Here is a 103,623-nt window from a genome sequence, read left to right on the forward strand (position 1 = left end):
CGCGGTGAGCCAACTGGTCTCACGGAAACTCTGTCTTTCACACGAGGGTTTCCAATCTCAAAGAGCTTGCCTTGAATCTTCTCCTGAACAACGGTTTATCTCGGACAACTTCAACAAGGATCCACCTCCAGGGTTTTGATCTCTCCTTCCAATGTTCCTGTCCTCTGGATCGCCACGTGCATTCAAGCTTCGCTTTCCGTGCACTCTCTCAGATACTCAGCCATGCCAACAGAACACCACTGCTTCATGGACCCATAGTAAGGAGTCAGCAACCTTTGGTTGTCTCCTCGAGTCTTCTGGCTTCTTGCAAGCCCACTTTGCCTTAACTCTGCTCCCCGCAGCTTTATCTCCTTAATTCGTAGCCTTTTCCTCAGCTTTTGAATGGGACCGGTTTCTGATTCCTGTTCTTGTTCCTTGACTTAACTGTCTTTCTGGGATTTTCTTTGGTCCCACTCCCTGGTTTCTGAACTTTCTTCTTTTCTTCTGGGAAATCTGTTCTGTGCACTCCCACTCTCGTGTCCAGCTTCTTCTGTGCCTCTCTGTGTAATGGCTTTTTTCTTTTGAGTCCTCTGATCTTTTTGCCCCGTTTCACTTTTGTTTTCTTTTCTTCTTCTGTGCAGGTGGTCTCCCTTCGAATAAAAAAAAAACAGAAAAAGAACCAACTGCACATGTGCACAGGGCTGCTTACCGACCTAACACCGGGAAACCCGACCAACTGTGTATGTGTGGCCATTCTCCGGCCCGCACATGTGCAGACCCAAAGTCCCAACTCAGAGGGCCCGACCTTCGTTTTTTTTTTAAAAAGTCAGTTTTTTTCTTCCTTCTTCTGGAGTCCGTAACAGTACAGAATCATCAAATTGAATTTCTGCAATCTTTTATACAGTCTGTTAAAGTCCATGACATATTCCTTTATGGAATGGCCATCTGCCTTTTGAAATCTATCAAAATCTGACCATGCCTCGTAGGCATCTAATAGATCATCTTTCTTGTAAATTTAATTCATGAAGCTTAATAGAAGATCCAACTCCTCATTAGTATCCAACTGATGGTCATCCAGCTCGCAAAATACTTTGCTTCTGATTTAACTTTTATTCGGAAGTGATAATGCCAAGGCGACACCTTGCTTTCTCTTCAGTAAGGATGTAAAGTGTCCACACATATCACTTCATTTTTCCACTGGTCATAAGTTTGGATTCAAAGAACATCGGTGGGTAATCATACTCTGAAATTTACACAACCATTATTCACAAAAATAACTCAGAATACAATCCTTTGTCTGAAATTATTTTCTTAGTTTCCAACCTTTTCCTTTAGGCAATTATTCTCTGCTACCATGTAAATTCATTCTGAAGCCAGATGGTGAAATATGAAACCAGACACCAATATTTTACTTAATAGTAGATTTATCTGCAAAATGCAATATTACATTTATCTGCCTCCTCCCTAACCAACACTATGTCCCAGAAGTCTCTCTTTATACGTGCTCAAGGTACTTAATCAACTCATGCCCTTCATCTGTGGTATCCTTAACCTTAATAATACAATTAACATAAGCTAGCTGTGAATAGATCCAATAGGGAATTCAGGAGAAATTACTTTATCCAAAGAGAGTAGGGATATTGAACACACTACCACAAGGAATAGTTGAGAGGAATAACTTAGATGCATTTAAGGAGAAGCTAGGTAAGCAGGAAGGAATAAATAGAAGGATATGCTGATAGGGTTAGACAAAAAGGGGCAAGAGGCCTGTGTTGGGAACATAAACACTGACATAGGCCAGTCGGCATGAATAACTTATTTCTGTGCTATCGATTCTATGTAGCACTTATTTTCAATTTTCAAAGATCTTGTACAGAAGTAAAACAGAAGAGAAGAACTGTGAAATCATGAGGGCACCTAACTAGTCACCAATTAATAAAGAGGGATTTTTCAATGGCTGAATTTATGATTTCAGACAGATATTCGCTGGAATTCACCATAAACAGCAAGGCATTCTGTTTATCTTAAAGGCACTCCATTCTTCGTTGATTCTTAATATTAAAGCTACTTTTATAAGTTGTTAGAAATTTCACTTTTAAATTGACTTTTGCTTCTTTGAACTAAACAGTTAAACAGAAATTAATACTTGTGCCTTCAAAGAGCAATCTTCAATTTCAGCATTTTGCTAATAGCTAATTTGCTGAATGTTACAGAACACTGAAATTACTAAATGCTGTTTTTTCATGTACTCTACTTCCACAGATGAAAGCTTTAAATGTTTTTCTACATGCTTAAAAAGGGCAGTGGCTGCCTGAGTACAAAATTATAAAAAGGGACAGAAAGCAGAATGTAGTGGTCAACAGTTGTTTTTCCAGGCCAGGGGGAAGTGTGCAATGGCGCTGGGACCACTGCTCTTTCTGGCATATATTAGTGACCTGCACTTGGGTATGCAGGGCGTAAATTCAAAATTTACAGATGACATGAAGCTCAGAAATGCAGGAGACAACAAAGATGATAGCAGGACTTCAGTAGGATACAGACAGACTGGCGAAATGGGCAGACAAATGAAAGATGAAATTTAATGCAGCAAAGTATGTAGTGGTAGGAAGAATGTGGAGGGGCAATATGAACTAAATGGCACAATTTTGAAGTGGGTGCAGGAACAAAAAGGCCGTGGGGTTATATGACCTGCTACCTTCTAAAACAAGTGTACAAGTTGAGAAGACTATTTAGAAAGGTAGACAGGATCCTTGGCTTTATATATCGAGGCACTGAGTACAACAGCAAAAAACAAAAACAAAAAATGCTGAAAATATTTAGGTGGTCAGACGGCATCTGTGAAAAGAGAAACCAAGTTAAGAACTGGAAAAAGCTAGAGATGTGGACAGGTTTTAAGCAAGTACAGAAGCAGAGGGCAGGAGAAACAAAAAAAGGGAAGGTCTTTGGGTGGAAGCCAGGAGAGATTACACGACAATAGGGATGATGGTGTAAAGGTAAAAAGAAATGTTGAGTTCAACAGTTTCAGATCATAACCTCTGCCCCCTTTTTTTGGGCAGCAGCTGTTGGTAATGATTCTGCTACCTTTTTACACTTCCTCCAGGCCCATCTTATGTTTCTCTATATGTCCCATTACCATCTCCATTTTTCCTTGCACCACTATTTTTTGTCATTTAATCATTCCTGCCTTCTCCCATCACAGACTTGGCCTTTTGTTTTCTGCTCCAACCCTTCCCTGCATCAGTACTTGCTTAAAACCTTTCTAATGTTTCCTACTTTTGGGGAAAAGTCATCAAAAGGACATTAAATCTTTTCGTTCTCCACAGATACTGCCTCATCTGAGTACTTCTAGCACTTTGTATATTTTCTCTATATTTACAATATTCACGGAATTTCACTTTCAAAATGTTAAACCTTTATAAAACACTAGGTAGGCTCTTCTGGAATATTATGTCCAATTCTGAGTGCCAAATGTTGGGAAGGGCATCAAAGTCTAAGAGAGGGTGCAGAGAAAATCTACAAGAAAGATATTAGGGATGAAAGACTTTGGTTACATGGAGAGACTAGAGGTACTAAGGTTGCTCTCTCTGCTCTTCCAATTCTGATTTCTTGCAAATCCCCTATTTTAACTGCTCCATTATTGGCAACCATGCTTTCAGCTGCCTAAACTTTAAATTTTGGAATTTCCTCTTGTAATCTCGCCATCTCTGTCCTCCCTTTAGACATTTGTTTTAATATTCCCTTATGTGGCCAAATGCTAACTTTGTTTTGTAATGCTCCTGTGAAGTGCCGCGGGCCATTTTACTATGTTAAAGATGCTATATAAATACAAGTAATCGTTGTAGAACAGATAAGGATAAGGGGAAATTTGACAATCATGTTCAAAATCATGAAGGGTTTTCATAGAGGAAACAAGGAAAGCTGTTTCCAGTAGCAGATGGATTGGTAACCAGGGCACAAATTTAAGGTTATTGGCAAAAGAACCAGTAGCAACATGACGATCATCTTTTTATGCAGCAAGCTCTGATGCACTGTCTGAAAAGGTGCTGGAAGCAGATTCAATAGTAACTTTAAATGAGATTAGGACAAATATGTGAAGGGGAAAAACTCTGCAGGGCTAAGGAGAAACAGTAGGGGAGAGGGTCCAATTGCATAGTTCTTTCAGTACCCAGTACTTGTAAAATGGGCCAAATAGAACGATACAGCATAGCAGGCTAAGTAAAAAAAGAATTCAGAGTTCATGAGCTAGCATCACACTTCATTTCATGACCAAATTTAATATTCCCACCTCCCCTAAAGGCACTAGGTAGAGATCCACAGGTGCTGTTAACTCTTTGGCACCTTATCCAAACACCTGTACTTCATGTATGAGTCTGGGACCTTGGTACTACCACCATGGTGACATCAAAACCAAGCATGACCATGATCCTCACTCAACACTCAAAACTTCTTACAATTAACTGTGTGTGTGTTCCTAGCCCACAATACCAAACATATTAATGCATTGGCTGATATCAGCCACCTCTGCAACACCAAAGACCTTCCGAGTCTATAGGCTCAGTACCACAACAGACGCATTTACTCAATAAGCCATCAGGAGTGCACTGAGAAACTTTTTAAAGCATGTATACACTGCCCACTCCAAACTTACGTGGGCTTAAATCAGATGACCGGCAAAATGAAAGGTCAAATGTAAGAATTGACTTCTATTTTATTTAATAAAATATAAATGAAGCTTTAATACATCATGGTTCTAAATAGAAAAATGTGTAGATAAGACCAGAACCCTAAAACAATTATGTACACCAATCAAGTTTCAGATTTTGCACAAAATTGCATACAGAATCTAGTTTGAACACGTGACCACTTTGTTTTCCATTGCCCCATCCAATACAACCACAACACAATTAATGTTTCTGTCACGTCATTACAAAACATAATTTATTATTCTTCAAAATGAAGATTTTTTTTTTTCCTTTAGGCAACATTTGAAATTATCTAATATACGGACTTGGCTTTTTCCTCCCAATGAACACAAGGAAGGTGAATTCATGCATGTATCTGAGACAACTGAGCACCTTTTTTTCTAGTAACATATTAAGTGTTTAATATTATTCATACCTGTTTACTGGTGAAACAGAATAGAGGCTAAATGCAAAAACACTTGCCTTTACATTAGTTAAGTATTTTCTTTGGTTCTGAACATACAGTCTGCACTTTCCTCGCAAAGCTTACTGGGGGGAAAAAAATCAAAAGGGTAGTATTGAGGCATTAGAGTTTCAAAAATAAAGTTAAACAAACATTGTCACAAGTATCTAAAAACTTAATTCCGAAGGTGCCGCCTCTTAAATACATTACACTGTGATTTTAATAGTAATTTACAAAACGTACAGACTGTATAACTGAGGCTTTCATAGGCCACCTACAACAATGTTTATTGCTGTTTACAGGACTTGCAGCTTATGTGTACCTGAGCATAACTTTCTTCTAGATCAGAGTAATGCACTGAAAAAAGATATTGAATGACTGAAGGGATAAACCTTCTGATTTTTCTTTTGAAGGATGGGTTCTTATAAGCAAAGTTATTTTAAAAAGTGAACTCAGCTGAGAGGAATTGCAGATTTTGGGGTTGAAAATAAAACTAAATCTTTGTACTCCAAACTTTGGATGCAATTAAAATTTTGGAGCAAATAAAATACCTCGAGTGAATAATAAATGCTCATGCGTAAACTGGTTTCACAAAGAATAATGCTAAAAGGAGTTTGCATACATTAGCAACAGCCTTAGCACCATCTTAGCCCATTCCTTCCCCAGGGTTAACATACTGAGGTTGTGCACTGTACTGATGCTACCTATTATAGCAGGAAAAGAGACCAAATATTACATGAGCCAAAAATGTGCTGTAATGCATCACACCAGAAATATGGCATGCAGACATTGGTATTCACAGGTACAGGTTTCCCTAATTTTGGAACCAATTGTTTGGTGTTAATTATTGGGTTTACCCTTAAAATCAGAAGGCCTATTGAAGGGCAAACATTTTAGACCCAGCAGTTCTGTTTAGGTTGCCCAACTATCCAGATCACAGCTTTCCATTTTGTTTAAAGTGCAAAAGTCACAGAGAGGAAGAGAGGAAAAAAAGCATACTCATGCTTTTCCACCAGCAGGGTTATCTCCAACCATGAGACTCTCACATTTCACAGGAAATGCCACTGCTACACAAGTTGACGCTATGACTCCCCACTGCTGTTACTGATTCCGTTTACAGCTTGCGTTGCTTGTTCAGGCATCAGTGATGGATCAGACAAAATGGACGTGGTAGTACTAAGTTTACGAAGTGTGCTCAGTACCACTGAAACAAACGAAAAAAAATTGAAATTAGGTTTTTGACATATCAAACATGTAACATTCAGTTGGATATGAAAATATTGATTCAATTTATATGCAGCACAAGAATAGATTACAGATTGCTCAAAAATAGAGTTAAAAAGTAGAGAAAGAGAAAAGCACTCATTTTCTGACAACATTCCCCATTAGATGAAATGCTGTGTCACTTTGGAGGTGTACAACCTACTGGGGCACATAGCAATAGTCATTTTCGTACTAACATTATGGGCGTTTTAACGGAAAAGAAAAGCACGTTAAATTTAATAAAAATGTTTCCATAGCAAATTGTGTGCCATCCTGTCAAAATGTGAATTCTATATTTGTCATTATGGCTTTCTGATTGATGTAGCCTGTGTGTCAGTGTTCCCATACTGGTCATATTCCACCAATACCATAGGAGTGCATCAGATAAAACGGCATCTCTCAGGTTATTTCTTCTGATCGAGTCCTACCTATATTTCAGAAGAAACAAACCAAAGAAGTTCTAAATATCCCAAATATTTCCAAGAATGATTTCTGCTTTTAAAAAGATTTTTCTGTGATAGACCAACCCCACAGCCTATGTAATATTTAGGATATACCATATCAATCTAGTAGGCTGGACAGCTTCAGTAACCCCAAAAAAACTATGTTCAATGTAAAAGTTTACATCACTGATCAAAATTCGTTTTGGTATAACATACAAACACAGATTATTTGATTTCTAACCCAAAATTTAGTTATTACTTCTTGAAACCCTGAATTTTTCTTCATCGATAGTCATAGAACCACGGCTCTGATTAATAACTCCTACATTCTCCCATTCACAACTTTTGACATGGCATTTGGCAGTTGAAGAAGCTTCTTCCCAACTATTTCCAAACTATAGTATTTTGGGCGGGGGTCACACTCGAGGAGGGAGGGAGGGGTGCAGGGCGAGAGGGAGGGGGGGCATCTGGGGAAAGGGATGGGGATGGCGGCTGAGAGGGAGGGGGCTAGAGTGAGACATAGAGATTGAGAGAGATAGATAGATAACAAATTTCTGTTTGAGTAAGAACATTCTTCTAAACCACAATAATATAAACAATGACACTTATATTTCTTTACAGTACATCTATTACAAGCACTGGTGTCAAGCTGCTGAAAGGAAGAGGAGGAGTGGGAGAAGGGCATTAGGAAGAAGGCCATATCTACCTAGAGCGTTCAAGGAGCAATTCGAGCAGTGTGTCAAATTACAAAGGATGGTGTCACCCAAATCAGCCATTCACTACAGCCTCAGAGTAGGGCAGGAAATGGCACTGTCAGTAGTTGTAAAATAGGAGGGAAAGCAGAAGGGGAGGGAAAGGCTATCCATGATCAACTCATCTGATTATAGTACCAGTAAAGACAACTCCAATTCTCCATTCACCAGCAGCTCCACACCTTACCTTCCCTCTATAACTGACCATCACAATGCTTGGCCACAATGGAAAAATAAAAGCCACCAGCAAATGAACATTCCAAACCAAATTTAGAAATCAAATCATGCCATCTTGCATACAAATTTAAACTAATGATCCTTCTGCATTCCCTTAGTGCCCATCTTGCACGTGGCTTTGCCTGTCCTAATGCTCCTACTCAGTGTTATCCAAGTGGCTGAAGCATGGTTGGTGGAAGGCTGCAGATGTTTATTGTGGGGGGAGTGCAGTTGGCCTAGTACGACAACCTCAAACAGTTCTGGACCTTGAAGGCCTGGTTTCACACTGTCTTCTCAGCATGGGCAGCAGCAGGGCCATGGTTGAAAGACAACAGCAAAGGCACTGGAAGAGTGGCAGTGGTGGGAGGACAAATGCTGCCATCCTGAGAAATGACTGCAGATTCGTGCTCCACAGAGCCACTGCCACACCTTGGGGTGGCATCCCAGCAATACAATACATTCCTGTGACACTCTGCAAGCCCCTTAGGATGGCAGCATTAGAATTTAAGAAATAGGCACAGGACTAGGCCATTCAGCCCATCAAGCCTGCTCCTCCATTCAGTCCGATCATGGCTGATCTTCAACCACAGATCCAACTTCCCACCTGATCCCCATATCTCTTGATTTCCCCTAAAACCCAGAAATCTACCTCAGCCTTGAATATACTCAATGACCCAGCATCCATAGCCCTCTGGGGTACAGATTTCCAAAGATTACAATCCAGTGAGTCAAGAAATTTCTCCACATCTCAGTCCTAATTGGCTGAACCCTTATCCTGAGACTAGTTCTAGAAGCTCCAGCCAGGGGAAACAGCCTCTTCACATCAACCCTGTCAAGCTCTCTCAAAATCTTATCTCAATGTGATTACTTCTCATTCCAGAAAGCGTAGACTTATTTTGCTCAGTCTCTCCTCATAGGACAGCACTCTCATGCCAGGACTCAATCTAGTAAACCTTTGCTACACCCCACTAAGGCAAGTATATTGTTCCTTAGGTAGGGAAACTAAGAGTTTACACATTATGCAGGTGTGGTCTCACCAAAGCCCCATACAACTGCAGTAAGATTTTCTTAATCTGTACTCCAATCCCCTTGAAACAAAAGCCAGGATACCATTTGCCTTACTAATTACTTGCTGTACCTGCATGTTAACTTTGTATTTCATGTACAAGGACACCTAAATCCTTCTGATCACCAACATTTAATAGTTCACACCATTTAAAACTTAAGTCTTTCAATTCTTCCTACCAAAGTGAATAACCTCACATTTCCCCACTTGAAACTCCATCTCCCACCTTTTTGCTCACTCAATCTAGCTACACCTTTGCAAACTGTGTTCTTCTCACAGCTTACTTTTCCACCTTGCTTTGTACTGTCTGCAAACTTGGATAAATTACACTCAATCCATTCATTTAAGTCATTGATATAGATTGTGTAAAGCGTGGCCCCAGCACGATGCTTGTGGCACCCCACTATTAATAGTCTGCCAGCCTGAAAATGATTTGTTTACTCCTAGTCTGTTTTTTACCCTTTAACCAACCCTCAATCCATAGTAATATGTTGCCCCCAAGCTCAATAGTCTTTATCTTGTGCAACAGCCTTGTGTGTATGGCACCTTAATCGAATGCCTTTTGAAAATCCAAATATACTACATCCACTGGTTACATTTTATCCTGCTAGTTATATCCTCAAAAACCTCTTAACTGTTACGAAAGTATAATAATTTTCATAGTATTTTTCTGGTTTATTGTAAAGTAGGTTTATGGGGGTGAGTGTAGATGGGTCTGTGTGATTTAATTACATTTGGAGTCCGGTAGACTGCAAGCTTGGAATTATCACAAGAAGGTAAGTGTAGAAATGTGTTTGAAATGCTAATGAGTAATCATGGATGCTGGCTTAGCATGTAAGGTGTTGAGGGAATTTGCATTTTCAGGGAAGTGAAGGGATTGTTTGGATTTCAAAGGGATGTTAGTCTGTTTACAACTAGCCAGATAAGCAAGAATGTATTTATTTTTCCCCAAAGGTTACTGACAATATTGGCAACATGAAAGTTTTTATATTATGGGAAAGGTACCATTCCAAAAACATATGGAAAATGGAATTTGCATACTAAAGAGAGCAAAACATATATAAAGGAGAAAAAAAGGTTATGTGAGGTGAGGGCCATGTAAGATCTAACAGGAGTGTGTGAAATAGCCTTCAAGAAGCATCCAGCAATTTGTGCATAAGTCTGTTATGTCCAGTAACTGAAGTTGGAGAAAGCCCTTTGGAATCCAGTGTCAAGTGGGTACTGTGTTAACTTGCTGTTTTTTTTAAATCTACAATCTAATTTGGACTGTTGCCTTAAAGGGGGGTGTAACCAGGAGTCAGGCTAATTAGAAATTTTAGAATTTGTTATAGTATTAAGTAATTGTAGTCTTATGTATGTGCTTGAAATCTTTTGTTCCATTAATAAATATTTTAATTTAATTTCTAAACTCTTTAAAGATCTTAGTGGACTCATTACTTCTGAATTCAGTGCACATATCTTCTCATAATAAATGCGAATTGCAAAACCATTGTGATAGTATGGCCAATTTTCCCTTGTGGATTTGGTCACCTGACACACGTCATCTGCCATGTCATAACATAATACATTTGTCAAACACAATTTCCCTTCCATGAAGCCATATTGACTCTGCCTAATCATACTATGATTTTCTAAGTGCCATTACCACTTCCTTAATAATGGATTTCAGCACTTTCCTGACAACTGATATCAGGATAACTGGCCTGTGGTTCCCCATTTTCTCTCTCCCTCCTTTCCTGAATAGCAGTTACATTTACTAGCATCCAATCCACTGGGACTGTTCCAGATTCTAGGGTTCATTGGATAATTATAACCAATACGTTACTAATGTGGCAGTTACCTTTTTCTAGGATGTAGGCTGTCAGTCTAGGGGAATTTTTCACTTGCTAGCCTCGGTTCTTTTCCTTTAATAATTAGTTTTTAGTTCCTCAATTTCATTAGACTTTTGGTTCCCATTATTTATTGTATATACTTCCACTGTGAAGACAAATATAAAAGCTTATTTAACATCACTGCCATTATTCTTCAATATTATTTCTCCTCTCTCAGCCTCCAAGGGACTCACATTTGCTTTTGTTACTCTCTTTTACATATTTCTAGAAACTCTTTCAATCTGATTTTACATTTCTAGCTAGTTTACTCTCACATTCTATTTTCTTCCTCTATTAACCTTTTGGTCACCCTTGGTTTTCTAAACTCTTCCAATCTTCAGGCTACTTTTCTTGCAGCATTATAAGCCTCTTCTTTTAAGCTTTCTGGTTACCCACAATGGATCACTTTCCTATGGAGTTTTTATATCTTAATGGAGTGCATAGTCTTTGAGAATTATGAAATATTTCTCTAAATGTTCACCATTGCTTTTCTACTGTCATATCTTTTAATCTGATTTCCCAGTCTAATTTATCCAACTCTCCCCTTGCCCTAGGTAATTTGCTCTATGTTCAAGGTTCTAGTTTTGGGTTTAAGTTTGTCATTCTCGAACTGAATGGGAAATTCTATCATATTATGATCACTCTTCCCGGAAGATCCCTTAATATGAGATTACAAATTAAACATTTCTCATTACGCAAGACAAGATCTAAATAGTCTGTTCCTGGCTGGTTCAATGATTTGTTCTAGGAACTAGTCTCTAACATATTCCATGAGCTTGCCCTACAAACTACTATTCCAATTTGATTTGTCCAGTCTATATGAAGATTAAAGTCCACCATGATTATTGTGTGCATTATCTTTGTTACAAGCTCCTCTTATTTCTTGAATAATACTGTTAGGAAACCTATAAACCACTCTCAAGAGTTATCTGCCCTAGTTATTTCTCATCTCCACCCATACAGATTCCATTTCCTCATCTTCCTAGCTAAGATCCTTATGTCATCCTTTATCACCAGGGCTACCTTACTTCTTTTCAATTTTTTCTATCTTTTCAAAACATCAAGAACCCTGGAACATTTAGTCCCCAATCTCTTTCAGCCTACAACCTTGTCTTCGTGATGGCTATTAGGGCAACCCTATTTGTGCCATATAAATGATAAAGCATCTTTAATTTTACATTTTTACTTTTTTTCCCCCATGACTATACCTTATTTGTTGATGCACTACTACTGTTAAACTCTCATTTCCTGTCACTGCTCTATGTCCTTGATTTCTCTCTTTAGGTTTATAAATTTCCCCTGATTTGATCCCACCCCACACCCTTTTTAGATTTAAGACCTAGGTACAGCCCTAGTTATTTGATTCACCAGGATACTGGCCCCAGCCCAATTTAACTGGGCACCACCCCAAAAGAACAGCTGTCTTTCTCTCTTTTAGGCATTTCTATGTTCTGTCCTTCCTGCTTTTAGGCACCTCCATGTTCCTCAACATCAGCCTGGTAGAAAGCTAATGTACCAAGCATTTCATTGTATACACTCATCAACCTTCATCTGTAGGCTGCCCATTGAAGTCCTCATATGAATGCTCTGCAGCAGAACTTGCGTGCAGCTTCCACCTCTGGCAAGCTAGCACCTATGTACCCTTGCCCTCTGCCCTGGTTGCAGGTCACTCATGCCCAGTGTTTTTTCATGTGTCGATCCCATCAGTAGCTGAGCTGGTGGCTGCAGATGTGAGTGAGAGTGACATTGTTGTTTCTTCTTCACTGTCTTCCTGCTCTTCCACCTTTTGCTGTTCCATCACTGCCTGACCAGGTGACAATTCATGGGTATGTGAAAGGAAATAGGCACAAGGGTAGCATTGCAGTGAGGGTAGAGGTGGAGAAAGCAAGATGTGCATGCTTACATCATCTGCAGTTTGTCAGTCAGAAGAGATACTTGGAAAACGGGAAGGGGAGATGTGAAGTGTATTAGGTAGACAATAACATTATCTTCAATGATTTCAACCCTGCCTGTGGCCTCATGGCTGTCCCAATAATGGCACCCATTGCCTTCCCAATGAGGTAAGGATATGCAGCTGTGCCTGTCCCTCACTGGTTATGCACCAGCCTGTCCTGCATGAGGGAGGGAGGTGTATTCGTGAGGGGTGTGCAATGTGTTTGGGTAATGTGGCTGTCATGTTTAGAGCTGGTAGTGCATGCTAAATTAGAGATGAGGGTGAGAGATTTGCAGCAGTGCTAAGTGTGTTGGTGAAACTAGGAGTCGTGACTGACTGGTAAGTGAGTGAATGAAGGTGCGGTGCATTGAGCAGGGTGAGAGGTTAACAGAGCACTTGAAGATGCATTCACTAATCTTGACCACAAGTGCGAGGTCACTGAACTTCTTACAGCCTGCATTCAGATCCTGGGGGTTAGCCTCCTGGCATTCGCTGCCATCGCTATCCAGTCTCATTGTCTTTGCAAAGTTTGCATGTAAGGCCTCCTGGCTCCCTGACATCTCTCCACCTCTTCACCTCCTGCACTAAGGTCACCAGTGCAGCGTCAAAAAATCTTACAACCTGCTCTCTGCCATGTTGTGCCATTATTGTGGGTTCCCTGCATCAAAATCACTTTCAGAGCAACTTTTGGCACCTGTTCCCACCAAAGTGGTCCTCTCCTTCAAGAAATGCAGGTTAGCTTTAACTTGCACTAGCTTTGCACAATTTTGTGCTTCCTGCTTAGGTATGCAGCCATCTACAGTGCACTTAATGCTATATTAATGAGCGATCCAAGTCTTTTCGCACGCCTGCTCATATTTTCAGAAAAGCTTATTAAAGTGTCAGTTCAAAGGAAAGTAGGAACAGAAGTAGTCTACCAGGCTCTCAAAGCTGTTCTGGCATTCAATGAGATTACAGCTTATCTGTAACACCATTCCTTTTGCTTGCCTTTAATCTATGTCCCTTGATATCCTTACCTAACAAAGTCTGTTAATCTCATGGAATTTTCAAAATGCATCCAAAACTCAACGTTTTACGGCCATCGATCGATCCCTCTGTCTGAATGCGTCTCTGCCCATACCATCACCATATTAGTGACCTCCTTGAAAAATTCAACTAGATTATCAGACATGACCTACCAATCACAATTCATGTTGACCCTCTCATACCCATTTAACAGCTCAGTTGCTCTGCACCTGATAAGATTCTAATTACTTCCCACAACGATGTTAAACTGTCTGTACTTACCTGGTTTCTCCCTCCTCCCTGTCTTAAATAATTTGAGTGGTATTTGCAATTCTGTAATTCAAACTGCAATAATTCTCAAGTCTAAAAGAGTTTATGATGAATATATCTGCAATTTCCCACCAGTTCATTGTTAACATGCTTGAGTGGAAACCATGAGGTCTTTGATATCTCTCTATTTATCATTATTTTCTCAATGTTATTTTCCTATTGTGAAAAAGGACAAAGTTTAATAAGTCTGCCATTTCTTTATTATTTATTAGAGTTGGACCTGCATCTGGCCTTATTGAGCCCAAACTCCCCTTCACCACCCTCTCTTTCTCAATAAATTTATAAAAACTTTTGTTGTTAGTTTTTATATCACTAGTAAGTTTTTGTTCATACTCCCTTTTAGCAAAACGTATTACTGTCTTTGTATCTTTTTTTTTTAGTTCTCCCACTCTGCTGGGTTCTCATCTTTCTGTGCACTTGTGCAAGTCTTTTTCTTTCAGCTTAACACTATCTTATACCTTATCTGTGGACCATAGCCGCTTAAATGTACAAGTGGAGATAGTGCCTTGTGGGGGTATGTAAGTTTGTTGTAATGCATCAAAAAACTCCTTGAACTGAACAAATTCAAATCATAATATGGTCACTGTGGTTTCCTCAGTCAGACTGTTAAATATTCTAGTTTGTTAGTGATCACCAAGCCTAGTATGGCCTTATCCGGTCGGCTCTAAAACATTGTTGCAGGAAACTTTCCTTAATACATGCTAGATATTTATTGCATTTTCTATTTCAGCTACTCTGTTTCTCCCAGTTTGTGTGAAAATTAAAATCTCCCATTACTGTATAGATGCCAGACCCCTGAACCAGCGTCCCAAAATACAAAAGGACTTGAAACTCGATAACATTCGAAGCTGGTGCCTTGGGTAGCGATTTAAATAAAACCCTTCTATGCTTTATTTTTCATACTTTATTTTATGTATTATAAGTACATGCTAGGCCTAGGACCCAAAATCCCCAACATCAGCACATGCCCGGTCCCGGTCTTCCCGGATCTGGGGTCTGACGCCTGTATAACCATGTTATTTCTGCTATCTTCTTTCTTGATTCTCACAATAGTACAACCTTCCACCGCATCACTACTGTCAGGAGATCAGTCAACAACTTTCACAAGAGTCTTGCATCCTTTACTGTCTCTTAGTTCTCCCATTACTGTTTCCACTGACTGGTGTCCTTTTTTTCCACTGCTGTGAATATGTCTTATCAATATTACTACTACTCCTCCTTACACACCTTCCATATTTTTTATGAAGATCCTATATCCTGTATCTATGCTTCTAACTCATTAATTTTATTACATGTGTTCGTGTACATGGTTCTTATTTAATTAACCCCACCATGTCTATATGCCTTGATGGTGTATTTCCTTTAGTTTTAGACTTACCAAAATTTTGGTTGTTGATGCTCTTTAAATTTTTGTACAGACAAGTTCATATGTTTTTATTTTCCATCATTCCTGCTTTATTTTTAACAAGAATTTTGTTGTTACTTCCTATAACCTTTTCTGTTCTTCAAGTATTTATATTACCTTTATCTGCTTTTATGTTCTGATGAGGAAAAATTAAAACTCTGATATTAAGAGATGGTTTACTTCAACTCTACTTATCTCACAGTTGACTTACTTGGTCGAAGAACTGGTAGGGAACAGTGTTGATCCAACCAGGACAGCGTTGTCTTGCATAAGTCATCTAGACTTGTGGTTGCAACCGTAGCATTGAAAGATTCAAACAATGGTTTTATGATTATGCTAAACTGATTACAAAGTCAAGGATCACAATTCTTTTAATTTCATAGTCACTGAACATGTTACAACGTTTATTCATAAAACAGTGAAAACCATTACTGAACATGCTGCAAGAAATTCAATATTACTGAAGTATTACTCTGAAGATGCTTGTGGTCAATCATACATGATAGCAAATTAGTAATATATAACATTTAAAACCAACAAGATACAATTATTTTGGAACTTTGATCACATTGAGTTTTATAACAAGTTATAAAACATGTGTTTCTCATGTGGCGGTGCAGATTCGATGGGCCGAAAGGCCTTTTCTGCACTGTGATTCTGATATGAATATCAATAGCACTTCTTTAAAAAAGGTCATTATATTTTTGTTCCAACACAGAGCTGATAACATCAGGGTCGTAATAAGATCATAGGCAGTAGGAGCAGTAGGCTATTCAACCCATCGAGCCTGCTCCATCATTATAATTGATCATGGCTGATCTGATTGTGGCTTTAATTCCACTTTGCTGCCTGCCCCCATAACATTCAACTCCCTTGTTGATCAAAAATCTGTCTCACTCAGCCTTGAATATATTCAATTACCCAGTCTCTGCTACTGTCTGTGGAAGAGAATTCCAAAGGCCAATGACTCTGAGAAGAAATTCCTCATCTCCATCTTAAATGGGTGACCCCATATTTTTAAACTGGTTCTAGATTCCCCTAAGAGGGGTAACATCCTCTGAAATCAGAATTGGATAACTTACTGTGTGCCCAAGAGAAGATTGGCAGCTCACTGCCAATTTCTCAAGAGCAATTAGGGTTGGGAGCAAATGCTGGCCTCACCAGCAATGCTCATGAGCAAACTAAAAAAAGATCGTTTTTAACCCAGAATGATTTCAATCTTGTTCTTTCAACTTTCTGCAGACTCAAGTGAGGAAAGGCTAAATTCACTCATCCAGGCTCGCCCGTGTATCATTTTAATAAAAATGTGGGCTGTGACCTCTTGCGCACTAAAACAATGGAATCATAAACATATTTTGTATCTGCTCTACAAGGTCAAAATATGAATTGAATAATCAAGAACTGCTCACAGTTGCCTATTTTCTGTGAAACTCATCTAGCTATTCAGTAAATGATCATTGAAGATAAAAACTGCCATGCTGAATGACAAATACCATTACCAGATGGTTAGGAAAGTGTTCAGTAGATGAACATAATGGTTAAATATCCACTGAAGTAAATGTTAATTCTAAGTTAATTGTTGGATTTTTAAAAAAATCAGTTCCTCAACGGCTAATGACTAAATACACTAGAAAGTCAGTGTTCCCATTCCTGATCTCTACTCACATTCAACTATCCAGTTAGCATTTCCTATCTATGCTCACATAAAGAATGTTCAATGGGGTGTGCTGGAAACCATACCCCAGTGTTACCAGCTTCAGAAGAGAAAGAGAAAAATTGAGAAATTAGGAAGGAAAAAAAGTTGTCTTTATTTCAGTTGGTTGAGCTTTCACTGTGGGGGCAATCGCAATCTGAGCACAAATTGCACCAGTTTTCCAAAATAAAGTTATGGTTTAAGCTTCTGTGCAAACTCATTTGCATTATCACAATCGTACAATCTTTTCTGAGCCAGGGCCATTATAACTGTTTATTATTTTCCCTTACATTAAAAAATGCTCCTTGATGCATTTAAGATTGGTAACCTGGTATATTGTTAATACGATCAGGACTGGGTCATCACCAAATATAACCATTTTTTACTCAGTATCCAGTAAGCAACTAGATTTTTTAAAAATGGAAAATGACCTTGAAAATCTATTCAGAACCACTTTACTAGTTTCACTGGTGTACAGTAGTCAGTTTCCTGGAAAACTATTTTAATATTTACAAGTTTTAAAGGTGCCTGCTAGTCCCCTTGTGCCTAAAGGAAGCAGCTTAATTTGAAGAGCTTTCTCGAAGGGCTGTAAATGGGCATAATTGGCAGATAATCATCATCTCATTAATTTGATCTGAGGGCGTGGCTTGTTTTGTGGGGCAAGGGGTGGGGGTGGGGGGGGAACAGTCTTCCAGAAGTAAGTTTTTTTAAACCAGCTTTAAAAAAAATGTGGAGACTTATTTTGTGCTGGATATAGCCTGCACTTGAAATTCCTTGATCTTTTAGGCAGTTTTGGCTGAATTGCACCTCAAAGGAAACACCACCCCAAAGAACCTAACATTTTTCAACTTTCCTGTATTAAAAAGGATACAATCCAGAACTTCCAGTTTTGAAGTGTTCTCGATTTGACGTATTCATCAAACATTTCCTGCATATGATCAAATCGTTGTTGTGTCATTGGGACACCGGTGGCAGGAAGCTGCTTATGGCAGGTACTGAAATTAGGAATTCATAGTTACAAATTACTACCAATTATAGGTCAAATAACTCGATGAACATTACCGACTTCTAACACAAAACAAAGTACAATACAATTCAACTACTCAATGACTCAGTAAGTTTATCGAATGTGTAGCTGAGCCATACAAAACCAGGAGCAGTCCCAGACACAATCTCCTCTTGATGCAGAGTTGCTAATCTCAGTCAGGACAAAGATAGAGGTGATATACCAGGTCTTCACCTCTGGGTAATGAAGCGACAAAATTAGCTTGCATTCTGCTTCATAATTGTTATCCATGCCTTCTTTCAGAAGTGGCATTTGTACACATCAGATGAGGAGCGGGCTTCACTGTCGACAGTCATTTAGATGTGGCACCAGAGGAGTCAACACATTCAGAAGAGGGCTGACAAAAACTGGACAGCCAGTACAAAGAACATACAACAGTGAAGTTAGGCTAGCTGAATACAATTGGAACTGCTGCTGCATCTTCCAATGTAGTGTACAAGAATACTTGTGCAACAGTACTTATAGCAGGGCTTCCTAAACTGGGTCACGAGATGAGATTTGGGTGTCATGAGCTCCGAGGCAGCAATGGTTTCCTGGAAGCTCGGACTGAATGCTAACAGCTACGTTGCCCCTTTAAATCTGTTTTTTTTTTGTTACTGGGCAGGGCCTAATTGCAGATAATTTGCAGATTGCTGCTGCAAAAAAGTCTGTGAATAGGTAAGGTGTTAATTTTTTGGGGAAACCCTGCCCATTCATCAACTGCCTCCACGAGGGAGAAGGGGAGAGGTGAAGGTTAGGGAGATGGGGGGTGGTGAAGGAAGGGGGAAAGGTGAAGGAGGGGGAAATGAGGAAGGTGAAGAGGGGGAAGATGTGGGGGGTGAAGGAGGGGGAAGATTGGGGGGAGGGTTGAAGATGGGGGGTTGAAGTGGGGGGGAGCGATGGGTTGAAGGAGGGGGTAGATGGGTTGGTGAAGGGCCCTTAACCATGTCCGACCCATCTCCTGCGCTTCTGCCCTCACCTAGGGGGTGAAGGGGGAGATGGGGGCTGGAGGAGCGGGAGATGGAAGATGGAGGAGGGGAGATGAGGGAGAAGGAGGGGGCTGAAGGAGGGTGATGGATGGGTGAAAGAGGGGGGTGATGTGTTGAAGGAGAGGGGGGATGGGCGGATGAAAGGCCCTTAACTGTGTCCAACCCATCTCCTGCGCTTCTGCCCTCAAACCTTCCCCCCCTCCCAGCGAATGCAGTAGACTAAATTGAAGGAGGTGCAAATGAAGTGCTACTTCACCTGAAAGGAGTGTTTGGGCCCTTGTACGGGGAGGAGGTAGAGGGGCAGTTGTTGCACCTTCTGCGATTGCATGGGAAGGTGCCGTGGGAAGGGGATGAGGTGTTCGGGGTGATGGAGGAGTGGGCCAGGGTGTCCCGGAGGGAACGGTCCCTACGAAATGCTGACAGAGGTGCGAGGGGAAGATGCGTTTGGTGGTGGCATCATGCTGGAGTTAGCGGAAATGGCGGAGGATGATGGGGCCCACCTTGTCCTCACTTTTCACCCCACCAGCCTCCGCATTCAAAGGATCATCCTCTGCCATTTCCACCAAATCCAGCATGATGCCACCACCAAACACATTTTCCCCTCACACCCCATCAGCAGTCCATCAGGACCGTTCCCTCCGGGACACCCTGGTCCACTCCTCCATCACCCCGAATACCTCACCCCCTTCCCATGCTATCTCAGAAGGTGCAACATCTGCACCTTTACTTCCTTCCCTCTTCACCATACAAGGGCCCAAACACTCCTTTCAGGTGAAGTAACATTTCATTTGCACCTCCTTCAATTTGATCTACTGCATTCGCTGCTCCCAAAGTTGTCTCCTCTACATCGGGTAGACCAAATGCAGACTGGGTGACCACTTTGCAGAACACCTTCAGTCTGTCCGCAAGCATGACCCAGACCTTCCTGTCGCTTGCCATTTCAACACACCACCCTGCTCTCATGCCCGCATGTCCGTCCTTTGCCTGCTGCAATGTTCCAGTGAAGCCCAACGCAAATTGGAGGAACAGCACCTCATCTTCCGATTAGGCACTTTACAGCCTTCCGGGCTTAACATTCAGTTCAACAACTTCAGACCAGGAACTCTCTCCTCTATCTTCACCCCTTTTTAAATCCCTTTTTTCAAAATTTATTTTTTATCTACTTATATTTACTTATTATTCATTGTTTTATCCCTTTTTTATTCCACTTTCTATCCTTTTTCCCCCACCACCACCCCTCCACCCCATCCCACCCCCAAAAGGGCCATCTGTTACTTGTTCCATGTTATTCTTTCACAGATTGCTGACCCTCGTTCTGCTATTATCACATTCTGCTTTCTTACCTTTCTGCCACTATCAGCACCTTTGTTTGCCCTTACCACTACCATTAACAACCACTTTATTCATGACAGCTTTGACAATCTTTCCTTTGCCCCCATCCAGCTTCACCTGCTCCACCCCCCTTAAATAGCATAAATTTCATCACATTTCTCCTTCTCTTTAGCTCTGAAATAGGGACATTCGGACTCGAAACATTATCCCTGTTTCTCTCTCCACAGATGCTGTCAGACCTACTGAGTTTTTCCAGCATTTTCTGTTTTTGTTTCAGATTTCCAGCATCCACAGTATTTTGCTTTTATTTGAAATAAAGTAGTTGGGGGAAAGCTGTGTTATATTATAACCATATTTGGAGTTAGTAATTAAAAAAAATACTGTATTTGATGTCATGACATAGATTTGTAGAATAACAATGATGGAATTTGTTTTTAAAAAAATGCAGCAAAACTGTTTACCCACTTTATTGATGCATTAAGCTCCTCAATTTCTTCCCTGAGACGTTTTGCTTCATCCTGCATCTGTGTCCTCTCCTGCTGTAGTTTTGCTATGTATTCCACAGTTTTCTGCAGTGTGGCGGCATGGCTCATCTACAGGAAAGATACAAAAGCATCTGGTTAAAATACAAGCAAGGTTGATACCAATTCTGTGAACTAAGATTTTTTTTTATCCAATCAGAATATCTTTTCTTCTTCCGTCTTCTCCTCCTTCCCACTTCCCTTTTCTCAGTTTAACATATTTTCGAGTTTTCCTCCACTCGCTTCCATTTATTTTGTTTCAACATCATTATCTTTATCCTGATTAACTGTTTTACTCACTTGGCAATAGAGTCCGCCCCACAATCACTGCAGTTACTTTTCACTGTTTTCATACAGAGCAGATCCAACTCATGGGTTGGAAAAGACCATTACCAATTTGTGCAGTTAAGACCAATGAGGGAACAGCATTTTTACACTAATCAGGAAACAGCTTCATCAAATGAAAGGTCACAATCAGCAAAATTAACTCTGTTTCTCTCCCCACAGATGCTGCCAGACTTGAGTATTTCCAGCATTTCTGCTTTTATTAAGGAGTAAATGCTTATTGACCGGTCCAGACCAGGAAGGGCAAAGTGATAAATGGAACAGAGTCTTGGGATGAGTGGGCAGGCTTTTACTGAGCTTGGATTTTCTTCTTTCATGCAACAGTTGGACTCCTAGAAATGAGGGGGAAGGAACGGGGATTAGTGTGAAAGGGAGAAAAACGGGTGGGGTGGGGTGGGGTGGGGGTTCGCCACCTGGAATTCCAAGTGGGGACTCAATGATTGTGCCGTTTGGATCCAACTTCCTGCTCCAAAGAAGGGTGCACACCTCTGTCATAATCCATAAATCTCTCTCATAATCCAAAAACTTCAAGCTGGCAAAAACTTGCAGATTTTGTGAGATTGTAATAGTTACAATCCGGATTCAATTTATAGTGAGTTTCTGAATCATGCACTATACAAAATATCAGCTCACTTTCAAACCATCATATCTTATCTGCAAACATATGAAACTAAACAGCCAACCTACCGGTTTTACATTCGACTGGGGTTTTAAAGTGGTCACTAGATTGTGAAGAGTGTCAAAACCCACTCTGATGTTAAATCGCCTCTTTTGTTCTGCTGAAATATGGTTCATTCTCAGGCTCTGTAAAAAAGAAAATGACTGAAACTACATTGTAATGTCTAATGGTTAATCAAAAAGACTTCCTACTGCAGATCACTGGAGCTACATATTGCACAGATATGGGTGCTGTAGGACAGGATTGGACTCACCTGATGCAATTAGAAGAGGACCTGCAGCTGGATGCCAAGCAGATCAGGGGATTTCAAGAGGTGTGCTATTCTCACCCATCAACACCTGCGCCTGCAGGCAAAATAACAAGCTGCAATTTGGAGATAATTACTGAAAGTGGAGGTTCCTCTTCCAAAAGAATGCTGGAGGTGTCAGCTGTGGCTCAGTTCATAGCACCCTCGCCTTTGAATCAGAGGGTTGTGGGTTCATGTCCCACTCCTGGAAAACCAAGAACTGTGATTGTACTCGAAAGAAGTTGCAATCTGTGACTGTTGGTAACTCGAAAAGAGTTTCCAAAAGAATGCTGGGACAACATGCCCAATGATACCCTTATGACATGTCAAGGCCTTACTAACCATAACAACGGATGCTACTTCAGAAGCATCCCAAATAAAATACATAATTTTTTCAGTGGTGCTGCATAGAAGACATCGTCAGGGTAACCAAGAGCTACTGTGACCTGGCTAGTTTATCCACCAAGATGTCAACATTTCCCCAGAAACATCAGGCACATCTATCTGATAATGACAAAGAAGAAATGTCTTCTCAGCATCCAGCTCCATAGAGGGGCAAATACAGAACTACGCAATTTACTGCAGGGGCATTTTAAACCATTACACAGCATATGGCTGAACATGTCCGGTGACAGTAACTCTGGCTAAAACATGGCTCCATCTCCTTCTAGGTAAAATACTAGTTTATAGCGTTGGTGGCATGGAACATCAGTAAATCTCAGGCAGTACTACCTTCCTTTAACAGCCATGTAGGGTGCCAGGTGCTGTGATAGGCCTGCAAATGCAGATTTTTAAAAAAAAATCCACTCACAGGATGCAGGCATCACTGGCTAGGCCAGCATTTGTTGCCCATCCATGACTGCCCTCGAGGTGGTGGTGGTGGTTAGCCTTCCTTTGCCTATTTCTCTTTTAATTTATGGTTCCCTTAATCTTGGTAAATGTTGACAATAGGTTAAAATGTATTTTAGAGCTTTCAGAATTGATATTCCCACATTTAAATTTCAGTTGTACACAATATTCTACCGCAGCCACCCATCAGAATCTACACCAAACTATGCTAATGAGCTGCTCTAGGAAAATTAGGGGGAAGCAGCATACATTCATCTCAGCGTGTTAAACACTAATACTCACTCTCTTACTTTGGGGGTTGGAGGGGGGGGCTTGTATGTGTGTGTATGTGTGCACGCACATGTGGGCGTGCATGAGCACGTGCGAGAGAGAGAGAAGGGAAAGAGAAAAAAAATCAGAGGAGTTCAGAAGTTTGTTGTATTTTTGAAGTGTTTACTTCTAATAATCATCAATTTGACAGAAAGAAGTTCCTGTAAATTCTTCTGTGGGTGCAAACAGCTTCATTTCAATTAAGTGACAATTAAATTCCAATGCAAGTCTGCAGGTGATTTCCTGAATGTGAGTTTTCTGAAACAGGACTGCAGTTGTAAAGAGACAGTAAACAGAGGCACACTCATTCATATACATTATTCTCATGCATCTAGTAATCCAATCACAGAGGAAATTCATAAAGGCTTGGAGCCTGCCCTGTAGCCTATTGCCCAAATACGTGAGGTATATGCAAGTTTAGGAGGGAAGACTTTTGCCCAAGAGGTTAAAGAAAAAAAGCTACTTCAAAAGTTAGGCAACAGGATTCAGAAAATCTGATACCTTAAATGGTTGGTCGGGTTTAGGTTTTGTAGAATTGTTTATGGGAGACTGTGGGCTTGGGATTCTCTCTGAAGATGCTGGAGATCCTTGACCCGATTTCTGTCGGTCCCTGCCTGAAGAAAAATAAATTAAAGCTAACTATGTATAAATGGTCTTAAATTATTTGGCAAATTATTCATGTTAACATATTAAGCACTATTAAGCACTATGCCATTTAAAATATTGCACAATATTCACCAGTTAATGAGAACATTCAATAGGTGTAATAATTCTCAGTGAATACCTTCTAAGCACTAGGATAAAAAATAAATAATGCAAGAAACAGCACAGTTTATTAAGGTCTATCAGTAACTTATGGCCAAAATTAGCCAGTAAGTGTAAAGTTTTAAAAGGTATCTGTACAGGAAGCCTTTATAATGGAAGAGCATGTTGGATTTATTTGCAGCAACTTCTTGCAAGCTGCAGAACTCCTCAAAAGGAAGGAAGGAAAGAACTTGAAGTTGTATAGTACATTTCATTACCTTAGGGCATCCCAAAACCATTACAGCCAAAATATTTTTGAAGTATTGGCCTGTGGTAAGTAGGGAAACTCTGCATCCATTTTGCATACAGCAAGCTTCCACAAAACAGCAGTGAGACAAATAGCCTAATAATCTCTTTTACTGATGTTATTTGAGGGATAAATATTGAACTAATACTGGGAGAGCTCATCTTTAAATGGCGCTAACAGATTGTTAACATCCGCCTCACGGGGCTTCGGTCTAGCGTCTCTTCCATGATGATGGCACCTCCAACTGTGCAGCACTCCTTCAGTACTGGGCTGAAGTGCCACCTTAGATTAGTTGCTCAAGCCTTGAGAGTAGAAATTGAATCCATGATCAATTGACTCAGGTGAGAATGAGCTACCACTGAGCCAAGGTAAATAGTAGAAAAAAAACATGTTTTATGCACACTAAGAGTTGTTACAATGGTGGGTTGGTTGGGGTGGGGGGGAGGTACTCAGCTTTTTGTCTCAGCAGCTATATTAAAAATATTACTAGGAAACTATCTGCTTTCCCCAACACCCCCAGTCCCATCAAACTGGATGGCAATTCATGCTACAAGCTGGCACTCCTCACATTGTATGTAAAGGCCTCTCTTGCACAAGATACAAAATGCACAGATCTAAACGGTGTCAGGAGTATACCTCAGTATAGGGATGGCAAAACAGGGGTGGATTGCCTGAACTGGTTTTCATTCAGAATTGCACTTCACCTGCAGCCTGGAACAGGAACCCTGGCAATATTCCAAAAAAGGGACTTTGCCACCCCACAACCCTGTCAGAACATTGAGAATAATTGGAGCAGCCCCACTGAGATCTGCTAACTCAACCTGTCCAAGGTTCAAACTTTGAACTTCTTGGTGTGTTATGCATATCATTACACTGGCAATTGATTTTTATCAGGATGTTCACAATCAGCTTGGTTTAATATAGATCATAGAACACAAGAAATAGGAGCAGGAGTAGGTCATGTGGCCTGTTGAGCCTGCTCCACCATTCAATACGAACACGGCTGATCTTGGACTTCAACTCCATTTTCCTGTCCACTCCCCATATCCCTTAACTTCGTGAGAGACCAAAAATCTGTCTATCCCAGCCTTAAATGTATTCAACTATGGAGCATCCACAACCCTCTTGGGGAGACAATTCCAAAGATTCACAACCTTTTGTGTGAAGTAACTTCTCCTCATCTCAGTCCTAAAAGAATGTAGGAATTCGCGTCTGGAAGAAAAACAACACTGCAGTCTATCTGCCAATTCCAGATGGACATCAAAAGTTCTTCTCTAATCCTGAAAGCCTCATAGGGCAAAGTACATACACTATTAGAAAATTATACATGAAGACTGCAAAATTCTATTGGGAGTAAACATTCATCTGTGATGCTCAATGCATAAAAAATACTCCCTAAAATGTGACCAACCAACAGTTTCTGTAAATGACTAATCTTTCTTCAAAATAAATTCACAGAAATAACTGAAAAATTCAAAATCCAATTTAACTCCAGGTGGCTGCTTACTTGTTGGCGTGGGTGAAGGTGCCTGTTTGTTTGAGGTTGCAGATGTGATCTGTTCAGCTTTGGGCTGTAACCGGACTGCACTCTGGGCTGTATTTGATGTGAACAACTGTGAAATGTTTGACTTAGCAGGTTTTGAGGTTTGCCGTGATGTGCTCATCACTCCTGGTTGTTGTGCTGCACCAACTAAAATACTTCCATGGAAATCACCTGTGGGCTACAAGACGATAAGAAGTTAAAAGGACGATACATTTTAACATATGTATTGAAGTTCAATAATATTCCCTGAAAATCTGAAAACTTGAAACATGTCAAGTTAAGGCCCAATGTCCTGTAAAGCAGCTGTCTGATCATAAAGGCCCAATGCGCAGGCGCTAACACAAGCCTCTAGCCAACTGTTAAAAATATCTTATTGCAATTTTTAAATTGCCCATAAATATTTACAAGATATATACACAATGCAAACACCACTACAAAGGGGAGACGGTGGCGTAATGATATTGTCACTGGACTAGTACTGCTGAGGCCCAGGGTAATGCTCTGGGGACCTAGGTTCGAATCCCGCCATGGCAGATGGTGCAATTATGAATTCAATAAAAATCTGAAATTAAAAGTCTAACGATTACCATGAAACCATTGTCGATTGTTGTAAAAATCCATCTGGTTGCCTAATGTAATTTAGGAAAGGAAATCTGCCATCATGCGACTTCAGACCCACAGCAACGTGGTTGATTCTTCTTAAATGCCCTCTGAAATGACCTAGCAGGCCAGTCAAACCACTACAAAGTCACAAAAAAGGAATGAAATCTAGTGCCAAATTTGGAACAGCTGTCTCACAGACTAGTCAAGCAAAGCCTGACAGTCATCCTCACGGAATCGTATCTTACAGATAATGTCCCAGTCACCACCATCACCATCCAGAGGTGGCGGCACAGTAGTATACAGTCGGGAGGGTGTTGCCCTGGGAGTCCTCAACATCGACTTTGGACCTTATGAAGTCTCATGGTATCAGGTCAAACGTGGGCAAGGAAAGCTCCTGTTGATTACCATGTACCGCCCTCCCTCAGCTGATGAATCAGTGCTCTTCCATGTTGAACATCACTTGGAAGCACTAAGAGTGGCAAGGGCACAGAATGTACTCTGGGTGGGGGACTTCAATGTCTATCACCAAGACTGGCTCGGCAGCACCACTACTAACCGAGCTGGCTGAGTCCTAAAGGACATAGCTGCTAGACTGGGTCTCTGGCAGGTGGTGAGGGAACTAACAAGAGGGAAAAACATACTTGACCTCATCCTTACCAACCTGCCTGCCGCAGATGCATCTGTGCATGACAGTATCAGTAGGAGTGACCACTGCACAGTCGTTATGGAGACAAAGTCCCACCTTCATGTTGAGGATATCCTCCATCGCGTTGTGTGGCATTACCACTGTGCTAAATGGGACAGATTTCAAACAGACCCAGCAACTCAAGACTGGGCATCCATGAGGCACAGTGGGCCATCAGCAGCAGAATTGTACTCGAATGCAATCTGTAACCTCATGGCCTGGCATATCCCCACTCTACCATTACCATCAAGCCAGGGGATCAACCCTGGTTCAATGAAAAGTGCAGATGAGCATGCCAGGAGCAGTACCAGGCATACCTAAAAATGGGGTAACAATCTGGTGAAGCTACAACACAGGCCTACTTCTGTGTCAAACAGCATAAGCAGCAAGTGATAGGCAGAGCTAAGCGATCCCACAACCAACGGGTCAGATCTAAGCTCTGCAGCCCTGCCACAACCAGTCGTGAATGGTGGTGGACAATTAAACAACTCACTGGCGGGGCTGGCTCCACAAATATCCCCATCCTCAATGATGGAGCAGCCCAGCACATCAGTGCAAAAGATAAGGCTGAAGCACTTGCTACAACCTTCAGCCAGAAGTGCCCAGTGGATGATCCATCTCGGCCTCCTCCAGAGGTCCCCAGCATCACAGATGGTAGTCTTCAGCCAATTTGATTCACTCTACGTGATATCAAGAAACTGCTGCAGGCACTAGATATTGCAAAGGCTATGGGTTCTGACAATATTCCGGAAATTCAGTACTATTCTGGCAATAGTAATGAAGACATGCTCAAGAACTTGCCGTGCCCCTAGCCCAAGTACAGCCATAACACTGGCATCTACCAGGCCCAGGTATGTCCTGTACACAAAAAGCAGGATAAATCCAAACCGGCCAATTACCACCCCATCAGTCTACTCTCGATCAGTAAAATAATGGAAGAGGTCATCAACAGTGCTATCAAACAGCACTTGCTTAGCAATAACCTGCTCACTGAAGCCCAGTTTGGGTTCTGCCAGGGTCACTCAGCTCCTGACCTCATTACAGCCTTGGTTCAAGCATGGACAAAAGAGCTGAACTCCTGAGGTGAGGTGAGAGTGACTGCCCTTGACATCAAGGCAGCATTTGACTGAGTGTGGCATCAAGGAACCCTAGCAAAACTGGAGTCAATGGGAATCAGGGGAAAAACTCTCCACTGGTTGGGAGTCATACGTAACACAAAAGGAAGATGGTTGGATTTTGGAGGTCAGTCATCTCAGCTCCAGGGCATCACTGCAAGAGTTCCCCAGGGTACAGTCCTTGGCACAATCATCTTCAGCTGCTTCATCTACAACCTTCCTTCCATCATAAGGTCAGAGGTGGGGTTGTTCGCTGATGATTGCACAATGTTCAGCACCATTTGCGACTCCTCAGATACTGAAGGACTCTATATCCAAATGCAGCAAGACTTGGACAATATTCAAGCTTGGGCTGACAAGTAGCAAGTAACATTCGCGCCACATAAGTGCCAGGCAATGACAAGAGAGAATCTAACATCACCCCTTGATGTTCAATGGCATTACCATCACTGAATCCCCCACTATCAACATCCTGGGTATTACCATTGGCCAGAAACTGAACTGGACTAGCCATATTAATACTGTGGCTTCAAGAGCAGGTCAGCAGCTAGGAATCGTGTGACAAATAACTCACCTCCTGACTCCCCAAAGCCTGTCCACTATCTACAAGGCACAAGTCACGATTGTGATGGAATACTCCCCACTTGCCTGGATGAGTGCAGCTCCCACAACACTCAAGAAGATTGACACCATCCAGGACAAAGCAGCCAGCTTGATTGGCACCACATCCACAAACATTCACTCCCTCCACCACCGACGCACAGTAGCATCAGTGTGTACCATCTGCAAGGTTCACTGCAGGAATCCACCAAGGCTCCTTCGACAGCACCTTCCAAATCCACAACCACTACCATCTAAAAGGACAAGGGTAGCAGATAGATGGGAACGCCATGGCCTGGAAGTTCCCCTCCAAGTCACTCACCATCCTGACTTGGAAATATATTGTCGCTCCTTCACTGTCGCTGGGTCAAAATCCTGAAGCTCCCTATACAGCACTGTGGGTGTACCTACACCACATGGACTGCAGCGGTTCAAGGCAGCAGCTCACCACCACCTTCTCAAGGGCAACTAGGGATGGCCAATAAATGCTGGCCCAGTCAGCGAAGCCCACATCCCGTGAATGAATTTTTAAAAATGCTCTGGAGGCACGGGTTCAATTCCACCATGGCAGCTGATAGAATTTTAACTCAATTAAATCTGGCATATAAAGCTAGTCTCAGTAATAGTAACCATGACAACCATCATCAATTGTCATATCCCATCTGGTTGATTGAAGTCCTTTCGGTAAGGAAATCTGCCATCCTTACTTGGTCTGGCCTACATGCGACTCTAGACCCACAGCAGTGTGATTGATTCTTAACTGCACTCTACGACAGCCTAGCATGCCACTCAGTTCAAGGGCAATTGCGGATGAGCAACAAATGCTTTGCCAGCGACACCCACATCCCATGAAAATCAATAGTTCTTCTGGATTATACAATTAGCATCCATCAGTGAATCGTGCACTACCTTTGGTGTATAAGATGAAAGACTGACATGATTCCATATCAATTAGCGCTTCTTTGATATGATGCAGCTTCTTTTCAAATGAGAAAGGAAGCCTTCTCAAGAAAGATGCCTGTACCATTTTTAGGTGTGGGACAGAAACAGGAAGCAAGCAGGTTAAGAAAAGGGTCTACACATCAGTCGACATTTGTAGAGCGAACAGGTAAGTTTGTGCATTTGATGATTCTGATGAGAGTTCAACCCATTTCACAAATGCCAAATGACCCAAATGTGTCCAACATTTGTTTTAGATTTTCACCATCTACCTTTTTTTTCTTAAAGGGCTTTGAATTTTTTTAAGCTGAAAAATAAAGCATGGATACAGAAAAAAGGCTTAACATAGAAATGGGAGAAGAAAAGTGGTAAATGAGGTGAAGAGGAAAACAAGAAGAGAATTAGTGTTCAAACATATTTATTCAAAAATTGTATAAATGTTTACTTTGAAATTTAGGATTAATGTTCTACTAATAAAAGCTGGTTCTGAAATTTCAATAGTTTTATTACAATAACATTAGTGGCTGTTCTACCATCATGGCACGTGAGCTGACAACTTACAGAACGGGGACCAGAATGAGACAAGTTTTCTGGGAACAGAGGGTCAAAGGTGGATGTGGAGGTGAAGAAATGGTTAAGCTAAATCATGACTGCATATGTATTGTGATGAATGGAGGACTAAAGGACATGCAATTGGGAGCAAAGAATTGCAGTCACACGTTACTGGAAACAATATTTTCTTCCAGGGGGGAATGCATAAGGAAGTGGGGTTGAAAGGGAATACAGGTATGTGAATGGAAAAGGTTATAAGGAAGTGGTTGCAAGTAGCTAAATCTGTGATAGGGATCATGGAAGGCTACAGGAGTTAACAAAGTTGAGGGGGTGGCTGTAGCTATTGGCAGGAAATTTTCCTTAGAGTGTAGAGACTTAGGGAGGAGAAGAGAGAGAATATTTTAGGGAGAAACTGAAGCTGGTAGAACAAGGATTTTAAAGGATTTTAATTATAATAAAGTAGAATATTTCTCTTTAGCTCGTAATAGTTTTCTGTTCAGCAGTTTTTCTTCAACTAATATTCAAGAACAAGTGCACACTTTCAAAAGCTTTGTTATGTCTAGATTGCGTATGATTAGACAGAGTGTAGTTTTGGTAGTCCTTTATAAACTAGAAAATATATTAAGCTGTGGGTTGGGAGCACCATGGAGAATAAAAGACAAAGATGAGAAACAAGCAACAAAGGAAAGAAAAAGAAGAGGACAGCAGACACAGATAAAAGAGAAGCCATATTTTTCAACACCTTAGGTACTTGACTAATATTAAATCACATCTTCATGCACTTCTATTTTAACACCAGTTATTCTTTCTTGCTTCAGAAAAGATGCTATAACATTTCAGCCTATTACAACAAACATAGCTAAAAGTGATGTTTTTTTCAACTAATCATGAACAAGCCCACAGGATATTTACGAGCAACATGTTAAAATCCTTAACTTTGCAATGTTGCAACGACCCAAATTATTTGAAATTAATAGGCCATTGTTACAAATTCAAGTTGTTGCAGATACCTTTACAGGTTCAGTAACATCAATCACTCTCTTAAATAGTCTGAGCATCTTACTTTTATGGAAATTGACTCACATTGTCATATATTTACTTACACAATAGTTGGGTATATGACAACATCATTCTTGTGATCTAGACAGTGCAGCTTGTATCTTTTGCATAAGTGTTCTTTCAATTGACCCAATGGAGGCCTGAATTACCAGATGGTAAATTGAGGCTTGACATAAATCAGCAATCCTTTTTATTTCACAGTAAGGTGAAGATATAGAAGTTGCAATTAGTTTCACTTAATTTCATCATTACAACTTAATGTAATATATTTACAAATGCAGTGCTACTCCACTTTAGTTAACTTCCTAATTCCTCCCTTGCCTCCTTGGAACATATGAATTAGGAGGAGTAGGAGTAGGCCATTTGGTTCCTCGTGCCTGCTCTGCCATTTGATAAATACTTGGCTGAACTAATTGTGACCTCAACTCTGCTTTCCTGTCCACCCCCTATACACTTTGACTCTGTCAAACACGAATCTATTTACCTCTGCCTTGAAAATATTCAATGACCCTGCCTCCGCTGCTCTCCTTGGAAGAGAATTCCAAAGACTAACAACCCCTGACAGAGAAAAAAAAACTTCTAATCTCCATTTTAAGTGGGAGAGCTCTTATCTTTAAACTGTGTCCCTCTAGTTCTAGTTTCTTCCATAAGGGTAACATCCTCACAGCAACTACCCTGTCAAGACCCCTCAGGATCTTAAATGTCTCAATGAGATTACTTCTCATTCTTCTAAACTCCAATGGATATATGCCCAAACTGTCCGACATTTCCTTATAAGACAACCCCTTCATCCTAGGAGTCAGTCAAGTGAACCTTCTCTGTACTCCTTCTAATGCAATTATGCCCTTTCTTAAGCAAGGAGACCAAAATTGTACACAGTACTCTAGTTGTGGTCTCTCCAACCCCCTGTACAGTCATAGAAATACTTCCCTACTTTTATATTCCATTCCCCTTGAAATGAACAACATTCTATTTGCCTTCCTAATCATTTGATGTACCTGCATACTAACTTCTTGAGATTCATGTAGTAAGACATCCAAACCCCTATGTATTTCAGATTTCTGCAAGCTCTCTCCATTTGGATAACATGCTACTTTTCTATTCTTGCTGCCAAAGTGGACAAGTTCATTTTCCCACTTCCTGTTAGCCAACCAATCCTCTATCCATGCTAATATATTACCCCCTACACCGCAAGCTCTTACTTTGGGTTGTAACCTTTGATGTGGTACCTTATCAAACCCCTTTTGAAAATCCAAGTACACTATATCTACAGGTTCCCTTTTATCCATGTTGCTTGTTACTTCCTCAAAGAACTCTAATAAATTAGTCAAACATGATCTCCCTTGCACAAAACCATATTGACTCTGACTGATTGCAGTAAGATTTTCCAAGTGCCCTGCTATAACCTCCTTAATAATAGATTCTAACATTTTCCCTTTGACAGCTATTAGGCTAACTGTCCTGCAGTTTCCTGCTTTCTGTCTTCTCTTTTCTTGAATAGAGGAGTTAGATTTGCTATTTTCCAATCTGATGGGACCATTCCAGAATCTAGGGAATTTTGGAAAATTATAGCCAATGCATCTATTATCTCTAGCCACTTCTTTTAAGACCTTAGGATGAAGTCCATCAGATCCTGGGGACTTGTCGACCTTTAATTCTAATAGTTTTCTCAGTACCCTTTTGCAAGTAATTATAACGGTTTTAAGTTCCTCCCTTCCTTCCACTTATTGATTTACAAAGTATTTTGGGGATTGCATATGTGTCCTCTACTGTGAATACAGCCAAAAAATATCTGTTCAACGCTTCTGCCATTTCCTCATTTCCCATTATTAATATCCCATTCTCACTCTCAATAGGCCCAACACACACTTTAGTTACTCGTTTCCTTTTTAAATACTTATAGAAACTCTTATTATCCTTTTTTATATTTCGAGCTAGCTTTTTATCATACTCCAATTTCTCCCTCCTTAATAATCTTTTAGTCATACTTTCTTGGTTTTTATATTCTGCCCAATCTTCTGACCTGCCACTAACCTTCACGGGATTGGATGCTTTTTTCTTTCAATCTTTAAATTCCTTAGGTGCCGCAGATGATGCATCTCTCTCCTAGAGTCTATCTTTCTCACTGGAATGCATCTTTCCTGAGCATTGAAATATCTCCATAAATGTCTGCCATCGCATCTCTATTGATCTACCCCTTACCCGAGTTCGCAGTTCATTTTAGCCAGCTCTGTGTTCATACCCTTATAATTGTCTTCATTTAAGTTTAAAACACTAGTCTTGGGCCCACTCCTCTCTCCCTGAATGTGAAATTTAACGTTATGATCACTGCTACCTAGAGGCTCCTTCACTAGGAGGTCATTAATTAATCCTGTCTCATTGCACATTATCAGGTCCAGAACTGCCTACTGTCTGGTTAACTCTAGAATGTGCAGCTATAAGAAACTGTCCCGAAAACACTTATGAACTCATCTTCCTGGCTACCTTTGCCAATCTGATTTGCCCAATCTACATACAAAGTAAAATCATCCATGATTATTGGTGTACCTTTCTTAAAAGCTCCCATTATTTCTTCCTGTATACCCTATCGTACAGTGTAGTTACTGTTGGGGGGCCTATAAACTACTTCCACAAATGACTTCTTACTTCTGCTATTTCTCCGCCCAAACTGATTCTACATCTTGATACTTAGAATTAAGGTCATCTCTCTCTGTTGTACTAATGTAATCCTTAATTAACAAAGTTACCCCACCACCTTTTCCTAGCTCCATGCCCTTCTGAAATGTCAAGTGCCCTTGAATATCCTTGGTCATCTTGCAGCCATGTCTCTGTAATGGCTACCAGGTCATGCACATTCATTTCTATTTGAGCTGACAGTTCATCAGTTTTGTTATGAACACTTTGTGTATTCAGATACAGTTTAGTTCTGTCTTCTTACTTTACTTGCAAACTTTGGCACGCTCTTAGTTTGCCTGTTCTGTCCCTTCCTGTCATGTTGATTGTCATTACCCTTATTGCTTCCTTGCTCTCTTGTCTTGTCCTTTCCCTTTAATTTACAGCATCTTCTCTCATGTGATCCTAGGCTCCCATTATTTAAAGTCCTCTCTACCACTCTAGTTCTACGACTAACCAGAACACTGGTCCCAGCACAGTTCAGGTGAAGACCATCTCAACGTTACAGCTCCCACTTTACCTAGAGTTGGTGCCAGTACCCATGAATCAAAACCCATTTCTCCCACGCATTCAACTCTAATCTATGCCAATATGCTCATGGCTCAGGTAATAATTCAGAGATTATTGCTTTAAGGTCCTGCTTTTTAATTTAGCCCATAGCAGAACTTCTTTCTTAGTCAAATTTAAGTCTTGGTATCTACTGGATCCTCCCTCTTCCACTGCAAATTCCTCTTTAGCCCCTAGCTAATGTCCCAAACTCTGGCACCAGGCAGACAACAAGTGCAGGAGCATTTTGCGGTGCGACTAACCCCTGCTTTCACTTTCCCCAACACCCCTAATCAGAACAGAATCTACCAACCTAATTTGACAATTCTGTGGTCTGTGTTCAAATGAATATTGTTATTACAAGAATAGTGCATGTAAATGTCAAATTATGTTTCATTGCCTCCAGGACAGTGGCCCAGATGCTGCATCTGAAATCTAATGTGCACCAGCCAACCCTGCTGTCTCCTGAACTTTTCCCATATTATGAAACATGACAGTAACTCCTAAGAATAATAACACCATGGGGTGATTTTGGCCAAATACTTTAGGTGCTCAAGTAAAGAGGTGGTCAAAATGGGGTCTTTTACTGCAGTGCAGGTTTAGTCCTTGTTTAGCACATTTTGCCATCACGGTAAAGGTGTTGAAGACAGCATTAGTAATGGGTGCCCAGAGGATGGTTAAGGGGCTGACTGACAATTAAATTGCCCACTAGCGCTCATTCAAGAGACTGCATGCCATTTTAGTGAACAATGTTTTAATTAATGACCTCTCCCAACAGTAATCAGCTGAACAGAAGTAACCAAGTCATTGCTGGGAATTTTGTGCATCACTTATAGCTATATCACCTTTTACTGTTCACTTGATGCAGGAGGTTTGAAGAGGACTATTGAAGCAAATAGCACGATTTTCTAGAACATTTAGTCAAGGCTATATATACCAACACGCTTATCACCATTCATTGTGTAAATTCTTTTGAGGGTTTTACCTAAACAGGGTGAGTGCTGTGTTGCTCTACCTTTTGGAAACCTTACAAAAATCATCAGGAGAAAGAGTGCTTGGTCGTCAACATCTTTCTAAGGGTCCTCCTTGATGTGGATGAGGAATGGGAGGGAGGATGAGATCAGGCAGAGCAGCACCAGCTACAGTAGGAGAGAGGGACAGGAGGGTGAGACGGACTGCTTCCCTTCTCCAATTATAGAATACTTTTCCTCCTCTGGACCTCCCTCTACCAGAGCCATGTTCAAGAGCCTGTGCGGCCTATCATTCAGACTCCAAGAGGTCCTGAAACCTGTTCTGTGCCAGCCAGCCCACTCAACATCTTCAGTGGGAGTAGATGCAAGGAACCATAATAGACTGTTTTCAAGAAAATTCAGTCTAATTAGCACTTATGTGCTAAACCTGTAGATGATTGATTTAGCATCCCCAGGCAAGTTCAAATGATGACAATCAGCAATTAGGACTAAAATTGTGTGAAGTCGGACTCTCGTCTCATTAGCATAGCACCGATTTAGCACCCATTTTCACCCTTCCTTCAAAATAGCACCCCAATCTACACCCCCTCCTCCCACCCCTCAATTTGTCCTAGTTGCTGCAGAGGTAATGCTGTAAACTATCAACCTCCTATGATAGCTCTCTGGGAAACTGATGTTCTCAGACACTACAAATATATTTAAAAGATAAGCCATTTCCTCTCAGCAAGACGAAGGGACATTCATTAGTATATTTTTTTTAAAATCATGTGGTATGTTTGGTTTTATTAGAAACTGAAAGTCTGCAAATTCCCCCACCTACTTGTACACTGAAACAGTGATTATCAAAGGGTCAGTTTTTACGGTATTTTAGCCTTGAATTTCAGGGAAAACAATGTTCAGTTTCCTCAAGGTGCTTTGGGAAATCTCCCCATAACTTATTTTAAATCTTGCCATTTCAAACGTAATGAAACCAGGTTTTAAATTACCCTAAAATTGCCAACTGTTACACAATAGCTTTTGTTTGATATGCTTCTGCAGCTATGATAAATCCACCCATGTGGTGAAAAAAATCAGCTAATGTGGTCAAACCGTTAACAAGGTTCATTTCAAGGTAACCATATTTCAGGAAACTGAAAATTGTTAGTTTTGTTAGTAGCAGACTCGAGTATAATGGAAACATTTGTTAGCTCTCATAGTGCATTGCCACAAGATACTTCCAGAAAAAAATATTACTAATCTTCTATCAACTAACAAGTACACTTTGGTAACGCCTGGATTTTTCAAAAAAATTAAACATTTTCCTGACAAGTATTTCCATTGTATTCAAAACAGGGATCTTTGGCTTTATAAATGGAGGCACAGATTTGAAAAGCAAGAAAGTTATGATAAAATACTGGTTCAGTCCCAAAATACTGGTCCGGTCCCAACGCTATTGTGTCCAATTTTGGACACCACAATTTAGAAAGAATTTAAAGACCTTAGACAGGATGCAGAGGAACTTTACGAGAATGGTACTCAGGGATGAGGAACTTCAGAGGGCATTAGACTAAATAATGGAATGGGGATGGCAGAGGGGAGGGATTACAAGAAGGGAGATTTGGTAAATTAAAGAGAAAGGCTAAGTCAATAGAGCAGGTTAGGGATACAGGTAATGATAACCAAAGTTTGACAGGAAGGGACAGAGCACACAACCTTAGCAGTGCACCACCAAATTAGGGCAGAGTGTGGAAAAACGGTAAAAAGACAGAATTAGAAGCCCTGGTTCTGAATGCACACAGCATTCTTAACAAAACAGATGAATTGATAGCACAAATATAAATAAGCATGATCTGAGAGTCATTACAGAGACATGATTGCAAGGACCAAGGCTAGAACCTGAATATTCAAGGGTATTTAACATTTTGAAAGAACAGGAACAAAGGAAAAGGTGGTGGGGTGGCTCTGTTATTAAAGATTGAGATTCGTGCAGTAGTGAGAAATGATCTTGATTCAGTAGTCTAAGATGCAGAATCAGTTTGGGTAGAGATAAGAAATAGCAGAGGAAAGAAGTCATTTGTAGAAGCAGTTTATAGGCCCCCTAACATTAACTACATTGTAGGACAGAGTATACAGGAAGAAATAACGGGGCTTGTAAGAAAAGTACTGCAATAATCGTGGGCAAGTTTAATCTTCATATAGATTGGATAAATCGAATTGGCGAAGGTAGCCTGGAAAATGAGTTCATTCGGGGCAATTTCTTAGAGAAGTACATCCTAGTGCCAACTACAGAGCAGGTTATTTTAGGCCTGTTATTGTGTAATGAGATGGGATTAATTTATGACCTCATAGTAAAAGAGCCTCTAGCGATCATAACATGATAGAATTTCACATTCAGTTTTAGGGTGAGACATGGGTCTAAGACTTCTGTCTTAAGCTTAAATAAAGGAAATTACAAGGGTATGAAAACAGAGTTGGCTAAAGTAGATTGAGAAATAGGTTAGGCGGTACAGAAACAGGTAGAGAAACAGTGACATACATTTAAGGAGATATTTCATAACTCTCAACGAAGATTTATTCCACTGAGAAAAAAAGACTCAGAAGGATGTACTATCGGCAGCTACTTAAAGAAGTTAAAGATGGTATCAAATTGAAAGAAAGCATGTATTATACTGTGAAGATTAGTAGGTCAGAAGATTGGACAAATTTCAGAAACCAGCAAAACAAGGAATAATTTCTTCCTCATCATTTTTTAAAGAGTATGAGAGAAAACTAGCTGGAAATATAAAATTAGACAGTAAGAATTTCTACAAGTGTATGAAAAGGAAAAGAGTCGCTAAAACGAGCATTGGTCCCTTAGAGGACGAGGTTGGGAAATTAATAGTAGGGTAACAAGGAAATAGCAGAATGTTAAACAAGTATTTTGTATCAGTCTTCACTGTAGAAGGCACTAAAAGCATCCCAAGAATAGTTAAAAATCAAGAGGGAAAAACTTAAAACAATCACAATCACTAGGGAAATGATACTGGGAAAACTATTGGGACTAAGGGCTGACGAGTCTCCTGGAACTGGTGGCCTGCATCCTAGGGTCTTAAAAAGCCAGGTGGATAACAGGGAACTAGCAGGTGTGGTGTATTTGGATTTCCAAATAGGCGCCACATAAAAGAATACTCTCAAGCTAAGAGCACATGGTGTTGAGAATAACATATTAGCATAGATAAAGGGTTGGTTAGCTAACAGGAAGCAGAGAGTCGTGATAAATGTTTTTTTTCCAGGTTGGCTAGCTGTAGCTAGCAGAGTGCCACAGGGATCGGTGCTGGGGCCTTAACTGTTTACAAACTATATTAGTAACTTGGATGAACAAAGAAGGTAGGAAAGCATGTTGTGAGGAGGATACAAAGAGGCTGCAAGGGATTTAGATGGGTTAATGGAGTATGTAAAGATTTGGCAGATGAAGTACAATGTGGGAAAATGTGTTTGTCCACTCTGGCAGGAAGAATAGAAAAGCAGATTATTATTTAAATGGCGACAGATGGCAGATTGCTGCAGTACAAAGGGATCTGGGTGTCTGGACTAGAAAATTCTAAAGTCTAATGACCTCTCAGAGAGAAAAATCCTCCTCATTTCCATCTTAAATGGGAGACAGCTTATTGCTAGCATGCAGGTACAGCGAGTGATTGGGAAGGCAAATGGAATGTTGGCTTTATTGCAAAGGGAATGGAGTATAAAAACAGGGATGTCTTGCTACAACTGTACAGGCCTTAGTGAGACTGCATCTGGAGTACTGTGTACAGTTTTGGTCTCCTTACTTAAGGATGTAATTGTATTGGAAGCAGTTCAGAGAAGTTTCAGTCAACTGATTCCTGAGCTGGAGGGATTGTCTTATGAGGAAAGGTTGAGCAGGTTAGGCCTATAGTCATTCAGGTTGAGAAAAATGACAGGTGATCTTATTGAAACATAAGATTCCAAGGGGATTTGACATGGCGGATGCTGAGATGATGATTTCCCTTGTGGAGGTGTCTTTCAGTAGTTTAAAAATAAGGAGGTTGGGTCACGGAATATATTCAAGGTTGATTTGAATATATTCAAGACAGACTTTTCATCGACAAAGGAGTCAAGGGTTATGGGGTGAGGCAGGAAAGTGGAGTTAAAGCCACAATTGGATCAGACATCATTCACCAGCATTGCTTATGTAAGATCCTAGGCATCACATGAAGAGATAACATCACCAACAAAGAATTGCTACTGAGGACTGATCAGAGGTGCATGCAGGACATCATTACGGAGAGATGACTGAGACTGACAGGACACATATTTCACCTCCTGCAAGTACACCCCGCCAGAATGGCAGTTGAGTGGACACCCGCAGCCGGAAGAAGAACATGGGACCAACCAAAGGTGAAGTGCATTTAAGGAGGGCCTTCAACAATGGGCACCACCTGGGGTGGAGCAAAAAAAGACTGCGATGGACCAGAGCCAGTGCCCAAGTCCTGCTGCCCATTGCTCTGCACAGGACTGGAGGAACTGAATCTAAGTAACTCTAAGTCAGGTCAGCCATGATCAGGTTGAATGGTGGAGCAGGCTTGAGGGGCCGAATGGCCTACTCCTGCTCCTATTTCTTATAGTCCAATGTGAAGCTGAAACTTGGGAAGCTGTGTTCTCCTTATAAGGAGAGAAGGTTAAGTGGAGATTTAATAGACATATTCAAAATCATGATGCATTTCGATATAATGTAAATAGAGGCAAGCAACAAGCACATTGCAGGGCATTTGTTTTTATTTTGTTTAATGTCTCAGGTCGAGGTGAAACCAAGCAAAATTTGGTACATGACAGGTTGAATGATCTCCTCCCGTGCTTTTGACATAGCTGACAGCACCATCCTCCTTCAATGCCTCTCTACCTTTGCCCAGCTGGGTGGGACTACAGTGCCTGGCTCCAATCTCATCAATCTAATCGTAACCAGAGAATCATCTTCAGTGGCTTCCCTCCCTGCTCCCAAATTTATCACTGGTGCCAATAAGGATCTATGCTTGGCCCCCTCCTCTTTCTCATCTACATGCTGCCCCACAGCAATGTCATCTGAAAATGCATCAGTTTCCTGTGATGCACTGAAGGCAACCTGTTTTACTTCATCACCCACTCTCGACCCCTCCTTGGTCTCCAAATTCTTAGACTGCTTGTCTAGCATCCAGTACTGGATTAGCAAAAATTTTCTCCAATTAAATACTGGGAAGCTTGAAGCCACTGAATTTGGTTTCCACCATTAACTCTGCTCCCTAGCCACGGACTCTGTCCCTCTCCCTGGCAACAGTGCAAGGATAAATCAGATTGTTTGCACCTAGGTGTTATATTGGCCCCGAGGTGAGCTTCCAACCACATATCTGCACCATCACTAAATGTCTATTTCTACCATCATAACATCGCCAAACTCCACTCTTACCTCAGCTCATCTGAAACCCTCATCTATCACTTTGTTATCTCTAGACTTGACAATTCTAACACACTCCTAGCTAGCTTCCCATGTTTCACCCTTTGTAAACTTGAGATCATCCAAAGCCCTGTTACCTGAATCCTAACTTGCACCTATTCCTGTCTACCTATCACATGTGCTCACTGACCTACATTAGCTCCAGGTTAATTAACGCCTCGATTTTAAAATTCTCATCCTCATTTTCAACTTCCTTCATGGCCCCAACCCTCTCTATCTGTGTCATCTATTCCAGCCCCACAACCCTTCAAAACATCTCTGCTCCTCTAATTCTGGTATCTTGAGCATCCTCAATTTGAAATCGCTGCACCATTGGCAGCCGTACCTTCAGCTGCCAAGGCCTTAAGCTCTGGAATTCCCTCCCTAAAACCTATCTGCTTCTTTAACTCACTTTCCCCCTTTAAAAAGCTCCTTAAAGTCTATTTCTTTGGTCACTTGCCCTAATATTTCTTTATGTGGCTCTTGATATCATTCTGTTTTATAATGCCCCTGAAATTCCTTTGGACATTTTATTATGTTAAGGGTGCTATATAAATACAGATTGCTCTTGTATGATCCCTTAAAATAAGGTGAAATTGTTCCATTGGCAGAAGGCTAAGTAACAGAGGACATAGATTTAAGGTAATTAGCAAAAAAAAAGAGCCCAGATGAGAAGGGAATTTTCAAAACAATGCTTCATCCAATGTGCCACTGATAATCTCACACAAAGGACTCAACATTGTTAGTATAGGAACTGCTGTATTTGGGCTGCGCTTCTGAGATTTAATTCCCTGGAGGTGATTGAACTGGGCATCTCACCATATCTGGTATGGGTTGATACAGAGTGAAGCTGCTCCCTCTGCTGACCTGCAATTGTTTGACTGGCAACATGGAATCCATTCCATTATTAAACTTTATAGGCACTTTTTTAGAAAATAGGTGAATTTGTTTGATGCTACACCGATTAAAGTAAACTATGCTTATGGTAAAATCAGTTTATAGAATTAGGCCATATTTCTTCTATATATATTGAACAGCTCTAACTTAACTTTATCAAAGCAGTTAATCTCAGAGGATGCAACAAATCTTGTCCTGAGCAAAAGACAGCTTACCGTGGCAATGGCAGCTGGTGTGATAACAACACTAGGCTGGGTAACTGCACAAGTCAGTACTCCTTCACGTTTTAGTGGGGTAGAGGTCACAAGAACGGCATTGGAACCTGTAAAAGGAAACAAGATATAGCATTGTGCCTATTTTATGCAACATCTAGAAGGGCTTCAGCTCAACACTGAACATTGTTGTCTATTTTTGCAGTATTATTGTAAAAATTTAAAAAAAGGACAGCTTGTAAATCTAAGCAACAAGCTCTTTGTAGGATGTTTTTGTTTGCTCTGTTTTACTCTCTTACTCTATAAGGAGATCAGGGGTGAGAGCAACCAAAACTTTCCTAAGCATTTTCATAGTGTTGCTCCCCTCAGTCAAATGCTAAAATATTGCACAGTACTGTTAAGACTTTAATCAAAAGGAAAATAAATACCTGAAAATACAAAATACTGAAAATGTGATGGAAGTGAATTGAAGACTGCAAAAACGTGAAGACTTTTTTTGCGATACCCCATATAAAATTTTCCAGATCATAAATAGTGGGAAGAATGAAGTGAAAAGTAAAGCAAAGCAGGAAATAGATTAGGGAGTTTAGGGACCGCAAAAACATCTGTCATAGGGAAAACGTTAGAAGCTGATATTAAAAATATTATAGCAGGGCATTTAGAAAAATTCAAAGTAATCGGCAGGGTCAACATGGTTTTGTAAAAGGGAAATTATGTTTAAACAATTTATTGGAGTTCCTTGAAGGAGTCACATGTGCTGTGGATAAAGGGAAACCGGTGGATGTACTGTACTTAGATTTCCAGAAGGCATTTGATAAAGTGCCACATCTAAGGTTATTGCAGAAAATAAAAGCTCATGGTGTAGGGGTAACATAATGGCAAGGATAGAAGATTGGTTAGCTAACAGGAAGCAGAGAGTTGGCATAATTGGGTCCTTTTCTGATTGGCAGGATGTGACGAGTGGTGTGCCATAGGGATCTGTGCTGGGGCTTCAACTTTTTACAATTTATATAAATGACTTGGATGAAGGGATCAAAGGAATGGTGGCTAAATTTGCTGACGACACAAAGATAAGTAGGAAAGTAAATTGTGAAGGGGATGCAGGGAGGCTACAAAGTGACATAGATATGTTAAGTGAGATGGCAAAGATCTGACAAATGTGAAATTGTTCATTCTGGCAATAAGAATAAAAAAGCTTATTATCTAAATAGTGAGAGATTGCAGAGCTCTGAGATTCAAAGGGAATGGGTGTCCTAATGCATGAATCACAAAAGGTTAGTGTGTAGGTACAGCAGGTAATTGGAAAGCTAATAGAATGTTATGATTTATTGTGAGGAGAATTGATTATGAAAGTAGGGAGATTATGCTTCAGTTGTACAAGGCATTGGTGAAACCACATCTGGAGTATTGTGTACAGTACTGGTCTCCTTATTTAAAGAAAGATGTAAACACATTAGAAGCAGTTCAGAGAAGGTTTACTAGACTAATACCAGGAATGAGCAGGTTGTCTTATGAGGAAAGGCTGGACAGGTTAGGATTTGTATCCACTAGAATTTAGAAAAGTAAGAGGCGACTTAATTGAAACCTTTAAGGTCCTGAGGGGTCTTGACAGGGTGGATGTGAGAGGGTGTTTCCTCTTGTGGGAGAATCTAGAACTAGGAGTCACTGTTTAAAAATAAGGGGTCGCTCATTTAAGACAGAGATGAGGAAAGTTTTTTTCTCTCAGAGGGTTGTAAGCCTTTGGAACTCTCTTCCTTAAAAGGTGGTGGAAGCAGAATATTTTAAATATTCTTTGAATATTTTAAGGCGGAGCTAGATAGATTCTTGACTAATAAGGGGGTGATAGGTTATTGGCTGGAATGTAGGGTTGAGGTTACATTCAGATCAGCTAAGATCTTATTGAATGTCAGAGCAGGCTCAAGGCGCCGAGTGGCCTACTCTTGCTCCTAATGCATGTTTGTATGCCCATGCACTATGGAAAACTGCACACAGAAGTGTATTTAGGTGCATAACCAATGGAGGGACTAAAGCCTACAATCAAAATAAATCTTTATAATTACTGTTTGGAATTTGTACAAAGAAAAATAATACAACAAACGCAAAATGGACATAGAGTCTGCAAAGGGATTAAGATTGGTTAAGTGAGTGGGCACAAATTTGGCAGATGGAGTACCAATGTGACAAAATGTGAGCTTGTCCACTTTGGCAGGAAGAATAGAAAAGCAGAATATTATTTAAATGGAGAGAGACTGAAGAATAGAGGGATCTGGGTGTCCACGTGCATGAACTACAGAAAGCTAGCACGCAGGTACAGCAAGTGATTGGGGAGGCAAATGGAATGGAGTATAAAAGTAGTCAAGTCTTGCTACAGCTGTACAGGGCCTGAGTGAGGCCACATCTGCAGTACTGTGTTCCATTTTGGTCTCCTTACTTAAAGGAGGATATAATTGTAATGGAAGCAGTTTAGAGAAGTTTCAGTCGGCTGATTCTTGGGATGAAGGGGTTGTCTTATGATGAAAGGTTGAGTAAGTTGTGCCTATACTCTTTTGGAGTTTAGAAAAATGAAAGGTGGGCTCGATGAAACATATAAGATTATGAGGAAGCTCGACAGGTAGGTGCCTGGGAGGATGTTTCCACTTGTGGGTGGGTGGGGGAGTGGGGGGGGGGGGGGGGGGGGGGCGGTTTAGAACTAGGGGGCACAGCATAAAAATAAGAGCTCTCTCATTTAAAACAGAGATGAAGAGGATTTTTTTTCTCTGAGGATCATTAGACTTTGGAATTCTCTTCCCAAGGGAGCAATGGAGGCTAAATCATTGAATATATTCAAGGCCAAGTTGGACAGATTTTTAATCAACAAGGGGGGTCAAGGGTTTTGGGGAGCAATGAGGAAAGTGGAGTTAAGGCCACAATCAGGTCAAACATCTTGGTGAATGGCGCTGCAGGCGTGATGGGTTGAATAGCCCACTCCTGCTCCTATTTCTTATGATCTTATAATCTTATAAATCATGCAACAGCTTTCTTTGACATATTTTCAACATGTCCTTTCTGCTAACATGCATGACATTGCATAAGCCAGATGGAGTTTCATTATGAGAACTTCTGAAAAGGATAAATGCTTGTCTACTTTGACCTCCTCTTTTCTGGTCTCTCCGAGCCACATGCAAACTGTGGCAATTCAATGAATAATTGGGATCTGCTTTCAAGGCTCTGTCATGACCACACTCGCACAGCTCGCTTGGGGATGGGAAAAAACAACCTGGCGACAACTATAGATTGTATGACATCAAGGCAAAATTGCGCAAAAGTGGAGTATGCAGCAGTAGTTGATTTATAAGTTAATAAAGGATGCTTAAGATACAAGATTTACTTTTGCAAGGAGAAGCATAGGACACATACCTTGTTCACCAGCCCCCATCTTTTAAGAATTGGATATGGTCTATTTTGAAGTTTGTAATTCAGATTGCAAATTTGTAATTTTTTGACTTAAATAAAACTTATCACTTAACCTACTTCCTATTTTATTTTCAAGCCCTAGTGAGTCCATATGTGCAAGGAATAAAGTCAGCTAATATACTTACACCAGGGAAGTCGTACAATAAAGGCTACTGCCTATCTTGAAAATAAAACTTCACAAAACATCTAAGCATCACCTAGAAAAAGGAAAAATTTACACCACAGAAGGCGGCCATTTGACCCAGCTGAGAAAAAAAGATTTCTAGTGTAATTCCACCTTCCAGTTCTTGGTCCATAGCCCCACAGGTTACTGCACTTAAAGTGCACATCCATATTTTTTTAAAACATGATGAGAGTTTTCGCCTGTGCCATGCTTTCAGGCAGTGAGTGCTAGACCCCACCATCCTCTGGTGAAAAAGATTCTCAAATTCCCTATAATCTTTCTGCTAATTACCTTAAATATATGCCCCCTGGCTATTGACTTCTCTGCTAACAGAAATAGGTCCTTCCCATCTACTCTATCTAGGCCCCTCATAATTTTCTACACCTCAATGACATCTTCCCTCAGCCGCCATTGTCCCAAAGAAAACACCACCAAGCTTATGCAATCTTTCCTTATAGCTAAAATTCTCTATTCCTGGGAATATCCTTGTAAGTCTTCCCTGTACCCTTTCTAGTGCGATCACATCCTTCCTGTAATGCAGTCACCAGAGCTGCATATAATACTCTAGCTGTGATCTCACTAGAGATTTTTTTTCCTTAGCTGTAGCATAAACTCCCTGCTTCTATACTCAATCAATAAAATGAAGTATCCCTTGTGCCTTCTTAACCACTTTATCTACCTGTCCTGCTATCTTCAGCTATCTGTAGACATGCACTCCAAGGTCCCTCCATCTTCTACACTTCAGAATTGTACCAGTTATTCTGTAATCCCTTGCCTTGTTGTCCTCCCCAAACGCATTACCTCACACTTCTCTGGACTGGAAATAATTTTCCACTTTTCTGCCCACTTCATCAGTTCAATGATATCTTCCTGCAGTCAACAGCTTTCTTCCACACTAGCATCTACGTTGCCAATTTTTGTTTCATCTGCAATCTTCTTAATCATGTTCCCCATTTAAATCTAAATCACATATACCATGAAAATTGAGGGAACCTTTGCAGAAAATAAAAAAAACTTTATAAGTTGTGTTCAAGAAATTTTTTGTTAACCATGTTTTTGGGGACAAACACCAAATAAATGTATAAATGAATGATTGAAAAATCAACAGAACAGCTCACTTAAAAAATGTTTTACCTTGAATGCGTTCATAACACAAAGAATTGTTGCCTGATTGGTTAGATGTCATATTGAATGTTTGAGGTCCAATTTAATTGCTCAAGATAGCCTTCAATCCTTCCCTCCAACTGACCAGATTGGTTGATGCTGCCAATTTCCAATCCCAGAGAAAAACATTTTTCTTGTGAACCACAAACACGGATTCAAATTCTAATAGTTAACGTGCAAGTGTTGAAGTGATCTAAAATGAACAGTCATGCTTTCTATGACATGTTCATTGATCATGTAGTTGTACAAATTTCTATGATGGCAAAACTAGCCATATTTAATTTGTGAATATAAATTATAAACTGAAGTGGTGCCTTGATTGCTTGCAAAAAAACACCCACAGGTGCCAGTCCATTTGTTCTGCTATATGTGCCCTTTGTTCTCAGACTGTTTAGAGGAGGAATGTTGGAATTAGGAAAGTGGAAGGAATAGCGACTATCAGTGATCAGTGTTGAAATCATGTCGTTTTTAACTTACATAATGATACACGGAGAAACCCAATACAAGTTGGTCAAATTTGTAGATGATACCGGAAAAACCAGCTCAGAAATTATAGAATGGAGAAAATATGAAAGTGGGCAGAACAATGGTAGATGAAACTTAAATCAGAGAAATGCAAAGTACGGTATATTGAAAGGATTAACAAGCAATACACAACCATGAATGATATAGTAATAGCGGAGGATAAAGCAGAAAAAGACAATAGAATCTTAGGCACAATGTACAACGCATCCAAACCAATCAATAAAGCAAACAGAATGCAGTCAGAATACAGGTCTGAGGAAGTCATGATCAAGTTATATGCTGCTCAAGCCAGATCACACCTAGGCTATTGTGTTTAATTTTAATCACAAAGATAAATTGTTGGAGGCAGTGGAGAGAAAAGCAATAATACTGAGTCGTCAGAACTGAGAGATAAGAATGGAAAATCTTGGGCATTACAGCTGGTAAAGGAAACAACTGAGATATGCTCACAAAGCTGCAAATGGTGTGGGAAAATTAAATTCAAAAAATTATTTTAAATGAATTGCAAGACTAAAAAGGCAAAAGGGCTATAGACTCAAGCTTGATAATGACAAATTTAGGACTCATATCAGGAAGTAATTCTTCACACTTGGAATAGTCTCCCAGATACAATATTGGAAGCAAAATCTGGAATGATTTAAAAACAAAGTGGTTGTTGTACGAATTGAAGGAGACTTTAAGGTCATATTGGATGGATGAGCTAAGGCCACAAAGTAACCTCAACAGTAATTATCTTATGATCACCGTAAAACTTAACACACTCACAATTCAAATAGAAGAACTGCATAATTAACTGCACCACAGGTAGCAATTTATTAGAGTTAACTTTCAAGAAAAAGTTATTAAACTTCTCATTGTTGCAACACCTGTAAATCATGTGTCCTTCATACTTGGGAATCAAAACTAATTGTCAACCATGACTGATTCAACAGATTTACATTCTAGAGTTAAAATATTATTCAAGCAAATAAGTTACGCTAAATCTTTATAAATTGCTGGTTAGGATTCTGCTGGAGTATTGTCCAATTCTGGGTACCCAGCTAAAGAATGACCATGGAGAGCATGCAGAGGAGATTTATTGTAATGGTACAAAGAATGAGGGATTTGAGTTACATAGAAAAATTAGAGAAGCTGGGCTTGTTTTCTTAATAGCAGAGAAGATTAAGGGGAGATTACAGAGAGGTATTCAACATTAAGAGGTGTTTTCATAGTTTCTCCCAATGTACACTATTTCCACCAGCAAACTGGTCAGTAAACAGAGCACAGACTTAAGGCAATTAGCAAAATAACCAGAGGGGAGATCAGATCATCTTTATTTTTTGCATAATGAGTTATGTTCTGGAATGCACTGCCTGAAAGGGTGGTGGTAAAAGATACAACAGCAACTTTCAAAAGAGAATTGGATATACAATTCACAGAATCACACAGTGCAGAAGAGGCCCTTCGGCCCATCGAGTCTGCACCGACATGTGAGAAACACCTGACCTACCTACCTAATCCCATTTACCAGCACTTGGCCCATAGCCTTGAATGGTATGACATGCCAAGTGCTCCCCCAGGTACTTTTTAAAGGAAGTGAGGCAACCCGCCTCCACCACCCCCCCAGGCAGCGCATTCCAGACCGTCACCACCCTCTGGGTAAAAAAGTTTTTCCTCACGTCCCCCCTAAATCTCCTGCCCCTCACCTTGAACTTATGTCCCCTTGTGACTGACCCTTCAACTAAGGGGAGCAGCTGCTCCCTATCCACCCTGTCCAAACCCCTCGATCTTGCACACCTTGATCAGGTCGCCCCTCAGTCTTCTCTTCTCCAACGAAAACAACCCAAGTCTATCCAACCTCTCTTCATAACTTAAATGTTTCATCCCAGGCAACATCCTGGTGAATCTCCTCTGCACCCTCTCCAGTGCAATCACAGCCTTCCTATAATGTGGCGATCAGAATTGCACACAGTACTCCAGCTGTGGCCTCACCAAGGAAAAAAAGGGGGAAAAATTGCACAATTATGGTGAAAGAGCAGGAGAGTAAGGGAAATTGGAAAGCTCTTTCAAAGAACTGGCATAGACAGAATGGCCTTCTGTGCTATCTCATTTCCACTTCATTTAGCAATATAATTTTGTAAGTACCCCAAAAAAAAGCACCAAGTTACATATTGTATATTGAAACCCAGGCCATATAATTTGACAATTGTTACTAACAAATTCAATAGGAAGTATTTCAACCAACCAAAAAATAGTTTTAGGGAAATTAGCATACAATTGGCAAAACTCGTTTCTTTCACTAGGGCACAGAATCTATTCCACAGGTAAAAAGACCAGATATTCACTGCCACAATGAACAACCTGAGGAGCTCATTATCTCACAAAGTACAAATAATACATTTTCAAAATAGACATCAAATTTAAGGTCAAGTTTTCTTACCTGTTGCCAAAAATTGTGCTAAGAAGGCATTTGGTGAAGGTGCAGGTGCTATGGGAACTGGGTCTGACTTTAATGCAGGTGCAAATTTCTGCAGCTGTTTAGGAGGCCTAATTCCAAGCCCTGGAGAAGGGCCAGCTTTTGGTATAGCAAAAGATGTTGGAATTTTTGGTGGCTGCATAGCAATATTACAAGGCACTCCTTGTTGTTTTGTGGCATGTTGATGATTCTGGTTTTGGGTGAATGTGGTAGCAGCAGGAATTTGTGTAAACATAGATGAGGCAGTATGAGTAATCGCTGGTGGTGGTGGTGGTGAAGCAGAAAAAGTAAACTTCTGATTCTCTGGTCTTACAAACGACTGGGTATTGAGAGACATGTTGGAAGGCACTTCTGACTTGACTCTTTCTGGCTGCTGGGGAGTCTGAGATGGCGGCACATCAGATGAAAACAGTGGCAAAAACGTCTGCTGGTTGTTTAGTGCTGTCTGTGGACGAAATTCTTGACTCTGAACAAAAGCTGTGAATTTTGAATTACTATTGTCATTGCTGGTATTAACACGATCCATCGCTGAAGGAGGACCAGGAGATGGAATCAATTCCTCCTCAATGTTAACTGATGACATCGTGCCAGTTAGATTCCCAGCTGGCAGGATAGTTTCCTTAAAAAAAATATATAATTATATTATAAATGGCAAAAATTTTGATTGAGCGCAAGTGTTCAGCTGAATCTGAATTGAATTATTACAGCTATACAATCTAATGCAGACACAATATTCTTCCATTTCAAAACTGGAAGTAAAATTGAATAGGGAACATAGGAATTTCTACACTTGTTAGAACTATTAGCAATGTTATATGAATATTTAACATGTCCACATTCATCTCCGCTATTTTAATTCAGAGGAAACAGCTTGGTTCATAAATAAAACAATATCTAGAATAATTTTTCTTCTCTCCCTCTATTACAACACTCCATCTGCAAGTTAGCTAGTAACGGGTTACAAAGAGGTAACATTACAGAGAAGTCAGGGAGGTCTGCCAGGGAAACTTAAAAATAGCCAGGAGAGGTCAAAAGAAAATCCACCAGTGCAAAGTCCATTACTCCCAGATCAGGATCCTGTAGACAACACTGTTTTCCTATTTTTGCTTTAAATCTTCACTAAATATTCCTGGGTATCTTCTAGCATATATAAACAACATATTAGTCAAGTGGCTACACTCTTTTGTTCAATAAATATAAAATTACAGTCCATTAAGTATGTCCCAAACCCATCTATCAGGAATATTATGGAACGTCCTATACAACTCCGGCACCATTTTAGATTTTAAAAAGTACAAAGCAATTATTTTGTTCATTAGAACCAAACAGTTGAATTCAAAACCTTGCTGATTCAACGATCGATGATCCCCTTCCTGCTCCTCAGATGCACCCCCCAACACTCCCCCCACTCCCTACCCACCCTCTAAAATATAGGAATCCCCAGTAATCTGAGAAGAGGTGGGCCTACTCAGATGCAATTAGAAACTTTAAATTGCCACAATATATTTTGCCACTGGGTGGTGCTGTAATTAACTACTAAACGTTACACTGCTGTACGAGCTGATTCCAGCCGCTTTACACTGTCAGCAAATGTATAACTATATTACTTCTTTCTGTAAAGTGTCACAAAGTGACTGAAACAGGTGCGAAAATAACGTAAGCAATGTGTTTAATTAAATTTAAATTTGCGGCTGCAAAGAAAATTAAAGGGGCAGCACACTTAAATAAATTACCCACACATCCAAAAAAAAATTGAGGGAACGCTGCCAACTAAAAATGACAATGAAACTATAAGGGTTATAGGGTCTTGCGCCTTAGATATTCTCTCAGGTACAAAGTGCTGATTAGTACTGCAAGTGTTCAACGTTCTTGTACATTGGTGGTGCCCTACTGACATCTGTATCTGACAATACAATAGCATAACCTAGTATCAAACAATAGTAGCACTGATCTGAACTGAATATCTGCATCTTTCACATATGTGCACCTTCAATGTTTTGAAGGTGGAAACTTTGCAAGTTGAGACCACGTGCAAACTGTTAAGTCTTTTTATTTCACAGCAAGTGAACAGTCTTTGCAAGTTATGATCAGGTTCAAATAGTTCAACTTGACTACTAATATAGAATAATGAACGTCCATCCATCTCTTCCCCACCTAATTGATGAACAAGCTAACTCCTAATTTACCTCCTTTATTTTAATTCTGAGCCTGGTCAAAACTTCATATTGTAGTTTTAAAAATCCTGACCAACTTTATAGCCCTTGCTTGACCTGACTGCTTGCATCTCCATCTCTACTTTTCACTTTCCTCTTCACAGCCAGAAAATAATAGACTTTCCAACACAAAGGGTGAGAGATGTTGATCAGATTACTGAGGCAAGCAAACAAACTGATTAGTTAGAGACTATGGGAAAACATTATCATATTTTCTCAAGGAGTTTAAAAAAATTTGTTTGAACAGCCAAACTAAAGGCTATGCCCTCCACTAGGATGCCCACCCACCCCACCCCACCCACCCCACTTAGGAAGCTTAACCAGGTTCACATCTTTGTGATAAAAGGGAATTTTTTTTTTAAAGTACCAAAAAGGAAGGATGAAAAGTGGAAACCATAATTTCAAAGAAACTCAGAGTAAAACAAAAATGTAAAATGTAAAGCACATTTTAAAAATGTTAAGACCTCTTGCTCCTAATAGATACACATCCATTGCATTGCTTTTCTTTTACAATAACAATTTTATAGTCACTCTCGAAATGCATTCTCCTCTTTAAAAATTGCCAGCTGTGATCAGAATTTACCTTTTCTTTTTTGCAGATCACACTATACAATCTAAATTTCCCTCTGATTTTATTTACCAACACAATAAAGCACAAAAGCAAAACTTTGGTGACGTGCTATAGCCTATTTCACTTTGAATTATTTGTAATCTGGAATTCTCTTCTCCACGCCACCACAAGCAACAATTAACTTAGCAAATTTGCAATACTAAACAAAAACTGGGTTCATTGTTTAAAGCCAGAAAGTGTCCAAGTTCCTCCAGCTTCTTCCAGAAGGCTGCACATTAAAAATGACATGCTTCCTTGCAACAACTTTATGCAATTTCCTTAATTATAAATGGATCGCTGCAACACAGTCTAGTCATCATTGGTTTAATTGAACTCATGCAAGTTATTAATGGAGAGTCCTCCTGAAATGAATTATTTTGGTTAATTCATAACCATGTCTGGCAGGGCTACTTTATGTCAATTTAATTGGAATTTAGAATATAGTTTCTCACCTGTTTATCAGATGTCAAAAAAAATTAAAGCCAAAATGTGCCAGCACCACCATGAAATAGAGAGAATTCAGACCTTCTACCAGGACTCTGTTTGTAAAATCAATTTTTAAAGCGTGTATTCCTTTGACATGGAAGCAATATATAAATGCCAGGTCGTAAGGCTATTACAACTTCATACACAAGCTATATGTAGTCCATAAGCAGCAAGTAGCTACATGTTTCCTGAAAAGTTGAGAAACTCTTCTAAACAGTTAACCTAATTTGTACAAGCTGCAAGTTGTTGTTGTTCTTGCTATAGAACATCTTGCCTCAGCTTTCAACCGGTGTATCATTTTGTTGGTAAATAAACCCAGAAAGGTAGTTTTATCAGAATGGTCCTATGTTGTAATATTTTTGTTAACTGAATTGTTGAAACATAGGGTTGGATTTTATGAGGCACTGTAGTCCCTGCCCCGCAGCCACTTATTGGCTGACTGGCCATTAATAGGCTGGAGAAAGGGCTTCAACCCCTTCGGAACAGAAGGCCCCACTGCAGAGAGCTGCTGGCCAATCAGAGGTTCTGTCACAGGTTTAATCTCAGGGGCAACAGTGGATTGGGGCTCGAGTGGGCACTAAATGCCCTTTTAAGGCTCTCAATTAGCCCGCTAGTGGGAGGGCCACCTGATAACAGCCCTGCCCCTGATAAAATTGTAGTAGGGGCAGCAGGTAGGCTGCCTACTGGATTTTACATGCCCCACCCCCCCACCTGACCTGCCCACTCCTGCTCTTTCAAGCCGCTGGCGGAGAAAGTGTAAAATTCAGCCCATAATGGGCATCCTCTGCATTCTCTAGTAAAAACTCCTTGGAACTCTCTGGCAACAAATGTTAAATAATAAATCGATGACTAATAATTGTTATGCTAGCACTCCAGCAACGAGAGTAAAAGTTGAATATTTTAGTTTCTAAATAATGCAGCCTGCTGCGAAAATGACCAACCTGCTTGCATGGGAAGCGGCGCTAAACTAAGCCTAAGCTATAGCATGCGACTTTGAACAGCCTGTGCAGCATAGAAAGCATTAAGTTTACTATCTATTATGCAGACCCATTTTTCCATCCCTAGATTCCCTTTCCAATAGCGTAAAAAAAAAATTACACTGAAAATACAGCTTAGTAGCACGAGTGACTATAAAATGTGGTTCACTACTTTCATTTTGAAAAGCTGCCCTAGCAGTTTGCAAATGTACACAGGAGAGGTGGCAAGAAAGGTGAGCTTCAGTATTATACCTATATTAGAACCAAACATAAATCTTACCTGTGGTGGTGAGCTACTGGCACCTAGGGAAGTGACAGAAGGTACAGAAGGAGCGGGCGAAGAGAACAGGCTGCCAGCCAAAGGTGGGAAGCGAGTTGTTGGAAACAAATCTGAAATTAAATAGCTCATTTTTAGTATCATTTATTTCCTGCAATGTCCCGTGCTCGAAAGATTAAACTGCACACATTTTCCACAGAAATCATTTAGGGGCAATGTGGCTGTAGATTACAGTTATACAAATCTTGCACCGTGCTAGGAAAAATCAGTAGACATAAAAATCCTCATACTCTTCATTGAGGGGGGAGGAGAAAGGAATGTTGAAAAAAGACAAATTATTCAACAACAGCTTGCAATTTAGGGAGCCAGCTCTTTCATCTAAAGAAAATCCTTGAAAGCAAATAACACAAAACGAAAGAAATAAGATAGGTAAAAATGTTACTCCAATAGAAGCAACAAACGAAAAAAGCCAGGGAACATCAGCCAGGAAAGACTGCATAACATTTTCAAAGTAGCTGAACATTTTGTAACTCCCTACTGAAGCTAAAACAGTATGGCAAAGTCAAATCTGGTACTCAAAGTGGGAAAGTGTACAACCATTCATTCGTCCAACCATTTCCACACCACTTCTCCAGGCGAGGGTCGCGATGGCAGTAAGCTGAGCAGGGCCGACCAGAATTCTCTTTCCTCAGCCACAGATTCCAGCTCCTCCTGAGAGGTTCCCAGGCCAGCCGAGAGGTGTAATCCCTCCAGCGAGCCCTGGGTCGGCCTCGAGGTCTCCGCCCAATGGGCCATGCTCTGTACAGCTCCAGCAGGAGCCTACTGGCAGGGGGGATCCTTATCAGAAGCCCGAACCACTTCCAACTGGCCCCTCACGATCCAGAGGAGCAGTGACTCTACTCCGAGGCTCTCCCAAATTGCTGAACTCCTCACCCTGCCCCGAAGAGTACACCCAGCAACCCTGTGGAGAAACCTAATTTCCACCGCTTGTACCCGCAATCTTATCCTTTTGGTCATTACCCACAGTTCATGACAACAGGTGAGGTTCCAGATAAAGAATGATCCACCAAATAACCCCCACGATGATTCTAGAAATAACACTGAGAACCTCGCCCGGAGCAGGGATACCGGGACCTACCCCTGGGGGTGCTGTTCGTCGATGGGCGCCTGGTGGCCGGCCCACATAACCCGGTCAGGCTCAGCCCAAAATAACTTCATAGAGCTGCCTTGTGGGCCCGTCACCCACAAGGTGAAGGGTGGGAAATCCGGTGCGATGCCAGTATGGCAGTAAGCGAGAGCAGGACAGATCAAGTGCACAATCAACAAAACTGAAATATCAACAGACATCATTATCACCAGAAACCAAACTCTGGTATATTTAAAAGTGTGAAAATGATCAACAAGGCATCACGAGTCTTGTGATATTTCTCCATAACATCAATTTCTCTATCATCATGAATATATTCAACAAAAGCTCAGCAAAATATCATCAAATAAGTGAATCTCCACTTACTTAACTGAGTACATGAACATACCATTTTTAAAATTCGAAGTACTGTCATACAAATCTTACCTTGGAAAGGTTCAAAAGTGTCCATGAAGTCCAAATTGGGCTGTAGAGGGATTAATCCAGGCTGAATCATATCTGCATTTCCTGCATGTGCTGTTGGAAGTATTAAGAGAGTTTTAAGTATACAATACTTATATTACACATTTTGTTGGCTAACAATATTTTCACATTGAATATTTTGGTTTAGCTATCCACTGGTTTAGCTATCCACTGCCAGATCTGATGGGACCACTTAAAATACTATTGCATCCTGCTCGTCTGCTAAACTGCTCGCTAATCCAGGATCATCCTGGAATGCAAAGATAACACCCAGCTTCTTCGCTCTACTGCAAACTGTTTTCTTAAACCACACTCCCCTCCACCCTTACCTCCAACAATAAGTGCAAGGAGCTCTTGGACTTCTTTGTCACTAAGATCAAAACCATCCATCAACATGGCATCTACATCATCCCACCCTTCAACTAGCTACTTGGCCAAAGTTCTTTTAATTCTCCCTTCTGCCCCCTTAGCCCTGGATTTGCATCTTTCTCTAGTTTCTCTATCTTCCGCTCATGCCACGAGACCCACCTCCTGTTCCCTCAATCCTAATCCCTCTAAACTGGTGATCACCCAACTTCCTCTCCTGGTCCCCATGTTAGCCTATAGTGTGAACTGTTCTCTCTCTTCAGGTAGTGTCCTTCTCTCATTCAATTCTGCACTCATCACCCTTCTCCTCAAAAAAACCCTTGAACTATCCTTGTAAACCTCTGTCTCATCTCCAAACTCCCTTTCCTCTCCAAAGTCTTTGAACGAGTTGTCACCTCTCAAACCAATGCCCATCTTTCCCAGAATTCTGTGTTTGAATCTCTCCAACCAGGTTTCCACACCTGCCACAATAACAAAACAGCCCTTACCAAAGGCACAAATGACATCCAATGTGACTGTGACAAAGGTCAACCTTCCTTCCTCTTCCTTCTCAAACTGTCTGTAGTCTTTGACATGGTTAATCATATCATCCTCCTCTAACACCTCTCCACTGTCATCCAACTGGGTGGGATTGTACTCACCTAGCTCCATTCTTATCTTATAATGGCTTCTCTTCCTACTCCTACACCCACAGTTATCTCTGGTGTCCCCCAAGGATCTATCCTTGGCGCCCTTTCATTTCTCATCTACGTGCTGCCCCTTGGTGGCATCAACTAATAGTACAGCTTAAGTTTTCACATGTGTGCCAACAACAGCCAGCTCTACTTCACCACCACCTCTGTCAACTCCTCCACTGTTGAGCCATTGTTTACAGATCCCACTCCAAACTCCGTTACCAGGCTACGAACTCAATCCCTCTACCTGGCAACAGACTGAGATTAAACAGCCTCTTCACAACCTTGGTGCTACATTTGATCCGGGATGAGCTTCCGTCCCCATGTTCATAACATCACCAAGGCCGCCCAAGTCCACTTACATAACACTGCCTAACTGTCTCAGTTCGTCTGCTGCTGAAACCCTCATTCATGCCTTTGTAACCTCTAGACTTGACTACTCCAATGTACTCCTGGCTATTTCCCACATTCTACTCCCCATAAACCTGAGGTCATCCAAAACTTTGTTGCCTGTGTCTTAACTCACAGAAATCCCCGTTCCCCATCACCCCTGTGCTCGCTGGCCTACATTGGTTCCCAGCCACGCAACATCTTGATTTTAAAATTTTCATTCTCGATTTCAAAACCCTCCATGGTCTAACCCCTCTCTAATTCTATAACCTCCTCCAGCCCCATAAGCCTTCAAGATATCTGCACCCCTCTAATTCTGGACTCTTGTGCATCCCCAATTTTAATCACTCCACCACTAGTGGCTGAGTCTTCAGGTGCTGAAGCCTCAGGCTCTAGAATACCCCATACCCCTCTACCTTACTTTTCTCCTTTAAGGTGCTCCTTAAAATCCATCTTTTTGACCAAACATTTGGTCATTTGATCTAATAACTGCTTATGTGGCTAGGTGTCATATTTTGTTTTAAAATACTCCTCTGAAGCACTTTAGAACATTTGACAATGTTAAAGGCACTATATAAATAGAAGTAGCTGCTCTTCCGCCATCCCAGCTGCTACTTGGTCCTGACTTAGGTGACAAGTACTGATAAGGAATCTGATTTTTCAATTAAATTTTCTTTCAGCTTGTGCTTGCTCTGTCCAGGTGTGCAAAAAACCAAGGCACATGTCCCAAAGTACATTCCCAGTACATGTGGAACTTGTCATAATGCACATGAAAGCATCGGAAAACACACACAATAACTGGAAGCAGCTGGGGGAAGCACTGTCTCCATTATTTGACAGAACTGCCATTTTACTTTAATGAAAGTTGACATAGAAACTACAGGAATATTAATGTGCAAAGACAACTTTGATTGAAACTTCCCACAGATTGCAAACAGGTATATGTATTACAGGGCTTCTTAAAAAGAGATATGACATTTGAAGAGGTATCCAAAACTTTTATAAAAGCATAACACTTTGGAAAAAAGTTTACAATGTAACAAAACGTGCATCGCAATTGTCACTAACCAATCTCTCTTGGGTTGGGCCAGGCAACTGGATGGTGTGAGGACAAAGTTGAAAAAAGCGTGTCAGTGAATTCAGACATTAACATGTCCATATCCAGGAGCTGATCCTCCTCCATAGGAACTGGTGTATCACTTCCTTTTCTTTTTGCACGCCATGCTGCCAAGTCATCATCTTGAAATGGAATATAACAGGCTTCGGGGCAGCCGTCATCAAACCCAGAAAGCTATATATTATTACCCAATGTTATAGAAAGAATGATTAGTGTAACTAAAATATAAGCAACTTCTATCAACTATCTTATAATTGATGGGACCATTCTTTCAGCCAGGACACTGTTAATCAAATACTTTTCATTCGACAAATGTTAAGAAAATTACAGCATTCTCAGCTGTAACCTACAAATTCACAACTTGATATTTAAAAAAAGTTCTCACCCCACCTCCCAAAAAAAGCACCCTTCAGCTGACAAGAGGAAGAAAAGCTCAGCTGAGTTTCTCAGACATCACTAAGACTATCTTTGATTATTCTCAGTAGGCTAACCAAAGAAAGAAAGGTTCCCTCTGACCACTGGTCCAAAAAAAACCAAAAAAATTGCCTTCTATGGGAAGCTAAAAAATGTTCAAAAATCAGAATGCCATATTCAAATAAACTAAACAGTCCTGCATGGTATATTTTTTAAAATACTGAAGGTACAATAATTAGAAATATGCTCAGGCAATTATTAAATTATTTAATGCATTTTAAAAATGTAAAAGTACTTGAGCATGAACAATGTCTCCCAATTAATCACAAAATTAAATCCCAAGATTTAATCATGCAAGCTCCTTTCTGTTTGTGGGAATTAAATATTATTAATTCTTGACTGGCCTCAAAGCTGGAGCATCATACTAATACACTGTACTTCAATAACCAAGCAACAGTGTAAGATGCCCATGGCCCAGAGCATCCTGCACAGCTATTACCGCTATTTTCTATCCCCCATATCATCTTTCAGAAACAAGTTAAATTTGCAGTTCAGTTTAGGAATGGCCTTAAAAATACTTTAAAATTGATTTAAATATATACAAAATGGAGCACAGAACAATTAGCCCAATTTTAGAAACGGGGGAGTCGGGGTGAGGATGCTGAGATCGGCTATGACTTTGCCAGAAGCAGCAGTTTTATTTTAATGAAGCATATCGAAGGCAAGCAGGTGGATGAAGGGAGCTGATCAGAGGCATTGGAGAGCTGAGAGAAAATTAAAACCGTAGGATTTAATTTGTTGTGGGGTCAAAACTAAGATTCAAATGTTTCCTCACGTTACTGTACCCCCAAGATAGCACAATTCATCTATCACATTGTACGGGAGACCACATCAAAACTTCTGAATTTAAAAAGTTTTTAAAAATCAGAAGTTTACAAAGGACAAATACTCCATGACATTTTTAAGGGACTCTGAATGAAATTTAGAAAGTGATTCAAGTTCATATCCAGCAGGTGGCAGTGTTTACCTTTTGCTGTCTAATATTGCAGTTTTCAAGAAAAAGCCCGAACAATTTTATTACTTCCTTTAAAGAAGTAAAACTTCATAACAAGGGTTTTGGAGAGTTGGGGGTAGTTGAGGATAAAGAGAAATGGAATTGAGAAACTAAGCAGGAAGTGGAAGAGCTGTAAGTGAACAATGTTGAGAGCAAAGAAGCAATCTCAACGAAGCTTTTGAAGGCAAGGAGGATTCAAGCGAGGCACTGGGATTTAGAACAAATTAATTCTAAACAACTGGGTCATAATGGGGCTAGAGGCTTGTGAACAAAGGTGGAATGAGGAGTTGTGGGGGAGACAAACACACAATGGTCTAGTTTCAGAATAACAATGGAATGTAGAAAGTTGGTAGGGTACAAGGTGGCCATGAATAGAGGGGCTTTCAGGCAAGGGGTATAAAATCAATGTGTTGCAGGATGAGGAACCAAAAATGGTTTGTAAGGAGGTGACCAAATTTGCCCATTTGGCAAGAAAGAATGCTTGTCCTTACGGCCAGCCCAAGTTCAAGAGTAGAGTCATAGGCCATGAAACAAGCCGCCATTCTGTAGTATCTGAGTACAGCAAACTACCGCACAAGATTGTGCTGATGTGCAAATCACATTGCACAGTCAAGCATATCTGATAGGTGCCTTTTACAGGATCGTTAAAAGTATATTTGAGATTGAGAGTTTTAACAATAATTAAATAATGCAAATGTAAAAACAATCAAAATCCCCCATCCCTTAACAGATGTCCAAAGGCTATTACAGTCACTATCGAGTATATAATTATAGAGTTACCTTTAACTCTAGGACAAAACTATACTAAAATCTTAAGTTATAATATGCATGACCAACCTAAAAAGAGTGTCAGAAATGTTATACATTTTCAACAGAACATGGCGATTCATTGCAATCACCCCTTTTGAACAAAGTCTATGCTTGGTATCAGGTCACACTATTAACATTTCAAGCGCAAACAGGTGAAATATTTGAAAAGTACTTATCTTTAGTGAATGAGTGTGTTTTTCATTTTAAACTTACTTTAATCAAACTTGAAAGGTCTTCATCTTTGTGCTTCTGCAACTGGAAAAGAAAAAGAAAGCTAGAATCATATCAAGGATATGTGAAATGTTGATTTCAGAAAACTCTTGAGAAATAATTCTTTCACTCTAATAATTAATTGACTTTTCAATTCCCTTAAATGTGTCAGAAGAAGTCAAATATATTTTCAGGGCACAAGATGCTAATTAACTCAAATATCAGAATCACCTAATAATAAACACCAGAATTTAAATAACATACCCTTTTTTTGAAGTATGTGCGCCATTTATGATACTCTCTTATTACAATCTCAATTCTTCTTTTCCAGAATTTTCCTTCCGTTACAGCTGCCTAGGGAAAAAGAAACAGGATACAAAAATCTCGCAACCTTGTACAGTATATGATAACTTGTACAATGAACCCAAAATTATCATGTCAAAATTATTGTAAAAACACAAGTGCATCCTGCTCACTAGAAAATAAAAACGTGGAAATTTAGGACTTTTTCCTTCTCTCAGTCATAGGGAGAAGTGGAAATCCTGCTGACGCAAATAAAAGAAAAATAACTGAAAAGTTATGCAATAAAGTGCAGAAAAGAAACAAACTGTATGCAAAAACTGGAACACTGAGAATTTCAAGAGATAAGAATCTTCCTATACAAGTTATTAGTGTCTCCATCACCCATATTATATGAGAGTTTCACATCTACTTACTTCTGGTCGTCGAGGTTCATCAAACTCAATAGTTCCATCTAGTGGAGTGACAAAGTGACAAACTGGGTTGTCACGTTTTTCTACATCTAAGAGAAAACAAAATCTTGTTACATAAGCTAGTATGGACATTTTACAACATTAGCAATTCAAAATAAAAATCAATCTTTCCCAGAACCACCAAAGTTAAATGGGCGGACAGGCGAGGGAATGGTGGTGAGCACGTAAAAAAGACAGCAAGAGTTTCTGCTCTAAACAATACCCACCAACTTCTGAACTAAGTCTTCAGCAAGGACAGTATCAGGCTTAAATATCAGGGTCAAATTGTCGAATTGAGTGGGCCTTTATCCTCTGGAGTTTAAGACAATGAGAGATGATCTCATTCAAACATACAAAATTCTTACAGGGATCAACAGGGTAGATATAGGAAGAATGTTTCCCTTGGCTGGAGGGGGGTGGTCTAGAACCAGAAGACAGTCTCAGAATAAGGGGCAGGCCATTTAGGACTGAGGAGGAGGGGTTTCTTCACAGAGGGTGGTGAATCTTTGGAATTCTCTGCCCCAGAGCGCTGCGGAGGCTCAGTCCTTAAGTATATTCAAGACTGAGATTGATAGGTTTCTACATATTAAAAGCATCAAGGAATATGGGGGATAGTGCAGGAAAATTGTGAAGTAGAAGATAAGCCATGATCTCCTTGAATGGCAGAGGGGGCTCGAAGAGTTGAATGGCCCACTCCTGCTCCAATTTCTAATGTTCTTATATAGACAGGTGCACAATTAAGAAATGTCTGCTCTAAGCCATATCACTGACAGAGATATCATTGGGCACTGCTCAACAAGTGATTAATAGTCAACTTGGCCATTTTTGTACAGCAATAGCAGAGGCATAGGAGCAAGTCATCTGCCTGCTTTCTTGAAACTTTGAAAATAATTCAATAGCCTGCACTGTTCTTTTGTGCTTGTTTTAAAGGAGACACAAGGAATGATAACAGAACGTCATGATGCGGCATAGTGACAGTAGGAAAATGTAGGTAACCATTTCTCTCTGAAGGATTCTCTGACTGCAGTAGAGATTATTTTACGTACCTGCCGGTGAAAACATTTTAAAAATCAGTTTCTAGTCCTGCTTTCAAAAAATATTATGTTAAATGGCTACTATCTGCCAGTTCTTTTTTTCTAATGCTGCTTTTTAAGAGTCAGCAAAAAAAGCAGATGCGCTTGAGGAGCACCATCCATTAAGGGAAAAAATTGAGATGTGGGGAGGGGGGTTATTTTAAAAAAGTCAAGTCTGTATGGATCACAATATTCCCATTCTCAAAAGTTCAAATTAATCTGTTCTTGTTTGTGTCCAACAGTGACAACTTCTTCAGACATGAGAGCATTTAATGGCCATCATCCTGTGGTTAATTTGACTTCCAATTCCCAGTCAACAAAAAAACTACCTATTGGTACACCTGCCTTGACCATGTATTCAAGAAGATTGGAGAAGTGAGAATGGTTACACTGGGTGAGGTAGCACAACAATGAGGCAGTGAAATGAACTAATACAGGAAGCATTTGAATCACTGTACTTCGTCAAAGACTGTAAATACAATTTACCAGCTGAGAAAAAGAGACAAAGAGATTTTCCTCACATTGCATGTACCATGCCCTCCAGATAGCATTGTTCAGTCGAATCTTGTCTCTCCATAGAAGTTTTAATCCTTTGAAATTTTTCCATTTAGGAGAAACCAATTTTCCACTAAAAACAAATACATTGAGTTCAATATATGACTGTTTCAACAGATTAAATAGGTCTATGGTTAGTAATATTTGAAATATATTAATTAAAATGATTCATTTGTAAAACAGCAATTATCTGACAACTAACAGACATGTTTGAAACATATGCACTAATTTGGGCTCCTGTTAACCTTGCTGATCTCTGACATTGATACAAAGTTACTGATTCCATCATGCAACACCTAAATCAAAGGATCTATTTTAAAGCAACAACCAGGCTAAGCTATGAAATGTAGGTGGACATAAACGATGGCACATCACAATGCAAAGTCTACTCACAGAAAAGAAGTGTGGAGAGCATATCTGACTGGGTTTGCTGGAGCAGGAGCAATTAAGTATGAAGGACATAGTCAGAAAGGGGACAAGTGCAGAGTAAAGTATAGCATTGAAGACATAGGTGAAGGTCATATTAATGACAATGTTGGAGGAGAGTGCAATATTGACAGTACACGAGATGAACGTAGGGAAGTGGAGTGTTTCTTTAAAGGACACAGAGATGAATCTCATCTTCCAAAAAACAGGTGCATTGTGGTCTGGTCAGAGGTGAAAATGCAAAAACGAAACAGGAAGCGAACCTGTCCACTTCCAATTTTAACAGAGGTGGGATGGGAGGCGGGTTACTAACCCATTTGCAGGAACTGGGTTCATCATTTAAATGTTATAGTGAGGCTGCATGTCTTTACTTTAACAGTCATTCTATTTTTACCCACAGGTCATCAGGTTTCCTGGGCGTCGGGAAATTCGGCAGCCTAAAGGTGGTGAACAGGGCTGAATCCATGGGATAAGTTCCCTTATTGCACTGCTACTGGGCCAGGACCAGCAGGAGTGCTTCCTCTGGGTCCAACAAGGTATCCAGTAAATACCCTCAAACCACCAGCAGATCCCTCCCCACCATGATCAGGAACCCCATTTCCCAACCCTCCCCCAAATGATCTCTCTCACTCCCCCAGTACATCTACCTGCTCTTGTAAGCTTCGGCCCTGTGAGCTTGATTGACAGGCTAGAAGCCTGGTTATCTGCAGCCAAGAACCCCACAGAAAACAATTTAGAGCAGCCCTAGAGTTAAATTCTACAGGACACTATAGTGGTCAGGAGTACAGTACATCGAGGGTAAATATGGCTGGGGGTCAGGTCAGGGAGGAATCTGAAATGGGATGTGTAAATATTCACAAGGTTGAATGAAGCATTGACATGAATGTAACACGATGTTCACGCTTTGCATTCTACCACAGTGCACCAGGGGATGCAAGATTCGGTATGTTGTCACTAGGCTTTTTAATTTAAATAAACTGTATATGATAGGGGGGAAAATAATCACACTCAAACCAATAAATATTTCCAACGATGCTCTTAATTGATCTCTCAAATTTCTCCCACCATAGTTCAGAAAACTGGTAGTTGACTGATTTCATGGTCCTTCCAGGCACAAAACGAATTAGAAAGTATGAAATTTGTATTTTAACCTGTACTACCAGCTGTTTCACGTTTTGTGACTCCACCCCAAGGACTCTGCATGTCTGCTACAATTCTAAAAATTCTCGTGACAAAACTGCTCAACGTAACTTGTGCGTCCAGGGATTGCAGCTTATTGTTTCGACAGCTCAATACAGTGTTGGGTGGTGTGTGCAACCCCATTCATACTTTTCATGCACTGTTTTGAAGGCAGTTTTAAATTGAAGGTGTTACCCATTGTAATCTGCAGTATTGGCAGAAGTCAAGTAAGGTATCCAATCTCCTGAGACCTAGAAATGCCAAGGGCCCAATTTTCATTTGTGATATGATTCACAAGCAAGCAGACACTCAGCACAGCTACAGAGGGGTTGACATTGATGTAAAAAGCAGACGAGGCTTTGAGTATCCTGACTGATTTCAGCTGTTTGTCACAGTAAGGGGTTGCTCCAGTAGCAGATTGAGAGCATTTGTTGTAGAGGAAGCTCTGTGTAATCCGATGCAAGGCAGATCAACAAGTCCTATGAACACTATCTTTACCTTAAGTGGAAGCTGAAGGATGATTAAGTGATCATAATACCAGAGATGGATTCAATCTAGTCAGAAGTGGAATTAATAGAGAAGTAACTAATGGGATTATAAATTAGTTTAAGCAGTGAGAAGCAGTTGGCAATAATAAATAGAAAAGAGTGCATATGTGGGGCAGTGATAGATCCAATTCTGCAGGAGCTACTGCTATTCACAACTCAAATAATTTGCAGGACAATATTTATTGGAATACTAAAAGCTTTTCCGTGCATTCTATGGCAACATGGCCAGACACACCCTTAGCAATACTGGGAACAGGCAGAATCTCAGCACATAGTGACACTTGGTGTTTGCATATCAAGGATCAAGAGGGGAGGTCCTACTGGATTGTTCCCTAAAAGACTGTCAAAGTCATTTGGCAGAATGCCTCATCACCAGAACTTTCAAACAAGCACCAATTTGTAGCCTGGCTGGTGGTGAGAAAAGCCCACCCGTCAGATCCTTCCTACACGCCTGCAGTCTTTCCCCTCTGCACATTGCCCTTGAGGTGGCTGTGGTGGGGAAAAGACCGTTGGTCATCTCCTTCTGGAATGTGCCTTTGCAAAGGAGGACTGGAGAGAGATGGAGTGGTTTTTATGGAGGTTCGTCCCAAGCAGCTCTGAGACGCTGGGCTCTGTGCTCTACGAGCTATTCCCTGGGATGCACATCAAGATAAACATCAACTGCAGTTGGAGGATCATCAACTCAGGTGAAAAACACTCTTTGGTCCTCCCAAAACTTGTTAGTCTTTCTTCCAGTGCAAAGAGTTGTCCTCGACCGAGTGTTGCAAACTGGCACATTCCAAGGTCCATGACTATATGCTGATGGATACACTAAAGCTCAGGGCAGCTGCCACAGAGGTGCAATGGGGAAAGGTCGCTGTCTAAGATCTTTAACCACTGGCCATCTAAGTTTCTCTACACCCATTACCCATTTTAAAATCTAACCCCTGAACTTGCAGCCATTTTTAATCTCAATTTTAAATCCATTGACAAAGGAATTATTGTTATTTTATAGCGGTAGGACCTCTGCCTGGTTTAGGGTGCGCTACCACCGTCTGGCAGGTCCTCTTATCTTCTTTGTGAACTATGACTACACTACTGGACACCAAACCGTTTTCTTTTGTTTTAATTTATTCTTGCTAGGCAGCAGTTATTGCCCAGCTCAAGTTGCCCCATTTTGCAGTCTTGCATACATGAGCAATTTACAGTTTAGATTTTAACGGTAGCAGAAATATATTTCAGTTTTCAAAGCTCTCATTTTGAGGACATTCTTGAAAATGTTTTGTATTTGAAAGACTCAGTTTGAATTCAGTTAAATGGATTGCCCCGAGTAAAAAAACAATTTAATTGGTCTGACTTAATCTTCTAGTAAGACAATCATGGCTAGGTTTTGAGACTATTACAGCTCAACACTTTAGCCCCTTACAAATGGCGGAAATGAGTGTGCTTATCTGGGCGCATTCTCTCTCACTGGACAAGGTTTACAGTTATTAGCATTGTGTAAAATAACCAATCATAAATTAACTGGATCATCTTGTATAATCAAAAACAGAGCCAAAATAGAGGGGAAAAAGGTTTTTTAAATCAATAAAGACAAATAGAAAGTTGATTAGGTTAGGCCACAGATGGAAATTCTAAATTATTGGCCAGAAAAAGAATGGGAATGGAAGAGAAGAAAATGGTAAACAGGATTGAAGGCTTTAATATCTGCTTGAATTTTAAAACAAGTTGGTTCCATTAAGTTACGCCCTATATTTAAATGGTTCTATTACTGTAACTCATTTGTTTTAATTTCACAATCTGCAAGTCTAAAATTTTATACAACTGGTTATCTTAGCACCAAAAAAATGGTGTCTCCCTATCAGCAGCCCCATGGCCAAAACACTCAAAATAACGAACTGATTGCTGCACACATACATTTGGAAAGTGGGTGGAGAAACATTTTCAATAAAGGACTTACAAAAGAAAATTCTTCTTCACTACATACTTTAGCACCACTATTTATTTTTTTTAACTAGAAAATGAGACATGTTGCCAAACAAACTTTGTTACTGTACAGAATGTTATTCAATTACTCAACCAAGTACAGTAAATTTCCCCACAATAACATTCCTCCCTAACATTAATACTTTATTGCATTATTTAAGAGGCATGCAGGAATACCATTTACAAGAAAAGGAGTCTATTTTATTGAACATGCAGACAGAAAATATATAGCTAGAGGCAACATAATTCCTTCAGATAACAAGACTAACACCCAAATAATTTGACATATCACTTCAAACTATGTTACAGCTATTGTTCGTAATGGTAATTAGTTGTAGTCCATGAAGGACCAACAGCATCTCTCTCCATTAGAGACAGACAGTTGGTTATATAGCTGGAAGGCACCACTCCACATCAAGCATGGGGCAAGGAATGGAGCCATGCCTCCATGAACTGTTGCAGCACATACAGGATTTGAACTTGTGCTGTTGGTGTCATTCTGCACCACACTCTAGCCATCTAACCAACTGAGCTAACTGGCCCCCACACATCTATTGACCATTCCACATATAATGGTTTTACAGAAAAAACGGCTAACATCGTTTCCCCTACTCAATTCAAAAAGAAAGCTGATATTCAATATGAACTGTATGCTGTTACCAGTGTCAGTTGTTTTGCACTCCCTATGGGAAGCAACAAGAAATTCTAAACTACATAGCTGGGCTCAATTTAGATTACGCCAGCACCACCACATAAACAGATCACTTGCAGATCAAAACAGAAGATAAGTTGAATTGAAACAGAAAAAAAGGCCAGAAAGATTAGTTCACACTGTACATTAAATGGTTTATTATGAATGTTCACATGCCTCTATAGATATCTCTAGACAAGAAAAAAATGCAACTTGAAACATGTTGGACTAGTGTCAGGCCACAGCAAGGGCCTTCCCTTTGGGTCCTATTTAAACTCACTCACTTCTCTCTTATATTCCACTATTTAAACTGTCTCAGCTTTACTTTTGTTGAAAAAAAGTCATTTTACAGTGCAAATCTTTCATTTTAGCTTCTACAAATAAGCTGTATAAACTATTAGGCAAAACCTGGTATTCTTCCTGAAGGACATTTTCATTTAACACTTCATCTTTTTCCTACTTTTGTTGTTTCTTTTTCATTGGTGTTTACTTTTCTACCTTTCATTTCCCCCTTAATTCCTCTTTCTCAATCTTTTGTCATTTGTTTCTCAAACTTTCTTTCTTTAGATACTTCCAAACATGATGTATTTTGCAAGAATGTGAATAGCCATACACAGTAGCAGCAATAAAGAGATGTGCCACAATTACCTAAGTTGAAAGACTCCGCCTTGACAGAGATCCTTCAGAGAATCAGGAATAGCAGTGTTGAATGGAGGGGAAAAAGTCATGGTTAAAACTGGATACTGTCTTAGGCAGATAGCATCATGTTAAAGATTACAAGCTCACAACAGAAAGTAAGGCATAGGCTATATTCACAATTAAATTCACACCAAAAACTTATTTTGTCTTCTCCTTTAGGCTTATGTCATTTGAAACTAAATAAACTTCCTTACAGTCTTGAGATCTGTTTAACCTTAAACAAACATGCTTTTCATGTCTTTTTAGTTCAGGGGAAAGGTGGAGTGAAGAGATTCTTTTTGTTGCATCAAATGAGAATTGTATTCACCGTCAGAACATGTTCTGCTCCCAAACTTGCATGCTCAGCCGTGAGTGGGAAAATATGCAAATCTACATTGCAACCACTACTGCACAAATATGGCAGCTGCTTCTACGCTCAAAACAGTGATGTTTAAGAAAATGTAAACTTTCTCATCAGCTAGCTAAGAACTAATGCTTACCATCATCTACAAACATACAAGATGTATGTTCAGCAATCCTCAACACTCTGGTTTCTATCTGCCTGGAGAGGTGTGTGAATTATAAAGTTTTCTAGCAGCAATCATGCAAGGTTTCACAAAATCCAAGTGTGCCTACTTAAAAATCTCACATTTCCTTACATTTACTTCAAAGGGATGGAAGCAAATTGCTTGTGTAATAGTGTATATTAATGAGTTCAATTCAGGAACTGCTTTTAAGCTTTAGCATCCTCAGTCTAAATTTATACTTCAAAGCAGTGTTTTCAAGTTTTTGTGTGGAAGATCCCCCAAGAATACAGATACTCTTGGGTATATTCCATCCAATTTTCAGAAGATAACTTCGCTTACTCAAAAGGAAAACAGTGCTATCTTTACAGAAAACATTGATTGAAACCTTCATGCATATCTTTTTCACCACTAAATTCCAACATTTTCCTTGTACACTTCCCATTTTTCACCTTCCATATACTTTAGCTTATTCAAAACCATGCTACCAATATCCTATCCGGCCCCAAGAGCTGCTCATCCATTATCCTTGCTGATTTTTATTGGCCTTAGTTACCCAGTGCTTTATTCAAATTTACAATTCTTATCCTCAAGTTTAAACTGCTCCAGCTATACACAGCTTCATCCCACCACTGAAAGCCATGGTACAGTTGCATCAGCCTAACACTGGAATTCCTTTCTAAAATCTCTCTGCCTGCTCATCTACTTAAGAGACTGTCTTTGAACTTACTTATTTGACCAGGCCTCCGGTGACCGCTCCCAATCTTTCCTTTGACTCGGCATTTGCTTTCTCATTTCTGAAGCATTTTGGAAAGTCTTGCTATATTTAAGGTGCTATACAAATTCAAATTGTTCTGGTTGTAGTGTTCAACAACAGAAACTAATGAACCAATAAACAGAGAAGTCTAACAACCTCGCAGACTCCCTGGAATCCTATTGTTGGCTCCCTAGGGTCTGGGGATCCCAGTTTGAAAACTTGAGATTAACAACTGTGCAGGGACAAAATATAAAAATGATGAAAAACAGTGTACAGAGATTGGATGGTTTTCCAAATCATCAAATTTTTCCAAGCTTTAAATGGAAAGTAATCTCTACACCTCAACTATTTTAAAACTAGCAGAAATTGATGGATGGGGAAATCTGAAACTGTTATTGTGATAATAAACTGATGGGCAGCTTGAAGAAACAGTCCTTTTGGTCCAACTTGTCTATACTGCTGTTTATACTCCACAAAGGTATCCTCCCATTCCATCTACCTCCCTCCGCCTTTAAGCATAGCTTTCTATTTCCTTTAGTCTCTCCTACTCATTTAGATTCCTTTTGAAAGCATCCAAGCTTAACTACTTTCTGTGAAAGTGAGTTCCACATTCTGAGTCAAGAAATTTCTCTTTATTTCCCTATTGGGTATTACCAGTGCACTGTAACCTCTCCAGTCCAGAAATCTACTGTTCGGAAACATTGGAATCTTTTTATCCCAGTAGGCCCAAGCAATTCAGGAATGCCATCGTCATCATTTTAATGCAGCACTTTGGGAGCAGAAACAAGGAAGATACAATATTTGGACAAGGAAAACAATTTTTATTACTGCTTTATGATGTTTTATCACTGTTTTATTCAGGAAAATATTTATATCAATGGTGTTTACTGGCTCACAGACTTGTGGCTAGGCATTCTATCATTATTCTGAAATCCAGAAATCACTTGGTCTCAAGCGTTCCGGGGTGGAGAAGTTACAGTGCAACTATCTTGTATTTATGGCACCTAGCTTTGGATTTTCTCACAATTGGAAACATTCTCTGCGCATTTATACCATTAAGAATTTTTTAAACTTCCATCAGGTATCATGCAACTCCTCTTTTCTTAAAAAACTCAACCTGTTCAATCGTTCTCGATAATTGTAATCTCTTAGTCCTGGTAGCATCTTTGTAAATATTTTTTAAAAAAAAGCAAATTCTCCAGTGCTTCCAAGTCCTTTTTACAGTATGGAGGCCAGGTCTGTGCCCAGTACTCCAAGTGCAGCCTGACCATGATCTAAACTTTTTAATTCTATACTCCCCAAAATAAACCCCAGTGTTTAGCTAACATTTTTAATTACTTTGCTGACTCATGATGCCGATTTTAACGATTTGTTCACCTGTACCCGTCGATCCCTTTGCTCATCTATCCCATATAATTTCTTATTTTCTAAAGTATAGATAATGTTTCTATTTTTCCTACCAAGGTGCATCCTTTCATATTTATCTATGTTAAGTGTATTTGCCACTTAAATGTCTAGTCTGCAAATTTTCTAGTGTCTTGTATTATGTTGCATATTTCCTCAGTGTTAGCTATACCCAGTTGGGTATCATCTGCAAATTTTGATATTGAGTTACTTGTTACTAAATCCTTGGTAAAAATAGACATCTCATTTTGACATTTTCTGGAACAGCTTGTATATGGCAAGCTGGCTGACGCCCAGTTCCTGAGTGAAGGAAATTTACCTCCGCTGTGTATTTCATAGAGTAAGACTAACATACGCTCAACTGCAGGCAGTCATTATTAAACCTCCCCAACAAAGAGGGCAGCAGAGAAGGCAGTATACAAAAATGCTCCAATATTACATTATATTAGATTTTTGATGGACAAGGGAATCAAGAGTTATGGGCGGCAGACAGGAAAGTGGAATTGAGGCCACCACCAGATCGGCCATGATCTAATTAGAATGGCAGAGCAGGCTCGAGGAGCTGAACGGCCTACTCCTGCTAAGTCCTATGTTCCTATATGCTCCTATTATACTCCCTCGCCATTTTTAAAAAAGAAACTTATACATTAAAACATAAAATGGTGCATGCACATAATTTCTCAGAATATAATACGACTAAACCAATCAACAATACCTGAAATTTACAGGTTGGGTTGCTTGTTTCTACTGTAATCACAAACAAAACATAGATGACTGACCGTTATTACAAGGGTGATTTACGTACAAGAAAAAAATTGTTTTTCCTTAACACCAGTATGTGTTTAGCAAAATCATCATTTGACAAGTAGTAACGAAAAGGACCTTTTTTCCTTCTTCCTTTCTACATTCTTTCAATTAACCTATTGGGCTGCTTTCTCTTTCTGTTCAAGTATCTTCACCCATTTCTATGACTGTGGTCTCATTACAGGCCTTCACATGAGCTTACTATCTTTGTCAAAAGCTTGGCCTGGATTTTATTGTACTTTAGGCCTCCTACAAACATATCTCTAAGGTTGACTTCTAAATTCATGCTATACCCACAGTGACAAGAGATTTTCTTTATTTCGAGAACGTAGTCTGCAACAGTGTTGCTTGGCAATTTGATCCATCCTTTGATGGAACATAACTCACGTGAAATTTCATTTTTAGTTGTGACACAATGAGTCCAGAATTTCATTAATTTCAGCATAATCCATAGTACTGGAGTCTCGCGAGCAACATTGCTTAGAAACTACCTCAAAAACATCTGGTCCCAATATGGTAAGAAAAACATTTACTTTATCCTCATCTCCTATTTTAGCTGTGCTTACTTAGTCACATCAAGATGCACAATGCAAGAACAAATATAAATCTGTAAATAAGATGTAAATAAAATCTTGTTAATTTCCAGTTACCTTGATGTACTTAAATCCTTTATAGTCTCCCTAAAGAGCTTTTTGTGGTCAGGATATACCAATGCAATATTCCACACTGTCAGTTAAATGCCAGGGTTGTAGCTTGCCTCAGTGCGCGGCTAGTTCTGGAGCACATCTTCAGTACTACTGCTGGTATATTGTCAGGGCCCATAGCCTTTGCTGTGTTCTGTCTCTTCAGCCATTTCTTGCTATCACATGGAGAGAATCGAATTGACTGAAGACTGGCATCTATGATGGTGCGGACCTTAGGAGGAGACCGAGATAGGTCATCCACTTGGCATTTCTAGGACGCCCCCGCCCCCCATTTTAAGTACAAAACTTCTGCCCTTAATTTTGTGTGTCTGCCTTGGTTGAAGCACTATTGCTCCTGAATCAGAAAGTTATGGATTCAAGCTGCATTCCAGAGATTTGAGCTTTTAGACTGACCCTTGAGCAGCACTGCACAGTTTGAGATACCACCTTTCGGATGAGGCACTAACCTGAGGCCAGATAACTCAGTTTACTGGCACATTTGCACATCTTTTCTGTTAGCCTGACCAAGGCTGCTAGATATCTGCTCACACTGTCCAGTGTGGTCAGTGGCAGTTAGTGCAGCCAGCTAGACTCAAACATGGGTGGCCTGGTAATTATGTGATTTATGACAAACATGTGATTCTCATCAGGGGCAGCCTACCCTGAGAGAGAGAGAGAAAGAAAGAAAGGAGAAGGGGCAAGAGAAAGAAAAACAGCTACTTCTGTGGAGAGTAGGGTGAACTGTTTTTGTATTTACAATGAAGAAGAATGTTGTGAAAGTTTAGTTTTCTCTTTGAAGCAAAGGGGCCAGGACTGATGGGGCTTTTGAAGGTTTAAGAAACGAGGAGTTGATCAGGTGGGCCTTAGTGGTGCAATTTGGATCTGGAACACCCAAGACTGAGGGGAACGATTTTTGAAGGACACCAGAAAATTTGACCTGGCGGGGCAGGGAGAAGTTAGCCTGGTGGAAGCTGGGAACATTTGAGGCTTGATCTTGTAATTCTACACATCTGTGAGAAGTGGGGTACACAGATAAAGAGGTTGGATAAAGTATCTTGACTGAGTTAATTCGTTAATGTGGAAGTACCTTTTAGTTTGCTGTACTAGCTGCCAATTAAGTAATGTTTGATATATGTTGATTTTAGTTTGTTACAGTAAAAGTCTTAAAACACAAAAGCTTATCCTTCAGCAATTTCCATTAGTTGCTGGGAAATTCTTTCCCTTTTTTAAAAAAAAGGTTGTCAGTCTCATTGGGGATTGTAACACATGGGAGAAAGCATTAGATTTTAGATAAATTTGTAGGAACACACTGCTCATTTATGGCCTTGACTAGGGCCTACTGTTGAGGAATGAGGGAAGAGGAAAAGGCAGAAGAAATTTTTAATGAAGGTGAATTGTAGATCTCACTAAAACTGATCCTTAAAACTAGTGTATTGCATACTTACTTTCTTCAGTAAATTTGTAAGATTCCAGCAGAAACAGAGGCAGAGACAACCTTAAGCTGAGTTTAGCTCTTTACAGAAAAAATGCACACAAAATATCTTTGTTTTAAAAAAAATCTACATTAACATACCAACAGTTCTAAATTTATCCAACAAAGCAAATGAACATGAAGTCCAACGTACCATCTTATGGTAAGAACTAGTGGCACAACATCTTGACTGAGTTTTCACATCATCTTCCTATCTATTTTAAGCAATTTTCACCTCATTTTAAGCTCCTCCTGTACATTTTAGATTTCCTCAGAATCAGCTATAATTTTCCAATGTGTTGTCAAGATAATTCCACAAGACTCCTTCAATGGCTCACTTTGGTTTGCCTTGTGACTACCTGAGCCATATATGCTGCGTCAGTATTGGTTGCTTTAAATGCAATTTTAGGCATTAGAGTTTAAAAAAAACATGCTGAGTTAATGTAAAATCTTCAGCAGAACTGTTCCTTCAATACACTGCATGCTCCCAAATCATGACTGGGACACAAAAGTGTGATTTCATTACATGTACCATGTTAATCTTCAAACCAATATAAACCTGTAACCTTATTTTTTTTCCAATAAAAACAAGCATAGTGTAAACAAAACCATTTCAGTATCTCTGAAATAAAAAAAGACTTAGCTTGAGTTTACATAAGCCCATTAGGTCAAATGATTTAACTGGCATCCATGTCTCAACATTCAGTATTCAAAAAGACAATTAAGATAATCTCTGCATCAAAATACCCAATCTTTCAGCAAAACCCAAATCAACGCCGTGCAAAAATAAGTCACACATGACTAACTTCTTACAACCAGTAGATACAGGCATCAAAAGAAGTGATGGAATAGTTGAGTAAATCAACAGTTTAAAAAATACGGCAAATATAGGGCCAAAGGTTATGCAGGCAGGAGTTCAACAGTGCAACTTTGTTACATGGGCATCGAGAAAAGGCGAGTTGAAGGAGGGTGAGGAGACATAAGTGGGGAGGAATCCCAGGAAGTGGTCAGAAATTGTCTCAATCATCGAACCTATAGGAATGGAGAGGCGAGAGAAAATGATGAAGTTGAGGAGGGGGTCATCAACATTGATAGGGGAATTTATATGAAAGGAGAAATTGAGAAAGGACAGCGGAGGCAGTGAATCCAGAATAGAGTGATCAATTGAAGCTGAGCTGGAGATTAAAATCAAAAGAATTACAGTGCCAAAAGGTAGAAGACAGCAGGTCATCTCAGGGAGATAAACGGGATAGGGTTTACAGAGGTAGTAAATAACAAGGATTTTAAAAAGGAGAAGCCAGAAGGGTGGAACTTCAAAAAAGGGCCGACTTTAAATGCACAAAATTGAAAAAAAGTCCAGATGATACTTAGTACGTATAACTGGCAAGTGACAACAGCAGTTTACAAATACATCCTCATCAATATTCTGTGAGCCTTTGAAAAACACCTAGAAACATTTGAGAGTGTAAGGATCAGCAAGATTATTTTTCCACTAATTTAAAAGCAAAACACCGCACATGCTGGAAATCTGAAATGAAAACAAAATGTGCTAGAAAAACTCAGATCAGGCAGCATCTGTGGAGAATGAAACAGAGTTAACGTTTTGGGTTGAGTGACCTTTTATCAGAACTCTTCTTCCACATTCAATGCCTTCTTTTAGAGCCTGCATAGCTCACACTTAGTGTAACAACAAGCTTTACGGTTGACTGCATTTCTCACGATATCACCTACTCGATATAAGTGGAGCAAAGACACTAATCCAGATTTTGCAGCCAGTGGCTAAGTGATGACACTCGCCGCTGACCTTGAAGAATGCAACCACAAGATCTAGTCATCTCTGTCGCAATCATTTCCCCTCTCCCGAAATTAGTTTGAATATGGTGTCAAGTCAAGGGGATCACCGGTGGTCCAGGAAAATTGACATCATCAAGCAGGGTAAGTAGCCATTCAGCCACGCTGAAGAATTCTCAGAGATAGAAAACCAAGAAGTAAAATTTCAAGACTATCTTTCATTTTTAATCGTTACAGAGAGCAAAATAAGTAATTGGGACATGCACATGGAACTAATATAGAAGCTGAAGTTTTTTTTAAAAAAGTAGAATGTGGATTTTATTAACTGGAGAAATTTGACATACCCCACAAATAGAAAATTACTTTTTAAGAGTTAGAAAGATATTTCAACAGTATTTATGAAGTTAGCACGCTATTAAAAACCCAGTTACACATTGTTCAACAATGTAGAACGTTTTCAAGGGTTTTTGCAGCGACACATAGTGTAAAAGGGGCGGTTCTCGTCAGTTCAGTAATTTATGATTACAGTATCGGGGAAATTTACTTCAGCGTATCCCATCAGAAGTGTACAATTGTTAACATCAACTTCTGGAAGTTGCTGCCAGTTTCAGCAAATGCTAACAGTTTTTCCATCATTAGTACCACAAAATCGCAGCCTTTAAGATCTATTTAGCAGACGTTTATGTAAGTGCAGTGACATCTGATGTGCATAATCAACTTTGTGGATTTTGTCTCAAGAGTCAACTTTGTAATAACAGCCCTATAAGTCATAAAGGATCATATTTAAACGTATGCAAGATTCATGCAAATCTTACAGTACAATGAAATATATATAGAAAAGAATCTATTGTATGCAGTCTCCAAGACTTTCTTGCGAAAATAATGTTCTATCAATCTTCATTATTTGAGCAGATTCTCCAGCTACATTAGAACGTGCATTTAAATACTTTGCAAGTGCACTCAAGTATTCACTTGAGTAAGGTATGATTCCGTGACAGATGTTTCAGACACCGCTATCACCATCCATGGATATGCCCTGTCCCACGGGCAGGACAGGCCCAAGAGAGGTGGCAGTACAGCGGTATACAGTCAGGACGGAGTTGCCCTGGGAGTCCTCAACATCGACTCCAGGCCCCATGAAGTCTCATGGCATCAGGTCAAAGTTGGGCCAGGAAACCTCCTGCTGATTACCACATACTGCCCTCCCTCAGCTGATGAATCAGTGCTCCTCCATGTTGAACACCACTTGGGGGAAGCGCTGAGGGTGGCAAGGGCGCAGGATATACTCCGGGTGGGGGACTTCAACGTCCATCACCAAGAGTGGCTTGTTAGCACCACTACTGACCGAACTGGCAGAGTTCTAAATGAAACAGCTGCTAGATTGGGTCTGCGGCAGGTGGTGAGGGAACCAAGAGGAAAAAACATACTTGACCTCATCTTCACCAACCTGCCTGCTGCAGGTGCATCTGTCCATTACAGTATCAGCAGGAGAGACCACTGCATAGTTGTTGTGGAGATAAATCCCACCTTCACATTGAGGACACCCTCCATTGTTGTGTGGTACTACAACGGTGATAAATGGGATAGATTTCAAACTGATCTAGCAACTCAAGACTGGGCACCCATAAGGTGCTGTGGGCCATCAGCAGCAGCAGAATTGTACCAGCAATAGTACTGAAGGCTTGTGCTCCAGAACTTGCCGTGCCCCTAGCCAAGCTGTTCCAGTACAGCTACAACACTGGCATCTATCCAGCTATGTGGAAAATTGCCCAGCTATGTCCTGTACATAAAAAGCAGGACAAGTCCAAACCAGCCAATTACCATCCCATCAGTCTACTCTTGATCATCAGTAAAATAATAGACTGGGTCATCAACAGTGCTATCAAGTGGCATTTGCTTAGCAATAACCTGCTCACTGACGTCCAGTTTGGGTTCTTCCAGGGCCATTCAGCTCCTGATCTCATTACAGCCTTGGTGCAAACATGGACAAAAGAGCTGAATGCCCGGGGTGAGATGAGAGTGACTGCCCTTGACATCAAGGCAGCATTTGACTGAATGTGGCATTAAGGAGCCCTAGCAAAACTGGAGTCAATGGGAATCAGGGGAAAAAACTCTCTGCTGTTTGGAGACATACCTAGCACAAAAGATGATGGTGGCTGTTGGAGGTCATCTCTGCTCCAGGACATCAGTGCAGAAGTTCCTCAGGAATCCTAGCATCGCCCCTTGATGTTCAATGGCATTCCCATCACTGAGTCCCCCACTATCAAAATCCTGGGGGTTACTATTGGCCAGAAACTGAACTGGGCTAGCATTATAAATATTATGGTTACAAGAGCAGGTCAGATGCTAGGAATCGTGTGACAAGTAACTCGCCTGCTGATTCCCCGAAGCCTGTCCACCATCTACAAGACACAAGTCAGGGGTGTGATAGAATACTCCCCACTTGCCTGGATGAGTGCAACTCCCACATCACTCGAAGCTTGACACCATCCAGGACAAGGGAGCCCGCTTGCTTGGCACCACATCCACAAACATTCACTCCCTCCACCACCGACGCACAATAGCAGCAGTGTGTACAATCCACAAGATGCGCTGCAGTAATTCACCAATGCTCCTTTGACAGCATCTTCCAAACCCATGATCACTACTATCTAGAAGGACAAGGGCAGCAGATAGATGGGAACACCACCACCTGGATGTTCCCCTCCAAGTCATTCACCATTCTGACTTGGAAATATATCGCCGTTCCTTCACTGTCAATGGGTCAAAATCCTGGAACTCCCTTCCTAACAGCACTGTGGGTGTACCTATACCACATGGACTGTAGCGGTTCAAGGCCAACTAGGGATAGGCAATAAACGCTGGCCCAGCCAACGAAGCCCACATCCTGTGAATGAGTTTTTTAAAACTTTTATTATTCTTGTAGTCAGCTCACAAACATCACTGACAGAGGATTAGCCAACATACTGCTAACAGTCATCCACTTTTTAATTTGGAGAATGTTGTGCCCACAAGATCAAAAAGGGGGAGCTTTTAGAAACAGATATTCCCTACTTCGCAGACATCTGTTGCTCTGAGCAAATGAGATCAATTTCCTCAAGTATACTAAAGACACCAAGGTTTAGCCGTCAGTACAGGTAACGGACCCCTTATCCAGCATCCCAAAACCTGGAAGGACCCGAAAACCTGCTACATTTGAAACTGGTACCCTGGGTAGCAATGTGAATAAAACCCTTTTATTCTTTGTTTTTCATATTTTATGTATTATAAATACATACTAGGCCAAGGACACAAAATCCGTAAAATCGCCAAATCCGGCACACGTCCAGTCAAGCTTCCCGGATACGGTGTCCGGTACCTGTATTTTCAAGCTGCCCATCTAACACTGATTTGTGCAGAATCCAGAAGTTTCTCCAGCTCAACACTGGAAAGACCAAAGCCACACTGTTCAGCTCCCAGTTCACTCATGGTTCCATTCCACTTCCTGGCAGTCTGCTCACAACCCTGACCAGAGCTTCAAATGCCAAAGGAAGCAATAGACTATCATCGCAGTGGTCTGATTTGAAATATCATAGACCATGAGCAGGACACCGCCTGGGTTGGAACGAAAGAGATTGCGATGGATCATGACCAGTAGTAAGAGTCTTGCTGCCCAGAGTTCCTCCGGTCCCATGCAGGACAAAGTCTAAGTAAGTCATTCCACTGACTTATGAATCCCCATTCATACCTGCATCATTCCAGGCTTGCCTTCTCTAAAAAAAAATCCATGCTGTAGCTATAATCCCCAGCACCATACTACACAAACTAAATTATCAGCATTCCACTGTCCACACCTTTTCCTGTGCTAGGTCTTGCTCACCTATCATTTGTATTGCCAGTCCCAACCAGTTCCTCTTCCCCTATAGTATAAAATTAAAATCTTGCTCTTTAAAAAAAAATCAAGTCCTTACCATGCGCCCTGCAATCTTCACTGTTACATAATCCCAGCTGGCTACTTTCAAACTCTGTTCAACTGCATCCATTTTCCCCACCAGAAGCTTGGAGCCCTCAGCCATCATGTATATATTCTGGAATTATTTTCTAAACTCTTTCAATTTATATGTGCCACATATGAAAAAGCCTTTGTTACCTTCACCATCTCCACTAAGGTGCTTTGTGACACCCCAGGATCCTAGGAAACACTGTATAAGCACTACATAAATGCAAGTTCTTTATTTACACCAGTAAAATCCTCCTCATGCTTAATACCATAGAAATATCTCAAGCAAATTGAGTTAATCTGTAGGGTTACTTTTTTCAATGTGGCAAATTAGTTGAGAGGAGTGGCAGATTATTTTCAAAATGGTGAGAGATTGGGAAGTGTTGATGTCCTAAGGGACCTGGATGTTCTTGTTCCTAAGTCACTGAAAGTAACATGCTGGTGCAGCAAACAGTTAGGAAGGCAAATAATATGTTGGCCTTTATTGCAAAAGGATTTTGAGTACAGGAATAAAGGTATCTTGCAGGAATTGTATACAGCCTTGGTAAGACTGCATCTAGAGTATTGTGTACAGTTTTGGTCTCCTTACACAAGGATATACTTGCCATAGGGAGAGTGCAATAAAGGTTCATCAGAATGATCCCTGGGATGGCGGGATTGTCCTACGAGGAAAGATTGAGGAGCCTGGGCCTAAATTCTCCAGAATTTCGCAGAATGAGAGGTGATCTCATTACAGGCTCAACAGGGTAGATACAGGATGTTTACCCTGGCTGGGGGCTCCAGAACCAGGGAACAGAGTCTCAGAATAAGAGGTAGGCCATTTAGGACTGATATGAGAAGCAATTTCTTCACTCAGAGGGTGATGAGTCTTTGGAATTCTCTAACCCAGAGGACTGTGGAAGCTCAGTCATTGAGTATATTAAAGACAGAGATTGATAGATTTCTAGATATTGAAGATATCCAGAGATATAGGGATAGTGTAGGAAAATGGCATTGAGGTAGATCAGACATGAACTAGTTGAATGGGAGCAGCTCCAGGGGCTGAAAGGCCTACTCCTGCATTTCTAAATTAAGAGCAACGGGCATATGTGCAAATTAGTGAAAAGCAAATTTAAAACAGACCATTATGCACCCCAGACATGTATATTAAGGCCAGAGTAACCTCACATTCATGAAAATCACAGTTAATTCCCAGGCTACCCAAATCCTAATCAATAAAAAGATGCAACTATTGTAATATGCCTTTAAGGGATAGAAGCCATCACTAAGAGAAATGTGTCGTGAACCAGCCTGTTTCACTTTGGCCTGGGGCAGAACACAGATACACAGCTCTGATGCCCTCAAGCTTTCTATTCATGTTTATATGTTCACATGTGCCTAGAATTAATAAATTAACCCACAACATGGTTGCACAATCCCTTATGAGTGATTGGTGCTTTTATATCATTATTATAAACAACAACATGGTGTTTGGCGGTGGGGAAACAGGGTTCAATACAGGTATGACATGTGAACACAGTCTTAGATTCTGCTACATGGCATGAGAAGGCCCTTGACGTTTTGGTCAGACTAAAGTTTGCAGCGTCCACGAGTGTTGAAATCACTGTGTGCCGACTGCACAGAAAGGCTTTGAAGGCACAGTACAGAGGTAGTGCTCCAATAAAAAGCTGGTAAGCAGAAAGATTCTTCCTGGTGAGTGGGACAGTGCGAGAGGCTCAGCAACGGCTTAGCTCAGTCGGGAAAGACAAGTGCCCAGGGTATGGGCTGGATCAATTGCAAGTGAGGGAGATTCAAATAAAGGAGAGTCATGAAAATCCGGCCAGAGAAGGGTGCAATTTAATGGGTGTTGCTTCGGAAAAACGTTTGAAAGCAGCTACGACGACACTCATCCCAGATACTATAGGAGAAGGAAAGTCAAAGAGATATCGTCAAAATGTCCACTAAAGTCCCCTGTTTAAGTTGGGATGCAGCTGACCTATCAGAATTCAAAATTTTTAAACAACATACAGAGCTATGGTTTCTTGATTCAGGGATGTCTGAACCAGAAAAGCCATAAAAATTTGCCTAGCAATTGGGAATGAAGGTCTACACAGGTTGAACACATCAAGGTTAACAGCAGAAGAGTTAAAGGATCCCCAAAAGATGTGGACTACATTGGAAGACCAGTTCAGAATCAGGTTAAACTTCTGTATTCATGGACTAGTGTTCATGTCTTTTCCACAACAGCCCACAGAATCCATAACTACTTAGTCAGCAGATGCAGAGAAAAGGTTACATAGTGATTTTCAATTGCAGACCTAGCAGACAGGGCTGGTGATCACATACACTCCCATGGAAGTGTTCCAGAAAGATCTGCTAGACAAGCCCAAAACATACAGCACTGAAGAGTTACTCAAGGATGGAGCAAGTATAAAGCAATCCTCACAGGTCGATGAAGCTTACAGGCTCGAAGTACAACCTCAATTGTTGATACACCTACTAGAATGCCCAAACCTATATGTGGAAGGTGTGGTCTTCTGCATGCATCAAGGAAATGCTCAGCTTTCCATTAATTCTGCAAAGCATGTGGCAGAAAAGGCCATTGACAGCAGCAGTGCACTGGAGCAAAGGCTACAAGCTGTGCACTGATCCAAACAGACTGTACACAACGGGTACCTTCAGGCTAGAGGGATGACCATCCGATATCCTGTAAGAATACGAGGTAATTGACAAACCACCAAATAACGATGATGTGCACAATGAGACAAAGGATAGCGAACACGTTTCACACCGTCCATCTTGTGGAAAACGTACATGCAGTCACCATCCGACGCGTTTTCCAAGATTCGAATTATCTGCACTAAGAAAGTTGGTAGCTACTTGTTGTTGGCCAAGATTAACTCAGTTTCTCTCTCCACAGATACTGCCAGACCTGCTGAGTATTTCCAGCATTTTCTGTTTTATTTTATATGTCAAACCAGCCTTTTTCCAACCCTCTGTCTTATTACATTTTTAGATTTGATAATTGATGAGGAATTACGTTGACATCTACTCAGTCTTTTACTAGAAGTTCTTTCTGACATCAGAAGGTCACTAATAACTTCCAATCAAAATTAGGGGACGGAATCATAGAAATTGATCCTGAGGTTATTAGGAGGTTATGTTGAACTTATGTAAGACACTAGTTCGTCCTCAGCTAAGCTAGAGTATTGAATCCAGTTCTGGGCATTGCACTTTAGGAAAGATGTGAAGGCATTGGAAAGAGTGCAGTAAAGATTCACGAGAATAGTTCCAGGAATTAGGAACTTTAGTTATGAAGATAGATTGGAGAAGGTTTGCTTTTCTTGAAGATATTTGATAGAGGCATTCAAAAATCATGAGGGGTCTGGACAGTGTAGATAGGGAGAAACTGTTCCCACTCATGAAAGGATCGAGAACGAGAGGGCACGGATTTAAAGTAATGGCAAAAGAAGCAAGAGTGAAATGAGAAAAATCTTCAAACAGTAAGTGGTTGGGGTCTGCCTGAGAGTCTGGTAGAGGCAGGTTCAATCGAGACATTCAAAGGGGAATTAGACTGTTATCTGAAAAGGAAGAATGTACAGGGTTATGGGGAGAAGGTAGGCAAATGACACTAGGTGAATTGCTCATTCGGACAGCCGGTGCAGACACGACAGGCCGAAAGACCTCCTTCTGTGCTGTAACAATTGTGTGTCAGTCTGTGAAGACATGGAGAGCCATGGCGAAATCTACTGCTGCGCAAGTCTCTGTACAGCAGTTCACTAATTCAGTGTGCATGCTCCATAGTCCTGGAGTGCAAGTACAATCAATCCTCCTGGGTGCCACAGATGTTCTACATCGTGGAGACCAAAGGCCCAGCGATCGCAGGTCTACTGGCATGCCATGACCTCATTCTAGTAACAATAAATGAAATTAGTCAGACATCACACAGTGGATCAACTTCAGAAACTACCCCTATCACCTCAGTTCACGGCCTAACATCGAAATATCCAGAATGTTTCAACAAGATTGGCAGTTTCAAGGGAGCTGCAACATTACGTTTGCAAGAGAACGCAAGTCCGTCAACTGATCTGGTACATTTTGTAGCTGCTGGCATTTGTGTTGCACAAGAAGAAATGGCAAAAGATTCCACACCATAGAATCTGTGGAAAACCATAATTGAAGGGCAGCCTGATTCAATTCAGCAGGTCAATGAACAAATTAGACTATTATGGCCTTAACGGGTTGAGTTTAGCATCTTCCAGGAGTCATTTTTAGAGGCAGGGATAATCAAATAGGAATCTTTGCGACCTACTATTCTTCAACAAGGTCAGCACTCATGGGCATAGGTCAGGTGAGAAGACTCACAAGAGAGAGAATCCATTGGCCAGGTATGAACGATGACATTGAAGTCGTCCTCGAGAGGTATGAGGCATGTCAAGGGCATATGTCAAGTCAGCACAAAGAGCCATTCATTTCACATGAACTTCCCACCCATCCTTGGTCCAAAAGTGTATCAGACCTCTCATATCCATGGCACTGACTTCGTCATCGTCGATTACTTTACAAAGTGGCCCATTATTCAACAATCACACAATACATCAAGCACAACTGTCGCACACACTCTTAAGTGCTGTTTTCAAGTGTATTTGATATGCCTAGAGATCATTAGGGATAACAGTCCAATTTATTTGTACACCATTTCAGGATATCTGTGAAAAGTGGAATATCGATCACACTGTATCTACTCATTACCCAAGATCTAATGGCCCAGCTGAACGAATGATTTGCATGGCAAATTCCCTCATTATCAAATGTAAACAGGTAAAGCAAGATCTTTACATTGCAATGTTACATCTGAGAGCAACACCTTTAAGTGCAACTATTCCATCACCAGCAGAGCTCATGTTTGGCAGAACTGTGCGTACCAATTTACCTACTCTTGCTCATTCTACTCTCTCAGAAAGAGAGCAACTTTTAAAACTACAAGAGATGACCAGTGTTCACAATAAAAATGCAGGTACAGAATTGCCGGGTTGAGTGTTGGGACAACAGGTTCACATTCAGGATCCCACAGAAAGTACGTGGCAACCAGCCAAAGTGACAAGAATTTGTTCAGAACCAAGGTCCAAGGTCCTATGAAGTCATTACACACAAAAGGTTCAACAGTAAGCATAACGGAGGGCAAATCAGATCTATACCAGCTCCTCAGCCACCGTGCAATTCTATCGAGGACAAGATCCCAAATGCAACCAGGAACAACATTCAACAATGACAATCCCACAGGTCACTGTGAGCAATTGAAGAAACTTCCAGACAAGGTTACCATTACAACATCTGGGCGTACCAGCAGGTTACCTCTTTGCTTTAGAGACTCAGATTCACCAGTCCTATAGACTTATGTAATAGTCACTAAACATGGACGTGTTTTGTAAACAATTACACTGCTTTGGAAGGGGGGAAAATATATTTAAAAATAAAGGACATGTTGTAATACATGTTAAGAGATAACAGCATGCCTTCACTAAGGGAAGTGTCATGTGATCCAGCCTCAGTTTCACTTCGACCTACAGCAGAGCAGACACACACCTCTGCAGCTCTGATGTCCTCAAGCTTTCTTTCCATGTACGTGTGTTCACAAGCCGAGAATTAATAAAGCTACAACACTGGCATCTAGACGGCAATGTGGAAAATTTTTCAGGTTCAGAAAAGGCTGGACAAATCCAACCCAGCCAATTACCACCCCATCAGTCTACTCTCCAATTTCAGTAAAGTGATGGAAGGGGTCATCAACAGTGCTATCAAGTGACACTTGCTTAGCAATAACCTGCTCACTGACACCCAGTTTGGGTTCCACCAGGGCCACTCAGCTCCTGACTTCATTACAGCCTTGGTTCAAACATGGACAAAAAAAGCTGAACTTCAGAGGCGAGGTGAGGTGAGAGTGACTGCCCTTGACATCAAGGCAGCATTTGACAATGTGGCATCAAGGCACCCTAGCCAAACTGGAGTCAATAGGAATCAGGGGATAAACTCTCCACTGGTTGGAGTCATACCTAGCACAAAGGAAGGTGGCCGTCGTTGTTGACGGTCAATCATTTCTGTTCCAGATCACTGCAGGAGTTCCTCAGCGTAGTGTCCTTGGTCCAACCATCTTCAGCTGCTTCATCAATGACCTTCCTTCCACCAAAAGTTCGGAAATGGGGACATCCTCTGATGAGTCACAATGTTTAGCACCATTCGCGACTCCACAGATACTGAAGCAATCCATGTCCAAAAGCAGCAAAGGCTGACAAGTTGCGAATAAATTTTGCACCACACAAGGGCCAGACAATGATCATCGCCAACAAGAGAAAATCTAACCATCTCCCCTCAACATTCAATGGCATCGCTGAATCCCCCACCATCAACATCCTGGAGGTTATCATTGACCAGAAACTGAACTGGACTAGCCATGTAGATACTGTGGCTACAAGAGCAGGTCAGAGGCTGGGAATTCTGCAGCAAGTAACTCACCTCCTGACTCCTCAAAGCCTGTCCACCATCTACAAGGCACAGGTCAGGAGAGTGATGGAATACTCCCCACTTGCCTGGATGAGTGCAGTTCCAACAACATTCAAAGAAGTTTGACACCATGCAGGACAAATCAACCCACTTGATTGTTTGTCAATGGGGTGCCATTCACTCCCTCCACCACCAACGCACAGTGGCAGCTATGTGTACCATCTACAAGGCGCACTGCAGGAACTCACCAAGACTCCTTACACAGCACCTTCCAAACCCACAACCTCTACCATCTAGAAGGACAAGGGCAGCAGACACATGGGAACACCACCGGAAGTTCCCTTCCAAGCCACTCACCATCCTGACTTGGAAATATATCGCCATTCCTAAACTGTTGCTGGGTTAAAATACTGGAACTCCCTCCCTAACTGCACTGTGGGTGTACCTACACCACATGGACTGCAGCAGTTCAAGATGGCAGCTCACTACCACCTTCTCAAGGGCGCTTTGGGATGGGCAATTAATGCTGGCCTAACCAGCGACACCCACATCACATGAATGTAAAAAAATGAACCCAAGTGTTTGCACAATCTCTTATGAGTGATTGGTGCCTTTATATCATAGGGCACATGATAGTCTCAGCCAAAAATAATTCTAAATATCTGAGAGATGCTGGACAGAACTCCAGTCATTTGGGCAATGGGGTTGTGTGGTAAACATTATGGCCATATTTCACTTTTGGAACAGAGGTAGTGAAAGGAATCCTTTTACATAGGACAACATTAAAGATTTGGCTTCTGCTTCCTGTAGGAGTAATTTATACCAGTTGTTACAACACAAGTTCTAGATAAACAGTACAACCAAATATCATGGCACAGATATATCTACTTAAATATGGTTTCCTTTCTGATCCAGATGAGGTCAGTAGCTCAAGTCACCTAATATGTCTCAAAAATTAACAGATGCAATTACTGCAATTTTTTATATTGATAATCCATTGTGAATTAATACGAAAGCTTTGCAAGCTTCAACTGCTAAGCAAACAACTGTCCAACACAGTTTGTTTGAGTATACTGCCATTCATGAGAAGTTAGCTGAACAAAATATCAGACATTACACCACCAATGAAAACAACTTTGTAAAAGCCTAGAACTCCTGATTTGAACTCTGTTCACTCTTCGCAACTTTTGTGCAACTGTTTGTCCTCAACATTTTGCATTATCACAAAGCACCATCCTCACACATGCAAGTCAATCTTTTATGTTAACAATAAATTCCAAATCTAATGCATATCAGAAATGTTTCAATTCCAGGACGCTATTTTCGCACTCAATCCTTAGTAAGGGAAAATCTTGATAAATGACGTGTCTGCTTATTCTGCTGAAACAGAACCAAGGAAATAAAGATTCAGCCCACCACAGATCTAGCATCAAATTGAATGCCTCATCTACCTGTGTAAGTGAGCATGGGAGATCTCAATATTGTAAACGAAGAGCAGTGCTATTGACCAATTACTCTGGTTAACATTTATCCTTCAAGCAAAACCACTGCAAAAACCGATTAACTGTTCAATTACCGTACTGGTGTTTGTGGGACTTTACTAATGCAAACTGGTTGTTCTATTTGCCTTGATAACATGGATTATACTTCAAAAGCTGCAAGGCTTTTTGGGATGCCTGGAGGATGAGAAAGGTGCTATGCAACTACTTTCTTTCTTTAATACACTAACAAACTTGCAGCAACGAATACATTTACAATCCAGTAGAATGTGGAACACTTGCCAATTTTCTGCTAGTCCTTGCAATGCAGACTAACCCACTAAAATGGACTACCATTTCCATATCCTTGCATCTCAATTCATTCTACGATAGCCTCAGCTCACCTAGTGAAAGTGACTGCAATTTGTTTTGAAAAAAAGCAATTAATTGTATGGCAAAAGCTTATGGATGTTATGGAAAAACGTAAAGCAAAGGCTTTAAAAATCCATAAATGCAAATACAATGTATGGCTCAAAATATCATGAAGGCTTAATGCCACTTTTAAATAACATCTAACTAAAACACAGTCTGAGCATAAAAGCATAACAAACAATGGAAAAAACAAGTTATAAGTAGACAATTTTTTTTTAAACTTTCTGATGAAAGCATAAATGCAGATAGAGCCATAGAAAAATTATGGTGCAGAAAAAAAGGCCATTCAGCCTGCCTGTGCTGGCCAAAGAGAGAAAAAACTAGCCGCTCATTTTAATCCCACTTTCCAGCACCTGGTCTGTAGCCTTGCAGGTTACAGCGCTTCAGATGCAGATCCAAGAACCTTTCAAATGAGTTGAGCGTTTTAGCCTTAACCACCAACTTAGGCCGTGAATTCCAGACGCCTGCCACCCTCTAGGTGAAAAAGTTTTTCCTCATGTCCCCTCCTTCTACCAATCACCTTATAATCTATGCCCCCCTGGTAACTGATCCTCAGCTAGGGAAAATAAGTATTTCCTGTCTACCCTATCTAGACCCCTCATAATTTTGTACACCTCAATTAGGCCACCCCTAAGCCTCCTCTGTTCCAAGGAAAACACCACAAGCCTTCCCAATCTGTCCTCATAGCCGCAATTTTCAAGCCCTGACGACATTCTTGTAAATCTCCTCTTCATTCTCTCCTGAGCAATTATGTCCTTCATGTAATGTGGTGATCAGAACTGTACACAAAATTCCAGCTGTGGCCTAACCATGAATTTCTAGTGCAAATCCTCAAACTAATTGTTTTGTAAAGCAACACTTTGCGCCAAACATATTTAAAGCCAGGTTTTTGAAAATAAAAGTTGATGCCAAAGTGCTGTGAATCTCATAGGTGACTTCAGTCAACTGGATAAAAAGCAGCACATCAGCAAATATTAATGCATGCTCACTATAAAACACTAAGTAAATCAAAGCCATTAGCATCAAACTTCAGCATGCAGTCAAGTAAGTTTTGCCTGATGTCCATATTTCCCCCGAAGAAAGTTTTCCCATGCTTTGTTTAAATGTTTCTTTCCAATTTAGTTTTCCCTCACTATTTAAGTCTCGTCTCATGTTAATTTCTTAACCAACAATGAGATTTGGAACTCCCCTCCCCCACTCAGCCAATCTTAATACCACCTGGGGTTGGCCAATAGAAAATGTACAAGAATGGCTTTGGGTGACTTGCCCTTTAATTTTCTTTTAAACACCATGGAGACTGTGACCAACATCCAATCAACAGAGTTAAGATCAAGAACACACCCTGCGTGGGAGAAAGAATTACATACTGTCAGAGCTTCAACACGCTACTTCAGTTGGCTTTAATCTCAATTTTTTTTCTATTACTTCAGGTCACCATTTCCGTTTTCTCATTAGTTGTCTACAGATTTTCTTTTGCTATTTCCATTAGTTTATGTAACAATATTCCTGTCTCGATTTACTTTACAATGGAATCTGAAAGCAATCTGAAAGCACTATATTTACAAAAGTTTTGAAACTTTCCCTCCTCAGTCAAATCACAAGCTAGGCATCAAAACCCTATCCAAAATCATCACTTGCTAACTAAGGAAATACAGCTGACAAAAATAGGCCTACTAAACTGACAGAAAAGCAAGTGATCCTGGTTCTAGGTCAATAGCAGTCAGCATTTTGATTTTGAAGGTTACTTCCATTTTCTAACATTGAAGCAGGATCACTTTCAACAAACAATTTAATTCAAAAGCAACATAGTCCAGCTGAAATGGAAGCAGAAAAAAATGTAGGCATGCCCATTCAAAAAGAGCTGAACCAAGAGGGCAGAAATAAAACTTTGGGATAACAAGAGGGCACACAACAGAAACGAACCTTTCAATCTCAAAAAAAAAAGAAAGTCTTGCATTTCTTTGGCACTTTTCACAAACATCCGATATCTGAAAGCACTTTGCAGCCAAAAAAACATTTCTGAAGCGTAGTCACTGCTGTAATATAGGAAACACAGCAGCCAATTTGTGCACAATAAACTCCCACAACAGCGGTGATAATGACCGGATAATGTTTTTGTGATGTTGATTGAGGGAGGCCAGGATATCAGGGATAACTCCCCTACTCTTCTTCGAAATAATGCCGTGGGATCTTTTATAGCCACATTAGCAAGCAGATAGGGACTTGGTTTAATGCCTCATCCAAAAGACAGCCCCTCCAACAGTACAACATTCCCTGTGCTGTACTGAAGTGTCAGCCTAGATTTTTGTGCTCAAGTCCTGAAGTAAAACTTAAACCCGGAACCTTGAGACTCAAATGAGACTGCTACCAACTGAGCCATGGCTGAAAACATAGCTGGATTTGAGAAAGTTTAATGGCTCTACTTTTTAAGTTAAACATCCCAACGGTTCACAACCAGAAAACACAGACTGAGCTTTCTGATGGATGACAGACTGAGTGTTCTGATTTAGCTGCTGTCAGTTAGGGTGACAAATGTGGTTCTAAAATTGGTCCCAGTCCCAGGGTTATGAAATTTTAGCTATTTTGTCTGCTTCTGATCTCTATTCAGTAAACCTTGTGTATGTCGATGTTAGATGAGAGCAGGATCTAGCTCATCTTGCAATATTCACTATCTAGGCTGCCAAGAAGAATGGCCATTCAGTAAGATGCGACACCTGCCATTTATGGAATCATACCCGAACTAATGTCCTGCGGGAAAGGAGGAGGGAAAATAGAAAAAGATAATCAGACAATTAACATAAACCTATAGGCGAAGCTATCCATCTATGTACCTCGAACACTCATCATTCAAGTAAGGTTTCTGCTTTCCAGTTCTTCTGAATATCTATTTTTATAAAATTTTTCATTAAAAGTTTTCATATGTTGAACAATCCCCCCTCCCCCCATACTTGAAACCTATTTATGTATACACTGGGTTCAGACCGAATTTCTTTCTTACTTAACAATGCACAATGTAAACCAACTGATTGGAATTTAATAATGTTTGCTGGCAAAGACCCCTAACTATGCATGTTATTTTTGTTAAATGTTTACAGTTTTCAATAGTGTGATTTACATGTATAAATCAACCCAGTCACATTGCAAACCCCTGTTTATGCAATGGTTCAGAAGGCCACAATTATACGTGTGTTATTATACTGAGATATGGATCTCAACAGCAGTACAGTTAAAGATAACTGCACAATCAACAAGGTTACATTGGATAACCAACCAGTAAAGCAGCAGGGCGGGATCTGTACCGTTGGGTCGGTCTCCACCTGAACCGATCTGGGACCAATGTTCTAGTGAAAAGGGTAAATAGGGTGGTCAACAGGACTTTAAACTAGAAAGTGGGGGGGAAGGGAAGGGCAAAACTCCAAGAAGTATGACTAATGGGAAACAAAGCAGCAGGTTAGCATGTGGGGGTGTGGATTCAACTTCATGGAAAATTATGAAAAAACTGAAAGGGAGAGCCCAGGAGAGGTTATTAAAGTCTCCAAAACACAAAATAGGACAGAGTGTTTGGAAAGGGCTAGGAATCTTACTTCAAGTACATCAGATAAAAGGACAACAATGAGAAGGGGGACGGGAAATACAGGACTGAAGGTGTTGTATCTGAATGCACGCAGTATACGAAATAAGGTAAATGAGCTTGTGGCGCAGATTGAAATTGGCAGGTATGATGTGGTGGGCATCACGGAGACATGGCTGCAAGGGGATCAGGATTGGGAGCTAAATATCCAAGGATATACATCCTATCGAAAAGATAGGCAGGTTGGCAGAGGGGGTGGGGTTGCTTTGTTAATAAGAAATGAAATTAAATCGATAGCAAGAAACGACGCAGGGTCAGATGATGTAGAATCTGTGTGGGTAGAGTTGAGGAACCGCAAAGGTAAAAAAAACCATAATGAGAGTTATGTACAGGCCTCCGAACAGTAGTCAGGATAAGGGCACAAGATACACCAGGAGATAGAAAAGGTGTGTAAGAAAGGCAAGGTTACAGTGATCATGGGGAATTTCAATATGCAGGTAGGCTGGGAAAATCAGGTTGGTAGTGGATCCCAAGAAAAGGAATTTGTAGAATGTCTACGAGATGGCTTTTTGGAGCAGCTTGTGGTGGAGCCCAATAGGGAACAGGCAATTCTAGATTTAGCGATGTGTAATGAGGCAGATTTGATAGGGGAGCTTAAGGTGAAGGAACCCTTAGGAGGAAGTGACCATAATATGAAAGAATTTACCCTGCAATTTGAGAGGAAAAAGCTGGAATCAGATGTAACGGTATTACAGTTGAATAAAGGCAACTACAGAGGCATGAGGGAGGAGCTGGCCAGAATTGACTGGGAAATGAGCCGAGCAGGATAGACATTGGAACAGCAATGGCAGGAGTTTCTGGGAGTAATTTGGGGGAGACAGCAAAAATTCATCCCTAGAAAGAAGCATACTAAAGGGAGGACGAGGCAACCATGGCTGACAAGGGAAGTCAGGGACAGCATAAAAGCTAAAGAGAAAGCATACAATGTGGCGAAGAGCAGTGGGAAACCAGGGGATTGGGAAGCCTACAAAGACCAACAGAGGACAACTAAAAAAGAAATAAGGAGGGAGAAGATTAAATATGAGGGTAAACTAGCCAGTAATATAAAAGAAGATTGCAAGAGTTTTTTTAGATATATAAAGGGTAAGAGAGAGGCAAAAGTGGACATTGAGCCGCTGGAAAGTGACACTGGAGAAGTAGTAGTGGGGAACAAAGAAATGGCGGAGGAACTGAATAGGTACTTTGCGTCAGTCTTCACGGTGGAAGACACGAGTGACATCCCCAAAGTTCAAGAGAGTCGGGGGGCAGAGGTGAGTATGGTGGTCATTACCAAGGAGAAGGTGCTAGGAAAACTGAAAGGTCTGAAGGTGGATAAATCACCTGGACCAGATGGATTACACCCCAGAGTTCTGAAGGAGATAGCTGAAGAGATAGTGGAGGCATTAGTGGTGATCTTTCAGGAATCACCCGAGTCAGGGAGGGTCACAGAGGACTGGAAAATCGCTAATGTAACCCCCCTGTTTAAGAAGGGAGTGAGGCAAAAGACGGGAAATTACAGGCCGATTAGCCTGACCTCGGTCGCTGGTAAGATTTTAGAGTCCATTATTAAGGATGAGATTTCAGAATACTTGGAAGTGCATGGTAAAATAGGGCAAAGTCAGCATGGTTTCATCAAGGGGAGGTCATGCCTGACAAATTTGTTAGAATTCTTTGAGGAGGTAATGAGCTGGTTAGACAAAGGAAAGCCAATGGATGTTATCTACTTGGACTTCCAGAAGGCCTTTGACAAGGTGCCGCACAGGAGGCTGCTCGGTAAGATAAGAGCCCATGGTGTTAGAGGCAAGGTACTGGCATGGATAGAAGATTGGCTGTCTGGTAGCAGGCAAAGAGTGGGGATAAGGAGGTGCTTCTCAGGATGGCGGCCGGTGACTAGTGGAGTTCCGCAGGGGTCAGTGTTGGGACCACAACTTTTTATTTATACATTAATGATCTAGATGAAGGAACTGAGGGCATCCTGGCTAAGTTTGCAGATGATACAAAGATAGGTGGAGGGACAGGTAGTATTGAGGAGACGGGGAGGCTGCAGAAGGATTTAGACAGGTTAGGAGAATGGGCAAAGAAGTGGCAGATGGAATACAACGTGGGCAAGTGTGAGGTCATGCACTTTGGTAGGAAGAATAGAGGCATAGACTATTTTCTAAATGGGGAGAGAATTCAGAAATCTGGAGTGCAAAGGGACTTGGGAGTCCTAGTCCAGGATTCTCTTAAGATTAACTTGCAGGTTGATGCGGTAGTTAGGAAGGCAAATGCAATGTAGGCATTTACTTCGAGAGGACTAGAATATAAAAGCAGGGATGTGCTGCTGAGGCTTTATAAGGCTCTGGTCAGACCACATTTAGAATATTGTGTGCAATTTTGGGCCCCGTATCTCAGGAAGGATGTGCTGGCCCTGGAGAGGGTCCAGAGGAGGTTCATGAGAATGATCCCAGGAATGAAAGGCTTAACATATGAGGAACGTTTGAGGACTCTGGGTCTCTACTCGATGGAGTTTAGAAGGATGAGGGAGGATCTGATTGAAACCTACACAATACTGAAAGGCCTGGATAGAGTGGACGTGGGGAAGATGTTTCCATTAGTAGGAGAGACTAGGACCCGAGGGGACAGACTCAGAGTAAAGGGAAGACCTTTTAGAACAGAGATGAGGAGAAACTTCTTTAGCCAGAGAGTGGTGAATCTATGGAATTCATTGCCACAGAAGGCTGTGGAGGCCAGGTCATTGAGTGTATTTAAGATCGAGATAGGTTCTTGATTGGTAAGGGGATCAAAGGTTACGGGGAGAAGACGGGAGAATGGGGTTGAGAAGCTTATCCGCCATGATTGAATGGCGGAGCAGACTAGCTGGGCCGAATGGCCTAATTTCTGCTCCTATGTCTTATGATCTTATGGAGGGTTATTGGGTGAGAAAGGGCATAGGATCAGTTGCAATCAGTTGTTTTTTGTAAGTCAGTACCAGTGTCATTTATGTTCTTTTCCCAAGGTTGTCCTTGCTTATTGAGACACCGAGGTGAAAGCCAAGGTCTCATTATATAAGACAACATCCAGCATAAAAAAGGTAAGTAATCATGAAGCACTGATAAAGTAATGCCAAGTTTAAACCTTACAATCCTCTAGGCTGCAAAGAAGAAAAAAGCTGAACTCAAAAAACAGAACCAGGAAAAAGAAAGATCTGGTTTTATTTTCCAAATGATAACTGGGTATTAACCACAAACATATTTATTAATTTGGATACTTTAAAATATTGTGCATTAAACATTTTATGTCTCAGCCCAAATGTTATCAAATTTACACCAGTTCAATGCTAAACCCTCCCATTTATCTGATGTAGCTATTAAAATGTACATTTTTTTTTTGGATAGAATAAATTATGTTTGGCCTAAGCCGTCAGCCATTTGCTGTCAAAACTTCTGCTTTCATAGCCTAATCCTAATATTGTAATGATTTGTTTTAGTGAGCTGTCTGACAAAAGGTCATCTTAAACTCTTCCTCCCATAGAAACAAGTGTAATTTCTTTTATCTGCCTAGCAGTGAACCACTTAACATGCTGAGATGATCAGCTATTTTTATATTTTATTACAGGGATACTAAATATATTCCCACTCACCACTGGTACAGAATGGAGTACTGTGTACAGTTTTAGTGTCCTTACCGAAGGAAAGATCTAATTGGCTCAGAGGGAGTGCATGGGAGGAGTGACTCCTGGGATGAGGAAATTGTCTTATGAGGAGAGACTGAGTAGACTGGGTCTATATTGCCTAGAAGGGTGAGGTGATCGCATTTAAACATGTAAAATTCTGAGAAGGCTTGAAAGGGTAGATACCAAGAGGTTACTCACTTTTGCGGGTGAGTCTAGAATCAGGGCTTTCAGTTTCAAGATAAGGGATCAGACTGAAAATTTTCTTCACTCAGAGGATTGTTAATCTTTGGAATTCTCTAACCCATAGGGCTGTGGATACTCTCCTATTTTTTTTATGTTCTTTCATTCTTCCAGAAATTGTTCTTAGAAACTCTATGAAACAAAGTATTAGATAACCACACACTATAACATTCATCAGTAAAACAATTTACAACATCTGCCTATACAGTCATGCAGTACAACGTAACTTTGTCACTGTCCATCATGTCATGACGTCACCCTCTGGTGAACAAAAGTACCTGTACTCTGCAAAATTTCAGCTGAAGTTAGTCAAGGTTGGTTGATGGTTGAGGTTGAAATTTGAAATTGGGCTCAATAAAAGGGAATTCAATTTTCTGTTGCTGTCACTACATCAAAATGCTTGTAATATTTACTTCCCTAAAGAGGGGAAAAAGCTTCTTCATGTGTCTTTGCAATATTCCATAGCCAACGCATTAGTTGTAGTTTGCTCCAACATAGTAATATCTCTCTCACGTAACCTTTATCTATCTTACTGATATTACTATGGCTGGTATTCCCAGGAGCACAAAACTACGGAATTCCTCACCTTCCTCATTTCATCTCTCCTAAAATCTCTTCAGGCTTTTAACTCAGTAATACCAAGCTTGGGGTTATCACATAGCCCAGTTTGCACATTTTTTACTCTTCAGTCTTGGAAATGCCATGCATCTTGGGCTTATGGCTTCCCAGTTTTGACCTTTTTAATTGAAAGACACCATTAACTCTAATTTCACACCTACAAATTCTAAGATAATCTCAACCAGTCACTGCATACTGCATCATAACGCACAAAAAAACTACGTTATGTTATAAATTTAATAGTACAAGTTGCAAATTTAAATAGTAAAATGTGGTTGAAAGGAAATCAAATAAATCTAAAATGATTAGCGAAATCTCAGGACAAGTACTTACATTCATATACATCCAGCTCCAAATCCCTTCGTCTTAGCACTTGCCTGGTCAGATTTGTTATTTGAAAAGGATAGAAGGGTAAATGAAGAAAGAAGATGCTGGGAATACTCAGCAAGCCTGGCAGCATCATGGAGAGAGAAACAGAGTTAACTTTTCAAATCGAAGACCTATCGCAAGAACAATTCCAATGAAAGGTCATCGACCTGAAACATTAACTCTGTTTCTCTCTCCACGAATGCTGCCAGACTTGCTGAGCATCTTCTGTCTTTACCCAAGAACCATAATATTTGGCTCTGGTAGAAGGACAAATCTTGGGGATCACTTAGCAGCTGTTTTAGAATTATCACACCAGATCCAACTATACTGTTGGCTATGAAATATCAGAGACACAAATATTTTTTTCCTTAAGTGGGCAACAGCTACAAGAACCTTCACAGCAAAAGGAAATTGGATCACCTTTTATAGAGCCCAAGAACAAATTTCAGCCTCAACTAATATTCTAACACAGGTACCATCAGCTGAAAACGAGCTTTGGCTGTTAAGTGAACATTCGGAATGGAACAGCAAAGCATTCCAGCTCAAGTGAGATGGACCCATAAAGGGAAACAATTCACCCCCTCAATGCAGTTCAGAGAGAAGTCATAGATTGATGATAACACCAGAGAACTGAGTTAAGAAAAGTAATTTGAACGCTTTTCAAACCGAGATGTGATCTTTTTAATATTACAACAGTGACAACACGTCAAAAAATGATCCATTCTCTGTAAAGCACTTTGTTCATGGTAGACACTTTATAAATCCAAACTCATTCATTCAGGTTAGGCAGTAGTAAACAAAGCAGAAACAGTAAATCTAAAACACTACTTTTAAACTAAATTACAACAGTAGAACAAGGGGCATCTGCGAGTTACAAGCTCAAGCTGGTAAAAGGTCTATTTAGGCTCTAGTCAGGAAATACTTCACACAACAAAGCACACACCATACAGTAGACTTTCACGTGGAGGCAAAAGGCTGGAATAATTTTCTTGAAATAGTTGAACATTGTGATGGAGGCGGTGTAGGGCGTTTTTGAACAGAACAGCTAAATGGCCTTCCTCAACTGTACATTCTGAACAAATATTAGAGCAGATTATAACTCTATAGACAGTTGCAAAGTATTTAAACTCGCACTAAAGGCCCAGATTATTTATCCAAAATCTGAAACAGAATATGCCATTCAAACCCTCAAGCCTGTTCAGCCATTCCATGTGATCATGGTTGATCTGTAACTTTAATCCAAACGCCTTGATATCCTTATAAGTCAACCTTATAAGACGACCCCATATTTTCGGCACTAAAAACCATGTTTAGGTCTATACTCGGCGTATAAGTCAACCCATTTTCTGCTAAGAAATACTATACTCACATTAAGAGTCAGTCTCAGTTTTTCACCTTAGAAATGCATGTTTTACTCACCTTATAAGCCGGTGCACGGGATCAAGCAGGTGATATGGGCCATGCTGCCAAGGAGATGTGCAGGAGTTTAAGAGGCACCCAGACAGAACAGACCATATGCGGTGAATGACAAACAGAAATGGGTCCTCCGACAAGAAGAATAAAGTACAAAGCTGTTTTCAAGCTAAGTCGTAACATTTGCTCCACTTGTCAAATAACTGTACTGCAGCGAGGGGATTCGGTGTTAGTGAAAAACTGGCGTGAGAACGGGAGGAGGAGAAATTAGCCCTGAAGAAATGCACCAAGACCAAATGCACCATCAGAAGAGGGACCAGCCACTAACTTGATCTTAAGCAGCATATATCGGAATAAGTCCTCAAAAGTCATCACCAGAAATGCAATGCGTATATACACACTTAAGTGGACTAAGTCAAACCAAAGTCCAGCAAAAGATTTCAGGCCAACAGTTAGTTGGTGTACCTGCTTTATGACCAAAAATGTTGCGGCAGAAAGCCCAGGTTGCTCAGAGAATACCAAACTATCTTGACACCAAAATTACCAGTTTCCAACGATTCATTATTTGACAACAGCGAAAACACAAGTACCCATCAAGTTACATTGGCAACATGAATGAAATGCCCATGAATTTTGATATGCCCAGCAACTAAACTGTGAAGTGGAAAGGTTCAAAAAAACAGGTCTAGTGAAAACAACAGCGCATGAGAAGACAAGATTCATGGTGGTACTAGTCTGTATGGCTGTCAAGACAAAATTAAAGCTTATGGTAATTTTAAAATGAAAAACCATGTTGAAAATCAAGTTCCCTGCAGGAGTTTGTGTATTTGTTCCATGATAACAGTTGGATGGATGAAGATGGAGTGAAGTTATGGAATCGATAATGTGTGGTATTATGTTTTTTTCTCATATTAGAAAATGGCAATCACCTACATCAAAACTAGCGGTTCACATTTTATACTCAACGTATAAAATGACCCATTTTTGGAGGGATTGGAGGCTTCAAAGGTTTATTTATACGCCGCAATCTACAGTATCCATCAATCAGTCTTGTAAATTTCAATTTATCCTTTTGGGAGGACAGAATTCCAGATTTCCACTCTCTGCGTGTGAAAAAAACACTTCCCAATTTCATTCCCAAATGGCCTAGTTCTAATTTTATGATGCTCCCTGTTATTCCTCCAGAGGAAATAGCTCCATCTACCCTTCTAGTTTAATGCTTTAAACGCTGGTGAATCTGGACTGCACCCCTCCAAGCCAATGTGTGGCTTAGTGGATAAAATTGAACACAGTATTCCAGATGGAATGTGATTAAGGCTCTGTACAACTGAAACATAACTTCATTGAGTTAAAGGCCAACATTCCATTATGATTTTGGATTACTTTTTCTAACTGATTTATGTATGTGGATTTCCATATCTCTTTGCTCTCCCACAGTTCCTAGTCTCTCGCCACAAGGAAAATATTTTGATTTGTTTTTCACGGATCCAAGTAGATGATCTCACACTTCTGCAAACTGAATTCCACCTGCCAGTTCTCCCCACCCCCCGCCATATGTCTATGTCTCTTCAGAACTTAAATGTAAAGCAGTTATACAACATGTTATTTCTTATTAAGTCCATTGTTGGAATGTTTTCTACAGTGTTGCAGCAAAGGTCAATTTCAAAAGCATGCAATTTACAATACTCAAGGTCAATGAACCCCTATTGCTCCAAGGCTTTTGATAAAAACAAAGTTCAAGGCAGAATACAAGCACAAGTGCTAAAATAGACTAGGATCTCCAAGAACCTTAACATCTTCACAATAAATGCTGCTAGGAAGATCATTTTCAATTTTCAAACATTCTTCCTCAAATGCACTTTATATCAAGCTGTTTTTAATATAATTATCAAAATAGCCTCATTCCATTTTTTGGGAAAAAAGTATTAACGAACTGAAGTCAAGGGTGATTAAACAAAAGTGTGATCCAACCAACTGTGATAACTTCCAGACCCAAAATGCTGTATTTCTTTTTTTTTTAAAAAGCATCCAATTTCACCAAATGATTTAAAAAATAAAATGCACACGTTTAAGGCAATTGTAAAAGGACCAAAAATGATTTTTTTTTTCTTAAGCGTGGTTATGATGATCTGGAATGCATTGACTGAAAAAGTGGAGGAAGAGGATTCAACTGTAACCTTCAACAAGGAATTAGATAAAATGCGAGAACAAGAAAAATAACTTAGGCCTATAGAAAAAGGGCAGGAGAGTGGGGCAAATTGTATAACTCTTTCAAAGATTCCGCACTGCCACGATGGAAAGAATGGCTTCCTTTTATGATTCTATAAAGCTCTAAACTAGAGCAGAGTTCATATAATGACTTTTAAAACGACAGCTTCGAAATTACAATTTCAACCATATTAGAGCTACGATTTTTGAAAATAGGACTCCCCTCTCCTCAAATAAACTCGAGTCCAAACCTCCAGGGAGAGACTGGGCAGTGAAAAGTCACGCTGCAGATTTTATTTATTTTATTTCAGCTTGATGGGGCCTAGGAAAAGGAACGGGATCTCGCCAAAGCGTCTAAAAATAGCTCATGACGCCCAAATCTCCGCGGGTGCTGAAAGGGAAAAACAAAGATGGGTATCAAGTTACTTGCGGCCCCTTCCCCCACCCCCACCCCCACCCCCACCCCCTGACAAACCACTCGGAAAACAAAGCCCAGGGTCTAAGGTTACAGGCGGCACTTTATACCTTGCGGCCTCCTCTCACCTGTACGCCAGAGTCATGCACTCGAACAGCTTGGTCAGGGATGCGTCGATGGAGAGGTGGGACGTGCTGTACTTCCCGAAGCAATAGGTCTGACATGTCTGTTTGTTGACGGTGTCGAAATCGTAGCCTTTCTTGGGAGGGTGCTCGCGGTGCGGGGACGACACCATGAAATGCCCGCTGTGGATGATCTGCAGCTCGTCCGACTTCTTCAAATTGGGCTCGTCAGCGTCCGAATCGTCGTCGGGCTCCTGCTTAATAATCACCGGAGTCCTGGCCGAGCGCAGCAGAAACACGTCCTTGGCCATCTTAAATGATCTATTGGATCGCGCAGCTATGAAGTGAAGCGAGCAAATAGCAACCACTTTCTCTCCAGAGCCTCATTCCCCTCCTTCATTCGGCAGCTTCGCCTCTGACTAACCGTCGGGGGAGGGGGGGGGGGGGGTAAGAGGCTGGGGGCTGGGGGGGAGGGTGGGGGGGGAGCCCGCTCCAATCAGAGGCCGCCGTTTCTTAAAGGCGCATGGCAACTGGCAAGAGGCTGCTCGGAATTGGTCGGGTCAGTGACAACACCCGCTCGCAGCTACAGCAACAGGAGTGAGGCAGGAAATATACCGTCATCATTGAGTTTCTTTTGACAGCCTTAGCGAAAAAAACCTAACCTCTATGTACATTAACACGATAGACAGTGAATTCATTTTAAATGCAACGACTTGTTAAATTATTTAGTTGATCCGCCATAAACAAGATTAAAGAGGTAGATTTCTTGCTAGGGATTAAAAATACTTATTATGGGAACTTAACAGATCGAAGAGAATTAATTTTTATAGACTGTTTAAATATGCTCTAATCAGATGGGCTTTGTTGCTTCGGAACTTAAATGGTTGCAAACCTTCATAACTGCCAGCTAGAAATGGTCTGACTTGCATATGGCAAGCCAAACTACAAAAACATGAGTAGGCGATTCAATCCTGCTATACAATTAGATCATGGTAGATCTTAACTCTACCTACCCATCTTCATTTGGAAACTTCAATACCCTTGAATAACAAAAATCAATCTCAGTTTTGAATTTCATAATTGACTTAGTCTCTAAAGATTTCTGAGGGATGGAAATCCAGAGTTCCATTACCTTTTGTGGCCTAGCTCTAATTTTAAGATTATGTCCACATGTTCTGGACTCCCCTCCCAGAAAAAAGTTTCCCACTATCTACCCTATCAAATCCCATAATCATCTTAGACACCTCAATTGGTCACCCCTTTTTCTTTAGTCGAGAATACAACCCTAATCAATCCAACTGGACAATTTAACCCCTTCAGCCCCAGTATTATAGTGAATCTGCAACGCACTTGAGATGCTTGCCCAGACCAGAATGCAGCACTCCAGATGAGCTCTAACCAGAACTCTAACTGGGTAGAGGTTGTTAAAGCTGTATATTTTGAGAGATCTGAACAGTGTTTTAAGCATTGTATGAATTCACCCATCATATTTGAGATTTACAGGAACAAACATGTTTTGCCTGTAAATGTAAAAATATACATTTTGTAATTGCCATCAAAAAACATGTCTCATGGAGAAACAGTGGAAGTCCAAAGAGTTTTTTGGGTACATAGATCATTAAAATGACATAAACAGGTACAGAAAATAATAAAAACAGCTAATGAAATGCTGGTCTTTAAAAAGGACTAGAAAGCAAAAGGGTAGCTTCAGCTATAGAAAGGCCTGGTCAGACCACACCTAGGGTACTGAGAGCAGTTCTGTGCATCACACCTTAGGAAGGACATATTAGCCTTGGAGGGAGTGCAGCACAGATTTACCAGAATGATACCTGGAGTCCAAAGGTTAAATTATGAAGAGCAATTGCACAAATTAGGGTTGTATTCCCTGGAATTGGAAGTTAAGGGATGAACTGATTAAAGTTTGATATTAAAGGACAACAGAATTTCTCTCTCTGTACCCTATTTCTACTGTTCGGAGAATCTACAACAAG

At 40.5% G+C, this 103,623-nt stretch overlaps 1 protein-coding gene across 2 annotated transcripts; it reads right to left on the minus strand.

The window, feature by feature from the left end:
• Positions 1-4,662: 4,662 nt before the first annotated feature.
• mlxip (MLX interacting protein) lies at positions 4,663-102,052 on the minus strand. 2 transcript variants are annotated; one of them, XM_078554141.1, is made up of 17 exons: positions 101,639-102,052; positions 63,659-63,765; positions 62,029-62,114; positions 61,577-61,666; positions 61,316-61,357; positions 58,776-58,998; positions 56,242-56,331; positions 54,672-54,781; positions 50,070-50,724; positions 42,349-42,455; positions 26,015-26,228; positions 23,958-24,070; positions 22,021-22,137; positions 20,933-21,060; positions 17,973-18,096; positions 15,620-15,749; positions 4,663-6,328 (listed from the first exon to the last, which is right to left on the minus strand). In XM_078554141.1, exons 1-17 carry the CDS (start codon positions 101,941-101,943, stop codon positions 6,207-6,209), a joined length of 2,763 nt encoding a protein of 920 aa, XP_078410267.1. In that variant the 5' UTR covers positions 101,944-102,052; the 3' UTR covers positions 4,663-6,206. The 2 variants fall into 2 exon arrangements, with proteins under 2 accessions (XP_078410267.1, XP_078410268.1); XM_078554142.1 differs by lacking the exon at positions 4,663-6,328 and adding an exon at positions 11,935-13,376 and having other exon boundaries at positions 15,611-15,749.
• Between the last annotated feature and the right edge of the window lie 1,571 nt (positions 102,053-103,623).

The sequence above is a fragment of the Cetorhinus maximus genome, chromosome 12 (assembly GCF_964194155.1).
Source record: "Cetorhinus maximus chromosome 12, sCetMax3.hap1.1, whole genome shotgun sequence".
In the NCBI taxonomy this organism is placed as follows: domain Eukaryota; kingdom Metazoa; phylum Chordata; class Chondrichthyes; order Lamniformes; family Cetorhinidae; genus Cetorhinus; species Cetorhinus maximus.

Excerpts from the sequence above, each read along its gene's own strand:
- mlxip (XM_078554141.1), bottom strand. The coding sequence starts at position 101,943 with ATGGCCAAGGACGTGTTTCTGCTGCGCTCGGCCAGGACTCCGGTGATT. Across the intron at positions 63,766-101,638 it reads TGCATGACTCTGGCGTACAG|TGGAAAATTGGTTTCTCCTA; the intron begins GTGAGAGGAGGC and ends ATTTGTTTTTAG. Across the intron at positions 18,097-20,932 it reads GAGCTTAATGCATCAATAAA|TACCTGCCATAAGCAGCTTC; the intron begins GTGGGTAAACAG and ends TCCTAATTTCAG.